Raw genomic sequence first — 121896 nt, forward strand, 5'->3', positions numbered from 1 at the left:
AACTCAAGATGGTCTACCAAGGATGAACTGGACAGTCCTGGTGGGTTGGTTGACTTGACTTGAGTCAACTGTTAAAACCAAATGTTTTCAAAAAGAAAATGTTCAGACATCATCATGCCAGCATATCTATGCAATGATTGATCCTGATCAGGGTAATGTAGCTAAAATAATCACTGTACATGTACATTGTTGATATTTTTATTTCAACATTGTTAAGAAGTGGCTAGTTTCAGTTTAGGGCAGATAGATAAAGCTCTGTATCTAACTTTGATAGATTTTTGATGCTGTCTTTAATTGTACTCTCTTTTCAAAATAGAAATAGCTATTTCAGATCAAAATATAAGAAAATCAATTTGAATGCAGAAGTTCAGTTTTTAGTATTGTATACATAAGTGATACACTATGCAATATAGGGATTATGTGCTGTGGGTGTGAAAAGCCACCATTGGTCCTTGGCTTTTCTTTATTACTAGTCTATTTCTGCAATCTATCATGCCCAAAACACAACCTTAAGATGGGTTCATCTGACCTTTTTTCAGCAAGGCATTCAATGTTGTATCCATTCAGTGATGTTTTACAGTTGGTGATCACAACATGAACAAGCACATTTTATTTCAGATTCATGCAGTGCCTTAAATCGATCAAAGTGAATGACTAACATTGTTCTCTTGGAAAACTATACATCAGGGATTTATTTGTCTTTCTCTTTAATCATAATGGCTGGTCGTCAAGTCAAAATTACTAATTATGGTAGAACCAACTTCTATCCATAATATCATTCTGAACTGAAACCTTATCCTACAGAGGATGTAGTACAGGTATATACAGGTATGTGTTATGTAATGAGGTATCCTGTTATCAAAGCACATCATCCTACTCAAACGTTTCAGTCTTAAATAAAGCATAGTCACTTCAATAAGCAAGTGATACCTTTCTCTTAAGTTTCTTTTAGTCTTTTAAGTAACCTGAATAAAACTGAAACGCATCACAGTCACAGACTTTTCACTCTGGATAATACTGATGCAATAAATGGACCCGGGACAACTCTTTCATGTGGCCAAGAGTCCAGTCATTAATAACATGCTTTTATATCATCACATACTAAGACCCTAGTGAAAGGCCAGCACCTATACCCTCTTATTAGTGGTCCACTGAAGAAAAACACAATTCATCTCTAAAAATAATTTACTTCCACTATGCAAATGGGGAGTTCATTGTTCATGATTTCAGCTTCCTGATCTCATTACTGAAAGAGCTTCACAGCGTGACACTGACATGATGGGATATGATATTGCTACCACTTAGAAATTAGTGAATATCCTGGTGTTAGACACGGTTTTAGACAAAAACAGTTTATAATAAATGAGAATAGCTCATAAAAGATTTTTGATGAAAGCAGCTACTGAGTGCTAGTCTTAGAAGATATTTGACTGCAGTTTGAATGTGATTGGAATCATATTAAATGGAAATGTGAAAGCATAATATATTTGATGCCTTTTGTGTGAAAATAAATATTTCTGCTGGCTTTGCCCTTTTTTTAATGTTCTGTAGTTTTTGTTAGAATTTAAAAAGCATATAGAACAGTTGTTTAGGGGTTCTGGCCTCTACTAGGTCACTGCACAGCTCCCAAAGAGACCAGCTATTAACCTTAGTTTACATGATAGGGACTATATCTTCTAGCTCCATAGTAAATGCTTGGTAAAATGTTTGTAGCAATTTAAAATGTGAGTCCTTAATATTTTTGTGTTGTGTTTAGACATGACTATATTCGAACCCAGGCCCAGTGAGAAAACAGTGCCTGCAATATGATGAACATTTTGCAACTCTTCCGAAGTGACATGTCAAGTAAGTCGCACTAAAAGTGAGTTCTGTTTTATCCTAAACAGATGAATGTGAATCTTGCCAAGGTTTATTATATGTTTTTTGTATGTATCGAAGCAGTATGAAAATCAAACAGTCAGTGATTGGTGTTTAAAGGTTGATTATTTATTTATTTTATTTATTTATTTATTTTTGGAAATGACGTACCACCTGAATTAAATCCTATACTCTAAACTCTACTGATAGTGATATCAAGGGCTAATTTGTTATATATATATATATATATATATATATATATATATATATATATATATATATATATATATATATATATATATATATATATATATATATATATATATATATATCAGTACAGACCAAAAGTTTGGACACACCTTCTCACTTCTCATTCAAAAGTTTTCTTCATTACACATTATTTGCTCTGTTTTATTCTGTAAAACCTTACTACGTATGTGGAATAACCATTTTATAAAAGCAATAAGCCCCGTGAAGCCATGGTTTACAGTGAATTTCTAACAGCTAAAGGGTTGTTTTTCGCGTTGTGCCTAACAACGCCCCTTAGCTGTTATAAACTCCCTGTACACCAAAGCTTCTTGGGACTTATTGCTTCAATAAATCAAGCTGCAAAAATGTAGATGAAGGCTTGTTTTTCCAATAAGCCAAGGTTGCACAGCCTCTAACCTTATTGCCTAATGATTTCTTTCATTTGTCTTGGACCATTTTTAGAATTTCTTCTTTTGTGGTAAAATGTAATTGCCTCCATCCACCCCTCCTAAACCTTTTATAAGCTCACAAAGTAAAACAGTAAAAGCAGAGCCCTGTTCTATTGTTCCCAGCAGCACTGCTCAACAATGTAATTGTTTTATAGTAAATGCTCTGGGCCAGATACCCACTACAGACATCTGGGTAGCACCAGAAAGCAGGGTTTTGGGACTGCTGGCCCAGTTTCAAGAGCTTTTTTTTAAGCAACAGCCTTTATAAAAGCTATTGGAGCTGGACTCACTGACCAGACTTGTACCTTGTTTCTCGCCCATGGGTTTAGGATACACATTTCAATCATAGAGCTGCAAATGAAACCTGTATTGTTTATTTGTAGTTTTAAGGCATTGCTGCAGTTGAATGTGCAAAACCAGCCTGAGATTATCCAGAATCATCAAAAAGGCCAAAACAATGGTTCAACCCCTGGGGCTGGGTTATTGGTTTGTTTGAACAATGTCAGATGGGGGAGTGTTTGAAAATTAGTTTGATAACACCAGTTTAAATTAAGCTCTTAAACTTTAAAGAAATAATTTATTAAACTGACATAATCTCTTTTTAATCATTTTTGAATGATAAATGAGTAAATTAGAACATAAGTTACATTAGTTTGTAATTAATGCGAGTGTCTAATTACGATATAGTGAAATGTGTTGTTTTGTTCCGATTGTAACATTTTGAGTGTTACTGAAAATAACTCCCTTGTGATGACTATTAGCTCTGGTGCAGCTCCAGAGATGGGTGACGGGCTTGTCTCATTAGGAGTGTGTGAATATTCCTTGTGTCATTCCATTTACCCTTTCATCTAACAAAAAGGAATGTCCTTTCAAATATGCCTCCAAAAGCATGCATTTGAGATAATTATTCCCCAACCGTTCCATCAAGGAGAACATTTTTAATTGCCTGTTATTAAAGTGATAAATAGCTGAGGCATCAACTAGTGATGCATTAATCTCTGGGTAGTGTACTGTCAATATTAAATGGTAGTTTACGGTGCAGCTAAATGGAATCCTGCTATCGGCATGCTTTGAATGTTATCTTATGTAATGTGACGTAGGATAACATGTATTCAATACTCTGTGCTTCATGAGCAATCAATAAAGTATATGAGGCCAGGGACAGCACATCTGAAATCCTTTATTGATTCCACATACCGATTATACAAGAGATGAATTTTGCCCAAGAGAGATGAATTTCTCTGATATAGCACCAATAAATCACCTCATTGTTTACTCTAACTGTTACAACAGCCTATTTTGTAAAATATTGTGAATATTCAGGCATATGCAATCTGTGACACCACCTTAAATCTCCCCAGAAGAGCTTTCATATTTATGAATTATAGTCGGATTTAAGGATTTTTTTTTTTTTTTCAAAAATAACTTTGCCTGTGGTATCCAAACGATTCGCATTCATGGCAAAAGAACATCCATTATCTGTGATGAAAAGCCTATTGATTGCTTATGGGGTCACGTTGCGCTAGAATTAATTAATTAATTCATTTATTTATTTATTTTTTGGAATTCATATATGAAATATCTAATACATAATTTAATATCTAACATAATTGAAATAAAAGAATAAGAATCTGAGATCACTTAAATAATGTAATTCCTCCCTTTGTTTCCTTTGCTAGTGACAAATGCATTCCTTGACTATGTAAAGATTCCTGAAGGCTGTGATTTTTTAGACATAGTAGGCAGAAAGGAAAGAAATAATGATTATTGAAAGTACTGACATGTCTGAGTTCAGTTTTGGTGATTTTAATAAAGTTTTACTGCTGTGGTAAACCTGACTCATCATGTTCAAAGTAGTATTAATAAGTTTGCCTTGTAGTGATGAGACGCATTACAATGAGTGATAGTGATGAGTGATAGTTTCCAAACCCCTAATGAGGGGAAATATGCTGAATAAAAGAGTCAAGGGCAAATGTCTTTATTATAACTGCAATAGAAATCAGAGGCTTTGAAATTCAGCTGATATTGGAAATGTCTACCATCTCTGTGCCACTCTCCACTTCGCCAAAGTCTTTAAAACCTCTCTCTGTGGGTAAAGAGCTCCAGAGATACATAGATATAACTTTAAAAAAGCAATTAGCAGAACCATGTGAATAAAAACATCATTTTAGTGCTAATACATGAATTATTCCCTAATACATGCTGCAAACATCTTAGCTAGTAGGTTGCTCTCCGCTACAGACAGAAAATATTTTCCCTTGACATGACCTTATGACTAGAGCCCATGAGATGAGAGATATCAAATAAATGCAGTGATTCTTTTTGGTTCACTGCTTCTAGTAGTTTCTGATAGCCAGTACAAAAGACTGCAGCTCTGATCCAGAACCTGATGAGCTGCCTGACTGTCTATTGGCTGAAGTATATAGATGTCTACTGTCTAAGGCAGAGTTACCTATTCGGGGGGTTTGTCAAAACGCTGAACTAACAATTTTGACATTTAAGCTTACTAAAAGGTTAAATGTAATGCAGGTAACAAATTGTCCCTAGTGACATTCTATTATGTCTTGGTGATAAAAAAACAAACAAAAAAACAATGTTAAATAGTAGTTTTACAGTCTTTATCCCAATTCACACTGCACTGACAGACGCCAGGTCAGTTTTGTCAGGTCAGAGTGTTACCCCTGCTTGATGCTGGTCAGCACTTATTTTCGCTGATTGTTTGTTGAGTCTTGGAATGTCTGAGAAAGTGATATTGTAATCTGGTAACTGTCTGCATCTGCCGGTGCATTGAAAATGAGCTTGTTATTACAAGTATTACAAATTTGTACAAATTTAATTTACATGACATTTGTGTTGTATATACTATATGTAAATGCACATAGATTTTACTATGATTTGCATGATAAGCCACACTTATTATTTTATATTCTTAAAAAAAAAAAAAATGCAACTGCAATGTATATACACACAGTACACACACAAACACATACATACACAAACACCATCACATTGGGTCCAATAGTCTTTTTTTTTTTTTTTTTTTTTTTTATTGATTTTATTCAATACTGAAAAGTATCAATTTATCACAGCTCCCCAAAACCTTTGATAATTTTGATGTAGCAATGCATTGTGAACATTTTCTATGATAGATACATTCACTTTAGATTTTGGACAAACCATTTGAATCTCCAACTGCTTTTTGAGTGTCTTACAATATTCAATGGTGATTTGGGGGATCACTGATACTGTAAATATTATTGGCATGTTTGTGGTCGTTGTCCTCTTCTTTTATTAGTTTTCTTTCTTGAACCAACAAAACAATATTAATCATGACTGAATGAGTGTTATCATTTGGTACAAAGCACATTTATGAGTGTGAAATGCATTGAGGTTGATGGGTGAGTCCAGTGTTCAAATGACAGTAAAGGTCTGTCAAACACGCGGGAATAAAAGTGTCCTCCCTTTAGTTTGGTGTGTGTCCATCCAAGGTGAAACGTGTCCATCATTGTGATAATGACTTGCATACAGATTGGAGATCTCTTTTACTGGCATAATGCAGGCATGACAAAACATTTAGTTGAAAACTACCTTGTAGTATTTGTTTTGAAATATTCTGTCCATATAAATGACCTGTAAGTTATCTGAGTGCAGATAACACAGTGACAGCGTTCACTATAAGTGGATACACAATCACTTTATTTCTTAGTGTTTGCAACCTGTTAGATATCTCCTTCTCTATTGTTCTGTGTGGAGGTACTTTATTGTATATGATTATACGATTCCCTCGCTGCGTTTACTCCTCCACACCACTAGAGCAGTCATGAGTAGTGTCACCAGAATGGGCACCACGATAAAAGGCCCCAAGATCCGATTGGGTGGATCGTGAAGCAGACGTCCGGACACTGAGCAGTCATGGAAGTAGTGCCTGTGCACCCGGATGAAGAATTCGTCCACCATTCGGTTGGGCCAGAAACAGTTCATCTTCAGAGCCACCAGGAACGTGCAGTTGGTCAGTTCCCCATAGGACCTTTAGGAGAGCAAATAGGAGAATGTCAGCTGCTTGCATAAGATGATATTATACATTTTTAAAGCTGAACTCCTGTTTTTAAAGGAGTCAGGAAAACGAGAACGGGATTTAAATGTGAAGTGTGTGATTTTTTTACTTTTCTTTTTTATACTGAAATACATTCTCCTGGCCTCTAGAAGGTAGGAGATGTGCAGAGCCAACTGCAGGAAAGCTGCTCGTAGGTTTATTTCTCAAAGAGTGTAAATAGTATGACACTTTTAAAACATTGCTCTTTTAGAGCAATTTAACATGCCAATATTTAGCTCACTGCAGTGGCCACTAGATCAGACAAACTGAGCTTTTTGCAACTGTGAAACAATTAAAACAATTGCTGTGCTTTGGCTAATCTGGCTAATAAAAGACTGCTATGCATCCTTTTATCATACAATTGTTTAATTCAAATTGTCTACATTACAAAAAGGTAAAAAAAAAAAAAAAAAAGAAAACATACAGACATTAGTTGATGGATACACTAGATTTCTCCCTAGTGACAAACCTTTGAACTTTTGAAAGGTTTCCACAGCTAGGAAGTGACAAAGCAACTTTGGAAGTTTGGCAACACTGGTTCAAATCAAAATAATGCAAAGGTCTCAAAGCTTCACAAAGCAATGTGTTTAAACACTCATCACCAATGGCCATTACTGAAATATTCTTGTTATATTTTTTCATTCCATTTTCAATTTGCTATTATTACTAAAAGGGCACTTTTTATTGGTAGAACTGTTTTATTGCAGTACAAAAGACATTCAAATAAAAATCATCAGGTTTATTTGTTTGTTTGTCATTTGTACAGCAATTCATTTTCGAAGAAACCCTCTCAACAAACCTATCTGAAACCCTCATTTTTGCCATTATGTATGGTGCCGCCATGCAGTGATGCAGAAATTACACAATTCATATAAATTTCATGTGCTGAAATATAAAAGCCCAATGAAATATTCATGTCCTGCAAGATTTCAAGACTGTAAACATATTGTGGAGTACACATGTGCTAACTATTTGCCAATGTTCACCTGAATCTCTCTCGTGCTGTTACTAATCATCCATAAAATGCATGTCTGCATATTTGTGTATGAGCACGCTTGATAACTGCCTTTATTAAGCTGAAACGATTCTCTCAGTGACCTTTAAGTAGCCCTTCTGGAATGAGATCGCCTCAATAATGATGATGACGGTGATGAAGATGATGTCCTCTCCAATGAAGCAGCTCATGAAGTGAGTTCATAGGAGCTCTTAATAGGCCCCCGTGTGAGTGTTCAACCCCGATCCCCCCTCCCCTGGGCCGTCTATTTATAAGCCCAGTCAGCCTAGCGTGGGATGCCTGGCATAACCAGTGCAGACTTTTAATCAAGAGGTTTCTTCCGGGCCTGTTTTGGGGGCTGGAGCAGACCGTACACCCCCTCCCCTCACATTTCACCCTGAGGTATAAAGATGGCTCACAGGCCGGCAGCTCAAACACTCAGGCAGAGTAAAAAGCATGTCTCATCTTCCCAAAGAGGCATGTGTGACATATGAGTGTCTAGGTCACCCCTGTGTGCACAGCCAGGCTATAGAGGCTAAGGGTGCTTGGTAAAGGAAATGGGAATGATTTAAAGAAGCCAGCGGAGAATGACTGGAACTACTAAAAATTCAAGAGAGGGGTTTAAAGGATTGGCTTGGAAACTGTAATTTAAGCATCGAGCAGCACTATGCATATTTCTTTTAAATATTTATTGCTTTTCATGCCCATGTTTAACACTTTCATAATGATCATATAATTGTGAGTGTATTTAATTCTTTTTGTGACGGTAATGCATTGGTGTGCCTGGGTAACAGTCATAAAGACAGTTGTGGTAGACATTCAGTAATGGTGGTGGGAGTGAGTCCGTTTTACTGGAATTAAAGTTCCAGGTTGTGTTAAACCCATTCTGTTAATGGACTGACCCTGAGCTCACACCCCTGACCGGCTCTGACTGCCTGTGTATTTATAGCATTCACAATGAAGACTAAAATAGACAGAGAACCATCCTACTGTATCTCCACAATGCCCAGTTAAATAGCATGCTAATAATGGAAAGTAGCACTGTATTTATTAGCCTCATGCATTCACCTTTGGCACATTATTGGTACCATCTGCTGCAATTTTGGAATTTAGACAGAAAGCACAACACACAGAGAAATAAAAGAATACACAGGCATCAATAATATATTGTGGCCTCATTTGAAGCCATAGAGGAGCACATTTGTAAAGGGCAAAAGATAGATTCATAAAATTGTATGAAAGGCAACATCCCGTAGTGACATTTCATAAGGCCACTAAAGAGGTCGCCACCATGAACATGGGCAAATCAGAAGTCTAATAATATCATATCCTCTCCAGGTGGATTGCAGTGTATGTTATAAAGCTGTGCACATAAGGTTGTGCCATCCACCTCTACATCAGTCATCATGTTTTCTTTATTCTCTAATTGCTTTAAACACTATGCCGTTGTAACCCCATAATAAATTAATGTAACTTGAAAGCCATTTCAGTTGCAAGACCAGCTGCCTAATTCATTAGAAGCACATCAAACCAGAAAGAGATGTGCTCAGCTCGCTTAAAAAAATAGCTTTTGGTTTCTGGTCTGCTGTGGAGACAAACGAGCATTTCAACAAGTTTCTGTGTTTATATATCCAACTGCACAGAGTGATGAAGAAGAGATGTCAAATGTATCATCACCAGCTTGAACAGAAACAGCTGTGGCAATATTCACCCTGTAGCATCAGTTCAAGAGGAAGTCATTTAGTGAACAAGTTAAATTTGGATGTTTAATCATAAGGAGCCCTAGGAGCTTCATTTTTGCCCTGTCAAAACCTATTATCATGCAATTAGAAAGTGAATACAGATCAGATGAAGCAGTTCTGGTTAAGATGCAATGACTGCAGATGTGAGACAACACGTAATGTCTTTGTACCGATGCCATCAATTACTCTCATGTCATTCCAAACCCGTATGACTTTCTTGTGTGGAATAAAAAAAGATGTTGAGGCAGAATAGTGTCTTAAATTAAGGTCTGGATCCTCACACAACCTATCTTCAAAGACCACAAGATCTACTTTTATGGTGCTGCATTTCTTTGCATAATTAGGACGAAACTGCAGCTTGAATTGTTGGTTGTGGGGGAATGGCATCACAGAACGGACAGTCACTAATTGTAAACATGAATAAAAACAATTTTATTTACTGGCAGGAAAGCTTTTCTTTCAAATAATGTATCATATTTAGTTAAATTATCATTTGCATTTTTAATTAATATTTTCATTTAGGGGGAAATCTTTGGCAGCACTATAAGAATCAAGTGGAAGATACTGGCCAAATCTATTGTTTTGCACATAGAGAAAACTTATGTGATATAAAACTTGGTAACACTTTATTTTACAGTGTCCTTGTCAGGCATGTCCTTGTCATGCATACTGAAGTAATAGCTGTAAATTATGCATAACTACATGCAACTAACCCTATAGTTGGTTCATAATGCTAATATTACTCCTTTCTTAAATATATAATTACACTGTAACAAGGACACCTTAAAATAAATGTAACCATAATATACTGAGTTTAATATAAACCTCAGGAAGTCTTTCAGTCATAATGGGTGACTGATGGTGTGTTTCTCTATTGACCATGTGGTGGCAAAGTCTCCCTGGAGCTCAGTTTTGTAAGACGGCAGACTGAATTTCAAACTGGTTTAACGCCACTAAATATAACTAGTCAGGGACAAACATCCACACACAGAGACCATGACTACGGCTGTCACTGTCACTGCTCAGGCTGTGGGACGTGAGAGTTTCCTGCCACTATAACCAATCACAGAACAGAGAACACAAGCCGTGGTTTCGTAATCTATAATAGCTTTCAGTAACAGCCTCTTTGCAAAGTCTGCAGTACATTGCGATTTCACCTTGTGTTAAAATAATACACTGCACCCATAATTTTCTTACTCAACATTTTTGTATAGTAAACCAAAATGTAATTATTGCACGAAATAAATTAGGTAGCCTAAATTTGGTTACAATTCAGGGCTCGCAAAATGTCTAAATCCCTCGTAGTCCTTCGGGCAGGCATTCTTCAGGTTTTGGTAGCCCAAAATGAATTTAACTAGCCTGAATAAAAAAAAGACATCGGCTGAACTTTACTGTGAACAAATCAACATGATCAACTATAGCATATAGGGATGTAATGATTCACTTGACTTACAATGCGATAAAATTACACAAGATGCCAATGTGCATTAGTTTGTTTAGTGCCATATGTCCATTCCCTCCATCAGGGAACGAGGGTTACCATACCTAACCGAGATGATTTCTTTTTTCCATTGTGTACAGTATGAATCACTTAAGACATAACCGACTGTGTTTACAAGAATACTTGCAGAGACAATTCTTTTGAGATTCAAGTGAGGACAGTTTGTAGCAGAACCAATAAACTCACAGAACACACTTTAAAACATGTTGAGCATGTTTCTCTACTGCAGTTATGAAAGCTGTTGATATCTGTCCCTGGCATATAAAAGGGTATGTGAATTGTCATAACATACATTCTCTATCTCAAATGTCATCAAGGTTGACAAAGGGGTTAAATAAATTCAAGTGTGGTCACATTCCACAGAGCTACTGGAAACTACCCCACAAACACCTGGGCTATAATGTGAATTGCATGCTCGGGGCAACAGATGGACCTCTGGATCAGAACCTAAAGCCTGTGACTACATGGAGAGCAGCAGCAGGAATCTGGCTTCAAAACAACTTAAGCTTTATCAACAGTATGGAGCATTCTGGGTTTAAATGATGATTTGCTAGAATTTCACAGTGGGATGATGAGGCCTGATTTGTCAGTTACCACAAAGGTACCAAAAATATTTTATGCAGTCGGGTGACACATTTTTGTGTTGAATTTACTACATCTGGATAGCAGTATGAAGCTATATAGTGATACTTTCATAGAGAAAGTTTTATGTTTCTCCATACCACTGCATTCAGTTCCTACTTTTTAATTCAGTTTGTGAACCAGCAATTCCACAGTTCAGTATTTCCTTGCCATCCTTAATCACTCTGCTTTCTCTTCTTGCCTTTAGATGTCCGAGCTGGATTTACAGGACCTCAGACGTATTACTGGCTCGAAGAGGATCTTGTTTGTTATGGAATAGATTGCAGGAGAGGCCTATGGGGAAAAAAGCCCTGATATTTTCTGGCCTGAAAACATGACCATTATGTGTCTGGATTAATAACAGCTTTAGTCACAAGAATTTACTGGAAGCATTCCTCTTATTTTTTCATAAGGAAAATTAGCAGCTATAACATGATTCAGTTCAAATATAAACAAAGAACATTTATTAGCAGACTAATTACACTTTTTGAACACATAGGTTTGACATTTGGTCTTTCGTTTTTGAGCGTAACCCTTGAGTTTGAAAAACCCAGATTACATACATCAAAACCTCATAATTGCAATGAAGTGAAACCTAAATTAAATCTGATTACATACAGCAGGCAAATTTGAAAGATTCCGAACAGACTTGTTCTGGTCAAATTTGAGCTTAAATTGATGAAGTGATGCTTTCTAAATGCCTTTCCGTTGTTAGGAGAACACAAACTGTCATGTAACCATTAGCAGATTATCCAAGTCCTGAAGCACGTAACGGCATTACTTTCTTTACTAACTAGGTACTGACAGTGACATAGATCAACAAGGTTTTTTATTCGGTAACTTATCTGTTGTTTGAAATGAAAATATAACTATTGCTGTCCAAATATCAACTTTAGTTTTTCCTAGTTACTGCACTGTCATTGTTTGGGGACAGAAAGTCTGCAAAACATCTCTTGTGTGACACAGGAGGAGGAAAATAAGGTTTGGAAAAAACATGAGGGATGAATTTTCTTTTGTTTCTTTTTTTTTTCTTTTCTTTTTGATGTACTATTCCATTCAAATAATGTCCTACAATAACTCAAAAACCACAAAAGGATTTCCAAAAGGAGTTGATGTCTCCACTTTGATTAATTGTCTGTAATTGATTAAATCTGCTGGGGTCTGTATTGTGCTTGTTAAATTAGTAGCAAAACACTTCATAGTGAGGTTTTAACATCTACTCCTTATTCTTTCATTTTATTTTATTCTGAAAAGTGGAAATGATGTTTTAGGCAAACATCTGCCTATAATCTTAGCGCTGCTTTGTCAATATTTTGTATATATTTTACAAGTTTGTTTCACCTCAAGGCTGTGCTTAAAGAGGAGTTTAATGAGCATACCGGCACTCACAGGAATGACACCTAGAAGGGCAAAAAGGTTGGTTTGCCAGTTCCCTGCAAAGTAGTTAAATGCTCCATTGCCCAGGTGAGACAATTTGCTGAAGTACAAGAGTGCTGGCCTCCTCTGATGGTTTGTATATAACCTTAATTACCTGCAGTTGACTGCCCTCAGTGCTCGATAAGTCTTACCTCACCACTTCTGAGGCTCATTGAAGGCTTCTTGCTGTTCTACCGTGCTTCTCAGACCTTATCCTAGACCTGTGGCTATCTCTAGATGGTGCTTTGTGCATAACTGAACAATGGAGGGAGCCAAGAGGCTATACATACTTTAATGAGTGCTGTTTCACAGGGGCATGGGACACTTGATCTTGCTTCCAGATCTGAGAACACCTTGAGATCTCTAAAGTCCAACCTTTGAGAAAAACTGCTCTCCTCTAGGAAAGCTGATAAATTGTGCCTGGAGTCTAACTTGATTGTTAAAAAAATACTGCACTGAATCATGAAAGTAATATTGTTAACTTTCTGTCGTAACAGATTTATAGCATGCATTTCCAATTGATTTAAAACAGTGTGGCATCATCAGTCCTTATTAATGTACTCTATATATTAAATAAAGCCAGCTAAAACCCCTCCGTGCTTGTTATTGAAGTTTGCTCACATCCATATCATTTAGAATTGAAGACAGAAAAGCATTGTTAGCCAAGATGTTAAGGCTTTGTTTTTGTTTGGTGGGCTGAAGCAGTTCTAATGTTAAAAAAATAAGCATGAAATAAAATATCAGAGACCTAGGTCATTACTGTTTGTTATTACCAACCATTATACACAGTTAGCACTATCTATGACTCACTGTTTATAGGGAATTCACTTTTAATATAGTTGACATATTCAGTCAAGCAGGCAATATGAATAATCATTTTGTGTCATAATCGACAGCTCAGATTAACAACACCCGCAGGAATCAATCATCTTCCTGAACACAGTGCTTGTTTTTTGCAACCTTAGGGCAACATTCTGAGATTTTGATCTGACTAACAATAACCGCACCAGCAATTTTGTTAATGAACAGCGAGAGCATTTTGCTAAGATAATCATTCCACCTGAGAGAAGCAATAATCTTCCAATGGAAGTGAATGTAAGTTAAAATATTCAATAGACAAACAATATGTGTTTTCTGTGAAAAATAGTATATAATCTTTTCTATGTCAAATTACATCTAATTTTATAACTATGTCACCATGACAATGAAATGCCTTAAACGCTAAAATGCCTGAAAAATTGTTTTATTAAAAAATTATTAAAACAGCCTTATCCATCAAATAATACACGTTTTAACAAAATTATTAATGTAAGCGCCTTTATAAAATTATAAGCTTCAAATTTTTTGCACTTTTAAATGCTTCATTAACTGGCCCCATTCACTTCCATTATAAGTGCCTCATCATAATGTTTTACACACACACACACACACGCACACACACACACACACACACACACACACACACACACACACACACACACACACACACACACACACACACACACACACACACACACACACACACACACACACACACATATATATATATATATATATATATATATATAATGAAATAAATTGAGAAAAGCTAAATAAATGTCATCATTTAATCATCTTCAAGTCAATCCAAACCTGTATGGTTTTCTTCTGTGGAGCACACGTATAATTGGAAAAATTTTGGTAATCAAAAAATTCTGATTAGATAAAAAAAAAACACACACACACACACACATTTTCAAAATATATTTTATGTTCCACAGAGGAACGGCAGTCATATAGGTTTGGAACAACATGAGGGTTGCTAAAGGATGGAAAATGTTCAATTTTGAGTGAACAATCACTTTAAGTACTACGGTTTCTAGTATTGTAAAACGGTCAGCATTTCGCACATTGGCATGAGCTACAATAGATACAAAAGTGCCTGGAGTGCTGAAGACAGGGACTGGCAGACCTTGCTGGCCCCGATCCGACAGCTTAGACATCCAGTGTCACTTTTCTCATCTGTCTCTTTCTCGAATGTTGCACTGGAGTCCAAACAGTTTCTGTTTAACCTCAGAGTGGCAGAGTTTCTTAGGGTCAGTTGTCATGACAAGACAGTTCTTCTTGTAAACCTGAAAATGTGAAAGTTCTTCCATATCATGTGTTTTCTGGGGCACCACGAATAACCTCCTCCATTATTTCACAGAGACAGCTGGGCATATTGAGGCATTCCCAGGAACGGTGGATGCCTGGAGCTGTGCCACACGGCCCACTAAATCCCTCTGAAGTATGTGATAATATGGGCACCCATGTCATCTCTCCGACTGAGAAAACTCTGCTCTTTACTGACCTTGTCATGAAGTGTTCAAATAAACTTGCAGCCATGTCAACTGCCAGGTAGGATTGCACTGAACAAAAGTTGACGAATGAGAGCTTAACCAAACAATGTGTGCGATATGAAAAGTGTACTCTATACAGTCGCTCTATTCAGTTTCCTCTCCAATATACTAATATACTGAATTCTACAAGTGGCATGTTTATCACTCACTCAACTGTGTCCTCCCAGCTGCACCACTGGTGCTGATCCAGAACCTCCATGTCCAGCTTGAACTTTGCTAGGCAGAACTCCTCAATGGCATTTCCATAGTGACTGCTGCACGCTGTCGTTAGCACAGACAGATTCACTGCAAGAGATGAAGAATTGAAGGTAAGGAAGGGAAAACATCTAAATTATACTTCTGTACCCCACAGATCACTGTTTCCTTTCTAAAAGTAACCACATCTCTTTTAATACCTCACTCTTTCCCATAGGAATAATAAGGCGACTGGTTGACTGGGATTTGATTTTAACCACATCCCTGGAATATGATGAGTTGTTGACAGTATCGGCCACATGATCTATATAACCACAGAATCAGCGAAATGCAGAAGTAGTTACTTCTAATAAGATGCTAAACATACTGTAAAAAACATACTGTTAAGGGTTAGATTAGGTGCCACAATAGAAAGAATGTCAATGGAGCCCCGCACATGACATGCAAAAAAAACTAAAACTAATTAGTTCCCTCAATTTACTAAAACGTACACATGATTACTATAGCGTTCCCTCGATTTACTATTGCGTTCACTCGATTTATAAATTGTGCGCACAATTTACTATTTCGTTCCCTCGATTTGTGAAATTGTGCGCACAATATAGCAAATCGAGGGAACAAAATTGTAAATCGTGCGCACAATTTATAAATCGAGTGAACGCAATAGTAAATCGAGGGAACGCTATAGTAATCATGTGCACGTTTTAGTACATCGAGAGAACAAATTAGTAGATCGTGCACATGATTTAGCCTTATATTTTTTTCCTGCGTGTCATGTGAGGTGCTCAGTAAATGTCTGTAATGTGTCAAAATAGTTGAGAACGGGAAAATTCCATTGCTATTTTGGTGTTTCAATAATAACACTGTTCACAGACACTTGCTCATTAATCATAGTTCATTACGGTTAATGGAATGCTCCAGGTTCATTACAGAGAATGTGGCCTGTTGCTGATATCACATAAATTAATTTAGACTCACCCCGCAGTTTGTTAAAGACTTAAATCAAGCTTAACTTGATTGAACCTGGGACAATTCTTTAAAACTGAACATCCCTTCCAGAAAGCCAGAAATCCTGCTGTGATTAGTCAATTTGATTTAATTTAAAACTAAACTCTCCAACAAAGCCAGTAATGGATTAAACATTCTAGATGCTAGCAAAGGTTTGAATAGAATGTAAAAGGGGAAAACAAAAACAATGATGAGTCATTTCATTAACTCTGATATAATGGTATTAATGTGCAGCACTTGGGAAAAACAATTACCTTTTGAACAGAGCAGCCATTGTCTGACTGTCATTTTCTTTCATATCTGCTGCTTGCTTTACCTTCTATTGTTTTATTCTGCTATAGAAATCTACAGTAGCAGTGTAGCGCTTGCTCCCAGTGCCGTAAAGAAAGGTGGCTGATCAGTATGAGAGACGGGCTCGGGGTCAGAGCCACAGTGACGGTACTCCCCTCGGCTCATTGTTAGTCAACAACAGCTTTATCACATCAATTATGTGACAGGTGTGATTCCCTCAAGAAAAATAAAGAAAAAGAAACAGTTTGTGTGAGGTAAAAAAAAAAAAAAAAGCAATGTCTACAAGTTTCCTAGTAAACTTTCTATTATAATCCTAAAGGATCCTAATGGGAAATCACTGGATAACTGAATCCCTACAGGGATTTTTGGCTTTGTAGCGTATTTGTGCTTTGCATACATTTAAAAACTTGTTCTTTTCGAACACAGTTCCCAGTAGGGTTAGTTCCAAATTATGATCCCAAAGTGAATCCTGGTGGAAACATTCATTTTGGATTTTTCGTCTGAGATCACCCAGGTTGCAAAAAATAAATAAATAAATAAATTGTATTAGTGAAAAAATACCAGGCAAGAAATCGTTATCGGAAAGACGTGCTAAAAACACTCAGGGTTTAAGCCATACAAGAAATGAGTGGAAATGCAAATGAATGTAACATCACAACATCAAACCATATTTTCCAAATAAAAATAAACTTGGCACCGGGGAGATGAAAGGATGATGAAACTACAAAATGCATAAGAGAGCATAAATTCATCAAAAACAATATATTGCATAGTATCTGAGATAGATACGGCAATATGTTTCAGCTTCATTTCATATACATTAATAACTCTGGATAGTAACCATAAGTAAAACCTCCAAAGTTTAGAGATATCAGAGTCTGAAATGGAATATAGCAGATTATAAAGCCTCATCTAATGCAACACAACAATCAGATATTCTTGGAAAGACCTGAAATCAACTGCTGCAGGCACAGAAACCTCTTATCCAGAAATGAAATATAAGAATCGTGTTAAACCTAAAGCTACATTAACGTCAGAGCATAAGTAACTAGCTGGATTCCACGATATTAATCTTGATTTTGAATCATGCACATCATTATTACAATTCAAATTACATCATGCAATGGTTTATTTACTTGTCATATCCTGTTTATACTTGCATTTGCCTCTTGGCAGGAGTTAACGTTTCTAAAATAAGCTACTGAGTAAAATTACAATCACACAATATTCCTCTCTCTGTTTTTGCCTGTGTGCCAGTGTTTACCCTTCCGCATGCCAAGGGATTCAGCACATTGGTGCTACAGTCAGTTACATTCAGAAGAGATAAAATGTTCCTTTTTGTGATAAGATTTTGAATACGAGCCACTAAATCTCAGAATATTGGCCAGAAAGTGTTCCTCACATTTTCCCTAAAACACAATCATAACGTCAATTATATACAATGGTTCTCTCTCTTGGGAAGACAAGAAGAAATACAAATCCATTCACTGTTCCAATTCCTTATCTGGAATTAATTCACTCTTCATTCCCACTACGCAAATGTAAAGAAATAATAAATAAAATAAACATTTCAAATAGCTATATAAAAAAACTGAGAACTGGATGTGCAAAACAGTAAAATTCCCAACCAATATGACAGGGACGTTTCAACTAGATCACTTAATAAGTTTCTGTATGTGTAAACATTACTGTTCTCGCTGTGACTGTGTGCTCAGTTAGTCAGAAATATGTCACTCCATTAAATGTGGTGTGCAAATGCAAAAAAGGTACAAAGTGTGAATTAAAATGTTACAGTAGAAACTAATCATAGCATTACATGTGTGATTTCATATTATAAGCACCATCTGACAACACGGCCTAAACAACTTTGCACCCAAAGCAATTCTATTTCATAAGCAATTCTAGCAGGTGTAAGCTTGTATATTGCCCTGAAGATAGATGAAAGGAAAAATGAATAATACAGTGGAAAACAGTTTTGCCCCCCCATACAGGCAAAAGTGGCATGTTTGCTTATGCAAAGTGATTTTTTAACCAAGACTGCACTTGCTGTTTTGGGGACAGGGTGCAATACTGTGCTCTTTTTGCATGTTGGCTTCCTGGGGAGCTGAACTCGTTACAACAGATAGCCTATGAGGAAAGATAGTCTGCCATTCATTATTAATGGCGGGAAGAGAACAAATCACTGCAACTTTGTGGAATTTGTGCGTGCAGTGGCCACAAATACGATTTGGACACTTTAGTCACACTTAAAAATGTATGAATGTCATAGCATTAGATAACAAAAAGAAGAAGTGGCATTGGAAAAGAAATGATGCTAAAGCTCAAAACAAACTTTTCTCAGACATGCTTTGCAATTAGTTTTATTGTGTAGGAGGATGCTGGGCCACACAGATCATGGTATCCATCTGTTCTGGGTGCTGTTAAGTGCTAAACTCACAAACAAACTGTGTTTTCAGAACCACTTCAATTTGTCACAAACCACTTATAGTATATGCACACACAGAATAGCAATTCAGTGTGCAGTTGCACTGAATATTAACTAATTATTGACATTTAATATTTCAGTTTGGTTAAAAATGATGTTTATCGATATTTTTCAGTACTTAAGGAAATGAGTACATTTATATAGTTAATGTTTCACTCGACTTTTTTCACTGAACTGAACGGTTGCAGTGCATTCTGGTGTTACCTTGTCCATAAAATTCCAAATTTCTGTCTCTCAGACATTGCAAGTGCAGTACAGTAAATGCACATTTATAAAAACTGAGGGATGAGTCAAACTTTGTGGTTATCGATTTTCTGCCACAAATGCTTGTCAATAAAAGTTTTATTAAAGCCATAAGATTCTTTTAAACGTATTGCTGTGTTAAATCGATCCAGCTTCAAACACTTGAGATGTCAGTTGACACTTACTGCTGACAAGACGCATTATACTGAAATTGCTCATTTTCTGAAATTCTTTACTTCAGTGTGCTTTTGTGCAAGTGTCAAGCTGTCATGTTCTCTTAAGGTGTAACAGCCACATAATTGGTCAAATTAATGCTTTCCACAGCGAGCATCTCATGTTAGTAAATCGACGCAGACAGACGCTGAGATTGACAGATAAAGCAGGGATGTACAGTAACTCAGACACATACCCACAATTGACAACAGCTGGAGAGTTTAGGCTGGTATGAGCTGAGAAAATACATTTGGAGGTATCATAACAGTCAAATTATCAAGACTATTGGATTTCTGTTACAAAAATATTCCAGTAAAAATTGATTTTAAAGATTCTGTTTTTGTTTCCAAATAAGCTCAAAATAAATGTGATATGGCTCAGCAAAATCATCTGTTTATTTTGTTTTTCAGTAGTGGCCGTCACAGTGATTTAGGCTGGCAGCAGTATCAATGGTTTGGGCATGTCTGACTGGAGTCCGGAGCACTGCTGTGAGAGAGGTGTCTCTGGGACCACTGGAAGCTTGGAAGCTGCAGGCAGGCCACCTCAGAATGTTTACAAGCTCGGACCAGTCAGCCGTGAACTCAGAGCTACATTTCAGCATCAGTAAAATCCATTACAGAAATCAAATCCTGCTGTATTTGAAATAGAAATTTAGAATAGCAAAATAATTCTTCGTGTGTTGGTCTGTATGTCATTTAAAAATAATAATAATAATAATTTTGTATTTATTTATATAATTATTTTCTTCAGACTGATTGGGGGGGGGGGGACTAGTAGTAACATTTTAGGTTTTACAGATTAAACTTAATTTAGTTTTAAAAAATTATGATTGATTACCTGATATAAGGTTAATACACCTGCCTACTGTAGTACTAAAACATGAAAGTCACGTTGAATCGAAGCTCACAAGTAGCTTCCAAAAACTGTACAAACCCTGTACATTTATTTGTTTTTCACTGTTCATACTGTTAACTATTTAACAGGATTTACCTTTTTTTCTACCATTACTCAGGATTTTTGAGCTGATACTAGCTGATACAATTTTGTCTAAATAAAACAAAAAGTAATCATTTTAAATAAATACTGCCAAATGAATTAAGTCATCACAACATTTTAATGTTCAGCATGAAAATAGATCTTTATTTTGAGATTTACACTCCACTTTAAAGATTAACTTAGACTAACAAATTAAAATCTGTTTTCTTTTTTTTTTGTATTCTGTGACTGTCCAAGCCTGATCTTATGCAAAATTGAAGTGTTCAAAGATGCTGCTATCCCTTCATGGACAAAAACAGCCTGTGGGTACTCCAGAAAAGCATGATATCATTTGCATTAATACTAGAAGAAAAGCATTAGCCTGCAATATGCTGCAGGGAAAACATGGTGACAGTCATAAAAAGCACACTTTCAGTCAAGAAGCAACCCATAAAAAACATTCAGTAATGTTGTGCGTGAACCTGATCAAGTACTGTCTGCCATTTATGGAAGCAAGCACTGTGCCAGTACAAATTGCCACTTGCTTTGCTCATCCTCTCATTGTGTAACATGTTTTATAACTATTGATAAAGCAAATGCCACCATTTACTCTACTTATCACACACACATACACATACACACACATGCACAGCATCCATCATGGCATTCCAAAATAATCTACATGGCACAGGTCCTTTGTGATGAAGCAATTACCGGGGCCATGAATGTCAGCGCATCTGGCTGCACAGGTGATGGATCACTCATGGCCATTACACCAACGGCTAGATCCCATTAAAGAGGGTCATTTGCTGCAGGTCATTGTGACTCACTGCTGTAAGAGTTAATCGACACCTTGCACTGTAATCTGTTGTAGGCAGCAATTGAAACGCACTTTACATCAAGCGCAAGCATTCAGCTGTGAAAAAAATAAGATAACTTGTGTGTTCGCATCAGAATACATATTAAAATCTGTGTTAAAACACAATAAAGCCTTTGGAAACTAATAACAAAACATAATTAGCTTGGGCTGTTACACATAGTCCATGCATGTGTTAAAGTTGCAAATACTGCCAGTCAAAAGAGCTCTCGAGTCAAAAGCTATAGTGAATAAATTGTTTTATTATATTAGAAAGTCTATGGTTACAAGAAGATTTTCAAAGCACTAAAAGTTCCTAGAGACACAACTAGCAGCTATATGAGTTTAAAATGTGTTGTACCAGAAAAACTGTACAATACAAACTGAAAAAATATCATCAAGGAGAATAAAATGTTTGATCAAAGCAACTGAGAAAACCCCTCAATTTACTGCCAAAGACAATCTGATGATCTAATGAAAAGAGGAAAACACATTTAAATACAGAGTGCAAGAACACCACTAGATAAGCATGGCCATGCTGGAAGACCATTCTTGGCCAAAGAAGAGCATAAGAGGCTGACTTATATGCTAAAATTAATTTGGATATACCAATGGTGTTCTGGAAGAATGTTCCAGTTTGGTCACATGTACAGTACCAGTGGTGTGTCTGGTCTAAAAAAGGGAAGGCTTCTAAACAGTTAAACATGGAAGTGGACCAGTCTTGTTATGAGAGTGCTATGCTGTTTCAAGAAGTGCAAATCTTCACTATATGAAGGACATTGTGAAATCTATGTAGTATCAGGCCATTTTGGCAAAGATTGTGATGCCAAATCTACTGAAGCTTGGTTCAAGGATCAGTCACGGAAATAAAATGTAAATCGCGACATTGAAAACAAATGATTATCAGTTATCTGCAAGCATTTTGAGTGAGGAATGGGCCAAGATTTTAGTTAAGAATAAAAGATTCTCTACAAAATTCGAACTGTATATACAGAGTCGAGTCGTCCAATAACTCTGATGTCAAAAAACCTGCTTTAGTGAAATTCTGCAAATTACGAATGATATACTTTTAATGAGTATTTATCATGTGAATGCTGTAATAATAATTTGTAACAAAGAAAAAATATATATTTCATACTTTTCAATTAGTAAGACACTAAAAAATAATTTGTCAAATATTTAGCAGGGTCATCCAATGAGAGGCTGAACTTTCTTCATGTATGAAAATACCGTGATCGTGAAAAAGTGTTTTAGGAGCAAATAACCTATAACCTATATTTAGAAGGATACGACTGCTTTATAAGAAGAATTAATATAGCTAAAATCCTTAACCACAGTAACACTGTCTGAATCTAAATGGAAAGAAAATGATGTTGTTTTGCAACACGACAGCAAGTAGTTGCGGTTGAGATGCCAATGCCACCCGGGGGCCGAGAGAGATCTTGTTTCCAGAGCTCCTGCTGTCAGAGAGGTCTTAAAAACACTGCATGTTGTCTGGCACTGCTTTAACTGTCTCTTTAGACAATCACACCAAGGACCCTAGAATGATACTTCACATCATATAATGTCACATTCAGTGCCATGTTGTCTCTACTCTGTGTGATAAGAGGAACCTGCTGAGCCTGCCAGTGAGAAGATGAATCAATGCACCTCTTATTTTCCTTTAAAGTTTCTTTTAATTTATACCACAGCAATGCAATGCAGTTTATAGGGTGACTCGATCTGCATAATGAATAATCAGCTAATGCAGGGAGGAGTTCCAAACCCATCCAGCAGCACTGCAGAGAGCTGCACATTCCAGCATGTCGATTCCCTGCTGACATCACGGCAGGTTAGACATCAAATAATAACAGTATTTTTTCAGTGCTACACCTGTTTCTTAAAGCATTAAACAAAGTGACACTTTATTTTGGAGCTATACATACTATACTAAATGCATCTCAAGGGCCGGGGCTCACACACAAATTGCCTAGTTTTATTTATACGATCAGCAGCCAAGAGCTAAGACTCAATGCCCATGCCACCCTGTTTAAAAGAAAAAAAAAGAAGTTTTTTGGGAATAAAGGTCTCCAGTAAACTCGAATGTGTGTCCTATAATGTTTCTTTGTCAAGATAACAAAGTCATCTTTACCTCTATTTATAAAAATATATTATTATTTTTTTTATTAAAAATAACAATTGAGATAATTTTATTACGTTTTACTGTTATGCTGTATGTTTAACTGCGCTTTTGTATTCAAATCTCCAACACTATAATCTGAAAGCAGATCAAACACGTCATGCATTGCACTCTTCCACAAAATATGATTGTTGATGGAGGTGAAGCAGTCTTGCATCAAACATGATGCAAAAGGGTCATCTGAGTATATGAACAGAATATAGAGCAACTTTTCTTTCAGCTTTAATGTCTAACTAAAAAGATTTTAAGACAATGACAACAGAGGAAATCAAATTCATTGCACTTTGGCATAGTTATTCTTGTTTACGTTTTTGAAATATCTTAATATAATGCTACGTCTAGACTGTCAGCTCTAATCAGAAATATGGGTAAATGTGTTGTGTTCAGCTCCAGCAGCCATTGTGCACAATCAAGCATGCTTAGTTTGGTCCAGCAGCCCTCTGGATGTAATTCTAAAGGCTCCATTGGTAAAACAAATTCCATAATCATTTACCATTAAATTCTTTCCACACAAAGCTTACTAATGTTCTTGGATTCAGGACTTAGTAAACTGAATCATTTCAAGGCTAGAACTGCTTAAGGCAGTACATTGAGAATGAAATACAAAGCTGTCCTGACAAGCGCAAAGAAATAGAGCAGCCATATATTCATCTTCACTTGTTACGGCTGTCCAGATCTCCCCGCCCACTGCCATCAGGTTATTCACCTCAATCAGAGAAATGCACCGTGATAATCTGTATTTAGAGAACAGTATAGGACACATCCTTGTGCTCCCCTTCATCCTGCTAAAGTGTCCTTCACTGTATTTAGTGTTTTATCTGTGGTAGACTTTCAATTGTCAGATTGTCAGAGCAATGAATCTTGGTGGGATAGAGCACAATTCTGGTCAGGAACACATGGAAAGCTTTGTTCGGTTTTGAAAAGTGTGCTTGACATTTTTCTCTCGGCTCGCAACAACAGCACGAAGCCACTGTTTTCTCTGTGCCAGCAGTTAACAGCCATGATGCCATCAATATCCTGGGACTTGTCAGACTCCCCTGGTGAATCTGCAGGACAAGATGGGCACAGCATCTATAACGAAAGTAGGGTGGGAGTCGTCTAAAAAGGAAGAAAGATAAAGGGGAAGGAAAGGAAAGGAAAGGAAAGGAAAGGAAAAAAGGTGGAAAGGATAAAGCAAAGGAAAATGAAGGAGAATTTAAAAGCAATAAAAGAAAACTACAAACAGGTAAGAAAAGGGAAAATATGGAAAAGGGAAGGAAAATGTAAAGGAAGACAAAAAGTAAAGGGTAAATGAATTGAAAAGTAAAGGAGAAATTAAAAAGAAAAGGATAGGTTTCTATTGCGTTAACAAACCTCAGAATGCGTTTGAGTTACTGTCCTATCAAAGGTGTGGGTCACTAAACTGGATGTGTAATTAGTCATGAAACTAGCTTTAGGCTGTAGCATCCATTACATGGCCATTATCAGCAACGGGGAAAATGCAACACCTACTTGCATTGTTGGAATACATATTGCATTATGACTTATTCTAAAAGCCTGCATATCTCATTTTTTATTTGCATACATTCGCAGAGTAGGAAGCAGGCTTTATTTCAGAGATCAGTTAACATACATTCCTCCTGAATTAACTTAATTGGTTCCTGACGCTGTTTTAAAACCAGAAGATTCCCTCGCTAAATCTACATATTTTATTAAACACTCACTACAGCGGGCTTAACTGGAGCAGAAGTGTTTATTCAAGAGTTACATATTTCTACAGTGATTAAATATTTCTCTGCAGGTACATGAGCTTCATTCTCTTGTGTGGGTGCATCAGCATCCTCACTTTCCTTCTACCGTCAGTGAGACAGATACATGTATGTCACTGTCACCAACCAGGAAGAATCATATGTGTCGACTGAGAGTCAGGTCAGTTCACAAAGAATAGCTCATATTTGCAGTAAAAGTCTTTATAGACATTCTTCCTAAGAAAGCATGACATGAATCTTCGCAGAGTAAATATAGCAATCCCAATTGAATGGTGACAGCAAATCAAGGCAAGCAGAGAGCAGCTTGTTAGTCATGCTCAGCGAGCTTGTTAAGGTAAGTGTGAAATGAATTCTTTCCAACAGAAGGCGGTTGCCATGCATTATTAATTAGAAAATTTGATAATTGACCCATACGGGGGTGGGCTTGTCACTTATGGATTTTCTCACTTTTAGCAAAATTTGCAACCTCAGTGCGTGTGTGTGTGTGTGTATATATATATATATATATAATTATTTTTTTTTTTTTACTAAGCGGGATAGGAGTGTTTTGTATTCTTCATTCAAATATTAAAATTTTTTCTCCAGAAAACGTTATAGTTCAGGTATATAAATAGGATCAAATTATTTTCCAACTTGTGGGTTATGTGGGGTAAGTTGTCACATCACATGGTACCTGTCATCAAATGCCATATTTTAAAGCAGCTTTTCAGCTAAATTGATAAACAGTTAAACATTTATGAAAAATGAAATATAAAAGGTAGCGTTAATTCAAGATAATGTGGCCATTTCCCAATCATCTATCTGACCGAATTTACCTGAATTCAGCCTAACATACAAAAACATTAAACCCGTTTTGGCTAGCAAATATTATAATCAATATACTGTATAAATGTAATATTTTAAACATATTTTTGTTAAATGTGAGCCAAAATCATCACAATTAAAAGAACCAAAGACTTAAACTACTTTAGTTTGTGTGCATTTAATTTATTTAATACACGAGTTTCACAATTTGAGTTGAATTACTGAAATTAATTAACTTTTCCATGACATTCTAATTTATTGTGATGCACCTGTATGTATGTATGTATGTATATATATATATATACATACATATATATACATATATATATATATATATATATATATATATATATATATATATATATATACATACATACATATATACATACATGCATACATATATATATATATATATATGCATGTATGTGTGTGTGTGTGTGTGTGTGTGTGTGTGCATCTCAATAAGAGGATAAAATTCACATTCATTATTAAGTGGTTTGTATTTGTTTGAAACCAACATACAAACCATTGCTAAAATACACTGGACTTCTGACTCAAAACTGACTGAGATATGTCAGAAAGTGACGTCTCACATAACCTATCAAACAGATAAACAAACTAAACTACTAGTTCGGTTCTAATTTGTTCTAGCTTGCTTAGGTGTTTTACAGTCAGTGTGAAATTTCAGAAACAAACATAAAAGGTTGAAATGCAGACATAAACAGGACAAACCAGTTCAACTTACCAACTAGCAAGACGAAAAGCGCGCGTCTCCACGACACTGATGCCATGACGTGTCAATCAAAGCCACAGAAGTTTGTGGATAGTCGATTAAACGGCACTAGTCTCTCGACACATCTGCGCTTTTGGCAGGTTTTGCAGACGGTTTCATTCAACGCTGAATCTCCGCTTAAGACGCAGAAGAGAGAATTCCTCCCTTCCACTCAGTCACCATGCCCTGTCTTTTATAAAGTACTGCTTTAGTGCCGAATAAAGCCACAAGAACAACAGAACGGGGTCTCGGGTCAGCTGAAGCGCGTGCGCTCAGTAGTTGTCTCTGAAGTCGCTCGTGGACAGCCGGGCTGTGCGCTCCATCACGCGTCAGGGGCACAACTACAAGATGTGAGCCGTGCTTGTGGCAACAGTAAAAACGAAGCCACCTCCCTCACGGCTCATCAATTTATGCTGGCTAATAACAAACATGAACATAATCAATTAGAGTAGTGAGGGAACCACTGTTACTTAAACTGTGGAGTTCACACTAATAAGGAAAACACACATTAGCGAAATTATGCACAAGATCGAGCTTCATGCTCATTTCCAAATGTAGGCTACTACTGTGTAGGTAACATGCACACAATTTTATGTGCATTATATAATAAATACACAGATCGCTATTATACACTGCCAAAAAATAGAGAAACTTGTCTGATAACTTCCGACGGATTGACTCAAATGTTCATGTCCAGATGAAATGTCATTATTTAAGCGCAGCCCCATTAAAAGTGAGATTTTGCGACTTCTGTGGCCACGATCCGCATTACAGGGGAACTGCCAAAACCAATGATTCGTTGGACTTAGAAATTCAGCATTAGCAGCAGATCTGCTAATAAGAATAACTAATAGGTTATTTTTATTGGGGCTTCGAGTAGTATTGTACAAACAAACAAAAAGCAAGCAATGAATAAATGAGCATTAATTAATTAATTTATTCATAAGATCAGGGAACTACATTTGTACCTAGTTTTGATGTCTGCTGTAAATTATAATAAATAGGCTATTAAATTTATTTATTAATATTAAGATTGTTCTATATAATTTATTTTGGGTCTTTTTGAACAACCAACCAAGCAATTGACTCAGGTATGACCGCAAATAAATCTCACACTTTTATCTTGTAGGATATTATGATGATGATATACAAGTAAAATAATATGAATGAATTAAGTTTAAATATGCTATACATAAACTGTTTGGCTAGAAAATGCAAGGAGCACGAGTTTTAAGCAGTGATCAGCATTTGTTTCAGATGCTGTCATTTTTTAAATACATTTATTGTCACATTAATTTATTTAAATATGAGGTGAACAACAATAACAACAACTGAAAAAGTATATTGTGTGAGTTCCACTATTTCGTAAGATGAAGCTTACATTGGAGCTCTGGCTCCACCTGCTGATCCACTGAAGACTTCAGCCACACTGACAGACATTAATGACAAACATACAAACAGATTTGCCTTATAGCAAATATGTTTCTATGTCTAGATGCTCACATGTGTAGACTTGAACAACTTCTGCTGTTTTAGTTGTTGTACCTGAGTCTGGCAGCTCTGAGTCCAGGAAATAACAGCACTGTTTCTAGATTCAGTCAAGCAAAGAGAGGAGTGAGGATATATACAACTATTGTGTCACTGCAGAGTAAGGAAGTCTAGTAAGGAATATATTGCTATTAAAGATTAGGAATTTTTTTTATACTTGACCTGAATGAAATTCTTTCCTCTGCACAACTTGGTGTAAGGTTTCATCTTCCAGACCAGATCATTATGGTTTAGTCTTAAACCTACAAACATTGCCAAGTGCATTAGGTTGAATGAATTTCCTAAAGTTCATTAAGTTTCCTCTTTTATGCTTAAACCAGCAATACAGGCTTACCCACAAATACTGGATTAATATCAGCAACAGGAGATGAAATTCTAAACCGATTTGGATTTTTTTTTTTTTTTATCATCATCTATTGCTTTTAAGAATAGAACTAAGAGGCAAAAATGATACCAAGGAACTTTAAGTAAGCCATCCATTCTTTTAGTGTGGTTTCTCTTTTTAACAAGTAAACAGCAAGCTGTAACAAAGTAGGGGTCATAATGTTAAAATATCTTTTACTTGTGGAACATCACATTATACAAAATGACAGAGCTTACAGTCAGTGTATTGATATAAACCGATCATTGCTGTGACATCTACAGATGATTATTATATGCAAATAAGCCTACAGTGTGAGCCTTGGAGAACAAAATGATTAGCATATCAATGGATTCTAGCTACAACTGTCTTCTGTGATTGAGCACTTCCACTAAAGACAGGAGAGAATAGAGCAAATCAGAACACGTAGACCATAAAAACAACTTTAAGGAATCCAACATATAATTATTTACAAGTACTGACTTTAGAAAAAGTTCAAATTTGACCTCCAAACATTTCATCCCAGTGATTTCAGATCCAGTGATTATACCAATTACGTACTTATCAGTGTACTGAAAAATAGCAGCAAATGCTTGCAGAGGAGGAGGAATGGTCCTTGAAAAACCTCTCACTTGCGGTAACCACTGACACACACGGCAAATGATGTTTCCCCCTCCATTCCATCACAGTAAATGACATTAGTTTGTTTACATGGTCCAAGTCTTTTTCAGTTCTGATATTGTATAAGCCAGTGGGTGACGGAGGTCTCAGCTGCTCCCGTGTCTCACATAACATCTCATACAGCATCTTTAAACACAGTGAAACATACTTAAGAACTGCATTTACACACTACACAGAACATCCAGTGTAATATTTCAATTAAACACAGTAGATGACATATTACTCTAACATGTTATTTTGTAATATGTTCATGTACATTTAAAATCTTATATGAGCTATTAAAATAAGGCAGGTCATAACTACTATGTTTGGATAAAAACAGCAATGATAAAAGGATCAAACAGCAAATCTTGACTCAATTACTTCGTGACTGTAGTTGCCCAAGGCTACACAATAGTGCTCTAACAACTGTGGAGTGGAGAGTACAGTACTTACAAGTGTAATAATGAATGCAGCTACTTCATAAAAATATAGAAAGTAGAGTAAAAAACAAAGCAAAAAACACTACTAGTTCTAAAAATTGTCAGCGATGTATTGTGATTCAAGGGTTCACAAGCTCTCCGACAGTCATCCAATCAGAGAAGATGTAAACAGGAAGTGGACAGCAGGTGGATCAAACATCCTGTCAAGACAGGACTGGGTCATTTATGTGCTTTGCTACACCTGAATAGTGTCATTCAAAACTGGTATAAAAATCATAAAAAGGAATGGTGGTCTCCAAACACTAGAGCCCGCTGTAAGCCCTTTGTGTACTTAAGAGTTCAGTTCTTTTATTCTTGGTCCTCAGCATCGAGATCTGGGCTTGCAGATGTGATCTGACAAAAGCCAGCAATCTTGAAGATTAAATTGCAACCCCATGCACGCCCAGAGTCCAGTTGTCTGTGCCTGCATTGTAAGCGCATTGGAATGTGATTGACTAGAATGTAGGAAAACATTTATCATGGACCTGTGACAGGTGTTGGGCATGTGCTCTCAGAGTTCAGTGGTCAGCAGTCCTTTGGGCTTGTGGTTGTCGTCCATGACTGGGTGAGCCACAATACTGTCAAAGATCAATTCAGCAGTTGTTAGTTACAGTCAGAGGAATAATAATGTAATAATATTTTACTGTATTCTTGTTTTAACTGTATTTTTGCTCAAATCCTTGGTGAGAATAAGAAACTTTTCAAAAACCTATCTTACTGACCTCAAACTTTTGAATGGTGGTATGTTTAATTGAATACACTACTACTCTGGAGTGGCTGTCAGTGGACCTACTATGGGCTCAAAATAAAACTTTAATATAATATAAAAGTAAATAAATCCATCAATAGTAATTTAACTGCATTATTTACAAAGTACTATTGTAGTTCTATAGCCAAAAATAAAATAAAAATAATAATAATTACACATGAAAACATTTTAAAATATAAAATATTATCAAAATAAACTATTAAAATAAAAGAAAAATTGCTTCATTCTCTTTTGTAACAAATTTCAGTATTAACACTACTTTAAATAAAGCAGAAGATATTTGTCATTGAAGAATTACTGAGTGCACTTCTACATAAAAAATTATTAAAACATTAAGAGCAGTGTAATAAAACAGTTTATAAATGTAAACAGTTACAGCATGACGACTCTTGGTTTTATTCCCTACCAAGCTGAATCTGATTTCTTAGGAAAGTTATACGACAGCTGTCCTCAACAGAGCAGAGAAAGATAATGGAGCTGGGATGAAACACACCTGGTGGCAATCACATTGTGAGTGTGAGAGAGATTTGGGAGTGGGGAAATAGCTGCCCCTTCAGGATGGTGAGATGACATCTTTGCTGTACAGTCAAGGAGGCCGTTAGTAAAGGTGCCAGACTGCTAGAGGTGAGAGAGGAAGCAGGGGGACAGTCAGTCACTAAATTAACTACCACACTGTAAAAAAAATAAAAATAAAAATCAGACCTCTCCAACTCAGAATTTGTGTGAATTAGTGATCATATCAAAATGTTTCAATTGTCCAAACTGAATTAGTGTGAATTAAGTTTTATAAATTCAGTTAGGCCAATTGAAAAAATTTTATGTAACCAGTCACTAGAAAGTTGGAGACGTTTTTATTTTTTACAATGAAGAAATGTGAGAGGAAGTGAGGGTAATGAAAATGTACGCTCCATTGAACATGTGGCTTGATAGTGAGTCAATATCATCAGCTGCAATAAGAAAGCTTCTTCTAAATCTATACATCTACAGAACTGCAGAGAAATATGAACAGTCATCCATGTGCAAATGCTTAAGATAGTTGCTGTTCTTCTACAAGGAAGCAGATCTGGAATCTAAACCAGGAAAAAAGCTAAACCACAGGGATTGCTAGAGTCAGTTGGATTCAATCAATCTATTATCAGATTAAATTAAATTTCCATGTAATATACCTTCATCATAAATGATTAAAAAATGACGTTATATCTTCAGATAAAACAAAGGCCTTGATTTTAGAGGTCAACTCACTATAGGTGCTGAAGCTGGAATGATCCAACGAGGAGTGATTGTGGGTTTTGGAGCTGGCACCTGTGTCAAATTAAATATTTTTATACAATATTACTACTTCAACAGTGTGGAAAGAACTGAAGAAAATAGGCATTATTGTTCCAAACAGTCAATTATATAATCAAACAGTGAACCTTTGCTTACTATAAGCATTACAAGCATATTGGGAGCTGCAGTGCTGAACTTACTACAGGGATGGGGTCTGTGAAGTCTATCAGGTTATCAGTCAGAGGGGCTGTCAGCGGCTCAGGGTCTTGACCTTTGACCTGCATTGTAAAAAGCCACATGTTCTAAAGCGCATGCCAACCAAAAGCACATTCAATGACTAGATTTGCATTTCCTGCAGGATGTGTCAATGTTGGCGAGGCATCACAAAAAGTCATGCTTCTGTAATTATTTGAAGAAGAAAAATTGGTCTCTATTGGGAAGACATTTTGGTCACCTGAGGAAAAACATTCTTTGTACCTGCAATAGTGCACACACACAACTGCTGACTTGAATGTTCCATTTAAAAAAAAGAGTTACACAGGAGACCAGAGGTTGAATATTAAATTAACACTTTACTGTAACCCGGCAAACACAAAATAATTGTTTTCAAAATGTTTTTTTTTCTTTTGTATTAACCCTTTTTTCCTTCACAGATGAAAGAACAACTTCATTAACTCAGGGCAAAGCAAACAATCATATCAGAAAATAGAAAATCAATATGAAGAATCTGATTCTGCAATTCAGATTGAATTCAGTTCAAAGTGTATAATACTGTTCAGTTGGGAAACTGCTGTGGGGTTAGCCGTGCTACAGAAATAGAGCAACCTGTTGCTGCCCTTGTGGAGTCACGTGATGAGGTCCTGCGAGGCAATGTGCATTGCCCCAGTAGTCAGTGCAGTCGTACAGACTCATTACTCAAAAAGGCATACGTTTCTACTACATGTATAACCCGTGCGGAGAACACAATAAGTCAGTTACTCCCTGCCACAACTAGCACACTCAAATTCGGCAAATGTTGACTCCTCAGTTTCACAATTCCTTCAAACTACTCTTCTTGTCAACTGACTCAGGCTCAGTGCAATCCTGCCAGGCATTCAGGATCATCATCGTTTTGCCATTCTAGAGCAATGATTCCACCAGCATTCTACTCCACAACCTGAGGGGTTATAGAGGCCCCATGCTACTGAAGACACTCAAGGTTTTCAATCTGACCAGCACCAGTTGCCAGTGGGGTCCAGGGCCACCAAAGCTTGAAGTTAATGATTCTACACCTGCAGTACTGAAGAGGGAGATGACAGTAGATCCATGGGTTTGGACTACAGTGAGCAAGGGGAATACTCTGCAGTTTTAACGCGGTCCCCAGAGTTAGGATTGACCCTACAGTGATAGGGGATCCAGTTCGTTCAGAAGCTAGACTTGAGACATCTAAACATGATCCTGAAAACTCTTCTGTTTCGGATGTTACGTGAACGTAAGATGTTACGCTACGAGGCAACGTTCTTCGGTCAGTCATGAAGGAGGATTGGTTTACAAGCATCAATACTGTGCAAACAAATACTTACACTGGAATGAAACTGAACTCATGTGTAATGTCTGCCACCCTCTCACATGCCCAAGTGGACAGCATTCTGGAGATCCTTGCTCGTTTCCAGCTGTGTGCAAGCTTGCCTTACAAGACAGTTACAACTCTTGGGGATGCTGACAGCCACCACTTCTGTGATTCTACTTTGCTCGCTTCACCTCAGGCTTTTCCATCGATGGAAAAACAATTTGCAGTTGAACCCTGCCAGAAATCTTCACCGGCTGATTGTTGGCTCATGCAATTGTATCCAGGCATTGATACAATGGAATCGTCAAGATTTTCTGATGTCAGGTATCCTCCTAAGGGTCATTCCTTCTCATCAAGCTATGGTCACAAACGTCACTTCCCTCTTCAGGTGGGGGGCATCATGAAATCACAGGGGTGTTTGTGGCTGTCAGTCTCCATCTTAGTCCAGGGACCACATCAATCTCCTACAGTTTCGTGCAGTTTTCCTAGCCCTGCAGCATTTCTTGCCAGGTCTGGCAGGCTGTTATGTCCTCATTTGGTCTGACAACACCTCAACAGTGTTTCACGTGATCCATCAAGGTCGAACAAAGTCCGTTAAGTCCCTGCATCTCACCCACAAGATGCTCAATTGTTTTTTTCCTCGACTAGGATCATCAAGTTCAGTTCAACTCCTGGGACCAAAAAATCAGATAGTGGATGCTCTGTCATGGGATCTTCTGCACCCAGGGGAGTGGAGGATTTAATCGAATGTGCTGCAGTAGATAAGGGAGCAGTTCAGCAAAACAGAAGTGGATCTTTTTGCAAAAGAGGCGAACAGTCACTGTCGCATATGGTTTGCAAGAACAGAGACATTCAGTCCGTTGGGACAGGATTTTCTGTCTCACGAGTGGCCAAACTGTCTGCTTTAGGAGTTCCCTCCTCTTCCACTTCTGTGGGAGACATTATACAGAATATCTCTGTGCCACCATAGTGTGTTACTTGTAGTACCTCAATGGCCAGCCAGGCCTTGGTTTCTCATGCTTCTGTCACTGTTGTTGGGAAAGCTATGACAGCTTCCACTTTGAAGGATCTGTTGTCACAGTTGGAAGGCTTTTTGGGTTTGTCCTCTGGGGCAGACTGTCTCTTAACAGATTGTAAGCCCACTGTCATTCATACCATAACTAGTGCTAAAGCTGCATCCACACATCAGATCGATGCAGCAGGTTGCAGGATTTTCTCGTCTTGGTGCGAGGAGATATTACACGTTGTGATGTTCCTTGGATTCAGGCTAAGCAGCCTCCATGCTATAAGTATATGGTGCGGCCATTTCTGCTCATCATGTACCTTTAAATGGTTCTTCTATTGTTAGTTGCAGGATGATTCTGGTGTAGTGCACCAACATAATCCTTTTTTACCTAAAGTTCTGCTTCTTCAGTATATGAATCAGTTAATCAATTTGGCGGCTTCTCAGTCAGCACCACAGTCAGACCAGTCAGCGGATCACCTTTTGTGTCCTGTGCCACCCCTAAAGGGCTATGTGACCGCTACCGATTCCTAATTCCAGATAAGTTATTTGTCCGGACAAGTTATTTGTCACTTGGAATTTGTGAGAAAGGCGTACTGAAAGTTAAGGCTGACCTAGTGTCTATTATACTCGAGGCTCAGCCTACTTCATGTGACTTTTTGAGTTGTGTGTGACTGTAAACGTCTCAGAGATTTTCCAGATGTCCCAAACAGTTGTAAGGGAGCTTCATCAGAGAAAATAACTTTGCACCATTCTTCTGCTGTCCAATCCTTGTACATCCTGTAGAATTTCAGTCTGTCCTTGAAGATTTTCTTGGAAAGGAGTGGCTTCTTTACTGCCCTTCTTGATACCAGGCTTTGGTCCAAATGATTTCACCTCACTGTGTGTGTGAAAATGCTCTCTGCTGCCATTCCTGAGCAAGCTCTGCACTGGTAGTGACATGATTCAATAGCTGTGCACAGCATATTATTTCTTCTGTGAGGTTGTGATGTTATAGTGCACGCACAGGGCTGTGCGATATGGACAAAAAAAAGCTATCGCGATATTTTGATCAATTTTGCGATTTCGATTTAATCACGATTTTGACACACACAGGCATGCTTTACAGTCATAAATGCATTCAGTATAAATTTGAAACATATTTCCAAAAGAAAACCATTGAGAGCTTTATCAAAAAGTTGTAACATGTCTCTAGAACAGACTTAAGTCAAAATAATCACTAAGTAAAGATATCAAACAAAATCTAGACATATGGCAAAACATTATAATAAAAAAATAAAATAAAACCCGTGTTCAGGGAGGGTTTTTTTTTTGCCATGCATTGGTCATAAAGCTCACTTTGCGGTGCATCAGGTGTTATATGTTTGCCCAATATATTTATTGCCCAAGGTTCACACGTACTCTGCAGTGCGTATACAGTAAGTTATGTGTACGCGGTTCAGAAGCAGCAACGATAGCGCATTATTGTAACGCGAAAGCACGTTAACAAAACCAGATGCGCATGCTCAGATCATAGACTGTATAAGGCTCAGATACACGCTGCCATACAACGTATCTCCTCTCGCTCAACCGGTGTCCTGTGCACTCACAACTCTCTCTGTGCTCATGAGCAAGATATTAAATCTTTAAGCACCATTCTATTTATAACCTTTTCTGTTCTCATCTTTTACCGCATGCAATTTGAACGTTCTGTTCCGTTAACATGGGCTCGAAAAAAAAAAGGCTACGCATCACAGACAGTGTGTGTGAACCTGGAGTTAGGCATGTGCCCAGTCTGCTCTGTTCTCGCGCTCCACTTAGGTGCGTTGCATCCTGATTGGTTCAGATAACATACTGTGGGAGCTCGGGGCTGCGGAAAATCATGCTATAAATAGATTTAGAAATCGCACACACTCAAATCCCGATTTTATATCGATTTCGATTAATCGCACAGCCCTAACGCACACTGCTTAAAGATTTTGTTGCATGATTAAGTACTGAAACCTGGGAAAAGTGCTTTTTTTGTTTGTTTCATCATCAACAGGGTTTTGGTTACATGCCTGAAGTGAGGTCTGTGGTTAACGAGGTATTTTCAAATTTTATTCTATAACAAAATTAATTCCGTAATACCTCCCTCTTGATTTTTTAAAAGCTTTTATGTATCTTGAAAAGGGCAGTTGCTAACAAGTTGATAAATGGGACTACAGAGGTGCTTTATTTTCCCTCTAAAAGAGAGCAAGTTTCAGTGTTGAGTGAGTAAATGATGGTGTATGTTGACAGCTGCTGCGGACTCATGTTACAGTATGCCAGCAGCTGGAATGACATTAAGCCACTGTTACCTTGGATGACTGGGCTTCATTCACTGGATCTAATGACAGAGGCGGCACAGAAGAGATGAAGTCATCTGCGTTCTCTTCCAGGCTGAGGACAGACAATGAATAGAATGAGCACTTTCATGAAAAAATGCCCTGCAAGAGTAAATTTTGAAGCTGACATATATGATAAAACAATGTCGGCTGTAGCTGTGGATGAAAATGTTTGTGAATATTCAGGTCTTTTCAATAGTGATGAAGCATGTCTGAGAAGAGAACTGGACCCAAACCTTTTGATTTTGAGCACTGGAAATTAACACAAAGACATTGAAAACCTTTGAGCATTTCAAAGCACCTCTCAAGCTATTCATTGATGTTCATTCAACAGAAATCACAAATGTTCAACCTTGAATCAAACCTTGTGAACACCTCTAATGAAGTGTTTCAGGAAATGACTCAAGGTCACTTTGTGATTATGGGTTTGTGTGTGTGTGTGTGTATGCATTTGGATGGTTTCCCTCCACAGCAGAGTGGCCTTCCAGAGAGTCCTGACAAATTTTTACACATTTGGCAGATGATTTTGCCAGTGTGTGTGTTCCCTGTGAAACAAACCCATAGTTTTGGTGTCTACAAATTGAGCATCTGATGTGGGCTCTGTAATAAATAATTTAATCTCTGGTTCCTTTCCATTATACCCAATTTTCATATTGTATATGATTTAATCAGTCACATAACGTTTACTTAATTCTATATATATCCAATTATAAATGCATTTAAGACATTTATTTTCCAAATGTCTCTTTTATAATGTGACTAACAGAGCTGAATGGTTCCAGGTCAGTGTACACAGCTAATCATGCAGTCTAAATATGTGGCATGAGTACTAGAGGTTACATAAACATATTTTTCTAGGCAGACCACGGCCATATGACCCATCTGTAACTACATACCAACGGTATGCCACTAGATGGCAACAGTAAGCTTTAAATCGCGGGCTATATTTAAGAATGTTCTGGGTTCAATACAAAGTTCAGTCTATGGACATCATCTGTGAAATGCTGTCAAATAGAAAAATAAAATAAGTTATAATTTAAGTTAGCAACTGCAGCATCACAATCTAACTTTTAGGACACAGCAGTGCACAAATTTGTTCTACCTCTTTTACCCTTGTTACTTCTACCACAGGTAAAATGGCGGCTGAAGATACACTTTGCACTTTTAAATGGGGTGACCAAGCGTACTCTGATTTCTTTATTGCCTAAAATATCCAGGTGATGGCAAAACTGAATTTCCAGCAGCTATTATAACAGTTTTCAGTGTCACATGACCTTTCAGAAATCATTCTTAATATGCTGATTTAGTGAATGGTTGAAATTTTTGAAACATTATATTTACACAGGTTTGTAAATGAATACCCTGATCTATCTGTATATCTAACATCCTGAAAACATATAACAAGTCCTGGCTTGTTGATGGGAGGACCAGGTGGCCCCTTTAATCTGGGTGTGCCCCAGTTTCTGCCTGCCTGCTTATGCTCCACGGCCTCAGACTCTGTCCCAGGAGGATTACAGGCCCACAGGCTCACTCACACGGCGCTACGATGTCTTAATCCACACACTCAAACAACAAAGCAATGCTTTTTTGTAGTACAATCTTCTCACTGTGCCTGGACTAGGTTTTGTGTGCTGTGGGCTCACCTGCTGGTAGAACAGGGCAGCAGGCCGGGCTGTTTGAGCAGGTCCCAGGACTCCTGGCGCTCCGCTCTCCCACTCACTGGCAGAGAGGTTGTGCTTCCCATACGCCCCCCATGACCTGTCAATCTGATAAAGAGCCAGACAGGCATTGCTATCCATCAGTCATATCATTATAAAAATAATCCTTTTTAATAACTATCTATCTGTGCACAACTTTTACAACAAATATATCATACCTGGCTGCAGTTTCCTGTAGGTTACAGTTCTTTTCTGGAGGCAGTCCAAGCTCATCTCTAGAACCCTAAACAAAAGAGATGAACCTTTCCAAACATATACAAGCACTTTGCACTTCAGTAAAACTGACACATACCTTCAGTCTATCTGTCCCACTTCAGTATACCTGACATTAACATGCTGATGTCGTAAGCCATGTATGTAGTCATTAAATCACAAACCGCTGAGTGTCTGAGTGCAGATGAATGTTAACACCACTATGAGAGTGGCTGAATACCTTGAGCGCTGCCTCTGCCTGAGCTTTCAGGATGTTGCTCTTGAGTTCATCAGCTTTTAGCTGGTTCAGGACAGGACTGCTGCTCACACCATTCAAACTTTTTTCTGTTAGTTTGACCACTTCCTCCTGCATAAAAAAACCATAAGCTGTTAGCATTAAACATTAAATGTACAATCTCAGGTTGAAGTGACACAGTGGCCATCACAATCTCTGCTCCTTGTATTTAAAGTCTATGTCAAGCTTTGATACGATGTGGTGTGTGTGGAGGGGGGGCATATTTCAAAAACACCATTTACAAAAAGCTTTCCAGATGGCTGAACTGACCTGGTTGTTCATGTTGAGGTTGACATTGGTTCTGGCTGGAGCAGACACTGGAGTATTTTCAATCTCTAGTTGCTTGAGCCGAGCTGCAGCCTCTGTGGATGTGAACCGTGAGCATCATTAAACAATAAGAGGTCAGACAAGACAGATGGAAACACATCTGCATGTGTGGGGATTAAACATGTTCACGCTGGGGATAATCGGTTCACACAATGGAAAGGCAGAGCATGAAAAAATTGTAACTGAAAAGACAATAATTAAATAATAAAGTTATACTTTTTTCATAAAAGCATGTAGAGGTTACATTTTTTCTTATTATTATATAATTATATGATTATATTATATTTTATAGATGATTCATTATATGAATTTAAATACATATATTTATATATCCAATCTACACTACCATTCAAAAGTAAAGGGTTGGTAATAGGCTTGCTGCGGTAGTAAGTGTTCCTGTTATTACCGGTGTTCGGTTGTACACCGAATAAATTACTTGGCCACCGCAGTACTGCCCCACTGTTGTTTTGCTTTCTTTTATAGAAATAAAAACCATTTAGTTCAGCTGGACAACTGACGCTACAGTTGTAAACTGAAAGTGCGCGCTGCAGAGCTGCAGCACAGTGCAGCAAGAGTCAGATTTCACTGGTCACGTGAATAAAGTGAAAGAGACGCTTTCAGTACAAGCGCTTCAGGTGTATACGAGTGCGAAGGTGCACGCAGCAAATATGATGCAAATACTGAGGAAACGATGGTGGACAGAGGCTTTGTTTTCAAGAGAAATGTAAAAGTAAAAGACCGCTTCTCACTCCAGAGAGGACGAGCATGTTGCTTTTCTAGACAATAAAACATGCAAACACTGTCACTGAAAGCCAATTTAGTTTCAGTTTTCTTTTCTTTTTTTTCATTTTGAAAATCCTGTTTTACCTGACATTAAGCTACAGATGCTTTTTTGATTTGCTTGATCCCACAGTGTTTGCTAGACTTTCTGTAACTTATTAGTCCATACACAATATAGCATGTGGTCTATGCCATGACTCGTCTTATTAATTTTTATTAATAAACATTATATAAGTTTGTCATTGTACTGTTGTATTGCTGTTGAGCTTTCAAGCATTTATGAATAAAGATGTAAAAGCAACACTTATATTTTCTTGTAAAACCAAGATAATTTTATATATTTTAAAATGTAATTTATTCATGTGACCGTAAAGCTGAATTGTCAGCAGCCATTACTCCAGTCTTCAAGGTCACATGATCCTTCAGAAATCATTTTAATATGCTGATTTGGTGCTCAAGAAATATTTCTAATCACCAATCATTATTATTGTGGAAATCATGATACTATTTTTTTCTACAGGACTCTTTGCTGAATAGTTCTTATTGTCATCTTTAATCAGTTTAAAGATTCCTTGCTAAATAAAAGTATTAATGTCTTTATGAATGTTTCACTGTCCCATACTTGTGAACAGCAGTTACGCAGTGTTGGTACTGGCCAATAATGTTTTATTTATTATTTTGAAGTGGAGCATCCCGGAAGCAGACGATATTAGTGTTTACTTTTGACCTAGATCAAACTATAAACTCTTTTATAGTTAACTATAAACTCTACATTTATAATATATATTCTACATTTTTTTGGGATGCCCAATTTTGATTTTGAAACATTTATAATTGTTGTGAACAAATTAATTCATTAGGATATAAAAAATTCTGCAAGAAAAACATTGTCCGAAATTTCTGCCAGTGCATCCCTCTGTATCCGTGATGTGTTAACTCACCGGCCAGAGAGAGGGTCTCCTCTGTGGCTGTGCTGGCAGGGGTATGAGCAGAACCTGCTCTCACTTCTTCTGCGGTCATCATGGGAACAGGGACTCGAAGCACCTCATCTATGCACGTCTCCAAGAGGTCAGTCACCAAGGGTATGCTTTAAAGGATGAAAAGGTTTATTACCATCTGTCAATTACAGGATGTAACCCTGTATGTTGCTGCTCAAACATGGCCCACATTGATAGATATATGACAAAAGTGACTCACCTGGACAAAAATGCTTGAGGCCAGACCAAGACTCAAGTTACAGCTATGCAATAGCCCAGTGTCACATTTCAAATATGTGACAGTTTCAGATGGGTGTTGGGCAATGAATATGCATTTCTATACGCTGAATAATGAAAACTTTAGAAATCATAAATGAGCAGAGATACCGCATTCAGCATTTCTGAAGAACTTCACACCAAAGGAATGGAACCGTTATCTAATGGAGTCATATGCCAACTGACTACACACATTCCACTAGATCTAGATTAACAGACCACACACATGCACATTAGTAATGCATGTACTAGAATCACTAGAGCAATGTATTCCTTCCCTTCCTCAGTGAAAAGAGGGAGAGAATGGTCACATTCCATAAACAACTAGAATGAGATTAAAACTCAAATAGTAGGTTTTGGACATGTCACTCCTCACCACACTGACTAAACCCTCTTGGCACTTTAAAGTATTCAGTGTCTGTACTAAGTACTAAAAAACACTCCAGCTTGAGAAAACAAAGAGTTCATCATTTACAGAAATTCACAGTAAAAACCTAAAGAGAAATTGAAACATACAACTGGCAGTTGTTTGTTCATTTTAATCAAACGTCTTAAAGCCATGCAAGATACATCTGTCCTTTGGTTATAGTTGTACTGTCTACAATCTGAAAAACAGTGAATACTGTACTACACATTGTCAAGTGGATAACAAACAAGTCAATAATAAGATAATTCTGATCACACAGAGATAGTCTAAAATAAAATACACAATTATAATCGCACTTTCCACAAACGTGTTTGCGTACTCCCTAAAAGCACAAATCCAATGTTCTTAAGAAAAATATTTATTTTCTATTTATATGAAATAGTCGATCCAAAAAGAGTCCCAACTTAAGTAGGTCTGTTACTCAACTTTGGTGTTTTAGTTTTTCTTTTTTTTCTTTTTTAATGCAAAGTCGGCAACACCAAGTCTCCAAAAGTATATATATATATATATATATATATATATATATAAAATGCATAGCGTGTGAGACACTAATAATGATAATAGTTTAATACCAAATTACAAACTGGTAATAATGCCAAAACAATAACATATCAACCAAGTTGTTTATTTTTTGCCTGCTCTTTGTCAGTTTTTTCTTTTATAAATGCTTACATTTAATGTTTATTACTAAAATAACAAAATCAAATGTCATATGATATTGAGCTTGGCATCTTGAAATACAAACAACATTTTCTAAATGCCATGTACTTCCTTTCACTGAAAATACTTCATTTTTAAGAGTTTAACGTCCTACTTTGTTCCCTAGTTGTGGAAAACGTCTAATATCTTTGTTTTAAATGTATAGTAGGCATAAACAATCAAGTAAAAGTGTGGTTATGATGATTCAAGGCATAACTTAAATGTTTAATAAATAGCCAACAAATGTCAACAGGATATTTTCTGGGTGATAAAGCTGGCTGAATAATGACCAAGTCATTCTCGTCGAAAGTACAGCCACAGTAAGGACTTCAGGCTTCTCCCATGAAGGTGATCTCATCCTTCTGGCTGGTTTCAGTCTCAGAAGGGAAGGGCTTGAAGGGTTAAAACGAGGGGAAGTCTTTAGCTCAGGTAGTTTCGCTTGATCTCAGTCAGAGGGTATGCCTTTTATCCTGGCGTTCCCTGGCGCACAGTTTGTATCCGAAGAATGTGGGGGTGGAAAGGCTATGGCAGCATCGGTGTATGAAAGAAGGTGGAGGAAGCTGCCTGTCCGTCACGCTGGTGGGACTGAGGGGGGGTGGGGGGGTTGAGTGTTAGCATAAGGGACAGAAATTCTCTATAGTCTGATGTGTAAAAGTCAGAAAAGAGTAGGCAACGTAAAGAGAGTGGATCACATGACAAGAGGAAAAGTAAATGTAATGAGTTAAAAAAATAAATAATAATAATAATAATAAAAATAAAATAAAGGATTAGTTAACTGCATGCAAATGCTTCCTAAACCACGATTCAGCATTTTTCTTCTTTCCTCATTGAAATCAACAATGAAAACCTCAGATTTGCAAATGATGTTCCTTTTTATGTGTTAGTTGATTCACATAATTTAAATTAAACTACTGAGCAAATAACACAATGTAACAAATGTTTCACTTAAATATTTATGGTTCTTCTGGTATTCTGTGGTGATAATTATTATTGTATTATTTATTTTCACATAGCATCAACATTTCATTAAAATATTTGGATCAGGTAAATTGTTGTTAGCTCATTATTATGCATGTACCATATAATATATATATATATATATATATATATATATATATATATATATATATATATATATATATATATATATATATATATATATATATATTTTTTTTTTTTTTTTTTTTTTTTTTTTTTTTTTTTTCATGAGCACTGTTACATGATAGATAAAAAGTAATGTGAATTTCATATTCAGAAGAATGTCCACATTTATAAGAATAAAAGTGAAACAAAAAACAAAAAATCACAGTGTAATTTGAAACAGTTGTACAGGCTTTGTTCAAAGTATTTTATAGCTTACTATTCTTGAGTTAATTGTCTCATGAAGCAAAATGATTTTTTTATATATCATTAGATCCTAATTTATTATTATTAATACCAATTAAATGTAATAAATTAAAATAAAATTGTTACTATTATTATAAAAAGATTGCAAGGTCATGGAGAAGCAGATGGTAAGACAGATGTAAGGTGTGAATGATGTGATCAAAGAATAAAACATATTGGAGTAAACAACACTAGGTTAGGCAGAAGGGGATGGGTTTGGTTAGTGAGGACAATTTATATAAATTAATAAGAATCAATTTAGACATTTTTCATCAGAAAGTGATGTCCACCCGTCTGTTGATTCCATCTTGAACTTGCCAAGCAAAGGTACTAGTACTGAGACCACCTGTATTAGTTTCAGTCTTGAAGTAGAGGACAGGACAGTCACAAAGCCAACAACACAATGCTGACTGCTCCAGGTTACTTTACACCCCACTATTCTATTTACCCAGCTGAGATCACAGGCCTAACCCACTGATTGGATTGGTTTGGACTAGAATCAAGAATTGAAGCAGACACTGATTTGCCCAGTCAGAGGAAAAAGAGCGGATTCAAAGCCAATCACAAAGACTCCTTCAGAGATGCACTGATTGGCTGAGGGGTTGGAAACAGGAGTGTACATACCTTGCCTTATGAAAAGGCCACTGGGGTTTCAGACCATCAGACTAGAACAAAGTTTAGACAAAAGATAGCTATAACATTAAGGAACAACATATCCGACACAATAATCCCACAGTCTGATTTCATTTCTTTTCAATATTTCAAGTTTAAGGCAAAGCTCTGCACAGCACAATAAACCCCCAAAACAGCCCCGGGAGAGAAAGCAAGACAAGGAAAAAAGAAAGTACCAGAGAAAGACAGGCCTTTCGCATCAAGAGAGAGTTTGTTGTTTTCAGCCCAGCAGGCATTTTCTCCTGTGCTGAAGCAGCCATCTGCTCAATGTCAAAGCACCTTCAGCACCAGACACCAGCCAGCACCACAAGCTCACACCAGCTCACCAACACACCAGCAGCAAATATATCATTTATACAAGTGTTGCACTCTGCCAAAGTGATGTTAACTGACTGTGCAGGGGCCTGAAGTAACAGCAGGGAATCAGATTAACCTGCTTAAAGGTCTTATTGCATTAAAATTGTGAGTAGCTCACCTCCTCTTGTCCGATTGGCTGCCTCCTGGGCTCCTAGGGAGGGTTTCGATTTCTATGGGTCCTGGTGCAGAGGGTGGGCTGCTGACCACAGGCATACCGGACCAGGGAGGCCGTGTTTGGGTGGGCTGAGGAAAGAAGCATGTGGGATGCAATTAGGTTCTGCAAAAACTAAGGCAAAAATGCTAAACAGTCTTTCCAAGCCAAATGAGCAAATGCATGATCAAAAAGATGAAGTTCAAATCAAACTATTTAGAAACATGCCGTATATACTTGCTGACTCATTTATAAACAAATGGGTGATCAAATGTATGTGTCAAGTTTCTTTTTTAACAAGTCAAATTCATAATTAACATTTTTTTATATTATTAAAACTGTGAGGTGTAATTGTTTCAAAAGTTTGGGGTTGGTGAGATATAATTTTTGAATTTTTCTTCTTTAAAAGTATTTTATGCTCACCAAGGCTGCATTTAATTTGATAATAAAACAAAAAACAACAATAATAATAATAATAGTGATATTTAAAATAAGTGTTGTCTATTTTAATATATTTAAAATATATATATAAATTCCTGTGCAATACAGCTGACATTTCAGAAACCATTACTTCAGTTTTCAGTGTCACATGATCCTTCAGAAATCATTCTAATATGCTGATCTGGTGCTCAAGAAAGCATCTTCTTATCATCAGGGGAAGTCGTGGCCTAATGGTTAGAGGGTTGGACTCCCAATCGAAGGGTTGTGGGTTCTAGTCTCGGGCTGGACGGAATTGTGGGTGGGGGGAGTGCATGTACAGTTCTCTCTCCACCTTTAATACCACGACTTAGGTGCCCTTGAGCAAGGCATCGAACCCCCAACTGCTCCCCGGGCGCCGCAGCATAAATGGCTGCCCACTGCTCCGGGTGTGTGCTCACAGTGTGTGTGTGTGTGTGTTCACTGCTCTGTGTGTTTCGGATGGGTTAAATGCAGAGCACAAATTCTGAGTATGGGTCACCATACTTGGCTGAATGTCACTTCACTCACTTTAACATTAAATTTTGTAACACTGTATCATCTCACATTTTGCGTTACTTTGAGAATCTGGGAGAAAAACAAAGTCAGAATGCAACAAAAAAGGTAATATGAAGCAATAAAGGAGGCTTTATTTTATAATAATTTTCCTCAAGTTTGGAGTGAAATATGACTGGACATTTAGTCTTAAATCAAATAATTAACAATAAACCCCCGGTTTAAAAAACAATAATAATTGTATAACAGAAAGAAGGTACCTTTGCTTCTAAACTTGGGCTCACTCCGTTATTGTGGTTACTGTGAAAATAGAAGAAAAAATGCAAGTGATATGATAACTAATGTCAGGGTTCATGAGCTACTGTTGACTGACTTCAGTAGGCAGTACAAAGATGGTCCTTTCATAGAGGTGTCCAGAAATCCAACACAGGATAGATAAGAGGGAGCCAAAACTTTCCTAATGTTGCTTCTAGCAAATGACCACATCTTTAAAAAATAAAATTAGTCAAACAATCATACTACAATCATAGCATTAATGTACTTAGTCACAGCATGAGTCTTGAATAACCACCCAATAAATCAGCACTGCAAACTTGCCTGTAGATGATGATGTTCATGTTTGCACCTTTAACAGCTGCTGAATCCCAGTCTAAGTACGGGTGCTTATAAGACTAAAGTGGAACACTCAGTCTGACAGCATGTGCTTAAGCTGACAGACTAGTAATGCATTTTGCACCAGGAAAAAGAATGATATTTAACAGTAGTAGTAGTTAAAGTTTATGTCTTATATCACACTGAAACCATGTTTTAAAAAGAACTCACAAACAAAGATCATTATTTGCCATCATCTCTGTACAGCAAAATGACTTGTACAGTAAAATGACTACAATGAATTGCCTTACTGCCCATAATGATTGCCCTACTGCCCATTTTGGTATAAACTAAAAAATAATCTAAAAAGAGACTGGGCATTAAATCATTCAGCATTTATATGCTGTCACTATACAGTACACACTATATGGTAATAGTAGTATAGTAACTTATATACATTAGTAGTCCACAGAAGCTCTGAGCAGCTCTGAACAGTGTGTTTGTGTGCTTTCAAATGACACATGCTTTATGACTAATGCTAAAACTGGAAGACAACTCATCACTATACAAGAGCCATAAGAATTCCATTGCACAATGAAGGAATGTAAAATACTTACTCTGAGGATTTGTTAGGACCTGGGAAGGGGAACAAAATAATGAACATGTTATTATGCAAGACCACATAAAGCAGAAGTCACAACAAAATTATGTGCATGGACCTGAAACGGTGTTGGCGCTTTACAATAGTGCATAATATAACTCATAGCAGTAAAACAGAAGTCAAATATTTGATAAAGTGATTTTGAAAAGTGATGACTGGTTCACTTGTTGGGTATAAAATAGGGGTGTAGCGGTTTTACAAGATTCACGGTTCGGTTCGATACGATACACTGATGTCACGGTTCGGTACGTTTTAGATGAAGCAAAATGTAAAAACATCTCAACTTTTCAGAATGCCGCAAGCGCACCGCGGGTCATGTGACAAGAACTAACCAATCAGCTTCATCCTTTCCCATAACAACGTTGAAAGCTCAGCCAAGATGAAGGAACAGCTGATCATAGTTGTATATGGATTGCAATTTTGAAATAAATTTAGTAGCAGAGCTAGCCTACTGCAAGTGATTTTTAGAGCTGCAAATCTGTTTATCCTTTGCTGAAATTTCCGCGTCTCATGGAGAGAGCACGTCATTGTTGCTTAGCAAAGACAGACGCCTCAGGGGCGCTTCTGCTCGATCGCTTTGGAAAGGAGGAGAAAGACGAGCCTAGCGGTTTCCACGCCCCTAAGGTGCTCGCTCACTCAGCACGCGCTGAAGGCTCGTTGCAAAATGTCTAATGCATTTAACAGACCAGAAATAGAAGATCCTCCAATAACCAACAGGTCTGGTGTTTGGGTGCACTTTGGATTCCCTGTAAGCTATAATGGTGATGATAGAATGAATGGTAAATAGTAAGGTCTCATATCCGCGGCTATAATGTAAATGTAACGTAAATATATCCCACCAATCGCGGCGGTGATGTCTTTTGTCCTGTTTGAGTGAGTTGGAAATGTCTAAATGCTGCGGGGATAGTTTGTTGCGTGTATGTTTCTCCTTTTTTTCCGTCTTTTCCACTGACACACTAAGGTGATGTCGGCGTAAATGAGTTGACATGTTTCAAGTATTCCCGCTGGTGTTTTTTTGTTTTTTTTGTTTTATGTATTCCCGCTGGTGTACCGTATTGTCATGTAGCAGATGCGACATACCGTTGTTTTTTTATCCACCACTCTCTTGCCATCACCATTATAGCTTACAGGGAATCCAAAGTGCAACCAAACACCAGACCTGTTGGTTATTGGAGGATCTTCTATTTCTGGTCTGTTAAACCCATTGGCCATTTTGCAACGAGCCTTCAGCGCTTACTGAGTGAGTGAGCGCCTGACTGAGTAGCCTAACATAAACATATAAGTTGGTGTTTTTTTCTTCATCGGGGGTGTCAGGGGCGTTGCCTGTTACGTCGTTTGGGTTATTGGGCTACCTTGTTGAACGCATATCATTATATTTCACTTTTTTTTTTTTTTCAAATATATAATTAATTAGTCCAACGAACCATTCGGTACATAATGCGTACCGCGTACCGAACCGAAAGCCTCGTACCGAATGGTTCAATACAAATACGCGTATCGTTACACCCCTAGTATAAAAATATATATATATATATTAAATAAACAAATACTGGTCTTAAATTTAAGAATACCATGCTACTGGAAATGTTGACAATATCACTACATTTAGCCAGTTTTAATTCCGAACAAAGCACAAGACATTTTCTCACCTCTGTTCTGCATGGTCCTTCTAGAGTAACGGCGACTTGGTCTTCTTTCAAATGAGATAGAACGTCTAGCTTTGTTGGCCTTAGTTGTCTGATATTCTGTCTTCCCACTTCCCACAAATAAAAGAAATTAACGTCAGTTACACACATACCTTTAAAACTTTCTTGATAAATCCCTGCTGACTCGATAAGACTGCAGACATTTACTTTTACAGGTAGAGTAATGGAAGTCTAATAATGTCTGAAAGAGAAAAGCCACTGTACTTTGGAGGATAAGAAAACCAACCAGCATTAGCGAACAATAACAAAATAAAAAAAATAAAACCACAACAAAAAAAATGAAATCAAAGATACTTGAATTCATCGATGTAAAAAAATAGGTTCATTCTGGAGCAAGGACAAGTTTTAAAATGAGCGCAGGCAAACAAAAAGCCTGGCCAACAGGGAGCTGAACTGGACAGCGTCAAAGCCTGGGCTGGCAGCTGCTGATAACATACAATTCCATAGTAAGGACAACCAAAACAAACACACACACACACACAGACTATGCCACGATTTACAACTTAGCAGATATTGTGAGGACCTATGAAAAACGGGAAGTCTTATCTCAATCCAGAGAAAAAGAAAAATAAATTCAAGGGACCACTGGACATGATTAGAAAGGGTTTATATTAAAATCAAAAGAGTACATGTGCCCATTGCAGATGCAATAGTAGAGATGTAACATTTTTAAGAGCTTCAAATAAACTAGATCCAGGAAAGTTTATTAACACAATTATTAAATGTCACATGGCAATGGGCATTGACATTCAACTGATGGTTTTAGTGTGTGCTAACTTTTAGTAATTGTCAGAAGTCTTTAGGTTTTTTTTCTTTTTCATTATCTCCCAGACACTCATGATGGACAAATGATTAATGGACTTTAGAAAAAGTGACCTGTATCTGAAACGTGAGCCCATGCGGATGAATCCAGAGCGGTTTGAACTATTCTGGACCGGGCCACGTAGGCGGAAGAAGGCATGGTGCTCTATGGCACACTTCCACAGATGCTTGCATGCCTTCGGATGGTCCATGTGGAAGACGAACGTGTGCTCCTGCTCTTTCCCCTACGGCAGAGGTCAAAATGTAAGAGCAATTTATTACTAACTTGTCCTCTGGTGTTACAAAAGGAAGGAATGCATAAACAAATGTAAAATCAAGAATATGCAGAAAAATGTTGTTTAGAACATAATTCTGTTACCATTTGCCATGCATTGTACAGCTGAACGACTGAAGCTGAAAAAAATCATAATTTGTGTTCTACTAAAGAAACAAAGTCATCTACATCTTGGATGCCCTGGCCAGATAAACATCTAATAATCATTTTTGGGTGTACTATCCCTTTAACCACCAAGAAAGGCTTAAACACTAGACACGACACCTTTGTTACATTATTAACAGAAGCTAATTTGAACTATCCATAGAAGTTACCTTTCAGGGTACACAATTTTTTTCAAACTATTTTAGCCATTTTACACACAGTACATAGAGACTTCTTGTGCATGTTTACAGGGCTGCACAATGTGGCAAACACTGCTATTATAAAAAAAAAAAAAAATAAAAAAAAAACAATACACATTGTGTCATGAGTCATGACTGACATGACTGACATTGTTATTGTATATTTTCAAACTTAGAGTGATGGGCAGTTCACAGCTCCAGTCATTTATAAAGTGTGAAGTGTTTCAGATGCCAGGCATGCCTGAAGGGAGACTGTCATTTATTAATTCAAGCTGGAGAGATGCCAATTATTTTTACCATAAACATAAACAGGTCCTAATACACCTCAAATAACTTTGGGACCACCTACACGCCTACCAGCTGTTTTTAAACTTGATAGCTATGTACGAACAAAACAATCATTAGAACAGTCAGAAGTGGTGACAGGAGATACATTTATGTTAATACCAGCTTTAAACCACATTCGAGTTAAGAGTGTGCATTCTGTTTGTGATCACCCCTCACAAGCAGACGATGTGTGAACCTGTACATGCGTGCGTGTCTGTGTGGGTGAGATGTGTCTTTACCTCTTCTGTCTCCTGCATTACCTGTTCATCATCCTCCACTACCACCAGGGTGAGTTTGCTTTTCCTAAAGTCCAGACGCGTGATCTTGGGCCTGTGCAGACAATCAGTTTGCTTTAGATAAAATGACCATTGACATCACAGTACATGCATCTCAGAATGTTTTACTTAAACACATTTAACATGATTTATGTTTGTTTTATATGTATCGAAATGACTTTATGTATCAACATCTCAACAATAATGTGTTTAAAGATAGACAGATTACAGATTATTGTGGTAATACTTGCAACATCTATACAGTGAATGTGCTAAATAATGTTTTTAGTCTTTCCTGTGATGGGGCAGTCCAGAGAGAGGAGACAAAAGTTTGTTTTAAGTTAAATGTCAGACGTAGTATATTGTACAGCCTAAATAACAATAATAAATAAGAAAAAAGATTTAATGCATAATGTGGGATTTTTAATTCTAAACAAACCTGAAATACTCCGGTACTCTTATTTTGAAATGTCTCTGCTTTATTACTTCCAACAGTTGAGGGAGATCACATTAAGCCATTTCATAGTAACTGCTTTTCTGTCTCAAAATGTAAGACTTTTTTATACCATGTAATATATTTAAGACTTTTTATTACTTTATACTTTTTTTTCCACAATAAACTTCCGTTGTAAAGAGCTGGTGAAGGAGAACTTACCAGAAGAACAGACCAATCTTAGTTTCCCCCTCAAACACAAGCACTCCAGTGGGGGTCAAACCTAGGCTGTATTCATTTCCGTCCCGTGCCTGGAGGAACGCGGTAACATAAAGAACAGATAAGCTTCCGGATAAATACCCAGATTGAAGACAGCCTCTCCCCTCAAAATCCTGATTTCAACAAACTTGCATGTTTCAAATGCATACCTTGACCATATGCATGTCCACCCCATACATCTCCAGCCATTTGGCCTTATTCAGGTAGTTTATCTCAGCTTGTGCTGGCGTCTGACCCCTGCGACATCAGCAAAAAAACAGGGTTAAGTAAAATCGAAAGAAAATAAAACAACCCAAGCTGCTGCACATCCTGCTGTAGATTATAGCTTGTCAAGGTTATAGTGATGGGTCATAAATCAGATAAAAAAAGTGTTCAGGGTCAACAGCAGAGCTTTGGTTGAGGAGACGGGAGAGGTGATGACCCACACATTGAACTAAAACTCCTTTACGTTTATATTTCCTCTCTAAGCACTTACTTAAAAGGAGTCGTCATGTGCAGATAGGTACGTTTTTTATAGAATGAGCTCCCTTATACATACCTGCACTCCTTCCATGCATTGTAGATGGCTGCTTCCATTTCTTCTGTCTGGTCTGAGATGAAGCGGAATTCTGACACCAGGTCAAGTCTGTGTTCAGCAGGGTCACAATCACCCAATTCAGCTGAAAGATACAGGTTAGCATTTACATGAATACATTTTAAAACATTAAACATCAATCAATCTATTTAATGTAAAAAAAAAAAAAAAAAAAAAAAACCTTCAATAATTATGTAGTGAAGCAACTCCATTTGTCCGTGAACAAGTATGATATACTAGTTTTGAAGGATGAAATTGGAATTAGTTTATCTAGTTTGAGCATTCCAATCGCGAGCAGCAGCAGATTGAAAAGATGTAAGACCAAACGCAGAATTAGTTTTGGGAATGCTTAGTTGAAGATGAAGTGAGGACCGAGTGTTATATGTGACGGCCTTTGGCTGCAGCACGTGACCTAAGTAAGGAGGTGAGTGGCCGGGAAGTGTCTTGTAAATGAAGGTGAACCAGTGAATTTGTATGAAGATTGTGAAGGGAGGGCCAGTTAACAGATGAATATAAAGCACAGTGGTGTGTATTGAAGCGTGCATTTGTGGCAAACCTGACAGCAGAATGATAAAAAGCATCAAGTTTTGAAAGAGTGCAATTGCAAGCCACCTTGTATATAGTGTCTCCATAGACTAACATGGGTAGAATGGTCATTTGAATGAGAGTAAGTCTGGCAGAGGTGGTGAATGAAGAGCGGTTTCTGTAAAGGAAACCAAGCTTGGCTTTGACCTCTGATTACAGCTTTGATAATGGTGAAAGTTTCCAACCAGATGCCCAAGTAGTTATATGCAGTGACTTGTTCTAGAATAGCCCCCTTGCAGGCAGTGATGTTAAGGGCAGGAGGAGGCGTAGTACTCTTACGGTAAAACCACATTATTTTTGTTTTGGAGGTATTGAGAGCGAGTTTGAGATGTGTAAAAGACTGCTGTAGTTGGTAAAAGCTTTCTTGCAGGGTAGCTTGAACAGCCTCAGGGGAGGAACCTGAAGCATAAAGGATTGTATCATCAGCATATAAGTGGATGAGTGAGTCACCAACTGCCTGGGGAATGTTATTAATATTAATTAAGAAAAGGGTTTAGGAGCCCTTTCTGATTCTGGATTTAAATTGATTTCAGGAAGCACAGTTCTGTCACTTACCCTGTAAAGCATACGAAGCCAACTCCACTGCTGTGTCGAATGGGCACTCTAACCTGGATTAAACACGGTGATCACAGTGTATTTAGACAAAGCCATCAGACGTTTAAGGTTTATAAAAGTGTTTTTCAAAGTACTTTAATACAGTGAGACATTTATGAAAGACTGTGTCAGATGTGAAAGGTTTTTTTAACAATATATCCAAACAACTTCTTTGGGTGGCCTGTATTTTTAAGAATGAAACTGTCAATGTAGACAACCGATTGCTCAAAAACAAATTTTATGTAGCCAACCTTTAAATAATACTCAGTCAAATATCATTAATTTTTAACATTCACAACAAAAATTCAAAATATATTGCCACTTACTTCCCACTGAGAATGTCCTGCTTTAACTGTAGGACAAAAAGGTATCTACAAAACAATGAAGATGAAAGGAGTGAGTACAACAGTTGCATGAATATTAGTAGATTGATTATGATACAAACAGGATGAACCTTGTTAGCTCCTCGTGCAAGTTGTTGGGCTCTGAGGAGTAGAACTTTACTCTCATATGGAGGCAATATGGTGGTCCAACTGAATCAAGGCAAAAAGCAGAGAACATAACAGACGTGGTCAGCAAAAAGCCTTACTAGAAATGGTCAGGTTTTTAGTGCACAAATATACAGCTTATTGTGATGTAAAAAGTATTGCGGCTAAACATTTCAGAAAGAATGTCATGTAAGTGATGAAATACAGTATCATTTTCATGTTTCATTATTACCTGCCCTTCACAGACATAGTTAAGCATTAACTTTATTCAAACCGCTATTTCTGAGAGCACCAAGGAAGAATAACTAAAACATTGCTCTGTTATAAAGACTTGTGAGCTGCCTACAGGGGCGTAGCCCCTACTTTTCAGAAGGGGGGCAGAAATGACTCACACACGCGTGCACCACACGTGGGTGTGTGTGTGTGTGTGTGTGTGTGTGTGTGTGATCAATACTGCTCCTATAATCAAACCTCTCCCAAACAGCATTTATCAAGAAGTGAGCACAGTAGTAAGAACAGTATTTTACTTACTTTTGACTTGCTTTTTGATGCTCTTGGTGACATCAAGCCAGTGCTGTAAATTGAAGTAAATGAAACATTTCACATGTTTGGGTTGTGGAGAACCTTAAGTTTGCTGCATATATTATATATAAAGTAAAAATGGGAATTCATGAGCCACTTTGGCTGGTGGGCAAAAATAGATTTTCTACTCTGGTTTGAAAACGCCAGAAAATTCTGTCCCGTCTATTGAGCTGGGCTGCTCTAACAGGGTGATGTATGAACAATGTGGAGGGAGGGATTGAGGAGACACTGATGGAAGAATAGTGTGTCTCAACCTCTCCCACACATTCCTCACACCCTCTTCCCTCCCTCTTTCTGTTCTACACATAAGACTCTGCACTAGCCTGAGCCCTGTCTGCTACTCTTTGCACATTCAACTATTTATTCCTCTTAAAGATACATAGCTGTCAATAAACAGTTTATCAGAATATGAGTCCCTAATTCATTTTTAATTAGTTGAACAGAAGTTATTAAATAACCATTGCAAATACTGAAAAAGAACCATCGGAAAAGTTAAAGGAAAAAAAAGATCAGCTCCTGATTTTTATTGACTGTGCAGTAACAATGTTTCTACAATGCAAGCTGGGAATGCAATAAATGCAAATGCAATTAATTTAGCTAGGTACATCAATGAAAACAGCATCCAGACAGCCAAAACTTCTGGGAGTTGTGTTTGATTCAAAGCACATCATGAAGACCCAGTCATGACTCATGAGTATTTGTAATCAACATCAGGCAGAGGGTTCAGTTAAGAATGCACGTCACAGCTCTCTTTGACTCACTTCACTGGCTACCAGTTGCTGCCTGAATACATTTTAGTAAGCCCCCTTACTCCTCAGCAAATCAACTCTGTAAAGGTACTCCGTATTTGTATGTAGCTTTGGATACAAGTGTAAACCATATTAATAAATGAAAATAAAAGTCAAGCTTACTACAACATAAGTTTATTGCAGGTAACGACAGAGGCGTTCTAGTTTTATCATGATGCAACCATCCACACTGGAGGTGAGCAAGTGTTGACTATTTGAACAGAACAGGCCCATCAATCAGATCAAATCATCTGATATATCAAAGCACACATTGTATTCACTATCTAGAAATCCTTTTGCTCCTACTGGTACTTGTGCTGAATCCATGAAGCGCAGGCCAAAGTAATCCTTCTCCACAACGTCCAAGTGATACATGATCTGTTCAAACAGCTCTGCACCTTTGGCTTTTTTCTGGAAAGAGAGAGAGAGAGAGAGAGATAATTATTTAAATCCTTACAGTCTAGTGCCTTGCATGATTAACTTTTAAACTGATATTAACAGTGTAATATTAAACAAAGTTCTTTGTTTTTTTTATTTTCTTTTTTATAACCAAGTATGTTTACTGGAACTACATGTACTGGCTGGCAATAGCTCTGATACAGCAGGTCAGTGGATAAGGTCTTGGCCAAGTAGGTCAATCTAACATTGACTACTGCCCATTTTTCTCTGTTCCAAACATCCAGATCAAAAACTCTCAGTTTTTTTTTTTCCATTTAACTAGAAACACTCCATCCGTCTATTGGATATAAACTTTAATATTAAAGGGTTAGTTCACCCAAAAATGAAAATTAGGCCATAAATAACTCACCCTCAAGGCATCCTAGGTGTATGACTTTCTTCTTTCAGATGAATCCAGTTGAGGTTGTATTAACAATTGTCTTTGATCTTTCAAGCTGTTTAATGGCACTCAGCAGGTGCTGCACTGCATCAGTCCAAATGAAGCGAAATAAAAAGCACCCATCAATTAAAAATAAGTGTTTTACATGGCTCCAGGGTATGAACAAAGGCCTCATATAGCGAATTGATGCGTTTTTGAAAGAAAGCAAAGTGTCCTTATTTTAGCAAAGGAAAACCTCTTGGCTTATATCGAAATCCTCTGACATTCTTCTTTACAAATCCTCATTCTGTACTTCTAATTAGTCATTGTTGTTTTGTTTTGATCTCTCCTCTGCACTTCCACATTCATCACTTCTCAGCAGCGCATGCGCAGCGCCGACCTCATACATCTACCTGGAGCTGCTTCCATGTACAACTGTTGGTGCAAGCTAGATTATTATTAAACATTTTAAATATTTATTTAACACTTTATTTTACTTCTTTTGTACTGATGCATGATGCAATTTTTTTTACACAGCTCTGACTGGATTTGTCTGAAAGAAGAAAGTCATATACACATAGGAATCCTTGAGGGTGAGTGATTTATGGCCTAATTTTCTTTTATGGGTGAACTAACCCTTTAATGTAAAACATTTCAACTTCCAAACTGCAGGAAGAGCTCTCCTGGTCTTTCTCTGTCTGAATAAGCCTTAACAGCTCAAACTCTTGACTTCAATTGTGCCTGATTCAATCGAAGCCAGTGATACAGTCACATTCTAGCGTAACAATGGAGGATGCCCCTGACCCATGACCAGCAAAGACAGAAACAAAAAGAACATTTCAAACATTTCGCAAGGTTGGTTTTAAGCAGGGATGCACCGATCATGATTTTTCTTGGCCGATTTTTTACAAGCAAACTGGCCGATTCCGATACCCTTTTTTTGTCTTTAAGCAACAAACAAGAAATAAGGAAAGTGTGCATAAACAAGATGTTGATTTGGTATTTAATAGGCCGAACTGGCTTTTGGCTATTGAAAACAATAACCATAACCATCTGAAATTAACGGCAGTAACTGCACAGTAAGTAGCCTACATTCAATACACACATAGATGGTATAGACATCAGCATTTAGGTTTTGTTTTTGAATTGGGTTGAAACTACATAGAACTGTCCTTGTAACCATGTGAAATAAAAAAGGCAACAACTGCATAGTTCTACAATCCAAACAACACTCATTCAATAAGATGTTTCTTAATCAGCATTTAGTATTTTAGTTTTTACATTTGGTTTTAAATTAAAATAAAAAGCTAAATAAAAATATGCTCTATAAATAAATTATTCCAAAATGCTAAAATCAAATAATGTTGGTGCGAATAAAACAAAGATGCAAAGTGTTTCTTTCATCCAAAAATAGGGTAATGAATGATTCACATCTATATTTTTTTTTACTTGAGTTAATGAAAAATAAATAACTATTGTCTCAAGTTAAAAAATATAGATGTGAATCATTACCCTAAAATATTTTAATTGGATGAATGAAACACTTTTTTTCATTGTGCTACAGCAGGTGATTTTTAAATAAAATTAAGTCAATGTAATTTTAAAGTAAAATAAAAATAATCATCCTATACAGAACTGACGTTTACTTCTTGTTTTTAAACGTGACATGCAAATTCTACTTTACAAAAAAAAAAAAAAAAAAAAAAAGCATTTCAGTTTTTTCACAGTTTAGTCCCTTTCGTTGAGCTGAACATCCCTTCACTGTCTCTTGTGCAGGGCGTGGACAGGTACAGTACGCTCACAAAACTTCAGTGAGCGCAGGAAAGGGGCTCTTAAGTGCTGCAGTTGACTGCTCGCTTCCTGCTATCGGTGCCTCAGACGATTAGCGCTGCACTTCCAGTGCTGAACGGCTGCCCATGTCTTGCGCACAGATTCCGAAATACATCCACACAAATTACATGAAAGCGAATGATTACAATGTAGTCTGTGCACGTGGGCGCATTTCCGGAAAAATGTGCTAAAAAAAAAAAAAAAAAAAAAAAAAACGGCCGATGGGCTGATTTCTGTTCCAAAAATATTCCTTCCGGTTTGTCACAAGTTTCGGAAAGTTTTTTTCGAGTATGGCTCTGTGTGACGTTAGATGGAGCGGAATTTCCTTATATGGGTCCTAAGGGCACTTCTCCCGGAAGAGCACGCACTCCCGTAGAGCAGAGCACTGAGAGCACAACAGACGTTCACTGATCAGAGCGAGAGCGTCGCGTAATGTCACAAAAGGAGTGTGTTTTTGGTTGCCAGGGCAAGACAACCCTGCACAGATTACCAAAAAAAAAAAACAGCATTAAGGGACCAGTGGATGGAGTTTATTTTTACAGAGCATCAACGGAGTTGTGCAAGTGTTTGTGTTTGTTCCCTGCATTTCGAAGATGCTTGTTTTACAAACAAGGCCCAGTTTGACGCCGGATTTGCACATCATTTATTTCTTAAGGATAATGCAGTCCCAACAAAAAAGGGTCACGATCGTGTGTTGGAACCGCATGCGCACGCAAAAGCCTACTGGCGCTTGTGATTCTTTAGCTCCGCCCACACGTCACGCCTCCAGCCGGTCGTGTTTTTCCGGGAAAAATCGGTACAGACTATCTTTCTCTTATGAATATAATAAAACTAAAGACTTTTTGGAGTTATGAAGGATGCAGTACTACTCTATAGGTACTTAAGATTAACAGGATATTGAGTGAAAACAAGCATTTCAACCCCTCTTTAAGCAAAAACTGGCCGGTTCCGATTTATGGCTGGTCAACCGATGCATCCCTAGTTTTAAGCAAGTGATAAATGTTACTACTTGAAGCGATTACCAAAGGGGCCATTTAATGGACTGTCTGATGTAAATCAAAGAGAGTTATAAAGTTTAAATTTCTTGTTTTCAGAAGACCCAAGATAAAAAAACACCTTTATCTTTGGCATACTCTATTTTAAATACACTGTTTAGTACTCAAAGTAGTAGTTTATTGTCAGCTACATCCATGCTAGCATCTCCATGTATGAAAAAGAATGCTGACACACAAGTGTCTCTCCCAACTGTTCCACTCAGATTTGGGAAGACTGGTTTAGCTGTAGCCCAGGCGAACAGCACCGGATGCTCACGCAGGCCCCAATGAGTTGGCATAGTGTACAAAGCATCCCAGTGAACTGCAAGAATGCAGACAAAGAGTCCATTGTGTGCTTGAGTGAACCTCAGGCTCAGGACTCACATTGTTCAGCTGAAGTTTTCCAGGCTGCTAGGCCAAAATACAGCCTTTGGAGGCTCAGTTACTTCCTCAGTGTGCTTCCAGCAAGCAGGACAGAAAGTAACACTTGGTTTGATTGCTTGTTCTGAACCTGTATCTACCACCCTCGCTCAGGTTTAACATGTTTATATGCTAATAGTTGTGAATAACAAATAACAAAACAAGAAAATCTGAGAAGTTGCACATATAGGCTATGTTTGCACTGTTCAATTTTTGGGATTGACAACCACATTTACTTACAGGTGTGAGTCTCAAAATGTCCAGTTCAAACAATGATTTACAGTAGCATCTCAAATACTGTCTGTGTGAATGTGCAGTTGGAGTCAAGCCTGTATTCCTGACCACTAACCATAGTCGGCGTAGTTAACGCGGAATAAAGTGTTTATCGTTAGAGATTTTGCTATATCGTGTATTCTGCGATATGTAAATATATCTGCGTAACATAGTAGGGGAGTGCTTTAATCTTTACCGGTATTATGTTGATACATGATATGGATTTTGCTATACCGTGGACACCATTATATATTCATGAATTAAAATTTTGCATTTATATAGTTTTTTGTTTTTTTTTGTAATAACAGCAATTGTTGCACATTGTTTTATTTAGACTATAAGTCTATGATAATTACTGACTTCAAACAACATGCATTTAGCTAATAAATATTTTTGTTGGACAATAGACCTTGTTGGGAATGCACTGCTTGCTTGGCGGCAGAACAGTGAACTATGTCTTTACCGGACACGATACTGCCGCGTCGCAACAGATTTTGTCTGTCTAGTGTCTCCAACTCTGTGTCAGTGCCTCATAAACTACTGTTGGGGATTTGTCGTGTCTTGCCGCATCCATAGAATCATCACTGATTATAAAAAGTATTTTGTCACGCTGCGCTGCTCTCGTCCGTTAGACAGGGTGTATTAAGCCTTCTTATTTAGGCTACTTTCTTGTTTAACGGTATTATTTCTTTGATATTTATTTTAGTGTTTTGCAGGATGCATATTCACTGACGGAAGTGCTATATAAATGTATATATATATAAATATATCACAGCTCTCTGCAATACAACTCAGCTTCTTCGATCGCACTTAGGGCTATGTAGAAATATAAATGGACGATGCATAGTTCTGCTCTAAGCATGAAAGTTACAAGTTTGTGAAATGACTTCCAGTGCTAGGTAAAGGTAAAGCAGATTATGAATATACTTAAGGTTCACACATACCAAAACAATGTGTCTACACTAGACGCGAGTGGCACGATTAAGCAGCACAAATGTTTATAACATTGATAATCAGAAATGGTTAATGAGATTGAAAATATTTTTCTCTACAAGAGGAGGACCGGCAGAAAACGTTTGGGAACCACTGGCGTACTCAAAAACACAATATTTAATTTAATTTAATCAATAAAGGCCTACCTCATGTTGACATTTTTTGAGAAAAACAAATGGCACAAAAAAAGTCTTTCACGTCTATGTCCCGTCCGTCAATTTTCTAGTTATAATATTTTGCCTGTAATTGTTTTTCATCATAATCGCAATATAATATCGATACCGCCTGGACAATGCAAAATGTCATGATATCAATTTTAGCTCATATCGCCCACCCCTAAAACATAGTACTACTTAAAAGTTATATACACCTTGGAGTGACAAGTAAACATGCATGAATGAGAAAATAAAGAGTGGGACGCACTTGATAGTCATAAAGTGTAATAAGCAGTGAAAAAATAACTCAATGCGGTGCTGACTGACTCACACATTGAGAAAGTGCATCTCTCAGACAGTATGTGATCGCAAAAACAGATCTCTTTTGTGCTTGGTCAAATAGGCACAAAATTATGTCAAAATGGCCATCATGAGGAGTATTCATGTAAACACAGTCAGTTATGTGAAAATAAATGTAAGAGTAGGGCTGTGCAATTAATTGAAAAAACAATAATCTATATAAAACTCTGTCATTAATGTTGCACTTGATTGAATCACTTCTGGATCTTTAATAAGAATCAGTTCCTGTTTGATTGATATAGTGAAGACTATGTAGTGTTTTATGTATACACTATTTTCAATTTCTGAAATATTTCTTACGACGTTAAATAAACTTACTCTACCTGACTGTAGTCTACTGTAGTGAATAAATTAAAAGTTTTTTTATATATTTATTTGTTCTATTGTATTTGTAATTTGCTGCTTTTTCTTATTTTGAATAACATATATGATATAAAAATAGCTATGTCGACATAAATATTGTTAATAAAAGTTATCATACCATGAAATAAGATTTTGGTCATATTGCCCACCCCTATTGACACTAATATCCAATATGGCAACGTCCATAAAACTGAAAAGTCTCATAAATAAATAAGACTTGATACGAGTTCATCCGGATCGAGTCCCAAAACACACTCACTGCCAATCAGCAGTAAAGAGCTCGTCTAGTAAAGATACGGAAAAGAGAGTGCTCAGGTTGGATATTAGCAGATCAACTACAGATAGTGAGAGATGGCAAATAAAAAAAAAAAAAAAGAGGAACATTTCAGAGAAACAAATAATTAAAAAAAGAAAGGTTACGATCAGGGAAGAGGTAGGACCTGGAATATAGTTGAAGCAGCTTCCCAGCGGTGGAGAGAACTCAGGGAGCGGAAGGGAATTGGACGCCAAGGTTGATTTGCTTCATCTTGATATGCGAGTTATGATGGTTTTGCTTTTTCACACAACTAATCTGTGTTGGGTTTTCCTTCAATATGCTGCGGCCGGCAGCAGGTATAGCAGATTCCATAGCAGAGCTCAAACACACGACTAACAACCGTATTCTGTTGGTGTATGAACATGGCCATATATTCTTCTATTAAAGCACTGCAACTAAAATATTACAGTTTTAGTCAATAAAGTAGTCATCCTAAACTAACAGGCTGACCCCACCAGGCTTGGCTTCATTCTTCAATGTGAGAGAACATATATGTCAAGCCAGGAAATTAAGTGAACTTGAATCCTCCACCTTCACACTGGGCAGTGAAACAGCGACTCAGTATTTATGGGTATCCGGGGAGACTGTTTGAAATGCTTCTCCTTGGAGATGCACCAGATGGTCACTGCATGTTTGTGCAGCTTGCGAACTGTAAAGATATTTATGTCTCTCTTCCAGCAGCATAGTACTATACAATGAGTTTGTTGTCTCTCTGTCTACAGAGGTGCCGTGGTTGGTCATCTGTTCTTTGGTGCTTAAATTGGGTGAACAGGAGACCAGAAAAAATAAATAAATAAAAATAAATCAGTTTCTACAGTGCTTTTTAAAAAGCATATATTGTAGAATTTTTATCCTGCCAAAATCCTCCTTTAATGCTATGTAAGAACGTAAGTAATGTGGGTTTGGAAGATTACGATTTTAGCGTAAACTACTATGGCATGTGAATCCCGCTTACATTGGTTATTTCCTCTTCAAGCCTCAAACAGGCCATTAGTAATCTACAGAGACCAGCCCAAAAACCACACTGAACCGCACTTAATTGCCATTAAAAAAAACATATGAAAAAGTATGAATTATGCAACAATATTTGCTAATAATAATGTTAGCATACTTTGCATTTCAATTCAGTTCTATGCAAGAACATATCTTATTGTAGTCTAAACATTAACTTATTGTAGGAATGTAATCTTAATTTATTGTAAGATAAAAATTAGGGCTGGTAAGCGATTCAAATTTTTTATATAATTAATTGCATGTGGTGATTAATCAAATTTGGAGAAACTACTCCAAAAAGATAATTTAAAGTCATTGTTGTGTAAAGCATCAAACAGAGATTACAAAAAGTAGGTTCAACAAGAAATATTTTCATTTTGACAATGTAATTCATGCAATGGTGAAAAAAAAAAAAAAGGCAATATAGGCCTACATTGGGGGAAAATGTGAAAAACCGTGTTCGGTATTCGGCCTTCGGTCCATTGTTTCATTTTGTTTAGCCAAAAAGGTTCATCCTTCGTAAAAAAATAAAAATTTTCATTTTAGGGGGGCTCAGCCCCAAATGAGGGTATAATAATTAAAAATAATAATAATAATAATCATAAAAGAAATAAAATAAATGTTTGACTAATAGGGTAGGGTAGTACTGTATACTAAACTCATTGCAGTATACCACTGTATTGAACAGATGGGTTGGCCTATAACATTTGAGTAATGAATAAGCCAAATACAGTACAAACCTCTTTCTTTAGCTCAAGTATAGAAACCTCTTTCTATGCTCAAGTACTGTCCGTCACTGTCGTTAATCATTTCGGTGCATGACTGTATGGTAGTTAATGCACTGTAATATGTTTTATATTGAAAGTTACATCTACAAGTTAAAATGGCAACATGATCGTTTTATAAAGTATGCGCTTATGTGTTAAAGTGCTAAATTTTTGCTTGAGAAAACCGCTGTGGTGATGAGGGGGTGAATGGAGTGAAAACTTTACAGCAGATAATAAAACCGATTACGAACCAATAACATTTTGAAACCTGTATTTACGACAAAGAACTGCACAGATGCTGATATTATGACCATCCACGATACGTATCGCGGTACTCTTGGTACGTACTGCCGTCCGCCCCACACACTTGAGACTGACCTCCCTTGCACTACGGCTCATCTCAAATCTGATGATGCATGAAAAAAATATGGTTTGCTGAAAAAGAACAAGTAAAACAGACTATTGGCTTCCCACATTACAACAGCAATAATCAAAAAGCGTGGACAAACAACACAGAATGCCATATGCACGCTAGTATGAAAGTGTTACTGTATACTAGACTATAAACAAAATGGTAAATATCATCTGCAACAATATATCCCAATAATATATTTTGGTAAGATGATACCTAAATGCTTCTTAAAAACTCTGTTGTTTCAATTGTGGGTGGCAAAATGTATAATGTTAATAATAAAATAACTTTTTTCAAAAGTCTGTTGTATCATATTTGACACACACATGCTTACATGACTATTTTGCAAAAAACAAATATGAATGAATAATCAAGAAACCCAAGTTGCTTCAGTCCAGTAAATGTTCATCATGAAATATTAATAACAATATTAATTTAGTACTTATGTTTAATAAAAAGGCCATTTACTTGCTAAAACAGTATGGACTATCAGTCGGTGGCAGAAGGCATGATGTAGTAGTTTGTTCATTGTTCAGTTTTTTTAAGCAAGTTATTTTTTTATTTCATGCTGATAATTTAGGGGCCTTACAAATTAATGTATCAAATATGATACAGCAGGCTTTACAAAGTTAAGATGCATGCACCGGCAGGAAAAAAGACCAGCCTGAGAGCACAGTTTCTTATTTTACCCACCAGAGATGTCTAGTTTCACTGTTCTTTTCTCCCAGGATAAACAGCAATGAACAATGGAGAGTATTCTCGCTGTCATACTGGAGTATCAGCGTGACTCAGTAGGCAAGTTTCTGTCAGAGCACAGGCTGAAAATTTATCCCTAGGATTCAACCTTGAGCTTCAAAGAAGGTCACATTTTAAGTTGCAACCACACAAGATTGCAACGCAACTAAAACAGATTGTATTGCAACAAGTATACCTGGCAAGAGCACTGAAACTGACCACAGATCGGTTTATGAAAACCATACACATGTACACTTAATTGTATTAGTCAACTCACCGGCAAATCAACACTGACATCTGTGCCATCTAACAAAGACACTCGGCAGGTGATGATGGACTTGGCATCTCCAGCAGCAGGGATGTGTGTTGTGGCTCGCTGGGCTTCCCGGAGTCGAGCTTTCTCGGCATGTTTGCGGATGGACCGTCGGCCCAAAGTCCGGCGAAGGAAGCTCAGCATGTTCAGGGAGACTCGTTAATCAAGTCTGGAAGAAAGACCACCTCAGTTAAAAATGACAAATCGCTATAGTTCTTAACTCTAACCACAGTGGATCAGTGGAATCTATAATAAGACCATTAACTCAGATTGTTTGTATATGTATGTATGTACGTACATACATGTATGTATACTGCATGTATAGCAACTATTATTTAACTGAATCATCTGTAATAAGACCACAGTAACAAGGGAAACCCATCACGGTTATGTCAATATAACTACAATTTTCATAAAACAAACTGTGTTTTTTATGAAGAAAAAAAAAGGTTTAAGTTATTTAGAGACTCTGAATAAGTTACAACTGCTAAAGCAGTTACCTTCACTCTCACCACTGTGGTAAATATACATTATAGACGTCTGCTATCTCCTTTTATTACGGTCTTCAAATTAAATCCGCAGCTTTCTAACACCAACGCACATTTAAAATATATATTTATTTATATATTATATGTTTCGATTAAAATCATTGTGTGTGGCTTACAATTACGCACTGAATGACTGAACTTCACTAACACCTGTTTGCTCAAGAAAAAAAATGCGCAGAATTTACATTTAACTGCGGGACGACATAAAAGCGCTGTATTTAATAATACAAACAGCTAGCGCTTACAATAAGGCTATAGTGAGTGATTCATCAAAAGATATATATCGCGCCCACCTCTGGGATGACCGCACTCGAGACGCTCGCGCGCTAGCAGCTCCAATCCACTTGTTGATCCTCAGACAGACCACAGACAAAAGCGATACTTACTGCAGAGTGATTAATATTCCGCCAATGAAAGTCTTTTAGCATTGGCCTTTATCAATAAACTTTGTGTTTTGAAATATCCATCTTCTACGGCGCAGTGTGGTTCAGCCACTTTACTTGTTTGGAGGTAAGATTTACTGATATTCGCCCCGGTCCGAAAGCTTGTGGGGTGGCTGTTTTGTTTTCCCTCAGGAAATGACGTCACGCAAATCCCTAAAAGTGGATTTACATTTAAAGGGCCAGTGTAGAGTAAAAATGGAATCCAAACTTTTGACACTCGGCTACATTATTATAATAATATTAATTAACTTAAATTCTTATTATATTTCGGTAAACTATAATCATATATTGTGTGACATGTCAGAAAAGTGTAAATCAGCGCATCCTAATCCAGATTCAGACACAAAAATGTACTGATAGAAATAAAAACATTCATGAGAACATTTTGGAATATTGTACTAAAACTGCATAGGCTTATCCCAAATGTTTTTACCGTAATCGTTTTATACACCAAGTCGTTTTATCTTTATAGCATTGGTTAGAATGAAAATAATGTGGTTTCATATAATGGTTTGAAATTATATAATCTGAACACTTAATTAAAATAAAATAAAAAATATTATAACTTAATTTTAATAGCTTTAAATTAATAGCTAAATAAATAAATAGCTAAATAAATTATATATATAATATATATATAAAGGCTAGGGTAAATCTACTTGGGTCAGCAAAAAAAGAAAAATATCTTATTTTCAGCCCTCAAAAACTCAAGTGCTTACAGGTGCTCTGTATTTATTTATTTCTAACAGCACCACCCCCTGGTTTACTGAGGGCAGCTTCAAAAACTTTCCTCCCTGCCAAAATCTTCAGAGGAGGAATTCAAATGTGCAATGTAATAATAATAATATTAATAATAATACATATCATATACAAAAACGACCCAGATCACACACCTTAATTTATTTTAAAGATTTTCTTTTTAATATACAACATTGTATGTACACTTTATAATATTTTCATAAAAATGGACAAGTGGCACAACTTTTTTTTTTTTTTTTTTTTTGCAGCAAATTAAACATTAACACCAGTCTACAATTGTACATCTTTGTTGAAAAAGTGCTGTCCCACAAGGCAGGGGGCATGTAGTTTCTCCCAAATTCCATGCCATATACCTGTTTTAAATGTCTTTTGGTAAAACCTGTAGCCTGTTGAGCATAGAATGGAATATTTTGGTCCAAAAACCAAGGTTCTCCAGCAATTATGACGACAAAGAAACATATGATTGACTGTAAAAGTAGACAGTAACTTACAAAGAGTACAGGCATTGATTCAACTCAGCTTTCAACTAGAGATGACCTGTGAAACTGGGCAATGGGTCAAACATTTTATTTGATAGTTTAACAATGTTAATATGATGGCTTCTAAACGAAGACTGATAATAAAACTAGGGCTCGATTAAATAAACTAAAAATCAGATGGCCTGAACCAGACATCAGCTCAATTGTGTTGAACCAGGCCTAGATCAACCCTAAACACATGATTTGGGCTCTCACATTCACACTAACAGTACTATAAAACACATTTGCACATACAGACATCAGAAACATACAGTGATAACACAACAACACACGTACTGGACACACTCACAGCGTGCTGGATATTCTGCAGGCACAGTCTGCTACAAGAACTAAACTGGTCAACCATAAACTAACTCCAGTTTGATCCTCCAACACGGTACTGCATTTGACACACAATGGTGTGTAACATTTAGATTGAACAACACAAAAAGCAGTTCTTGTTTGCCATACTTAACTTATTTAAATTGCTTTACCTACAGGGGATACTAAACCTTTAATCGAATATCTGATTTTAAAATGGTAAGAAGTTGATTCTTTCGGGGAATGTTTGCCTCTGGACAGATCCAATTTCTTCATGGCAGTCTTTTTATAATTTGATTGTTCTATATGTTAATTTCTGTGGGTTGGTGGCCCTGAATTTATTATTCTACAAACATACTGGTTCATAAGTAATTGTGTCAAGCTGATGAACTAATACCTGGGTGGAATATTTTTAGTAATTAAAGTTACATTTCAGTCTTTTCCTCACACAAAGCAATTGTTGGGCTTCAGACGATTTGGAATATAATGATCTTGTAGGCTTTCGCTGTATGGAAAAGAGCAGCACAAACATTTTTCTAAACATTTTTTGCACTCCATCTCCAAAAGCATCATATGGGTTCGGAAAGACACAAGGGTGAGTAAATAATCACAATATTTTCATTCTTGTATTCGTTTAACTTCTGCTTGAGAGACCAAACTGATATTTTGCATCACAGCTGTAATGCAAAGTGCTTTAAAGTCCCTGTTGACAGCATTTCAGTTTGACAGGAAAAATAAATAAAACAAATTTTCGATCTGCCCCAAAAAGGGAGAACAAACAAACAGGAAAAATGATAATTGTCTTAAGAAAACCTTCTTTTTTTTTTTTTTTGTAAGTAGTTTCTTATGCAGGGCTCAATATTGAAATTAATACAATAAATATTTCTAATAAAAATACAAATGTTCATCTGCAGCACAGGCCTGGATGTAAATTGTTTTGTAGGTGTTGTTTGTCTCAAAATAATAGGTGACCACATATAAAAACAGTCATTCATTCACGGGCCTGCCCTTACACACATATGGCACCAGCAATCTCCACTATATTCATTATTAACATATATATCTGTTAAAACCCTGAACACTCAAAGTTCCTACAAGTACCTCATTCACCTTTGTTAGATTATTTGTTGCTGTTTCTCTCCTCGTTGAAGCCTGGCATAAAGTCTCTTTGCCATTGTAAAGTGCAGCAGTGCTTGGTTTATGAGCTGTGTTCCTGGCGAGGGATACTTCATCACAGAGCTGTGATGTCATCATGTGAAGAAGATCCTGTCAGTGAATTTCAGTATCGTTTTCGGGAAAAGCTGGCATTTCGTTAGTTGGATTCGTACAGCGTGGACTTGAGCGGTTTCACCAGGCCCTCCTCATAAACCTTCAGTATGGCCTCACACACAAACTTGAACTGGCTCTGAGAAGAAAGAACAGAGGAGAAGTCATGATGAATGGAAGACGTGTCAGGAAGAAATGAAAGTAAAAAAAAAAATCAGGTCCATCCTTCAAAATCATGCACCAAGTGAAGCCAGAAAAAAAAAAACAATACATGTTCAAAATATAAAGTGTAAATATAAAGTAAAAAATATTTTTTGCACATCAAGGTTTCAGCTATTTGATCAAAAATAATAGCAGCAAAAACAATAATATTGTTATACACTACAATTTCAAACATCCTTTTTTATATTTTTTTAAATGTATTTTAAAATGTAATTTATTCCTGTGATGGTAAAGCTGAATTTTCAGCCATTACTCCGGTCTTCATTCTATCATGATTATTCAGAAATCATTCTAATATGCTGAATTAGTGCTCAAAAAACATTTTAAACATTATTATCAACATTGAAAACAGATATGCTGCATAATATTTTTTTGGAAATCGTGAAGCACAAAAAAAAAAAAAAACATAAATGCTGTAAGCATAAATTTGGGTCAATTCCCAGCTTTCCTCACACACAACTAAGCAACAAACACAAAATGACACCAGTATAATGGGATCATGAAAAATGAAACGCTGTATACAAGATCCTGGATTCTGGGAGGCAAAAACAAACCCCCAATGGTTGACTGATGGAGGAAACGACCGGACGGAAGAAGGTGGGCAGGACTTACAGGAGTCTGAATCATCATGGCCCTCTGATCCCGCATAGTTCTCACAATTTCTAATGGATACACCGGCTGGCCGCACTCCATCAGACACATTGCTGTCTCCATGGTGATGAGAACTCCCGTCCGGCCAATCCCAGCGCTGGGATATGAAAGAGGGCAAGAGGGAGGGATAAAAAGGGGAAATGGTAACACACTTGATTACTATGTAATTCACTTTGGATAACTACATTTAGAAACTACTTTGTGATATAGACATATTAATTACCTGCAATGGACCACAACAGGCTCATCCTTCCCAGCTCGTTTACTTCGGACCAGAGCCACGAAATCCAAGAAGTCCGTTGAGTCATCCGGTACACCATGATCAGGCCACGCCAGGTACTGGATTTGGGTCATTTCCCTGCTTTCCCCACTCTAACAGTACACACAACAAAGCAATACACCAAAATGACACTGTTATAATGGGATCACGACAAATGAAACACTGCAAATAAGATCCTGGAGTTCAAAATGAACATTTGCCAAGTACCCAAACATGAAAATTATGTTATCATTTACTCACCCTTATGTCATTACAAAACTTTATTTTGTCTGTAGAACATAAATTAAAAAATATGTTGATGCTTTTTGTCCATGCAACGGGTAACAAAACTGTTTGGTTACCAACTTTCTTCAAAATATCATACAGTTTCAGAATGACAAGACGGTGAGTACATGACAAAATTGTATTTTTAGGTGAACTATCAAAACATCAGTCTAGAAACTTTATGAAGAACTGCAACATTGCACGGTTCAAGTCAAAGTAAGAATTGACTTAGACTGTTAACATGCAAATCTGCAATACAACTCACCTCAATGTGAGTCAGAGTCATATCCCTAACCAAGAAAGCAGAGTTTCCTTCCTCAGTCTGACAGGAAACCTGAAAGTTGCCGTATGTGGCACTACCTGAGGGGTTCGGCCAGTACTGATGGCACTTCACCTGTGGTAGAAATGGATCAAATGACATAAGCTCGAGAAGATTTCAGAAAAGATGAATTGCAACTAATTGTTTCTTTGTTAGAATAAAACCATCACAGTTACAATGTCAAAGATCAAGATATACATACACGTCCTTTCTCGACCTGAGTAGTAAGCATGACTACCAAAGAGGAGCCCTGCTCCCACGTCATCTGCCAGAAATCCGGGCACGTGTTGGGCAGTGGCCCCTGGCAGGCGATATAGCGGTTTATGAGTCTGGAGGCAGGAATTTCCATCTGCGGACATGACAAAACAAAATTACGAGGGACTATTAATCACAGTCCATCATTCCTTGGGTGTCTGAGTTTGGTGTAAGTAATAAAATAATTATGAGTCACTTACATTGATGTAATTTGCATTGATGTAGTCATCTGTGCCTTTCAAGAGGACCCTAGTGGCATCATCTGACAAGAAAACAACAAACCGGTTCATGTTTTATCACTTCCGCTGGTTATTAGTAAAAAGGAATGGCATGCAGCGGTACTCACAAGGTGAGATGTCTCTGTAGCGGTTTTTGGAAAGATTCTGAGGTAATTTGGCACATGCCATTGTCATTCCAGGACTTTTCCGATACAGTTGCTTTAAAATAAAAGGAAGTCAGTCAGTTTACAAAAATCCTAATGAATGAAAACTCATTAACAAAAAACACTCAAACCTTCCTTTCAACTTTTATGAATTTCATACATGAATTTCACTCACGAGACATAGAAATCTGGTCGAATTATGTCTAAAATATGATTTGTATAAGGGGAAATTCTCACAGAATGCATTTTTGAGATGCTGCATAAGAAGCCAGTGCAACAGTCAAACACATCCATCTTTAGAAAATTAACGGAAAGGCAGTGGAATGCAAAAACGCATTCTGTGTGAAATGGCCCATTACTCCTAAAATTCTAGCATTTTAATAATGGATCATTTCAAGGACATTCCACCTGGTGATTTGTGTGTGTAAATAAAAACATAAATACATAAACACATAAATGCACTATATGAAAATAGAATATATATCAAATCTCATTTGAAAGCAAATCTAACCAAAACTGAACACTTCATAGCAGTGAGGCATTTTAGCAATAGCCAAAAACATTGTATGGGTCAAAATGATCAATATCAGTAAATATATCACAATTAGATTTTTTATTAGTAATATGCTAGAACTAGAATTTCTCAGTTCTAGTTTTAATCATATGATCAGATTTTCAAAAAGTTGTATCTCGGCCATATATTGTCCTATCCTAACAATGGAAAGCTTATTTATTCAGCCTTTAGTTGATATGTACATCTTATTTAAACAAAAATTGACACTTAAGAATGGTTGTGTGGTCCAGGGTCACATATTTCACATTTTGATCAACTTATTCACATACACAAGCCCTTCACACACTAACAGGAAAATATTAGGGCTGTCAGATGAAAGACAGGAAGTAATAGGAAGGTCTTTTGATATGACCACATCCTGAACAACCCTGATTGCTGTGGATTTCAGAGCATGCGGTAAATGAGCAGTTTAGATAAACAATTACATATGAACTTAAACACTCTTTTACAAAGGAGAACAAAGGAGAAATGATCATGGTGCTCGCTATTTGTAATCAAGTATGGAGTAAAAACTTGATTTGTTCCAGAATCAGTCTGATAACTCACATCAAACTGGGCAAGCATAGTAGCACTGTTGAGGCCCTCCTTTAACTGCAGCATTGAGTCCCTCCAGGCGTCCTGGTCCAGCTGTGAGGGGTCTGTGGGAGATTTCTCTGGGATGTACTGAAAATCCGGCTCTGTCTCCAATTTCTCCTCAACTACATCGTAGATAGCTATGCAAGGAGAGTTAATGTGGTGGCAATGTGATAATGTGACAGATCCACAGAACAAGCCATACAAAGTGTGAATAAATTACATGAAATGTTAATGTAATCGCATCATAAATGGCTGCCCACTCCTCGGGTGTGTGTTAACCGTGTGTGTGTTCACTGCTGTGTGTGTGTTCACTGCTGTATGTGTGCACTTTTAAAGGGTTAGATACAGAGCATTAATTCTGAGTATGGGTCACCATACTCGGCTGTATGTCACCTTCACTTATTTCTACATGACTTGAAGACATCACAGACTAGTAAATGAATCAGAACAGCACTCACCATTGGGTCGCACCAACAGGATGAGCTCCCCCAAGTGGCTCTCACAGCTGGCCTTGATGAACATGACCACCTGATCATGCGTGTGGTCTGCAATATGTCGACCATTGATCAGCACAACCTGATCGCCTTCATTCAGACGAGGCACACACAAATCAGCCTAGAGAAGAGAGAAGATGATGAAATTCAAGGTACTTGCCATTAGATGACAAAATAGGTTTCAATGCATTATTTTAAACATTCTTTTTAATCAATTAAGAAATATCAAGAAGGAAAATCCAAGCCATATATAATTTTGAATGGAAAGCAGCAGAAATCCTTCAATACAGGCATACAGGAAAGTTCACTGCTAATCCAATAGGGGTCACTCTTCAATGAATCAGTTTTTATTGTCTTCAGCTATAATCCCAGCTGCCCTATGAAAAGGCAATACCACAGTATTTATGACAGTAAACAGCCAGTTAAACATACTGATGTTCCAGGCGCTACTCGAGACACGATAATGGGCATCTTCTGATCAGAGCCGCCCTACAAAAGGAGAGAGAGAGGTGATTTCATAAAGGCTATGCAATTATTAAATCTTCAACAATCAGTCACAGAAAATGACAGATGCAGAGCATTTTACCTTCACATTAAACCCAAATCTCCCATTCTCATCCGGTTTCATCTTGATCAGGACAAGATTGTCATGTGGAATTACTCCGTTTGGCTAAATGCGTGGGGGGAAAAATTAAAATAATGTCAACATTTACATGTCAATTTCTCAGTTCTAGATTTAATCATTTAAAACAGCACATGTAAATGGTTTTAGCTAGTTTGCATTGATTTCTCTCAAGTAAAATTTTGGATGGTTTTTAAAGCAGTGTATGACTTGGCACCTTCATACATTTCTGACTGTCTATTCAAACGTTTCAAGTCATTGTTTGAGATCTTCCTAGTTTTATTTGCACACTGACATGTAAACCTCCAGAGATCAGGTGAAGCTACTTAAAGGTATAGTTCACTCAAAAATGTTAATTCTGGCATTATTTACTCATCTTCAAGTTGTTCCAAACCAAGTTTTTTTTTCTTTTTTCTTCTGTTTAAGACAAAAGAAGATATTTTGAAGAATGTGGTTAACCAGTTTCTGGTCCCCATTGACTTCCATTGTAATTATCATTATATATTATATATATATTTTTCATACCATGGAAGTCAAACAACTGTTTGGATAACCACATTCTTAAAAAATATATTTTATGTTCAACAGAAGAAAGAAACTTCTACAGGTTTGGAACAACTTACTTTTGTGTATGACAGAAAATGACAGAATTATCCTTATCCTTTTAAGGCCATTACGCCCCCAAAATCTAAAACTCTTACCAACTGAAATTAAAGGGACAGTTCACCCATAAATGAAAATCGTAAATCAAGGCATCCTAGGTAGGGATACTCATATTGGCCATTTAACTGTTAACCTAAAGTAAGGATTTTGACAGATTAATAAAATCAGTTTAACAGTTTAAAAGGTTCTATTATTCCATTCATATTTATTTACTCACAGGGGTGTGTCGATATGTGCAACCACACTGCCTAAATATTTCACTGCGCAATCACCTGCTCCAATTTCACTTAACTGAAGTTAACTCATCTCTATTCTTCACAATCTCACAAAGTTCTGTTATATTCAATGAAGCTCTACACTACGGCACAATTAATCTTTTATTTACATCGTGTGCACACAGACACTCATCCACTCTATTATTTATTTAATACTAATTTAATATTCTAATCTTATCAGTTAATGTTCGTATAACAAGCAGCAGTTGTTGTTTAGTGAAAAGCAGATGATATAGGCTGGAGCCATGTGGGACACTTTTTATGATGATGGATGCACTTTATTAGACTTCTTTTAGACTGTTGAAAAAGAACACCCATTCACTGCCATTATAAAAGCTTGGAAGAGCCAGGACATTTTTATCTCTTATCTCTATCTTGGATTCATCTGAAAGAAGAAAGTCATGTATACCTAGGATGCCTTGAAGGTGAGTAAATTATGGGGTGTTTTTAACAATTTCCAACAATTCACATTTTTGAATGAAATTCAGAAGACAACTTAGCTTTTTCACCCCTAATTTAAATAACATTTAATCTTGTACTGTCATCCTTCTTTTTGCGTTAGGTGAACATAAAAATATGAAAAATATTAACATACTTAGGCAATGAAAAATATTTATGTGTATTAAACTATGCACCAAACCACCAAGAGCTTTATTACTTTTTGAAAGTACAACCATGTCAGCAGTGCACCATAGAAGGAAGGGATGCAAGACTATTAATGCCAACTTTGGAAGAGGAACAACAAAGTAGCACACAGACAGTCTGGGTTGAGTGAGTCAGTTGATGTATTCTTACCTTCACCTTGTCTGTTGATATGGGGATAGTGTACATTTGATTGATGTGGTTGTTGTCCAAGTCCTGTTGGGAGTGGGACAGTATAAGCTGGCTCAGATTCTTCCTGGACTGTTTGGGTGGGAGGGCAGGGGGCGGACCTTCAACTCCTTCCGGAGACCTATGAAATTAAGGAACAAATGTAAAAACATTTACAAATGAAAGAGCATCAAAAACATACTTTAAAACATCTAGTATTTTGTTTCACAGATAAAAAGAGAGTCAAACATGTTTGGATCGACATGAGCATAAGTAAATAATTTAAATTTTCTATTCAGGGTGGAATATCCCTTTAATAAAAGGGCTCCAATACCATCTTTTTTTTCCAACACATGAATGACACAATTCAATGAAAGCACAATTCAGCTCAATACATTTAATTCAGCTGAAAACATTATAGTGTGACAACCCAGTGAACTTCTGAATTATGCAACGCACTCTGTTTCAGCTTTCACAAATGGACACACACTTCCAGTGAACACTACACCAGGTAGGGTCACGAGTATCCGAGTGTGTGTTTGTATATACAGTAGGGCGTAAGGGTGTGGAAGTCTGCATGTGTGCACTGGCTCCCACTGACCTCATTTGGGTTTAGTGTTCATTTCAAATTTTGTTCTCACCCCAGCATTGTATCAGAAAGTGACTGTTTGACCCAAACTGAACACATCATGCCTTTACAGAGATGCTGAGCAAATCAAATGTCACATAGAGCAAGTGTCTGTTAATCTACGGATAGCAGGGACATACAACATGACCAATGTAATCCGATTCTGAAACAAATGATTCTTATGAGCTTTTTTTGAATAAATTGGTCAAAAAGATTTATAAACACTGCCAAACCAGAATTCTGCAAGTCCTTTTAGATGTTTGAGTTTGGGCACCAGGTGTTTATTTCTTCATATGCTGTGTGTGTGTGTCTGTGTGTGTGTGTACAGTATGCATGTTGGTCTATTCTTTATGTGTACAGGAAGATAAAGCAGAATCGAAAGGACTATGGAACATACGCTATGCCTACATCTGTGTGTTAAGAAATAGGTATTCATACTCAGTTCCTCTAAATTATATATAATTAAACAAAGAAAGCATGACAATGATGGCACATATAGTATACCATTAATACCATAAACATCTCTGACATAGACCCTAAATATATGCCTACTACTGTGTCTACTACTATTTCCCGCTCACCTGTTCTGTATATCTTATTTTTTCAGTTTTCTGTGATTTCTCATGTTCAAACTTTGTTGAGAAGAAAATTGATTTCACACCTTGTCCTAACACATATCTGATGGGTATTACACATTTAGAACCAGATGTTGGAGTAATGAGATTACACTGTGGGCAGGGCTACCCAGAGCAATTTACATTTGTGCATTTAACAGATACTTTTATCCAAATCAAATTACAATAGATAACATATGTAATTAGTCACACAACATTGGTAGTATATAAATACAGGTAGCTCAGCAATGCCAAAGAACTAGAAACAAAGCAACTAACAATTACTTATTGCAGCGGTGACTGGTTAGGACATGGTGTTATGCTATTTTGGATTTTTTTTTTAAACGTTAGACATTTTAAACACAGATAAACTGTTGTATAAATGAATAAATAAACAGCAAGCATTATTGGCACCAGTAAATACCTCCTAATATAATGCATTCTATAATACGTCACATTCTAACACCAGACTTTCTAAAAATGCCCAACAAATGAACCACAAACTATTAATAAAAATCATTATCATTTACTCACCGTCATGTTGTTCCAAACCTGTATGACTTTTTGTTCTGTCTAACATACAAGAAGATATTTGAAAGAAGGTTGACAACCAAACTGTTTCGGTTATATAGACAAAAAATACAATGAAAGTCAAAGGGAACTGAAACTGGTTGGTTATCAGCATTCCATCCAAAGAAATGCATAGGGGTTTGGAATGACATCAGAGTGAGTAAATAATGGCAGAATTTCCATTTTTAAGTGAAATATCCATTTAAACTATTTTGTGACACTACAGGTGCTGGCAAACCAGGGTTTCCACAGTCATGAACAAGTTAAATGTAAATGTAATACCTTTTTAATACCACCTTATATGAAATGTAATACCTAAATCTGTGGAGATACACATTAAATGACAAATCTATGTGACCTTGGACCACAAAACCAGTCTTAAGTGTCAATTTTTAGAAATTAAGATGTATACAGCAACTGAAAGCTGAATAAATAAGTTTTCCACTGATGTATAGTTTGTTAGGATCTGACTATATTTGGCCGAGATACAACTATTTGAAAACCTAGAGTCTGAGGGTGCAAATAAAACTAAATCCAGAGAAAATCGCCTTTAAATTTGTCCAAATGAATTCTTAGCAATGCATTTACTAAACCAAAATTAGGTTTTGATATATTTACAGTAGGAAATTAACAAAATACCTTCATGGAACATGATCTTTACTCAATATCCTAATGATTTTTGGCATAAAAAATAAATTTGATAATTTTGACCCATGCAATGTTTTTTTTCTTGTTTTCTTCAGTGAGGGGCTACTAACAAAAGCACCATATCACCAAGATTTTTGGTGGTGCAGACGATTTATTCTGAAGCAATATTTTCATCAGTGTTTTATCAGCTGCTAAATTATATTAAGTCTGTCAGACTTAAGATATTTTAGCGTCAATGTAACCAAAAATATTTAAGACCCATCAAATCTGAATTTAAGGCATTTTTAAGTCTTTTTAAGGACTTTTATTAGGAAACCTTAATTTAAGACTTTTAAGGACCCGCGGACACCCTGTGAAACAAAGGAAAAGGGGATGAGCTGTTCTATATCTATTAAACAAGCTCTGCAAACAAAGTCAAAACAACCACATGCCATACAAATAGCCTATCTGTCACTGGCAATGTCATTAGGGTTAAGTATACTGCAGACCTAATCAAGAGGATCACAAAGAGCTTGACATGTTTACCATCCTCTGTTAAAATCCAGAGCTCTGGGCCCAACGCTATGAGAGCGGTAAATATGTTTTACAGCTGCGCAGTGTGTTTAGTTTCCATTCGGGGCCATTTAAGGGCGCAGACAGAAGGTGGTAACTTTGATTGGAAGGCTGAGACAAAATAAACAGCCAATAAAAGATGGTTTTGGTGCAGTAAAACCACTTGTGCCATTTGAGGAACAGACTTGAGCTTCTGTTTTTTAACACTAAATTATGTGGCTTCTGCAAATAGTGTTTTATAATAAATGAAATGATTTACTGTTTCAATAAGTTAGAGTGCCACAGCAGTATGAATCAGCAAACAGTCAAGACATGAAATGCATTATAAAGTGCATTAATACAAAAAAAATAAAAAACTAAAAAGTATACGAAACGTCTGCTTGAAGAGTTGGTTTTCTGGGTTATTCTTTTTTTAAAGATACTTTTGGGGATTTAAGAAACTGAAAGTTTAAAATGTCACTGAAATTTATTTTAGGGTCCGATTCACACTATTAAGTAACCATTAACTATAACTTTTGCCTCAATTAACTCCTTATTTGATGCTTACTTATAGTTTATAAGGTAGTTGTTAAGTTTATGGAATTGGGTAGGATTATGGATGTCATGCATTATATGTACTTTATAAGCACTAATAAACAGCCAATATATTAATAATAGACATGCTAATAAGCAGCTAGTTATCAGTGTGAATTGGACCCTATACTAAAGTGTTACCCAATATTTCATACATCTGACTATGACATCTAGACAGTCTTTTCCTTTAAAGGCATATTACACACGTTTCTAGGTGGTTGCTGGGGTATTGTGGCTGTTTTTTTAAACGAGTTTGAACACAGAAGCAACCATAGGATCCACTATCAATAATATTAAAGCATTACTGAAGCCAATTCTTGAGGATGGACTGTTTTGCTATTGAAGAAAAGGAAGAACTTACGGTGTAGACTCCAGGCTGATGCTGTTTGCTTGTGTAGAGGAAGCTGATTTGTGATTGGAGAAAATAGGAAGGCTGGGGGAGGCTTGGATGACATGGTCCACCAGGTGACCCATGGAAGAGGGCCGTAGCCGAGGACCTTCTTGCACAAATAAGGAGTTCCTGCTGTTGACAGAACATTTATAGTTGCTGTAATCCTTTTCACCAACATTTTTTTTATGAGCAAGTGCAAATCCATTGGCTAAACTAGGTGATCTTACCCATTAAAGAAATTTATTGTAAGAGGACAATGTATTAGGCCTAACTGTCCAATTTAAATCTCAATCACATTTTCCAATTCAAATGAGGATAAAAAAAAGTAAAGGTTTAAGTCATAATGGAGTAAAGAATATAGACTTAAAAAAATACCATTTAATGCAATATATTACATTATTGTATATCTTTTAGGATTAAATCTTGACAATTTATCTTCAGTACTAAAGTGATGATTGTGGCAGGCCGTTACATTATGGTTTGATGTAGGCGTTGAATGATATATTGCCAATGCCGATATATCGGCCGATATTTGGTATTTTCAAATTGCCTATTGGCAATAGGACTTTTATTTTGATGGCACTGAGAATGACAGCACCTGAACACACAGTGCTCACATTCTCTGTCTTGTTCAGTGTTGTCGTTAACAGTTCTGTACACGGCTAGAAGTTTGTCTGATAGTCAGATAGAACTGTTAAACAAAGGAATTAAAATATACACAAAAAGTATTATAACAATTGCTTTTATATTGTTAGTAATGGAAAGGCAAACATCATAATACTTTCTCGTTTGCCGTCAGCCTTCAGCAAATATACATTTATATTATTTTTTAAATCTTTAAATGACTAATGAACATCTAATTTCAAAAACCTTGCAAACTTAGTCAAATCCAGCTGTGAGATTGCTATCGACAAACTTTCAACTCGTGATTTTAAATTATGCAGCGCTTCATGCTTTTGCCCACTGTCATATTCATATAATTTTCACTGTGTACTATATGTAAAATGAGTGTTACCTTGGCTTTATTTAAAAAAAAAAAAAAAAAAAAATGTTTTGATTCCCAATCCACACAAACTTCCCAGAATATGGAGTGCCCTGTTGGTTACTGTGTTTATTCCTTTTTAATTATGTTTTTATTAAATATTAGATTTTTTTGTGAAAAATGCATTGCCATTTTAAGTATAAGCATTTATTTTACACATTTTTTTTAATCCATTTTCAAATAATTTCAAATTTCTTAAATATTAAATAAAATAAATACAATTATATAGGCTTTATATCGGCCATCGGCCACCCTGCTTTCCACGATATCAGCATCAGTCTGTCAAAAAAGCAATATCGGTCGACCACTAGTATGATGTAATGCATCAAATTATGTGTTAACAATTTAAACTAACACACACCCTACTTATTCATTTTACAATCCAGTCTCTCTCTCTTACTGAAAACTCCCTCTGATTACTAGTAATGCGGAAGTCTGTCTCTGAGTCTTTGACACAGGGAGTGACTCCCTGACTTCCTGGATGGGTAAAACTCACAAAACCTGTCAAGAATGTGTCTAGGTCATACTTCTCCCCTAAATAAAAGGGGGGGGGGGAGAGAAGAAGAAGAGGAGGAGGAAAAGGAGGAAGAAATTATAGTATATTTTGCTTTTGGAAAATTAAGCTTTTTTTAGTACCATTAAAAATTTGCATATTTTCATTTTGTGATATTCTCATTATTGTAACACAAGAAAAATACATTCATTGTAGCACCTTTATGCTGATAAAAAAAAAAGTATTACAGTATTTTTTAAAACAGTATTATATTACAGTACAGTAGTAGTATTATAGTAGAAATCTAATGACAATCATTACTAGTAATAACGGGGGAGAAAGAAAGTGACGGGAAAAAAACATTACACTAATTAAAATGCGGGGGGAAAATAGCATTGCTGTGAAAATATGAAAAAAAAAAGAATAATTTTTACTTTAATTTCCTCTTGCACATATATTTTCTTATTCTTTCTCTTTGCATTTTTGAGTGAAACATGACAGACATATAATCATTAAATTCACCTACATACAGTTTACATGTGTCTTTTTGACCGATCACCCCCAAGCACCCTACCGGGTCTTTTCTCATTAGATTGGGTGTTTCACCAAAACAGAGATGAACTCACTGGTTGGGCGTTCCAGGGGGCGAGCGGGTGGGCAGGCTACGGGTCTCCAGCCTCTCTTCAGACAGTGAGTTCCTGCTCACCGATTCCCAGTCTGTCGTACCCATCAACTTTCTGCCCAGGGGTTTGCTGGGAGATCTAAGAGATTGAACCCATTCTATTAATCTCCACAATACCCTAGTAGAGCCATAGGCTAAGGTCAATTCTAAGCATTTACTGTCCAGTTATTATTCCACTGAGCAACTGTATGTTCATATACAGTGGACACCATAAGAGTGTGAATAATAAAACCTACTAATTAAGTCAGATCATATTTCACCAACTGATCCTGTGAATGTAAAGTTTTAATACTGATTTCACCATAATAAGAAATCAGTTTCTTTTGAAACCAAAATCTGAGTTTATCGTTTTACCTTTATGTACTCCAAATTGTTTTACAATATTTTATTTATATTTTGAATGTTTAATTGCAGGATTTTAGTACATGCTGACACAGTAACATATAATGAGAAATCTATTTCCACTGTATGGAAATTTTTGCAAACATAAATATAAAATTCAAGTCCGGTCATAATTTTTTCTGTCATAAGAAAATAAGTCATTGTCAAAGATTTTGTGCAAGTAATGGATTTCAATGAAAAATGTCCAATATGACTTCATTGTTTGTTTTTTTAAGAAATGTGTTTATTCATTAAGAATGCACTGAACTGATCAAAAGTGACTGTAAAGACGTGTATATTTTTATGCAACAATTGCATATGCATATCCATGTAACTTCCTATTTATCATTATCAAAGAATCCTGAAGACAATGGCTCCACAAAATTACTAAGCAGTATAATATTTTAACATTGATCAGATTCCTGAGCAGCAAATCAGCATATTAGAATGATTTCTGAAGGAGCGTGACACTGAAGACTGAAGTAATGATACTGAAAATTAAGCTTTTCACAGAAATACATTTTAATATATACTACAATAGAAAACCGTTTTCTTATAATATTTCACAGTATTACCGCTATTACTTCTTACAGCCTTTGTGAGCATAATACATTTCTTAAAAAATAAAATAAAATAAAATAATATATATATTCTGAATGGTAGTATTGCATTATCATTGCCTGATTTTAACAAAAAAAAAAATCATGGATTACACTGTTGTCAGAAGTGGTTTAAAATGCATTAGTAAAACTGGTTGAATATAGAACAAGATGAATATTTCTAGTAGACAGGAGCTGTACTCTAATGACTAGAAATGACCACAGAGTCAACTGACTTGCTTGAAAAGGACTTTGCACACATTACCTTGCAAACACTCTGTCCTTGATTGCCTTCTCCTTGCCATACTGAACAGATTGTGCTTCTGTCCTCCCACTGTGAAGAGATTCAAACCGTATTTCTCCATTTTACAACACATAACGTGACATTCAAAGCTCTTCAAAGCTACAAAGTTCAAATATGTTTCATACTATAGTGACTATCAATTAATGCTTATAAATCTAGAAAGCATCACAAGATGAATTATTCATCACCTTCTCTTCCTAGTTTCCATATATCTAAAATTGGCTAAAAGAGCATCATCAATTTTTCAAAAGTTTATCCCCCGGATTTACAAGAGTATTTGTTAGTGTCGACTAAGGTCAAGCATTTTGATGACTGTGGCCTCCCTCAGCACATAATAGACTACAAGACTGAAATTATAGGAATTTATGCTCAGAAAAATTATAAATGCACCACTAAATTACCTATTTGGAAATTGTAAAAACAAATTTTGCACTGTTCTGCATAATCTGCGATCAACATAAGAATCTAATAATAAAATGTTCTAATAATCTGCTGAAATAATTATTTAAATTTTTTCCATTGCAAATTTTATTTGTAAATAAACCTAACATGTATTTAAAAAATTTCTTTTTAAGATTAAATGTTATATACACACACACACACACACACCAATTTTTTTTATATATTAATGTAGTATGCAGAGAGAAAAATGAGCATATTTGGGCCCACTCACTCACTTATTTAAAAAAGGATGTGTAATGTGTATGTAGGAACACTGGAGGACTGTCTTACCAGTATCGGAACCTGGAGCCCAAACTGAAGTAATGTGCAAAGAAGTTCTTCTGCAGAGGAACGGGCCGATCTAGCCGAAAGAAGGTGTGGTGTTCAACACAGGCCTTCCAGAGGTTCTTACAGGCCCTGTAGTTCACCATGTTGAAGCCGACCAATGTATCTCTTGTCTCGTGCTATCAGCAAATAGGAAGAAAAAAATCTTAAGGCTATTAAATCAAGCATACCGCACGCTTAACCCAAAACACAGGAGATGTTGGAGACATTTACATTCACTGCTCTCAATATTATGCAGTCGTGAACATTGACCTTTATTTGAAACCTGGCCCAAAAAAAAAAAAAAAAAAAAAAAAGCTCTGCTCTAGAGAGACCTATTAGGACTGACACACCAATCTTCAAGTCTCCATTGGTCACTGGGGACTCCAGAGGGGGGTAAATGCACTTCCCAGACGGTTTTTGATTCTGCGACCAAGGTCCAAGGAAATCGTACCCACTCGGCCAAGCTGTGCCATCTGGGCATCAATTATGGATCATGACATCGAGTTCTGCTTTTAGTACAACTGCTTCTGAAAGGCCCCTGTGCATTATTCACAGTGCTGATGGTGTTTTGAGGTCTCCAGCAGAGGAGACGGTCTGTGACGCTGTGGAGACCCGGTTCAGGCAGACAGTTTCTCGTTGTGTCTCAGCAATCAGCTCAACTCATGTCAGGTCTCTTCCCGCTTCCCCATATGCAAACTGCATCGTCTACTCTCCATAATTAATAAGCTGTAAAGACTGTTTATCTAACTCCACATCGTCACTGACAGCAGGGAGCTAATTACAGAGGGATTTCAAATAAATAAAGATCAGTGGTGCTATGGGAGCCAATATGCTCTTTCATTTGATACTGCCTGAGCAAGATGGTTTATTAATAGAAGTTACTGCTCCCTGCAGATTGTAAATGGGAGTGATAATGTCTGTTGGGGTCAATTTATGATTTTACACATTGTATCAGTAAGATGGAAACAATACGGATGCACACATATACACACATATGTGCTGCCACTCATCACATAAAAATTAAAGACAGCCAAAAATATCAACAACATTAAGAAGTTCATATAATATATAGTTTTAACATTAGAATTTTAATACATTAATATTTATTTAATAATTTAAATATTTGTGCACCCATATCATGCCCTACACTTTCAGTCACAAAATAATTATGATATTGTGGCACATTGTGAATCACGCCAGTTGTTTTGCAATATGCACCATATCGCGAGGGAGCTAGCAATGCCTTAGCAAGCAATGTTTGCTGTTTTAATCAGAAATACATTAAATGGCCAAAGTTAAACGTGTTCTGGGTGCTGTTTTATGTTGCCTTGCCTTACTGATGAAGTGTACCACTTACCCCCTCTTTTCTCAGCTGGATGAAAAACTGTTTGCATTTAAAAGACAGTTTTACAATCTTCAACCTAAAATAGAAGAAAAGAAAACTGTTGGCATTTTCAAGGGCAGCAACAAACACATATTCTGAGCTGTTGAAATTCCCTAACCCATTTCACGGCCCTTTGTGTGTCTCTGAGCCTCACTCCTATTAAAATATGACTCATGCTGAAGCTAAATATATTCTACACAAACACACACTTAAATGTCTGAATAAACACATGCTGGGGCAGCCTCGACCTCTTTAGACTAATTCTGTCACACAATCCCAGCACAACACACAACTCACAAACAGTCAATGACCCAGGCAGGTCAAACTCAACCTCAATTGTCTCTTAAGAACATCCTTTATTGGTTTCCATCTATTTTCTATTTGAGTCAGCATAATATGATATATATACCCTTTTTTAACAATTACTTGGGATCTTTGAACTGCATGGGCGATAAAATGATCAATAAGTGCAACCGTTTGCAATGAGAGGTTAGTTGACATCTATGGCAAACAGCCCCTGTTCCCTTCTGAGCTAAACATAGTTTGCCTGGAAATCATCTGTGCGTGTATTTCAAAAGGGAGATGCTTGGACTACAGTTACAGAAGCAGATTGGGTTGTGTCAGATAAACAGCATGGTGGTGGAGGGGGAATAAAGCTTTGCCTGATGAAGATTTGGGTGCCGCTCTTAACACTGGATCATTTAGTATTCTGCACAATTTAAAATTAGTGCAAAAAAATATATATAACCCCCATGATGTATTTAGTTTCAGAATAGTGTAATTTAGTTTTCTTGCATACAAAAAAAATTATAAATAAATACTATAATAATAAAAAAAAAAAAATCCTTCAACAAAGTAACTCACTTCCATATAGATCTCTGCAGCCATAAGCCATCAGCAGTTGGTTGCCTAACTTGTATTTCCAATACTTTATGCAGTGCAGCCAAGTACAAAATCTTTTGTTCAAAAATTCTTCTTCACTTACCATGGAAAGTAGTTGATTCGTACCCTGTTCTTGTAAATGCCAATGCCAGCTGACATCACGCCTATGAACATCTCTGTGTTGCTTTGATCCTGAAAGCAAGAACAGACGAAAAAAAAAAAAGAAATTATTAATGAGGATACCGTTTTTTTTGTTTTTTTTACTGTGCTGTGTAATGTTGAGTTAGTTTACCCAAAAAAGACATTTCTAAATGAAAGATCATTTTTCTTTTTTTCATTCCAAGATTGAATAATTTAAATAATTTTGCTCTGCAAAATGTTAATACTGCTCTTTCCCATACAATGAAAGCACAGAAACTGATCATCATAGTCTTCTAAAGCCATACAGAAACGTTGATGTTTCATTGATCATTGAGGCTTGTGTGCAGCTACACAAAGAAGCAGCTCTCACTCACTAACCCTTGCATAGTGCAGTTCCACTCCATAAAGTTCCAACGTACGTGCCGTGTCCAGGTAATTGAATTCGGACTGTGCTGGGGTAAGTCCACTGTGCCCAGGCCAGAAATAAAGAGGACAATAAGGAGTCAAAAATTAAGACGTGTGCTTCAGATGCACATCACAAGACAGTGGTGTAGAGCCAAGTGTGTGTACACAACTTGTGTAAATTGCATAAATGTCAACACAATTTTTTTTTATAAGAATAGTGCAGCGACAATGTTCAGAGTTGTTCCAAAGTGAGTTTGGAGCGGTGACTCTTACCCGTGTTGCTGGTGATGTTTGGTGACCTCTTTTTCAAAGCCCTGAGGCTGGTTGGGGATGAAGCAGAACTCAGACAGGTTTTCTGTCAAATTCTCAGCCTCACTGTAATCACCCAGCTCAGCTGAATCACACAATACAAGCACAGCGTTACGGAAAACAGCCGTGATTTATGACAGTACAAAATGCAGACCATGTCACCTAATACTGTGTATAAAGGAACAGGATCACTGATGGACACACTGGTGCCTAAATCTCTTAATCCCTTGCTTTGTTTGTGATTTGCACAGATTATTATGTGACCAAAAAATCTGAGCACAACGGCCTATTTTTTTTTTTTTATAATACAGATTTTTGTTTTACAGATTTTTTTTTTTTATCTTTGAAAGAAACTGATACTTTTGTTGATGCATTAAATGTATCAAAGGTGACATTAATGACTTTTACATTAAAAGCAAATAACAAATAAATAAATACTGTTCTAATAAGAAATGTTTCTTGTACATCAAATCAAGATATTAGAATGATTTCTCAGTGTTTATGTGACACTAAAGACTGAAAATTCAGATTTGCCATCACAGGTATAAACTACATTTTAAAACATATTAAAATGCATAAGCTGTTTTTAGATAATAATAATAATAATATTGTACAATATTTCAGATTTTACATATAAATGCAGCCTTGGTGAATATAAGAGTGTTTAAAAAAAAAAATTTAAAAATTAAAACAATTTTACCTACTCCAATCTTTTGAACTGTAATATACTAAAATTACATTATACTGAATTCAAATTATATTTAAAAAGAAAAATAATAAAAAAAAAAACACTGAACATTTTAATTTGAAGTGTTTGAATGTAAAAATATACTATGTATTTTATATGTGTAAAAATTATTTCTATGTACAATTATTAAGTTTGAGGCTATACCACATAAGAATGTTTTAAAGTGAATAAATAAAAAAAACTATATATTGAGATAATATAAATTCTCTTCAAAAATATATAAAACATAACAATAAACAAAAAACTAAATAACATAAAACACTGTAAATGCTTCAAGTTATTCATGAAAGAGTATTGTTAAACACCTGTTACAATATGTATTATCATGTAAGCACTAGTAATGTTTTGGCAAAAGTAAATTCAGTTTATTTGAAGGAGTTTTTGTTACAGTGTAATGAAACGTTTAAGTAATGAGTAATATTGATTAACTACATGTACTTACTATATGGTTAGGGTCTGGCTTAGGGTTACTCGTGTGTGTGTGTGTGTGTGTGTGTACTTGTTTTTCTATTCTGGTGGGGACTTAAACCTGAATACACACAGACTCATGGGGACTCGTGTCACGGTGGGGACCTAAATTGAGGTCCCCACGGTTAAACAAGCTAATAAATTACACAGAATGAAGTTTCTTGAAAATCTAAAAAAGCAGAAAGTTTCCTGTGAGGGTTAGGTTTAGGGTTAGGGTTGGTGTAGGGCGATAGAAAATACGGTCTGTACAATATAAAAACCATTACACCTATGGAGAGTCCCCACAAGGATAGCTGACCAGACATGTGTGTGTGTGTGTGTGTGTGCGTGTATATATATATATATATATATATATATATATATATATATATATATATATATATATATATATATATATATATATATATATATATATATATATATATATATATATATAATGTTTAAAGCGCTATATAAATAAATAAAGGCGACTATATATATATATATATATATATATCTAAATATATATATATATATATAGCATTTAGCATCAATTTTGCCACTGTGGCACCTTGTCAGTAAATCCCAAAGTGAACAAAATGAATTGTAATAGATAGCACTGTCCTAGGCAACTATATAGGTCAAAATCCCCTCTAACCTATATAGTGCCCAGACTGCATGTTAAAAGCCCCAGAGAGACTGGAGCAAATGTGCTCACTACAGCAATCTGTCAAGAGTCATTATTGCTGAGTTCAATCTGGCAAGCGGGCCCCCGAGAGTCCGGGATATGCCATGTCGCTGCTCCATCTAGAATGGGCACTATTAGGTTAACTAAGATGTGCTGGGCCGGGTTAGTGCCTGCTGTACTTCAGAGAGATTTCTTGCTCGCATGTACTCCTGATTTACAAGCCAGTGCTTGTTAAGTGTTGAGGTTGTGCACGGATGGAATGTGCCGTGCTGAGCTTGCGCTGTTGTACTCCAGTGGTTTGCTTGGAAGCTTAGCACCGGATTTTAGTTTGCATGACACCGTAATATACTGCCTGACGCAGAAAAAGAAATGGGGGACATAACATTGATGGAAACCAATTTTAATTATTATTCTGCTGCTATGCTAAATTGCTATCAATACCTCTCACTCAAGAAATAAAGAATTACAGGCGTCTCTTGTTCAACACCAAACATAACATTAAAGATAGTAAGACCCAACCCTAATTAAAGCGAACCACATGTAACTGATTGTTACCATACTGTTCCAATAAAAAAAAAAAAAAAAAAGGATTTTGATTGTTGCTTCTTTGTCATGTAGATCCATGACTCATACTTACACTGAACAGCATACGATGCCAGGAGTGCGGCAGTATTGTGTGGACAAGGCAGTCTGGGAAGGATATAAATGATATTGAATTAACAGTGTGAAACGTTGAAGATCAAACCAAATTACTGTATTTCAGTAAACATTAAAAGTAAATGTAAGCAGATGCAACTTAAGAAGCACAAACTGCATTCATATTACAAGATATTGAAGCGACAAATCTACATAATACTATTTACAGATATAATTTATATCCGAATTGAATGCGTAAACTATTAAACTGGATTTACTAAGAGATTTAAAAACAGTCAAAAACAGCCACACATGATCCAGCTCACCTTCCACTGAGTATATCCTTCTTAATCTGTAGAAAATACTGGTACCTACACCGATTGAAAAAACAAATAATCTCTGTGAGCCAAAAGACTAAAAATAATTCACAAGGTACATTTTAAAAATATTAAAATATATATGAAAATATTAAAAATATAATAAATATTAACTCAAACTTCCTACATAAAACGCAGTACAGAGAGTTTAACTAACATTAAATAGAACTGCATTATTATTGAACCAAGCAAAGCCAAGGCCAAGACATGGCTACGAGGTGTCCAAAGTTTGTTTAATTTGATTGTAACATTAAGATTTACACATTTAGCAAATGTTTTTATCCAAAATGATTTATGTTGCATTCAAGGTACATCTTTTATCAGTTCTTGCTTTAATGGGGAATCGAACCCATGACCACGCTCTTTTGTTTGATTTACTTCTACTGTTTTATCACCAATATTTTTGTATGCATTTTTCAGTTGCCTTCTTTCAAAGTGGCTTACACTGCATACAATTTATTTGTTCATGCATTCCCTGGGTACTGAACCCTTGATGACCTTGTCATTGCTAGTGCCATTCTCTTCTGTTTGAGCTACAAGAACAATACAGAGATAATGCAACATTATCACTATGTTTGACAATGAATCACCATCGCCAATTCAGGAGAGGATGTCAATAACTGTAGTTTTACTCATGTACTGTTTTCCTCATCTCTGTTTTAAGCCTCTACTTCTCTGAACTATTCTGGATTTCTGTATTACAGCACTTTTTCAGCCTCTTAGAAATGAGGATTACAACATCAGAGATTCAAGTCTGCTATATACATGTAAAAGAAATATAAAATAAAGACTCCATGAAATCACATTTGTTTTGTTTTTGTCTATTAGATCTTTAAAAAGTTGTCAAAATGTAAAAAAAAAAAAAAACTAACATAACTAACATAAAATATAACCAAAATACAGATGTCTCACCTTGTGTATTCTTCCTGAAGTTTGTTGGGGTCACTCACAAAAAATTTCACCCGGAAGTTCAGATGATGTGGAGAGCCCCCTAGCATTTAATTCATCAAACACGTGTGTTAATACAAAGATGTACAAATAAAATAAAAAAAGGAGGAGAAAGAATAATCAAATGGCTTGTGGTAAACAACATCCTAGTCTGGTGCCTTTTATAAATTACTTACTTTTTAATTGCTTTCTTATGGGTTTATTTGGATCCAGCCACCTCTATAAATTATTGATTGAGAGAAAGAAAGAGAGAGACGAAGAAAAACCTTAATAACATGGCAACAGTCCAACAGAGCCTAATGTCACTCAATAATTCAATAGGCTTGTGTTTTCTGCTGTGGGGAAGTGGAGATGTACTTATCTGCAGTTACAACACAAAGAGACAAAATGACTCTTTAACTTTGATCTAGTTTCAACTGAATCGATAGAACTACAAAGTCTTTTCAGCCACAGATCGAGCGATTGGTAGAGGCCTACTGGTAGACCGATGAAAGGGTAACACGAATGCTGATAGTATACACACAACACACTATACATATAAACATCTCATGTGTTTGCTTCCATCTGAATTTTTTTTTTTTTTTAAGTATCGATAAAACATTCAATTTAAGATTTCAGGAGAATATACACCAATGTTTTTGTTGTGTTTAAAGACTTAAATACATGCGATTTACTCAACACAAAACACATTCTTCTATTAAGAAACTCAAACTCACAAGAGATTAAGAATCCAGTCTCATCATTATCCTAATATTCTGCTAAAATTGAATATTGAGTTGGGCCACCCAAAAGGGGGAGATGTTTCACAGAATTGTGTGTCCTATATTACTGAATGTGAACCTATTTCAGGAGTAGTGGCCATTCACAGACTCAAGCCTCAAATGCTCCAAACCAAACCTTCATGAATCCCTGAGGGCAGACCGGCTCGGCTCCGGCACATCTTTGAGCTCGACCTTTGAACTCACCGGGCTATCAGAGTCGTCGTCAGCCAGGTGCAACCCAAAATAGTCTCTCTCGGTCAGCTCCAGGTGCTTAAAGACAGCGTCCAGTAGGATCTGTCCTTGATCGTGCTTCTGTAGAGCATGCACACACACACACACACACACAGAGAGAGAGAGAGAGAGAGAGAGAGAGAGGCATGTAAGTCTTAAAAATATAACAAAAGGATAAGTTTAAAAATGTATTTTAATATTTTGTTACAATTTGTATCATTTTGGTATATTTGGATATTAGAAAATGTAATTCGAATTACTTAACGGTTAAATACTATCATCTCCTATTGAAATATAATGACCTCAATACTATTATACAAAAATATATTTCTATCCTCATATATTTCACTTTCATATTGCAATGTTGTCCAGTTAATGAAGAATAGAATTTAAAAAAGGTAACCTAGAGCACGGTTTAACATTATAAATGAACCATATCAGGCTGCAGACTAAAAGCAAAGCCTTGTTAAATGTTGCTCTTGTCTCAATAATCACGTACATCTTTGCAGCTGAGTGAATGGCATCGGCAGCAATCTAAAACGTGAAGTATGCCCATCTCTCCAGTAAAGGCCAGGCCACTTTGGTAGTTAGAAATAGTCAGACATAACAGGCCGGTTTTATTGGCTGTCAGATCCGTTATAGCATCCTAAAAACAGAGCTGGGGCTTTTATTTCCTGTTTTACAGTTTTAAATGGTCTTGGTAATGCCAAGACAGCAGTTTCTGAACCCATGCCTCCTGAGAAACACAGACAGACAGTTCGAACCACACACACACGCTGTGCAGCTCAATAAACAAAATATGGCAACAGTCACATTAGCAGAATGAATGACAGGCCAGTCAAATGAAAACTGACAGTCTGCGGAGCTGCAATGTGGGTGAGGAAATACAGAAAATATGGAGCGCAAATATTTATAAATTTATATATTCATATTGAAATTTCGCATGAAAAAAAACAAATACATAATTATAGATAAAATTGAAACATTCCAAACTAATTTGCGCTTTAATGTTATTTGTAACACTATGTCTAGTTTAGGGTGACTATACATCCTCTTTTTCCCGGATATGTGCTGGATTTCTAAATTTAGATTTGTCTGGATTTTTACATTGAGTAAAAAGCACAGGCTTGGTTTGGCTTTGTTTTCCTATTGTATTTGCTGAATACTTGCTTAAGGTAATGACTGAAAATAGTTTGGAACAATAGCATGCCGGCATTGTCAAAATCAACCAATTGTGGTGTACAAGAAGTTGGGATCTACAGAGAAAAGGCATAAGCAATGCAAATACACGTACATATAATATTTGGGGACTGTAGAGAGTATGTCAGTAGGAAAACAATGCCAAAACCCAGAAATGTTTTGACATGTATAAATCCCTTTCAGGACCCTATTCATGTTAATACCATACACTACCATTTTTTTTTTAGGCAGCACAAATGAAAATTCAGCTTTGCATCAAAGTAATAAATTATATTTTAAAGTATATTAAAATAGAAAACTGTTATTTTAAATTGTAATAATATTTCATAATATTATTTTTTTTTTCTGTATGTTTGATGAAATAAATACAGAGTTGATGAGCATGGGGAACTTATTAAAAATACATTAAAAATCTTACTGACCCCAGACTTTTGAATGGCAGTGTATATCAATAATGTGCAAGTTCACACATGTGTGATTTGTTTTATATTCCAGCATAAGAGCCATTACCAACAACAAATATGTCCAAAAAGTTACAGTTAAAAACCTGTAGGCAAAACCTGTAACTTATTTTCTCCTTGGGTGACAATCATACGTATAGGCACCACTGACAATGGCATCAGCAAAGAAAACAATGTATAAAAGGTGCATTGTGGCAAAATGTTAGGTGTATATACAAAACAGGAAGTGTTTATATAGGCTTTGATTCTTCTAAATGTTTTTTTAGGATGTAGATATGAACAAAGTTCCGGGACTTTTGGGCCCTTGTTTTTCCTTCCCCTGCCCTCTGCACTTTTGTGAAGATTTACACACTAATTAAAGTGTCTGAGAGGAGATTTGCTGCGGTCTCATACCTCGTGGCTTAAGTGTGCATTTCCAACAGAAGTCTACTGAACAAACAGTGAAAACTGGAAGTGGGATTCCACGGTGGCATTTCTAATGAATGTGTGTTATGTACATGAACGTCATAATGAAACAGAAATAGTGACAGCTCTTTTCTTCCATATTGTGGCATACATCAGATTGTCAAAAAATAAAAAATAATGTAGGCTGAGACTTGAGTGGTTCTATCTAGGGCTGTAGCTATCGAATATTTTAGTAATCGAGTATTCTACCAAAAATTCCATCGATTAATCGAGTAAACGGATGTGTTTTTGCTTAATTATATTGACGCGATATTGAGGTGCGCATGCGCAGTAAACCCGGGTGGGAAAATCTGACGGGTAGGATAAAATGTTAGGACACTGGACTTTTATTTTGACAGGTTGATGTACCTTTACAGTTCTGTGTATGTGATGTGACGCTAGTTTTACTTAAATCAAACGGTCAGATGCTCATGAAGTGACTGTCAGAGCAGTTCTGGAGATGTTGTTCATGTGTTCACGTCCTTATTTAGTGACACAGCAGATGCTGAAATCACCGGAACGTCACACGCGCTTCAGTTTGTGTGATAAAGGAAGTCGCGCTTCTGCTCCAGATTTAAAATAAATTAAAAGAGGCTTCGAGGCAGATTCCTCCATTTTTTGTAATCGAGTTACTCAAAGAATCGTTTCAGCCCTAGATCTATCATTCAGTGGTTCACTGGATGGAGGCAGAATTGCTGAATACTAGCTTGCAGTTGATTAAAAAAATAAATAAACAGAATAAATGATTGGATAAGTCCAGCATATGTCATCAGAGAGAAGACTGTTGTTCTACCAGAAGATCAAGTTTTGATATGTTAATGTCAAATGTAAAAAAAAAAAAAAAAAAACTGATACATGCACAGATTAATTGTTCACAATAAGAGGCAATAACATGTATTTTGATATGGTGAATTTACATTTAAAGCAGGAGGAGTTCAGTATGACAGAAATGCAAGCAGGCGTGCTGCAGCTTGTTCAGCGATTGAAGGTCTGCACGAAGACTGTGAGTGTTTTGAAGACTACACACGGCAAAGAATCAGGCAGCTAACACAGTCTAGTTATGATATCTGTTCTGATACCATGCAAAGACTTCTACTACACAGGAGGCCAACAAAGTATATGGACAATTAGGCCACAATCATAACCAGCATGAAAGCATATTATTTGCTCTCTTAATACACGTTTCAGGGGTTCTTGTGCAAGATTCATCAGTAACATGTTTAGAAAGAAAAATGTAATATATTTTTTCATAAAAATTCTGAAACAAATTTGCTTCTAAGCTCATGCCACTAAGGCCACCTAAGCATGTTAAATGTCTCCAGAGCAAAGGATGGCCTGTTAATACTGGGCCAATGGGAGAGAGTGCAAATCTAAACGACTGGTCTGACTGGGCAAATACACCTATTTTAAACCCTGGTGTTGCTTCTCATTTGAATAAAGTTGCACTGGACTAAACATTGTCAATTATAGGCCAATAAGTGGTCTTGATTTCCAAGTCCAAACTAAAAGGACACAAGTACGAACTTTACATTCTTGGTATTGAGAAATGGCCATGGTTCTCAGAACTTCTTCCATGAAGGTCTGGCAGTGCAAGACTTATCACAGAGTATAACAAACAACCGTCATAACCGTGATGCTCACTTTTTTTCTTTTTTTAACGAGGCTATGCCCTCACAAATGCAATTATATTGAATGTTCAATAAGTTAATCATCATACAAAGAGTGAAGAGTGATAGTTTTACATCTACAGGGTCTTTTTACGTCATTAAGACTATTGGTGCTTTTCCACTGCATGGTACCGCACACCTTGCTCTTTGGGGGGTTTCCCATAGTACCTGGCACTTTTTTAGTACCACCTCAGCTGAGGTTCCCAGCAGGCCGTACCGTTACCAAAATATGATGTGTAAACCCTTCTGATCACGGATTTGCCGGAAAGAATCGCCACTACCCGAGTCACCGAACTTGCGACACAAGACATAGACCCGCTAGATTAAATCAGCACAGCCAGAGGATCAAACGCAACTTTTTCTAAACAAATGCAAAAGTTACAAACAAGCACACATTTTTCAAACATGGAATGAAAATGTTTTTCAAGAGATCACGGCAGTAGAGGCGGCGCAACTATAACGACATCCCGCCCACTCTAAAGCGGTACTTAAAGTCTTTCCCTTACCTTTTCTCTATCAACCCCAAATCATTTGCCTATTTGTTTGAAAATAGCTATGCATAATGGTCATCATCATCTACATAGCGCTCATGTTCCAGCTAGAGGATAGTGGTGTAATTCTGCTTATAGAAGGGATGCATGCTTGACATTCCTGCAGAATGAAAAGTGACCCTGAGGGTTCCGGAGATTCATGTTCATACTTGCACCTGCAATATAAAGGTGCCATGACACACCCCACACACGCGACAAGCAAAGGCACAAATCCCCATCTCTTTCACTTGCTGGTCTGATTGCAATACCCATGTATTTGCTCATCCTTGTCCTCAGTGTTTTGCAAAGTGTTGTGTAAATTGGTCCTTACAGAAAACTGTTATGTCCTGGCTTGAAATAAGGGCTTATGCCAACATTGAATTACAGGTTGCTCAGGTTACAGAAGGTTGCTCAGGTTTTCCTCAGTGGATATTACCTTTCCCATCAGTCACATTGCCCAAGGATTTCCTGTGTGTCAGGAAGTGTTTCCCATGTTGAATTGGAGCAAGCAATAAACCTATAAACATCACATGACTGACTTTAAACAGCTGCTGGTCTGTTCGATGAATCAAGGCATTCTTACTTCGAATTTGTCTGTCATGCTGCTCTCTGATTCGTAACTAACATTTCCAGGAAAGCCAGTCCTCATGTAATGGCCCCATTGATCAAATGTATGCACTTGCTCTCTGGTCTCATACATTTTTGTGCCAGACCTCTCGGTGACCTAGATAGTCTGGCAGCACACCAGACCCTTGATGAGTATAGGGCACACATGGAACGGAAGCACAAGGTCTAACGGAAGGAGAGAGGGAGGATCAGAGGTAAATAATCAAGAGGGGGCGAGGTGTTAAACAAAACAGGAAGGCTGTTATCGCTGTTAAAAAAGTTGATGTTGCGGAGGGGCTGGCATAAATATGTCTCAAATGTGTGTTTGAAGAGGTGCATGTTACGTCTGGAAAGCAGAGAAGAAGCTGGAAGTTTGTAAATAGTAGACTGCTAGATTGCATTGTTGTAGCGTCTCCCTTAATGTGCGTGTCTATGTTCTCATAGATTCTGTCACTTTGATCTTGATTTCCTTATCAGTTGGGCTGTGTGAAGTAGCATTATATTAGGGGTTGGTTCAAATCCCTGAACCTAAGCATTAACCTTTGGCACATGGCAGGCATAAATGACTGAGATCATGAGATTTTCATTAGGGCTGTCGCGGTGAATAAATTAATCAATATATGATAGTAAGTGCAAAATCTGACTGGAAAAACACTGTTGTTGATATTTTAGTAGTATGTATTTTAATAGGGATGCTCATTTTTAACTAGTGATAACTGCAGGGTGGAACAATGGGTGTGGTGAAAGGTAGGGGTGTGGAAAAAGGTCTTTATGATTGGTTTATAAAGCTGTCTGTCAGGGTGTGGGGGTATGGTTAGTGTTGTTAATAGATTCCGTAGGTTTGTAAACAGACAGAGCAAAGGTCAGAGACCAATCCCCCCCACAATTTACGCCCCTGATGCTCAGTCAATCTCTCTCTCTTTTGCTCTGTCTGTTTGCAAAACTATGGAATCTATTTACAAATCACAATGGTATGGCTCAGCACGGCTCCGTTTGCGTTTCCAATGGAGTTAACAAACAGTGTAAAATACTTAACAGATCAAAAATAAATACACCTGTAAAATATTACCATTTAAAACCATTTTAATATAGCTTACAATGTAATTTATTCATGCAATGGCAAAGTTAAATTTAACAGCCATTTTATCTTCATTGACTTATGATTCTTCAGAAATTATTCCATAATTTCAAGAAACATCTATTATTATTATTATCAGTGTTGTGCTGCTTAATATTTTCGTAGAAACAGCTATACATTTTTCAGGATTCTTCGATGAATAGAAGGTTCAGACAAATAATAAAAAAACTGCTTTTATTTGAATAAAATGCTTTTTAGAAATATCAAAGTCTTCACTGTCACCTATGATATATTTAATGTGCCCTTGCTGAATAAATGTATTATTATTATTATTATTATTATTATTATTATTATTATTAAGTTTTTTTAAATACTGACCCCAAACATTTTAAAGATAGTATAATAAGTGACATTAACATTATTACTGGTGTTTCCTAAGGACAGACTGGAGAGTAGTGTTTGCTAAAGCAAGCATCAATATTATTATTGCTAATACATAGGAACAGGGATTTGGACAAACAAAAACATGTACTAAACATCAGTGCGTAACTGGTCTTACACCATATTACAGACATGAATCATATCTCAAATTACCTCAATACCTCACAGACGGTTGATCAGAGGGATAAGTAAAAACTTTTAGAAGTAATCACACTTGTTTGAGGGATGATGAAATTTGTGAAAATACACAACTGACTAACCAAAAAATCATTGAGATTTGGATGTGCATGGGCTCCACCCCGAACACTACCAGTAAGCATTTAGACATGTTCCAGTAAAGGGATAGTTCACCCAAAAATAAAAATTACCCTCCTCACCCAAAATTTACTCATCCTCAAGTAGGCAATGCCTACATCCCTACATCATCTGCTGGAATGTCACTTTCTCGTGAACGTGCATACGACAGTTAGCGGAAGCTAGTTATTGTTTATAAAGTCTTAAATATGGATATTTTCCTCACGCAAACACATTCTTTCTGAAGGTCTTTATAAACATCCCAGAACCTTTTTACGACAGATGGATGTACTTTATTTTGGTTCGAAATCTCAGCCACTATTCACTGCCATTATAAAGCTTGGAAGAGCCAGTACATTTTTTTTTTTTTTCATAAAATTCCAGTTGGATTCATCTGAAAAAAGAAAATCATATACATCTAGTAAAGTGTTCCGGCAATTGTTCCTGGGTCGCTAGATTTTGCACTTTCACACTGCCAGTGATTACCCGGGATATGTGCGTGCTTTCACACACAACCCGTAAAGGTCCCGTAACGTGACATCAGGACGTGACGTGTAATGTACGAGTCGAAAACGTTAGGCACGTTAACTTTCACTGAAGCAAACGATTTCGGCATCAGCGCGGAAAGTGAGGAACTAACTGATCTCTGCTTCATTACAGTTTGCACATATTTTTTCGTCACGAACGTTGATCTTCCTTCAAAACAGCCGATAAAAGAGTCGTGCGATAACGGGCGTCATCACTTCGACACGGCATTAGATCTGGCTTTTGTTCACACAGCGCTCATCCCGGGTTGAACCCGGCAATGTTACAAGGTCCCCGACCCGGGTTCAATGCAGGAATCAATCCCGGGACGTGGTTGCTTTTACACAGAAAGCGACCCGGCAATGTTCCGGCAATATGCCGGGTCCGACGTGCAGTGTGAAAGGGGCTTAGGATGGCTGGCGGGTGAGTAAATTATGGGGTAATTTTCATTTTCGGGTAAACTAACCCTTAAAATACCCAGAACACACCTAGAACACACTACCAACCATAAAGCAACATGCTTAGGGCCCTATGATTTCCGCTATGCAGAAGATATGGACAGAATCATGGAATCCAGTCATAAAAACAGAATTCACAGTTTAACGTGGAATGTCATGTAATTTGTCACATTTTTTATGTATTAATCAAAAGTAGGTCATTATACTTAAATCAAATCGTGATATGGACTAGTATCTGTAAAGATTAAGCAGCAAAAGTCAATAACAATATGAATCCTGCATGTTCTGCGTGTCTGTTAATGAATGGTGCAGACGCACATATATTTACTACACACATACTGAAGTGCACGTGATGCTCACACAGTGATTTCAGCGTCTGCTATCCTACTAAATGAGAATGTTAACACATAAACAACATCTCCAGAACTGCTGTGAGAGTCACTTCATAAGCATCTGACCATTCGATTGAGTAAAACTAGCCTCATATCACATACACAGAACTGTAAAACGTATTCATGGTAGTAAATCCCCTTTGTTTCCCAAAAAAGAAAGTTTGCTTAATATTCCATAATTAAAAGATAAATCAAATTAATGTTTTATGACTTTATTTGATAACCAGAAAATTCGAAATACACAACACAGAATTTCTGAGGAAAAAAAATTCTTAAGGCTACTTTAAGAAAAGAAATAGGAATAAATTAAGTTGTTTTATGCATTCAAATAATTAGACATGATAAAACACAGCATTTAGTAACAAAATAAATATGGTGAGAACAAATAAAACATTTCATAGGACCCCAAACATTTTTGTTAAACTTTTAATAATCTGATGTGAAAATGTATAAATGATGATTAGAATATTGAATTATGCACAATACATTTAAAGGTGTACTTACATTGACTTTAAAGGGCTGGATAGTGTTGTCCAAAAGAAGAATGTTGCAGACCACCTCGGTGCGCTGCCTGTCGCGTGCCAGCTCCGTCGCCCGGACATTGTAGGATCTGCCTGCAGGCAACCGGAAGCGTGCGGTCATTACGGTCCAACCAGAGTCTGTAACACAAAGATATTTACCTAAGCTTCCTATATTATGATTCCAACCTGATATAACAGGTCAGGTCAGGTCAGGTCAGAAATTCATTTAAAACATGAATAATAATTATTATAAATATTTAATTGCAGCAAAGCCAATTTTGATAGCACCGGTTGAACTGGATCACAGCGTTTCAAGGCTGATTCAGACTCCAACTTACATGCACACAGGACAAACAAAATATTTTTTTTTGTTATTTTTATGTACAGCCTACATTGTGCCTAAATATATATCTCGCAGCAAACAGAGCACAAAAGGATGGACTCAGAGAAGAGTTACTTATGCACAGCAATACACTTGATAGTGATACTATAAAAAAACAACTCGGAAGACAGTTTCAATTGTTGATCTAGGTTCATCTTAAAGTTTAAAAGGCCTGAACACCCCCCCCCCACACACACACACACGCACACACACACACTTCTCATGTCTAATCTTGGGAGATCTGTTGGTGAACATAGCAGAGCAGTTTGTGTGTGTAAGATCAACCATGTGTAAGCTCTTTCACTGCAGCATTCTGATTTGTCCACAAGGCACAAGCATCAGAGACTTCTGAACTCCTCTCATGTTCATTCATAGATCTACAGTCATGCAAAGGTCAGAGTGAAAGATCTCTGACCTTTAAAGTTCCTCACAGGGATTTCTGGGCATTCAAGCTGCAAGGTTTTATGTGGACAAACAATGACAAACACTATACTAATGCATATGCAAGATATAAGCATAGTAAATAATAAAATCAAAACTCGATGCCAAGTTTTGCCTGTTTTAAAAAGCATTTTGTTTAAAAACTGTGTTGTATGTCTGCATAAAATGAATGCTTATGAACTAACAACAGATGACCTGTCATCATTTCTAAAATACTAGACAGTCAACTGTCTGAGGAGGTTTACGTTCCAGCATAACAGACCATCAAGTATGACTGCACCTTGCACGAGTCTTGCACGCAGTTGTAATGAAAAACGTCTGAAGTCACCTTACTGATCAGAAGGTCTCTCAGCTGGCCCTTTGCAGACATAAGCAATATATGATTCTGTTGTTCACAGGTTTATTAATGATTTAAGAATCTCAGGGCTCGCTGGCATTTCAATGAAGATGTTTGAATGTGCACTGATGGAAGCCAATGATAAAGAAATAGGAGAGTATAAAATACAAAAGAGTAAACAGCTTACAAACGCGGGACAGACGCTAGTTCAGTGTTCTTGTTGTATCATAACACTGAACCAGCAGCTGAGGGACTCAAAATAGTGTAAACAAAAAGGCAAATGGCACCTTTAATGGTTTACTATGGTCTATCCCAAAAACATCAGCTATAATGGATTCAAAGCATACAAACTGAGCGCAAAGGTCAGCAAGCATCTACAAACCCCAGGTGTCCTCAGTGTAGCTCGATCCTCCTACGCAACGCAAGCTAACCTTTCTATGTCCATTCCCTCGGGGGACGTCACCTAATCACATGAGCGTGCATGAATAGGCTTCCATTACATTCAACATAACTCACAGCTCCACAGAACAAGCATTTCAATTCCAAATTACAGCATATAAATGTGAAAACCTTCATATGCTGTAAACCTCATTTGGCTTCACCAGTGCAAGTTTCTGACATGCAAACAGACAGAGTCTTGACTCAGGAGGATAAGAATACACTAATACTTCAAACTTTACGTGCTAATTATTTGTTATACTATGATTGGTTATATTTCATTGCTTTCAATCCAGGTCACAGAAGAACGTAATAGTTCACATTTTTGATATGAAATTGTTTCAAGATCATCCTTAGATCCGCACATTCAATTTTCAACCCTAATGCAAAGTAAGGTATTATACATTGTTCTACTGTTCAAAAGTTTAGTGTCAGTTACATACAGTTATATACTTTATACGAAGAAAGAAGTGTATAATTTTATTAAATAAAGATGGAAGAAATGTTTATTAAAGACACAAATCATGTGACACTGAAGACTTAAGTAATGGCTGCTGAAAAAATCATATTGACTCCAACTTAACATTAGTGTTGCATTTCATGCAAACGTTTATTGATAACCTTCCAAGAGGGGACAGTTATGTAACTTAAAAATATTCATAATCCACACTATTATCATAGAACCAATCATAAAGACCCAAGTAAGGTAGTTTATGTTTACCTCATATAAGATTAGCTGATTTCACTAAATCATTCTATAATATTGTTACAACACAATTATACAATTATTATGCTTACAGTAAGCATGAAACAAACAGAAAATGCTAATCAATAAAAAAAAAAAAAAAAAAAAAAAAAAAAACAGGTGAAATCACTGTCACATTCACATCTATTAGCAGCTTATACCAGAATGTTGTGTGTGTGTTCTCAGGTATAAAATAGCAAGATGTGTCTAAACTAGACTACTGTACAATAACAAGCTTCTTGCTTCCCCTGAGACCAAGACTAGACATTGAAAGAGAAACACGTTTTTGATTAAAGCTGCACATTGCAGCGAGTTATGCACTGCTTACAGTAGCAGGTTTATAAAGGACTTGTCCGCTCTCATCACGATATGAGTTTCTGGACACATGGACCCTGCATATTTCCACCAAGATGATATATCAGGATCACAGAGAGCTACTTGAAAGAAAGGATGACTACCATAGCAATCAATATCCTGTAAACAAATCTCCCTCACTTGATTAGAGAGAATGCCTCCCCTGGGCTGGAGACGGTAGAAGAGGCTTTAGTAATGGAGACTACAGCTAAGAAGGCGGCTACCTCAAGTGAAATGTTCTGTATTCATTATATGTCCCCAGACGAGGGACGCCCAACAGCAGATGCTGCATGCACTACGCAGTCAACACGGTCAACAGTGTCGACTAATCAATTTAAGCCCTAAAAGCAGTCAATAACCTTAATGTTAATAAGATCATTAACCAGATAACCAGCTCATTAGAAAAGAGCTCCATGCATGGACTGTTTTCCGACTGATATGGTCCCTCCCTACACTGTGTTCATTGTTCCCTACTCCCTGAGCATGGAACATCTGTTGAAGTGTACTTCACTTTCATTCACAGACATTTTAATGTACCCTGAATGGAACATACAGTATATGCTCCCTTCAAACTGGAATCATGACGGAATATCCTATGATGATGTCCACTTTGCAGGGCGCTTGCAGTCGAATAGAACTAATTTCTGAAGTGATAAGAGATACATACAGAATATACACAGCAGCGGTACATGAGGACTCGACTTGAGAACCACTGTTCTAAAGCATTTATTAATCTAAGTTAAAGTTACTTTTGAAATGTAGGCTACTAATACATTACTAAAATCAAAAGCTGCATCTGGTAATATTATTTATTACACCTACAACTGTGAACAGTTGAATGTTTGCTAACTAAAGTTAACTAAGTATAAATGCTGTAATAATTGTTAGTTAATGTTAGTTGAAGCATTAATTAATGTGAGCTTTATTGTAAAGTTTTAATGGACCAAGCTAACGTGAACTAACAAATCAACAATTGTATTTTTATTCATGTTAACAAAGATAAATAGATACTGTAATAAAATTATATATATTTTTCATTGCTCTTACTATTGTATGCTAGTTGGACCTTAGTGTCAGCTTTCTCACAATATGGTGGGAAGTCGTGGCCTAGTGGTTAGAGAGTTTGACTCCTAATCCTAGGGTTGTGGGTTCGAATCTCGGGCTGGAAATATCACGACTTAAGTGCCCTTGAGCAAGGCACTGAACCCCAAACTGCTCCACAGGTGCTGCAGCATAAATGGCTGCCCACTGCTCCGAGTGTGTGTGTGTGTGCACTTTGAATGGGTTAAATGCAGAGCACGAATTCTAAGTATGGGTCACCATACTTGGCTGTACGTCACTTTCACTTATCTAAATCAGTCTAAAGGCCCTTCAAACATCTAATGGCCCTTGTAAAGTGGCTGAATTATACATTGCCTTGTGTATGTGGATCCAGAAATTGTTACTTTTATATTAAAAAGTGTTGAAACGGGACCAGCACATCTAGATCAGTCAACAAGTCAACCTCCGACCAGAACTGAAACAGCAGGAGGATGACCACAATTATGCACAGACATCATTCAGAATTGCTGCTAGCAAAAGGACTCCCTCAGTCTAAAGTTAGAGAGGTTTAAGGTTACAGTAACACTGCTGAGCATTGCAAACACAAATACTCTCCAAAAGACATTTGCAACAATGCAGCATAATACCGCAGACATACAACACAGAAGTTCAAAAAGACAGAGAGGGAAAATACTGCAAGCTTGGAATAGCCTACATATACTAATAAAGAATAAAGCATTTGGTTAATTTGCCTTGCGTGTTTCGTGTTCCCATTTTGGGAGAACAAACACAGAAATTTTCTCTACAGTGAGCAGCCAATGGCAGCCCAGATAAACAGTGCAATGTGCTGCGAGTGTGTTCTCTGGCATGCAGGGAGGGGAAGTGGGCGTACCTCCTGACTCAGGTGAGTACACACACTTTCAAACTAGGTCCACAGGAGCGTGTAATCAGATCTTACAAGCACGATCCAGTCAGTCTCTGAAAGAGCTTGACATTTTTGCAGCCTCTAGCTACATTTGGCACAGCAACCACAAATCCAACGACTGGAGGAAGTAAAAAAGGAAAAAGAGTCATTTTTCCAACCGCTCTGCTTCAAAAACAGTTTGAATAAGGATGGGGGTAACGAAAAACAGCTTGGACAGTAGGGAATTTTAAGGGAAAGCACTTTATGTATTAAGACTTTTAGTTTAGATTCTATAAGAACTGCTTCGCCAATTTCAGGACAACAATGAAAAATTCAGCGATTATATACAGATATTATGAATCTGTTATGGGGTTGTTGGTTAAAATCACCCTTACAAAAAAAAAAAAGTGTCAAATAGCAGTTCCATGGAACAATAGTCTATCCCGCCATTATTATGGATGCACAATATATTGGTACCATATCAGCAAATATAATTGATTTTATTATTATTATTATTATTATTATTTCTTGATATCAGTTGAAATTGAATATTTATTCAGGCATTACATTTGAATTACCTTTTCCAATGCTCATATAAAAGGTAGTCTTTAACAACTTTAATTTAATTAATAATACTATTAATAACAAGTGTTGTCTTTAGCAAAAGCTCAAAATGAATATCCATTTTTCATACTGTACATTATAATTGTTGTGATAGTTAAAATCATTGTTGAAATTCAAAAGCTTTTAAAACTACTGGCTTAAAATATCACTATTTAAAAGTAGTTTATTATTTTAAATTTAACATCATCCATTTATTGGTTATCGACCATAATATGAAAACGACTAATGTCTTAAATTAATCATTTATTGATTTATTTGTACTGAGAATACTTCAGAATTTCCCACCATATTTGAATGTTTTACAAGAATACCATGGTAATAAAATGTTAATTTCTCTATTTTCATTCAAGTCTCATATCCCACTGAACACAATCTAATCTCAGCTGATGTGGCCAAGAATGCAGTGCCTGTCCAGGGAAGTTAAAGGTAAAATGTGCATTTTTTTCCATATCCAAGTTTAATATGCAGAGACAGTTACAAGTAAAGCCATTAGTAGGTTGATTTTCTTGCCAATGCGTAAACACTGTGGGCTCTGTTTGTTTGTGTATCCCCATGCAGCAACATTGGAAAAATTTGAAATGTTAAGCTAAGAACCAGTGAAATAAACCCACCAAAACAGGTTTACTCTGAATTGCAGAGTTGTTTCTTAAGATTTTAAACCTTGAACTAGAAAGGGGTTTTCCTAAGTAGAAAGAAAGAATCAAGTTCAATGGCAAAAGAAAAGTAGTTCTGCTAATCACAGCAACATGTGACCGTTGTCACATTGCTATGAGACGCAGTGTGCCTAATAGCATCAGAAACCAGTTTCCTATATTCAAATGAACAAGCAGTAAAAACCCCAAAAAGCAATTTCATGATTTAAATTCACAGCTCTTTAGTTAAAATTAGCTTCCACTCACGCCATCTATTTTTGATTCTGAAACGATACTTTTGAAATATTAAGAAGCAAAAATCTGGATTCAAGATTAAGAGAATCATGGACAGATATTTTAGCAGATATAATCTTTTTAATAATATATACACACACACACAGGCATGATTTTGAGAAAAAGACTGAATAATAATGATAAATAGTGTTTAAATAAAATATATATAAGTGCACAAGTAAACAAATCAAGAGCATCCTCTTTAAATGTCTTGTGAAAATCTTTCATGCACAAGTTGTCCAGTCACAGGGAACAGGATGTTTAATTAAAAGGCTAATACAGATGTACTCATAGAGACACACTACGTGCGGTGGAATTTTTTCAAATGGCTCTTCCCCTTTCCGTTAAAACACAAGAACTTTACTCATTAACGCTTGAAACATTGTCATTGTCATTTGAGATGTGTCACAAGTCTGAAGTTTTAACACACACCCATCTCAATCAAGTCTTCTAGGGCAGAAGGGACATTCTAGCCACACTAATACTTATAATCATAATCGATTATAATGCTGAATTTGCCATTTTGTCCGACAAACAATCCAGACAGGAGAGTAGATTAACGTCCATGGACTTGAACTTATAAAATGTTGTGTACTGGCATTTTTCCACAGTTGAAACAGGATACCTTCTGATGTTCATTCATGTTTATTTCCTGCTAATTTCCATAACCCTAACCCTAAGAGAAAGAGATGATCGGTTCACATGCCGCTTGCGCTACAGACACATTAAAAAGCCACAAAATGACATTAACTGTTTGTATTTCTTACACAATAACACAAAAAGCTGAGACTTTGCTTCATACAAAAAAATGACCTGCTCTGTCTTGTCTGTCGACCCGTTGTCAGTTTCCTCTTTGTTCCGCAATATATTTTTCACTGCGTTGAACATGATATGAGGCGTGAGAGCAACATGGCTTGATGGATATAGCAACAGTAATGAATAGGGCAGGTCTTTGCAAAGGGTCAGCTATACTACCTTTCACAAGTGTGGGGTTGGTAAGACTTTTTAAGGTTTTTGAACAGAAGTTTCTTATTTTCACCAAGGCTGCATTTATTTGATTCAAAACTACAGTAAAACATTTATTTCAAATGTAATTTCTTCCTGTAATGGAGACGCTGAATTTTCAGGATCATTAGACCAGTCTTCAGTGTTGCATGATCCTTCAGAAATCATTCTGATATACTGATGTGGCGCTCAAGAAACATTTTTAATATGATCAATGTTTTATTCTTTGATAAGCTTAATAGAACAATTTGTAACATTACAAATAGCTTTAGTGCCATTTAGCTTTATACATTTATTTTGATTTCCTAAAAATAAAAAGTCTTGCCTACCCCAAACCTTTAAACAGTAGTCTAAGAATCAAAAGAATTTCCAGACTGATACAAATCTCTGTGTAAAAAGAAGCTTGCCATAGCTATTCCCTTTCATTTTGGAGCGCTTGCCACAAAAATGTGACGCTCTTATTTCCTCAGGGCAGACCTCGTTTTTGGTGACAACAGAAAGTGTCACTGAGCTTTAGAATTAACTAAATCTCAGATGTGGACCTGAAAGAAAATGCTTTAAACAGAACCAGAAACAGAAATTGTTTAATGAATCCTCCCTCACAAAAAAAAAAAAAAACAACGCTTATAATAAAAAGCACCGGGATGCTTCGAAAACACCTTGGAGTCTGCAACAGATGGACTGTACAGTACACACTGCTGTGATGTACTTTCTGTCATAACTGCTGAAACATATTTGATGTGCGGCCGGCGAGCCACATGAGCAGTCACCGCAACAGTGCTGACAGAACACCCTCCATTCATGACACTGAGGTCAGTCATCCATCTCTCACCTTCTCAGACGGCACGTTTTTATTGGAAAGAACAAGCAGAGAAAACCTGTCAAAATGAGCTCATACGCTCAATCTCTTAATGACTCAGAGTACTGAACATGCTTGATGTTATTTGACCTGGCATTAGAAGGTGAAGTTCCTAGACAAACTAATCATAATACCTGAATGTCCAGTTAAACACAATGAGTGTTTCTGCGCTGCAGTAACAAAAGCTTTCATATTAAATAGCTTCAGTCACTCTGGCCACTAGTATACACTGAGGTGCTATAAACATTGGTCCATTCAAAGCTCTCGGTAATCTCTCTTAAGGTTTGCGCTAAGTAACGAAGTATACCAAACCAGATAATCATTTCCACAAAGAGATCATTAGCTAAATCGGACAGCTCTGCTCTACCTTGTGTCCTCTTGGAAAGTACACTGTCATTTCATTGTAGATTATAGTTTACATATATATATATATATATATATATATATATATATAGAGAGAGAGAGAGAGAGAGAGAGAGAGAGAGAGAGAGAGAGAGAGAGTTAAAGAAACTTAGACATTTATTGTAATAATACTTAACAATATGACTGTTTTACTGTATTTTTAATCAAGTAAACAAAGCCTTGGTGAGCTTGATGACTTATTTTAAAAGCATTATAAAATCTTACCAATCAACTTTTGAATGGTAGTGTTTGTCTACACTGTGGATGGAAGTTTTACATTTCTGATTTAACAATACAATCAAATAGTTCAAAGTACCAAATTGTAAAAGCACAACTATTAAGTAGTGATTTGTTATCAATGAGAATTGGTGAGTTGAGCAACTACCAGTGAACTGAACAGTTTTGTCATTTCAAGCAAAATAGTTCATTGATGAAAATTCCTTCTTGAAAAAAAAAATATATATATATATATATATATATATATATATATAAAAATAATACTACATATTACTTTAAATGCATTAACACCACACAGGCTACTCCCAGGTGGAAGCAAGCAATTATTACAATAGGAAAACTGTGGAAAGGACCCTTCAGCTTAAAATGATAATATATATCAGTCTGACAGAGTATATGGTGCTAAGATCCTGTGAAAAATCCTCATAATTAGGTGCTTAACTTGGCCATGGGTTGTACTTGGGAGGTCAGAACTTACACTGCAATGTACTCGGTCAGGCAATGTGGTTTCTCATACTGAGATGGCCAGGTGCTGCCAGATCCAACTGTCTGAACACCTGCCTCCTGTTACCCCCTCTTCAAAGCTCCCCAATTCAGCTCTACATGGCCTTGGCTCAGGTGCATAGAAACACCGGCCAGAACACTTGCTGCAGCCCTCGCGCTTCTAACAGCTGACACCCTGAAATCATCCAAACTGCTCCTGCAGAAAATCCACTAAGATCTCCAAGAACGTGAATCGCTAAAAAAAATCTAACAACAATGGAGACCTCTGAAAAATAATAGATTTAATAATAATATTTTTTTTTACCATTCACACATACGTCCATTTCACATGGGGTCAGTATTTTTTTTTTTATTCAGACAGGACACATTCAATTTATCAAAAGTGACAGTAAAGATTTACAATGTTAAAAAAATATTTATTTCAAATAAATACTGCTCTTTTGAACTTTCAAAGAATCCTGGAATAAATCATGTTGTTACAAAAAACAAAGCAGCACAGCTGTTTTCAAAATTGATCATTATTATAACACTAACAAACATTTCTTGTGCACCAAAATAACATAATAAAATTATTTCTGAAGGATCATGTGACACTAAAAAAATGAAATAAATCTTTGTTAAAAATTTGCTGTTATCAGAGGTATATGTTACAGGTTCAAAGTATATGATTAAATATTATATTTTTATAAAATATTTAAGTATTATATTATATTATATAGTATAGCCTACTACTTTAGATTAAAATATATGTCATATGTTATAAAAAAATAGCCATGTAAAATTGCAATAATATTTCGCAACGTTTACTATATTTTTTTCGATCAAATAAACGCAGCCTTGGTGAGCATAAGACTAAAAATGTAAAACTCAAACTCTGTCTATTCTATGTAAGAGATATATAAACACAAGCATACACACCTACATCCATCCACCCATGCACCCGTGCCAGAATGACGGAGGAATTCTGAAGAACTGGTTTTCACCTGTCAATATGACGTCGCAATGATGGAGTCACATGTCTAGTCTCACCGTGAAAAAACCCTGTCAAAGGCGATGACGTCACTGACATGTAGACTGCCAATACAACACATAAAATAACTCCGATAAAAATAAACTAAATAGATAAAAAAATAGAGTGACCACATAATCACATCGCTAACCCACAAATCAACAAATGTTTTCACCAACGGGATCAAAAGTGGCTCTAAATGATGTACGGTTAAATTAAGATAATCCTCACAAAAGGAATATATAATCATGTTAATCACTAAATAGAGCACTTTTGTGTTGGTTGATTTCACCACAAACTCCAACAAAATTCAATCTGTCTGTAAAGACCTTAACCTAGAGAACGAAAAACAGCTTGAACAGCTGAATCTTCTGGTAGGCTATAACATTTAAGAATAAAATGCGAAAGAAGCGTTCCCTGGATGTAGCTATTCTCTTCTCTAAAACATAACAGTATAATACAGAAAACAACTTGAAATTGATTGTGTACACAAAAAAGCAGGCAGCATTTTAGTACAGTAACACCCTTCTTACCGTCATAAACTGCTCCAGGGGTTTCCAGTTTTATAAGTAAATGTTATTTCGTAAGAGTCCCAAGGCAGGGAGCAGAGAGCCCGCTCAGAGCGGCAGCGGTAGCCTCATACTGACTGACCCACTCCAGCCCAGCACACACATCCAACTCAACGGGGCCTCCGCTTCCAATAATCCACACAAGCCCAGTCCTGTACAGCCAGTGGGCGAAGACACTTTACAGTCCAGTCAACGGGACTTCTAGGGCAGTGGAAGGGATCTCGCAGGAGAATTAAAACACATTTCCCACTCAGGAGGTCGGCACATCGGGTCCGGTCACTTCTAAAGCTGTGTCTCTGTTCACGGTGCTGTTACATTGGAGGAGCCACAGACGCAGCAGCAGTGCTGAGTGTTACATTGTAACAGAGCGAGACATCTCTCCGCAGCGCCACCAGCGGCCGGGGGTGGAGTCACAACCTGGAGAGGCGGGACATTTACTGACAGACAGACAGACAGACAGACAGAGAGTACTGTTTTCAGTACTGCTATTAGAAACAACATGGTTTGATATCTGATATGTGTGGACCACAACGATGTACTCTCATACAACCCACCAACTGTTCAAGCAATGAAGAAAACTATGTGTTTATTGGCAATGTACAGCAAATATACTTTTTTACCATGCCAATAAAGATACTTGAATCTTGAAGACAGCTAGATTATAGATTATATGGACAATGGTGACATCTTGTGGCATAATTGTGCTGATGCTCAGAATGACTGGAGTTTTACTGAGAACTTGGAGATCTTAAAAGTTTGTTTATATATTTGTCCCATTTATTAATTTAGTTGACTATCTTAACATGCTGTGTTTCGTTAAGGCTCAGTACCGTGTTTAAAATAATAATAAATATGTTAGGTAGGAATTCTCAAATTATGAACTGTACCTAAAACTCCAGAGTGAACAGAATTTTAATCTTACAATGTGACAAAAGATTATGCTGCATGATTTTAGTTGGAAATGAGCTATAAGCTTGAGAAAAAAAAAAAAAAAAAAAAAAACTTACAGTAAAACAGTGTTCAGAGAGCCGTGAGAGAAAACAGAAAGCCAAACCTACTTGAAATGTCATTACAGAATGAGTGATCTAGTATGTAAAGACCGGGAAACAACCACACCCAATGTGTGCTTGAGCAAGATTGCCTAACACACTTTAATGTCATTTTGTTTTTCATGTCATTCTGATGGCACATGTAAATATGTCTCTTTATGATTATAATGTTAACTAAAAAGCAGCATGGTACTTTGACTGTAGACTAGAACATGATGGACTTAAGTTAAATAGTTTATTTGTGAGAAAGGGAAGACAAGTTATATAGTGGTGTACTGCACCATTTCAAAAGCACTGTATAGTCTCACATAAAAATGTGGTATCACAGTATGATTTTCACATTGAATCCAAGAGCTAAAATAAGCACGTACATGAAATATATTCAGACAGCTCATACTTTCTCATTTTTTTAAAAGATTTAAAATCCTATCCCATCTAGATGTGTAAGGGGCATGTCTGAGTTGCAGCAGATGGGGGCGTAAATCTCTTCCCCTTCTGAGCCCATTAGAGAGTGCAGGGTCTTGTTCCGTTATCAAGATTTTGTCATAGAACTCAAAGCCACCCTTAGCATAATCACTTGACAGACATGCTGCACGGTGGTCAGATAGCTCAAAGAATCAGACTCCTAAACCCCTGGCAACCACATTAACACCAGCCCTGAAGATGATGGACCCAGCCTGGAGCCCAAAGATCTGCCCATGCCAGACATGTTGGAGCCACTGCAGCGTGCAGGGAGTTTTTGAGAGCAACACCTGAATCGGTGTCCCAATCCGGCTATTAAAGAGAATAGTGCGGTTGGTGATGTCCGATGGATCATCAGCGGTGCTGTTGAAGTTGGCTGGGATGCCTATCTGCACTCCAGAGGGAAGCCATGCTCCTACCAGGTGAAAGCTGAAGACAGCGAATGCATTGAAGTTTTCAGGGAAGCTGACAGCAGAATCTTTCAGCACCTCTTGAAAGACGTTCTCAAGCTTCTCTGACAGACTTCCAGGTTCTCCTTTGTGCCAGGCCTGCTACAATTTTCTGTATGCATTATCTGGGTAAACGTGATAAAAAAAAATGTTGGCAGAAGCTACCCCTCCACAGCCAACTAGGAGCAGTGGTGTCTGATACGTCTGAATAAACACAGTCTTAGAAAAGGTGAAGCCATCTCTTCTCTCTTGCTTTTGACCACCTGACCAAACTATCAACAAAAATGATATAATATTAATCATAAATTATATCATCTTTATATCAAATGTTATCCAATCTTATAATTAAACAACCATGCGAATATAAATATTTTTTCAACAACTATACAAACTACCATAAAGTAGTTTATAAATGCATTTTGATTTAAATAATACGCTATAAATTTTAATCACTTCATGTCTCGCAAGCTCTTCTTTACATTTTCGAACTAGGCCCTAAACACATTTCTTCAAAGTCTTTGGTGAAAATATACCCTAAAAAAAATACGAAATCTTATTCTCTTACTTGCTACTTTAAGATTATTCAAAGGACAGCGCGCTGACTATATGATGTCTATGACGCTGACTGTCATGGAAACACCGCAAGAACACGATTTGCGGACTGCATAGAAATAGAATAATGGTTAGCATCAAAATACAAGTGCATAGTTATTACCACTAAAATTAACTACATGTCTAAAAAAAATTGAACTCTTCATTTTGTTTTTGTAAATAAGTGGCTAACTGCGTCCTTTATCGGCTATTTGTATTTCACTCAAGAATATTTTTACATTAGGCTATTATTTGAGCCACTGAGCGCCTCCTAGAGGATTTTTTTTACTCGTAGAAAACAGAGAGCCATTCTTTTCCTCTGCAGTAAACTTGATCTGTTTCTACAAAGCACACTTTTAAAACAGGCACTAGTTACACGAATACATTTCACAGTTATGTCATGAGAAGCCATACACGTTTTATTATTATTATTATTTTTTCAGTTGTTCAACTTCTGAAATGTGACAAATGCCAAACCTTACGCCTTTCTAATTTAAAAAAAAGTTACAATTGCATCTGTCAAATGTCGCCCTCTTAAGATAAACAGAAAAAAAAAGTTATTTTTATTGTCCTTTCAAATGTTTTTTTTATTCTTCTCTCCATTCATCATCTCAATCATATAGTATTAAACTTAGCTGCCGCTTTAAAAGTGATGAGGAGGCTTCATACAGAGGAATAGTCCATTTGCTCTTGTGGGGAAGATTCTTCAGTTTATGTGACGATGTACGGGTTTTGAAGAAGACGGAGTTTTAGGAAAAGTTGTGGGAGCATATTCAAGCTTATTTGTATCAGATGTGTAATACTGCAAGTTAAAACACAATGAAAGAATTATGAAATTTGGCCAAAGAAACGCATCCACCCCGTCGAAACCATTCTATTTATAGCATCATCAGTTGCGCTGTGAAGATTGTTACACTGTAATTTCATAAGAGCGGATGAAAATGTCTTAATTTTTCATTTAAACTGAAGAGAAGTCGCTGTGTTTACTAAGAGCCTGTTGATTATTCTGATCTCAGATATAGCCTACAGGGATGTCGAGGAGGACTCGGGATTTTTGCACACTTGGTAAATCAGCTAACACATCACTGGTAAGTTTCCTGCCAGAGTTTGATGATGGTCTTTGATGATCATTGTCATTTATCAGTAGCCTACTCAGAATCAAAATCATGTGTAATTTCAGATATAAACCTATTGTGGATGTCGGTTTATACCATTCGGATTGAGTTTGCCATTTTTTGTAATCATCATAAGTGTATTAAACGAGATAAACATAACTGAACTGACTGATCCAACGGAATACGTCATTACGCCGCGTTGAAAGTGACGTCATCGTCGATGAAGAGAAGGGCGCAGGAAACTTCTGAGTAACAGAGCGTTTTTAAAGAGAAAACTTAATACAGCTTTACAGCTGGGTGGAAATGATATAATGAAACTATTTAGAAAATAAATGATACCATTTGTAATAACATTAGATAAGTTAAATGGTCTGTCTCCAACCCATTTTTTAATAAAGACTTTAAACAAAACTATAAACAGTGCTGTTCTGTGTTAGCATAAAGGGCAATTAGAGCATCTAAAATGTTTATAATTATGAAAGGCATATGTGAAATAATGCTTTATTAAATCAAAGTTGGCGAATAAAAAGTTATAATTATTAGATAGTAAACCATAATGACATAGAAAATCTAAATTGACTAACTCATAATTGTGATAAAAATTATTGACAAAAACTTTTCATTCCAATGTCTTCTTTTTATGTCTTAATTCTGACTTTTTAGATTTATCTGAATGTGAAAAAAAGACCAAAACTTGGTTAAAACTTATTTTCTCAATTTTGTTTATTGTTATAATAGTAAAGTTATAATTCACAGTGATAAGTTCATTGCACTTTATCAACCATTTTGAATGTACTGAATTTGAATGAATTTAACACTTAAAGAAAAAAAAAGTCATAAAGAACAACATGAGGGAATAAATTACCATTTTCATTTTTGAAAAAAAAAGCAACCATACAAGACCAAAGATCTTAAGAGGACAGTTTGAGCTCTTTCTCATGGGTGTGTCTGTTCGAGAGGTGTCTCATAGTTCCCTTATGAAAGCAAGAACACTGAAATATCAAGGTCTGGTGGAATTAGGAAGGAAGTTTAGCCTACTCCTTCCTCACATTGTGGGCCGCAGGAAGGGGTGGCCGTCACCCACTGACAGACTTTTCCTCCTGAATAGTGCACATTAACCTCCTCACGGGCCGGGCAAACACCTCTTTTTAACCTAACGGAGTTCTTTCATACCCTTCACTCTGCTAGAGTTGTCTTTTTAGGTAAGAAAATTTATTTATTTATGCTCTGGGTGTGTTCACTGTGTGTGTGTGCGTCACACACTTGAAGTGGTTAAATGCAGAGCATAATTTCTTATTAGAGAAATAGAGAAATTTCTAATTTGCGTATGGGACATCATACTTGGCCACACGTCACATCACTTATTCATCACTTCTTCTTAAATCAATCAACTTTTAGGTTCATATGGTTATTTCACCATAAGTCTATACATGGTAACATGGGGCACTTACTTAAGAATCTTGCTAAATAGTCTTACACAGCCAGTCGATGTTCTCTTGTTATTTGTTGTATATTGTTTGTTTTTTTGGAATAAAATTAAATATAAGTGCTAGTGCATTATTTATTTATTGCTTTCTTAAAAAAGTGAGGTATCTTGACAAGGAATGAAAACATGAATGTTTCACATATGTGGTGTAAATGTACTTTACGGTACATTTAAGATATTTAATGTTCTGTACTAGAATCAAGGATTCAGAGCCGTTGTTAACTGAGAAGATGCGCCAATAAACGCTGAAAATGAAGTGGATTTGCGCGTCTTCTCTATTAACAACGGCTCAGTGTAGTAACAGCTGCTCTATGTGAAATCACGCACCTGATGGAATTAACCGCTGATTAAATAACCGGCTTTACTGACGAGATGCGCATAACGATCGGCCGATCACGATCGGAGCACCCCTATAAATAATGGACTTTGTGATAATAGTGGACTTTGAACGATTAATTTCTGCCTGAAACGATTACATAATTGTGGCATCCATAATTGTAATTGAGATTAGAAATTCGATTAATTGTGCAGCCCTAATTTTGACATCTTATTCTCATTGTTACATTCACCTAGAAACGTCACGGAGCTTTATTAAATTGAATTCTTTCTTTTTTTTTTTACTTTAAAAATATAAAATAATAATCAATAAAATCGAAATTGGAAGTTTCAAGGATTGTGTTGTGTAAAGAACCACACTACCTGCGTCTAGACCATATCCTTTATTCCCAAACCATAGATAACCTCATTTGAACTTTTCATCTGAACTTTTAGCTTCTTTATTTCATTTATAACATGATAATCTCTCATATCTGTCCTCTACTTAATGTTTAAGCCTAAATAACGATCAGGGATAACAGTCTCCTCTCCCTCCTCAGGTGTAGCTGTTATCATGGCCACCAGTGCGGTTCCTAGCGACAACCTCCCAACATACAAACTGGTGGTCGTGGGAGATGGAGGCGTGGGAAAGAGTGCTCTTACCATCCAGTTTTTCCAAAAGATTTTTGTTCCAGATTATGATCCTACCATTGAAGACTCCTACTTGAAGCACACAGAGATAGATGGCCAGTGGGCTATTTTGGATGGTATGTGCCAATATCTCATTATGTGTAGCATTTCTCATTATTATGCTGTATGTAATATTCATACTTCTAGTGGTCCCATGCTGTTATGTGTATTTGCAGCCTTATCAGTAGGCCTATATCAAGCCTCAATGAGATCATGGCTCTTGGAAAATTCAGCTAAAACCTACTTCAATTGGTAGCATTTTTAAATGGTTTATATTTGGCTGAAGTCAGTCCAAGCTGAGAAAAAAGCAAAATAAGAAATAATCTAAAATATATAAAATATACTGTACATGACAATGTTTCATTCTGCTTTCTAAAGACTAGTTAGTTTATGTAAAAAGTACTCTGATGGAGGTCAAATATTCAAATATTTTTCAGGTAATATTTGAATATCTTTATTTTTCTTTATATAATATGACCACAGTATATAACCTGGCCTTTACCTTTGCTCTTTGCAGTTTTAGACACAGCAGGTCAAGAGGAGTTCAGTGCCATGCGAGAGCAGTACATGAGGACTGGTGACGGTTTCCTCATCGTGTTCTCTGTGACAGACAAGGCCAGTTTTGAACACGTCGATCGGTTTCACCAGCTCATCCTACGAGTGAAAGACCGGTTCGAAATCATGTGTCCTTCATACACAACTCAAGTCTACAACACATTTTTGACACCTCAAAACATTCCTTCTTTTTTGAAAAAATAAATAATAATAATAATGTTGCACTTCTTTTGTGTCTCCACCAGGGAATCTTTCCCGATGGTTTTGGTGGCCAACAAAGTGGACCTAGTGCATCTGAGGAAAGTGACAAATGAACAGGGCTGTGAGATGGCTGCCAAACACAACGTGAGTCCGACTCAGATCAGAGCACTGCTTTATGCAGGACTGACAACAGTGGGTTTAACTGTCAGTGAGCCCACAATTAGAGTGTCTGTGTCTGGGTTTGTGTGTTTGTGTTGACTGACAGTGGTTAAAGGGTTAGTGCACCCAAAAAATAAAACTGTCATGATATACTCACCCTTATGCCATTTCAAATCAGTATGGCTTTCGTCCGTGTAAAGGCGTGCGTACACGGTGCGAATTCGGATGGTCGGAAGATCGTATGTCCACGAACATGGCACGAGTGAGTTTATCTGAAAATCGTACGCACGAGATGATATACGACACGATTTTACAACCTGCGAATTCCAGAAGCAATCGCACGAAGTTGATAGACGCGTTCGACTTGAAGCACTGCTGCACGCATAGAAGGATCACTTTATGACATCAAAGTACCACGAGAACGATAAGAGAGCACACTTATACAATGCATTTGAATCGCTCTCGCGGTACTTTGATGTCATACAGGTGATCATTCTGTGCAGGGCTGCTTCAAGTGGAATACGCCTAATATAACTGCTCTCCCTCTCTCATAACTGCATATAAAATACTGATACGAGCCGTGACTGTTTCCTACACGTACAGGTTATTTTTCAGCAATAGGAAACCGGGACGTTTGGTCACCCTGTGTGTGTGTGTGTGTGTGTGTGTGTGTGTGTTCTTGTATATGGTTTATAAATATCTGAAATAGGTATTACAATGTAAACATGGTTTGTGAGGACAATTCCTGTGCCCTCGTAAACCAAATGGCTTAAAAAAAAAATACTATAGGCATACTGTGTTTAATAGAAATTTTAAACATGCATTTTCCGTGATGGATAGAGGTATGGGGATATTCATTATAGAATACCGTTACGTTTATGGAGAGTCCCTGTAAACTACATATGTGTGTGTGAGAGAGAGAGCGAGAGAGAACTAAAAAGGCATTGGAACACGTTGCTAGAAACATCATACAGCGCTCGCTGTTCCTGTCAGACTTCAGCGAGTTTATCCTCCTGGTCAATAGTCCACATTCACCCGTAGCGCTGCCGTCTTTGTCTTTCTTCTTCTGTGGTCTTCCTAGTTCGTGATTGGTCAACTTCAGAAAGATCAACAAATCGGCTCGTTCAACCGCACAAATGGCACGAATTCAAACCGATAGCTCACAAACTTTTTAGACATGTTTAAAAATGATCGGGAGGTCGGGAAGTGCTCGTAAGCCACTCTGCTCGGCTCGTAATTCATCGCAAATGATACGAGCCGCGACCATACGAGAATACGCGATTTCAACACCATTGAAAAAAATCGCATGCGAATTCGTACGACGGCAAAAATCGCACCATGTACGCCCGCCTTAAGAGGGGGTGAATTTCAGCCTCTACTACTACTAATTCTATACTGCTTTTTGTTTGTTATTTTGGAGCATCCATCCCCATGCAAAAACACATAAACATAAATGTGAGGTCTGTCAGATTTGATGGTGAGCATGATTTCACCGAGTACAACATGTTCCTGGATCAACATCCTTGCTGATCCTGGAACAACATTCCAGTCAACCAATCAGAATTGAGATATAACTTTTCAGGAAATATCTGTTTTAGGCTTCAAATCCGGGTTAGGTGCTTCTACACCCTTTTAAATCAGCTATCATTTCCCACTGATTTTAGGAATAAATTATGGGTAGGGTTAGGGTTAGGGGTAGGGACTGGGTTAAGTCTAAATTTTTGGACAATAATGTATATCCAGGAACATGTCTTACTTCGCAAAATCACGGCGTCACAGATTTTATATGCGTTATGATCGCATGGCTGCATTTATTTGATCATAATACCGAAAAGCAGTAATACTATAAAATATTATTACAATTTAAAATAATTTTCAGCAGCATTTGATCAATTCAGTGCATCCTTGCTAAAAGTATTAATTTCTTTTGAAAAAATAAAATCTTACTTTTTAACTGTAGTGTTTATTTTTGTAATTAATCTGATCTTGTATACGGAATAAATCATTACATTTATTAAAAGATTTGAATATTTACAGTACTTAAAATCCTACTTTGCTATGTAAGATTTAAAACTCACATTTTAAAGTGGTTAAGGAACTTCTGCACTTTTTAAAGGCAGAAGGAAATTGTATGAGTGACTTCCTTGCAGTAATTTCGATTTCTTAACCATTTCTTCAGATTACTTACATTGAAACAAGTGCCAAGGATCCGCCCATGAATGTGGACAGAGCCTTTCATGAACTAGTCCGAGTTATCAGGTAAATGAAACTCATGATCTCACACATGGGTTTGTCTTTTCAAAATTATGTACTAGGTTGATATGCTTGTAAAATATAAAATGGTATCATCTACCTCTGCCTACCCAGATTGTTGGACTCACTTTAAAGTTTGAATCCATTATTTGTATACTGACGTATTTCAGTCAGTTATTTTGATATTGACACAGGAATGATCTTTGCATTTCTAGACAGCAAGTTCCAGAGTGGAGTCTGAAAAAGAAGAAAAAGACAAAGTGGCGTGGAGACAGATCCGTGAGTTCTTCTCGCAAGCTTCACTGTCTGATTTTGTGACTACCTCTTTTGTCGAAATCATCAGCGTTTGGCAACATGAGCTGCCAGAGAGGACTGAGTAGAGATCTGCACTAATCAGAGGACCACAGACTTTATCAAAAGAGCTGGCATGAAGTCAGACGATCTCTTCCTGTCTCAGGGAAGCATATTCAGTGAGTCCAGGGATCACTGCTGCCAGACCGAGGAGAAGCGATCAGTACTACGCGTCCGAAGTGAAGCACTGCCCGAAACAACAAAAATCAGAGCTAATCAGAATATGATGGATGTTTAATATACTATGTGAGGCTACATTTTTGACCAGTAAGATTGTAATATGGGTGGAGCTACCCAGAAAGATGCATCAAAACCTAAACCATACACCTACTGTACATCAAAATTGTGTGCAGCTTCCAAAAGTTCATGTAATTATGTGGATGATTGTTTTGCAGAGCTTATGAAGGCATATTGTCATTTAACCTTCCAGAAAGACTCCCTTCCTGTAGCTACATTGGAACTTCTTTAGAGAAACTTAAGTGTCATAGAGTGTTTGATACACAATCGAAATGGCCTCTACTGTTAAGCACAAAAAGTACTGATATGATTGAAGGGCCAATTGCACTAGCAAGACTTTTTGCACTTTCAGTATTTACTCATAAAAGGCTTTAACTCGTGTTTAAGGCTCATGTTCTGAATTTTGTTGCACACTTACAGATGTTCTATCTATCAGTGAAATAGGTCCTGAGAAATCACGTGTACAGTGATAGTTCTGTGAAGAAAAAAAAAAAGATTGAACCATTTACAAACACTTAGCTTTTTTTATCATTTTGCACTTTCAGATTTGCTGACATTGTTTTTGAAGGAAGTTTTTTTTATCAATAAAGCATGCGACTAAATTAAGCAAAATAGTTAAAACATATACATTACTGTTCAAAAGTTTGGGGTCAGGAAGATAAAAAAAAAAAAAGGAATTAATACTTTTATTAAGCAAGGATACTTTATTTCACCATTAAATTTATTAAAAGTGACAGTAAAGACATTTATATGTTCT

General features: G+C 36.7%; 4 protein-coding genes and 1 pseudogene across 11 annotated transcripts; 1 reads left to right on the forward strand and 4 right to left on the reverse strand.

Annotated features, from left to right (window-relative positions):
• Window positions 1-4517: 4517 nt before the first annotated feature.
• On the reverse strand, window positions 4518-27727 carry LOC128019853 (receptor activity-modifying protein 1). Its single transcript, XM_052606144.1, has 3 exons — window positions 27043-27727; window positions 15450-15585; window positions 4518-6582 (listed from the first exon to the last, which is right to left on the reverse strand). Exons 1-3 carry the CDS (start codon window positions 27086-27088, stop codon window positions 6327-6329), a joined length of 438 nt encoding a protein of 145 aa, XP_052462104.1. The 5' UTR covers window positions 27089-27727; the 3' UTR covers window positions 4518-6326.
• A 1431-nt stretch (window positions 27728-29158) lies between these two features.
• LOC128019854 (band 4.1-like protein 5) lies at window positions 29159-66525 on the reverse strand. 5 transcript variants are annotated; one of them, XM_052606149.1, is made up of 26 exons: window positions 66230-66525; window positions 65353-65557; window positions 55914-56018; window positions 54769-54811; window positions 54204-54282; window positions 54076-54120; window positions 53711-53763; window positions 52535-52655; window positions 52146-52233; window positions 51940-52028; window positions 51270-51339; window positions 50119-50288; window positions 49186-49292; window positions 47493-47511; window positions 46545-46584; window positions 45280-45404; window positions 41309-41454; window positions 39531-39622; window positions 39207-39332; window positions 38932-38996; window positions 38699-38821; window positions 37029-37110; window positions 32359-32436; window positions 32132-32191; window positions 31383-31507; window positions 29159-30698 (listed from the first exon to the last, which is right to left on the reverse strand). In XM_052606149.1, the coding sequence occupies exons 2-26, from the start codon at window positions 65530-65532 to the stop codon at window positions 30632-30634; spliced, it is 2298 nt and encodes a 765-aa protein (XP_052462109.1). In that variant the 5' UTR covers window positions 65533-65557; window positions 66230-66525; the 3' UTR covers window positions 29159-30631. The 5 variants fall into 5 exon arrangements, with proteins under 5 accessions (XP_052462109.1, XP_052462108.1, XP_052462107.1 ...); XM_052606148.1 differs by having other exon boundaries at window positions 31383-31504; window positions 51249-51339; XM_052606147.1 differs by having other exon boundaries at window positions 51249-51339; window positions 66323-66524.
• A 752-nt stretch (window positions 66526-67277) lies between these two features.
• LOC128019855 (tyrosine-protein phosphatase non-receptor type 4) lies at window positions 67278-111663 on the reverse strand. 3 transcript variants are annotated; one of them, XM_052606151.1, is made up of 28 exons: window positions 111191-111663; window positions 110567-110689; window positions 100433-100587; window positions 91806-91913; window positions 91017-91059; window positions 90805-90883; window positions 89842-89886; window positions 89517-89569; window positions 86961-87081; window positions 86661-86748; window positions 86245-86333; window positions 85233-85296; window positions 83840-84012; window positions 83069-83137; window positions 81768-81902; window positions 79577-79738; window positions 75616-75772; window positions 73847-73930; window positions 73693-73749; window positions 73225-73381; window positions 72737-72903; window positions 71581-71671; window positions 71435-71496; window positions 71182-71328; window positions 70926-71054; window positions 70340-70488; window positions 70078-70213; window positions 67278-69382 (listed from the first exon to the last, which is right to left on the reverse strand). In XM_052606151.1, exons 2-28 carry the CDS (start codon window positions 110574-110576, stop codon window positions 69290-69292), a joined length of 2823 nt encoding a protein of 940 aa, XP_052462111.1. In that variant the 5' UTR covers window positions 110577-110689; window positions 111191-111663; the 3' UTR covers window positions 67278-69289. The 3 variants fall into 3 exon arrangements, with proteins under 3 accessions (XP_052462111.1, XP_052462112.1, XP_052462113.1); XM_052606152.1 differs by having other exon boundaries at window positions 79577-79735; window positions 111191-111661; XM_052606153.1 differs by lacking the exon at window positions 110567-110689 and having other exon boundaries at window positions 111191-111659.
• Window positions 111664-112341: 678 nt separating this feature from the next.
• On the reverse strand, window positions 112342-115082 carry LOC128019360 (transmembrane protein 177-like; annotated as a pseudogene).
• On the forward strand, window positions 114605-121520 carry LOC128019856 (ras-related protein M-Ras). Of its 2 annotated transcripts, none has more exons than XM_052606155.1 (6): window positions 114605-114865; window positions 117254-117460; window positions 117901-118054; window positions 118184-118283; window positions 120478-120557; window positions 120767-121520. In XM_052606155.1, exons 2-6 carry the CDS (start codon window positions 117268-117270, stop codon window positions 120867-120869), a joined length of 630 nt encoding a protein of 209 aa, XP_052462115.1. In that variant the 5' UTR covers window positions 114605-114865; window positions 117254-117267; the 3' UTR covers window positions 120870-121520. The 2 variants fall into 2 exon arrangements, with proteins under 2 accessions (XP_052462115.1, XP_052462116.1); XM_052606156.1 differs by lacking the exon at window positions 114605-114865 and adding an exon at window positions 115864-116094.
• Window positions 121521-121896: the final 376 nt, after the last annotated feature.

Source organism: Carassius gibelio, chromosome A9 (genome assembly GCF_023724105.1).
Source record: "Carassius gibelio isolate Cgi1373 ecotype wild population from Czech Republic chromosome A9, carGib1.2-hapl.c, whole genome shotgun sequence".
NCBI lineage: Eukaryota > Metazoa > Chordata > Actinopteri > Cypriniformes > Cyprinidae > Carassius > Carassius gibelio.

What these genes read in the sequence shown, in the direction of transcription:
- LOC128019856 (XM_052606155.1), top strand. Translation starts at nt 117,268, where the DNA reads ATGGCCACCAGTGCGGTTCCTAGCGACAACCTCCCAACATACAAACTG. An exon ending in CCAGTGGGCTATTTTGGATG is followed by an intron (nt 117,461 to 117,900) that starts GTATGTGCCAAT and finishes TGCTCTTTGCAG; the next exon opens with TTTTAGACACAGCAGGTCAA. An exon ending in AGATGGCTGCCAAACACAAC is followed by an intron (nt 118,284 to 120,477) that starts GTGAGTCCGACT and finishes CCATTTCTTCAG; the next exon opens with ATTACTTACATTGAAACAAG.
- LOC128019855 (XM_052606151.1), bottom strand. An exon ending in TCCAGCTGAGAAAAGAGGGG is followed by an intron (nt 84,013 to 85,232) that starts GTAAGTGGTACA and finishes ATTTGCTGATAG; the next exon opens with CACGAGACAAGAGATACATT. An exon ending in CTCAGGTCGAGAAAGGACGT is followed by an intron (nt 71,055 to 71,181) that starts GTATGTATATCT and finishes TTTCTACCACAG; the next exon opens with GTGAAGTGCCATCAGTACTG.
- LOC128019853 (XM_052606144.1), bottom strand. Translation starts at nt 27,088, where the DNA reads ATGGCATCAGTGTCGTGGAGACGCGCGCTTTTCGTCTTGCTAGTTG. An exon ending in GCTTTTCGTCTTGCTAGTTG is followed by an intron (nt 15,586 to 27,042) that starts GTAAGTTGAACT and finishes CATCTCTTGCAG; the next exon opens with TGAATCTGTCTGTGCTAACG. An exon ending in AGCTGGGAGGACACAGTTGA is followed by an intron (nt 6,583 to 15,449) that starts GTGAGTGATAAA and finishes GCTCTCCTAAAG; the next exon opens with GTCCTATGGGGAACTGACCA.
- LOC128019854 (XM_052606147.1), bottom strand. Translation starts at nt 65,532, where the DNA reads ATGCTGAGCTTCCTTCGCCGGACTTTGGGCCGACGGTCCATCCGCAAA. An exon ending in GCCCAAGTTTAGAAGCAAAG is followed by an intron (nt 45,405 to 46,544) that starts GTACCTTCTTTC and finishes TTCTTTCCTCAG; the next exon opens with CCCACCCAAACACGGCCTCC. An exon ending in CTGCCCTGTTCTACCAGCAG is followed by an intron (nt 37,111 to 38,698) that starts GTGAGCCCACAG and finishes GTCTGTCCTCAG; the next exon opens with CCTGGAAGAGAACGCAGATG.